This window comes from Musca autumnalis, unplaced genomic scaffold, assembly GCF_047663935.1.
Source record: "Musca autumnalis isolate F117 unplaced genomic scaffold, ASM4766393v1 scaffold_4, whole genome shotgun sequence".
Taxonomy (NCBI): domain Eukaryota; kingdom Metazoa; phylum Arthropoda; class Insecta; order Diptera; family Muscidae; genus Musca; species Musca autumnalis.
The window spans coordinates 70,359,697-70,503,875 of record NW_027411977.1 but is presented as its reverse complement, the minus strand read 5'-3'; the positions used below and the strand labels follow the sequence as shown (position 1 = coordinate 70,503,875).

At 37.4% G+C, this 144,179-nt stretch overlaps 1 long non-coding RNA gene across 1 annotated transcript; it reads right to left on the bottom strand.

Annotated features, from left to right (window-relative positions):
• Positions 1-54,694: 54,694 nt before the first annotated feature.
• LOC141404325 (uncharacterized) lies at positions 54,695-55,517 on the bottom strand. Its single transcript, XR_012412990.1, has 3 exons — positions 55,470-55,517; positions 55,358-55,406; positions 54,695-55,296 (listed from the first exon to the last, which is right to left on the bottom strand). It is a non-coding gene; the product is annotated as an uncharacterized lncRNA (long non-coding RNA).
• Between the last annotated feature and the right edge of the window lie 88,662 nt (positions 55,518-144,179).

Below are 144,179 nucleotides of genomic sequence, written 5' to 3'. Positions count from 1 at the left end.
GGGACGCTGATATTAAATGGTGGGATATACGCATTTAGCAGTTCTATCTCGGCGGTTCCACACTTTACCGCTATCCCCATACACACCATGGGCGAGATAGTTCTGTACAGGACAGACTGGCGCAATGGGATTACAAGTGTACCACCCCCCACTTCCCGTACGATCCAAGCGAATAACGTTGTAGCCATCATAACTCCGAAGACTGCAGGTGTTCTTCAGCTTCATTTCCTGAATCGTTGCGACTATTATTCTTCTTCGACTCATAAAATTCACGATGCCATTGATCTTGCCATCGCAGTTAAACTGCAGGGATGGAACAGCAATACGAGGTGTTAAGAGACTGCGGCTGGTACTGCTGCTGGGGAGATTGGGAGTGATTTTCATAATCCGTTGACGATGACGAAGACTCACTGGGAATCACGTTGACGCAGCATGAATCAACATAATCCCTATCGCTATACTCCTTCGGGGAGTTCAGGCCATCTTTTGCAGTTCACCGACATCGAACTATGGTGGATGGGACACTGACGAGCTGAGCAAAGCCATGGTCCGGAGTCCTCTTCCATTCCTGCTTGGTATGGCAGTCCTTGGTCGAAGTGATGAGCCATCATTGGTACTCGGAAGTGGAAGATGCTACAGAACCAATTGCTCAAAATGTATTGAATATCTAACGTATACCAGGAAAGAAGTCAAGATAACAACCCAGCAAACAAATCGTACCGACATCTTAACGAAATTGGAACAAAATTCGGACGATACGTCTGATGTCTGATCCGAAATCGTAACGATATCTTAACGAACGTTGTATAAAGTGGTTGACATAACTTCGGAACGAAATGTCGGCACGACATCGTATCGATTTCGTAACGAAATCTGAAGAAATCTTTGGGAAATTCGAAATTCGGTACAAAATCTGAACTATTTCCGCTCCGAAAAATAGTTTAGAAATCGGAACGAAATCCGACATTCGGTTTGCTGGGAATACACCGATGAACAGCAGAAGCTGATTGGTCTCTAACTGAGTTTTTAAGACGTTGCTGTCAAAAGCACCGCTAATCGACGATTGGGGCCTGAGTGTTATGTGTGCCGTTTTCCATAACGGATGTTAAAGCAGTCAGAGTAAAGTTAACGTGGTAACAATATAGGTAAGTCTTGGACTTTGTCATTTTGTATGGGTACAACATAGTGAATTAAATATATTTCTTAGTGTTGTAGTTAACCATATTTGAATTTGTTTATTTTTCATTTCCCAACAAATACTCCTCTTTCCCACCCCTCCCTTATAACTACTCTCATTTAAATGAGTTAATTACTGCATTTTTTTCGGCTGGCAAAATTTTGTGACAGTTAAAAATGTACTTTACGGCCGCCTTCTCAAAATTTTGCTCACTGTAAGCTATGTACGATGTATGTTGTATATCATCGATACTTTTCCCAAAGAAGAAAAATTTCAAAACAACAACAAAAACTGCACACACACCCAAATATTTACTACATTCTTTGAGCCCGTACAGCCTGCAAATAAAGCCAACCATATCTCTAAATTGAAGATGAAATTTCAACATGAAGAAGTCGGCGACGTCTGTGGGCAAGAGAGCTGCTGCTGCCAAGACAAGAATAAAAGCAATAACAGCAACAACAACAATGCCAACAGCAACGTCGTCGACAGAAAGTAAAAGAAAGAAATCCAAAAATGAAAATAACAAAAACAAAGTTTCTCACGTTCCTCTTCCAAAATTCTTGGAATTGCGATACATTAAAAAGATGTCTGTCTGCCCTACGTCTGTCCGTCCATCCATCAGCCTACCCTTCCGCCAGGGTCTATCAGCCAGCCAGCCAGCCAGCTAGTGTCTCGTTTTAAATGAGCAGCTCTTCTTAGCTTCACTGCGCGCGTACATACTTTATTCCATTCAATTTAGCCAGTCAGCCAGCCCAGCCAACCAACCAACCAAACATAATATTGGTCCGACGATCGTTTGTTGCGTTCGACGATTGTCGTTTACAAACAACAACATTTCTTCATCATCGTATTTTGATTTTCCTCGTTTATTTTTCGTTCGTTTACTTGGTTGTAGTTGCAGTTGTTGTTGGAGCCTTTTGCGATTATTATTGTTTTTAACCGGTATTTCGCCTTGTGAGTTTGCCGCCTTTTCAAACTAAGAAGTTACGAACTTGCTTATTTACCGACTTATTGCAACAAAAATCCATGCGCCCGTTCTTCTAGCTCATTGGCATTGGCATAGCCACTTGGCGTGTCTGCCAGTTTGACTAACAAAAATGTTGTTGCTCGCAAAATAAGCAATTCTCCACCACTCTGCTCCTCCATGCCATGCCAACAACTCATATGCGAGGATATAAACCGTATATCATTCTGATGGCATGTGCGAGGGCGGCCAAAGGAGTGCACACTTTCCAGAATACATATCATGTTAATGTCACCGATAAAATGGGTTATGAACAGGTTTATGTTTTATTTGCACTGTTGCCGGTAAAATTTGCTAGGACAATTATTTTGTGATGTTCGACCAAAGGCTATTTATATAAATCTCTATGCGAAAGGGGCTTAAATTTCCTGACGTTCATATTCTCCATCCCAAACTTCCAACCTTCGTAGGCTTTATTATACCCTCAGCATTTATGCTAACGAGGGCAAAATGTGTCTCATCGAAATAATGGTTTTACACCCCAAGTATGTTTGGACGAAATGTGTTTCAGACAATTTGGAGTTGATTTAGTCATGTCCGTCTGTCCAATCCTTCGGGTACCTCCCACACAAAATTTGGAGCGCAAGATAACTCTCGAACGGATCTGGCGATTCGGTCCAAAATTTAGCCTTCGTAATATTTTGTGCAAACTTACCTCCCCCACAAAACTTCAAAAATGTTCGGAAAAATTGTGCGCACGATAATTCTTGATGGGAGTGACCGATTTGGTCCATAATTTATATATCCTAATATATCCACCAAATATAGATCAGGTTCGAATATATACTATATTTGTCCACACCTTCGGGTACATCCCACACAAAATTTTTGATATATTCACTTAAAGACCTGCTCTCGAATCACTTTGATTTTTGTTGAAGCTACTTGCATTCGCTGCCCCAATTACGACAGTAAAAGTTTTTTTACATCCCGAAGGGTGTAAAAACCCCCTATGGCACCATATGTAGTGGCTGGAGATCCTCTTAATGGTCAATGTAAATCCATTCCTTTTAGTATCTCCTCCGCAAAACTTTTGATCTCTAATCCTAATGAACATTTTTGTCGGTTCAAATTCCCAAAAAAATTTAAAAACCCCTAAATACATACGTTTTTTGGGAAAAATTTTTTCAATATATAGGCTGAGGGTATATCTCTGTCGGCAAAGCCGACTGATACTTTTTTATTTGTTTTGTTTTTTCATACTAGAATCCGGACGCCAACCCAAGTTTTTATACCCTACACCACTATATGGGGAGGGTATTATAAGTTGGTTTTGGCCAAAAAGTTTGTAACGCATCGAAATAATGGTCGTAGACCCATACTTATATATACCAAAATGAATGTCTCGACGAGCTGAGTCGATCTGGCTATGTGTGTCCGTCCGTCAGTCCGTCCGTCCGTCCGTCTGTTCGTCTGTCCGTCTGTCCATCTAAACCTTGTAATCACGCTACAGGTCGCAATTTTGATCGGATCTTCACGAAATTTTGCATGTTGATGGGGGTCCCGGAGGGGAAGAAGCCTATTGATTTTGGTGATGGTCGGATAATATTTAGGGGTCGGAAAGGGCAAAAAACTTAGGTGGATAAAAAGACAACGTTTTTTTCCAAAGCGAATATCTCAGCTTCTATATGGGGTATACCAAAAGCAAAACCTGACAATTAAAGTAGAAAATATCACCTTTCTAATGATGTAAAGTAGGTGCTCGTAGGTGATCAAACATCGAAGATATCACAATAGTAGCAAATAAAACCCCAATTTTCATTTTTGCGATTTTAATTATATTGACGAATATCACAGCTTTAGTTCTAAAATTTCCAAAAGCATAGCCTGATTATGAAAGTAGAAGATCCCGTCTTTACAATGATGCAAACTAGGTCGGCGTAGGTAACCAAATGACGGAGATATCGTAATAGTCGATAATGCATCCCATTTTCCGATTTTTTTGTAATCACGCTACAGGTCGCAATTTTGATCGGATCGTCACGAAATTTTGGGGGTTAATGGGAGTCCCACAGAGGAAGAAGCCTACTGAATTTAATGATGGTCGGATAATATTCAGGGGTCGGAATGGGCAAAAACTTATTTAGAGAAAAGGTCTACGTTTTATTTCAAATCCAATATCTCTGTTTTTTAAGAGGTATATCAAAAGCAAAACCTGGCAAGGAAAGTAGAAAATATCACCTTTACAACGATGTAAAGTAGGTTGTCATAGCTGCTCAAACAACAGAGATATCGCAATAGTCGGTAATGCATCCCATTTTCTGATTTGCTTGTAGTCACGCTACAGGGCGCAATTTTGATCGGATCGTCACGAGTTTTTTGGGAGTGGATGCGGGTCCCACAGAGGAAGAAGCCAATTTAGTTTGGTGATGGTCGGATAATATTCAGGAGTCGGAATAAGCGAAAAGTTTATGTGGAGGAAAGTCAACGTTTTTTTCTTATGCGAATATCTCCGCTTCTGGTTGGAGTATTCCAACAGGAATACCCGTCAATGGAAGAAGAAAAGATCTCGTTTATATTGATGCAAAGTATGTTGGCGTAAGTGAGCAAACCGAGATATTGCAAAATTCAGTAATAAACCCAATTTTTCCATTTTTTGTAATCACGCTACAAGTTGGAATTTTGATCGGATGGTGACGAAATTTTGGGGGTAGATGGGGGCCCCACAGAGGAAGAAGCCTATTGATTTTGGCGATAGTCGGATAATATTTAGGGGTCGGAATGGGAAAAACTCATTTGGAGACAAATTCAAAGTTTTATTCTTTATGAATATATCGGGTTCTAGTAGTGGTATTCCAACGACAAAGCCTGTAAATGGAAGAAGAAAATATTACGTTTACATTGGTGTAAAGTAGGTTGGCGAAGGTGGTCAAACAAGGGAGATACAACAATAGTCGATAATGCATCGAATTCTTCAATTTTTTGCAATCAAGCTACAGGTCGTAATTTTGATCGGATGGTCACGAAATTTTGGTTGCTTATAGGGGTCCCAGAGAGAAAGAGGCATATTATTTTTGGTGGTAGTCGGATTATATTCCCTAAAAGAAATGTTTAGCAGTGAAAAGCTTATGCAAAGGGGTAGTGGTGTAGGGTATTACATGGTCGGCCCCATCCCGACTATAGCCTTTGCTCACTTGTTTTTTTATAATTCTTATAGGTGATCATGAGGCACATGTTGGCTCACTACCTCCCCAGATGGCAACACAGGGATATGATGGCACATGTTTAAGTCATTAGGATGAATCTATTAACAACTCAAAGTTTAGTTTTAATCTCTCAGTACATCCAATCATCTGGACGTTTTGTGTCTTGTCAATTAACGACATCTTGCAAAGTCGTATAAAAATTGCGGAAATACCAAATTTGGTCATGGCTTGGAAAGTAGAGGTCTGTCTGTCTAAGCTCCAGTCTTTTCCAGAATTTTCGATGGTAATTGTAGCATACACATTAGGGTTACGACTTTTTGACCTTTTTTAAAGGATTTTCTGTAGTAAGAATGAATGCACTTTTGTCTATCAATGACTAAAATAACGTTTATTCCATTTTATTTTCACGTACAAAACGCATTGTTTTTTTTTTTTGAAAAATTGCTATGTAATAAAAAATTCTCGAAAAATTATTTCACGTTGCACGAATAAATGACCTTTGGCCTATTATTGACTTTAATATTTTTATTCCATGTAAATGTTTAAAAATGTCACGCACAAACCACTTTTAATAGATATGATATATGAAATAATATTATATATCATATAAACCAAGTGAGCAAAGGCTATAGTCGGGACAGGGCCAACTATGTGATACCCTACATCATTGCCCCCGTGCATAGGTTTTTCACTCGTAAACATTTCTTTTAGAGAGATACTAAAGTTGTCACCTATCTAGCTTTTATACCGTATGACTTAAGACGAACTGAATCTAGATGGTTTAGTGTCAAGCTCTTTCCTTGGAATATCTCCAGAAATATCTGACATGGAAATAAAATTCACTAAATTTGAAATTGGTATATCCCAGCGCCTTTTTCAACATCACAAGCACAAGGGGGAAATAGCAAAAATTCCCACAAAGCTGAATTTTGGTGGAAAGCTAGGGTTTGCTATTAGAAGCAACGTCCAAAAAGTCCCCATCGATCACATCTGTGCAAAAAAAGTTATTCGGGGTCAAAGGTCATTTTAGGAGGCATTATTCAGTTTTTATACGCTCAGCACTTATGCTAACGAGGGTATATACACTTACATACGGGCCAAATGTGTCTCATCGAAAAAATGGTTTTAGACCCCATGTATGTTTGGACGAAATGTGTTTCAGACAATTTGGAGTCGATTTAGCAATGTCCGTCCGTCTGTCTGGCTGGCTGGTGCGCACGATAACTCTCGAACGGATGAACCGATTTGGTCCAAAATATGGCTTTCGCAATATTTTGTCCAAACTTAGTTTAAGTTCGAAGATGGGTTATATCGGTCCACAAAAGTTCGAAAGGTTCAAAAACCCGTATGACACCGTGTGTAGTGGTTGGAGCGCAAGAAAACTCTCGAACGGATCTGCCGATTCGATCCAAAATTTGTCCCTGATAATATTATGTCCAAACTTAGTTTAAGTTCGAAGATAATCCATATCGGTTCACTCCTTCAGGTACCTCCCCACAAAAGTTAAAAAATGTTTGGAAAAATTGTGCGTACGATAACTCTTGAAGGCAAGGACCCAGTTGGTCCATACTTTATGCATCCTAATATATCTACCAGATATAGAACAGGTTTGAATATGGACTATATTTACCCACACAAAATGTCGGATAAGTTCACTTTAAGACCTGCTTTCGAATTATTTTGATTTTTGCTTTTTCAGGGGCAAGTCCATGCTTCTTGAGAAAATAGCCCGAAAGTTGTAAAAAACTCCTATGGCACAATACGTAGTGGCTGGAGAGCTCGAACCGAATACTGCGTTTGTCCACTCTTTGGATATTGTAATATTTCTTCGAATATTAGATGAAATTCGAAGGTGGTGCTTATAGTTCCACTCCTTGCGGTACCTCCTCCCCAAAAGTTCGAAAATATTCTATAAAATGATACGAGCGATTTCTCACAGACGTGGAAACCGATTTGGTCCAAACTTTGGATCTCTAAATATTGTCGAAACTTAGTTTATGTCTAAATTTGGGCCCTATTTGTCCAATCCTTGTGGTACCACCCACACAAATGTTCAACATTTTTGTGTGGTTCGAGGAACCTTTGGGCATTTCTACCGAAGATTTTCCTAGTGGCCCTGTTTATGTTTTTCGTAGGCTAGTGTGATAAAAAAGCCCTATCTATCGATATCCCCGCAAATTTTTGAGCTTTAATCCTATGCATACTTTTTCCATACGCCCAAAATTTTGAAAACCTCCCTAAATACATACATAAGCTTTTTCTTTGAAAAAAAGTATTTCAATCCACGCAGGCTGAATGAATGCACTGTTGTCTTTAAATGACTAAAAGATTTATTATTATTATATTTATGACTAAATATTTATTTATTGCATTTCATTTTCACGTACAAAAAATTTTGAATTTTTTTATTATTATTATTATTATTATTATTATTATTATTATTATTATTATTATTATTATTATTACAGTGTTTATTATTATTATTATTATTATTATTATTATTATTATTATTATTATTATTATTATTATTATTATTATTACAGTGTTTTTACATTACAGTGTTTTATTTAACTTGCCTTGGTGTGTGTTTAGTTCAAATCTGGTAACTCATTTTTAACACGGTTGCAGTTGACCAATCGAACTAAAACTTTGCACACTTCTCAGATTTGGATGACAATACACGAATATGAAATCAAAACCAATATTGGTCAATTTTTACACTGTTTTACAGTGTTTTATCTAATTTGCTTTTCAAATCTGGTAACTCATTTTTCACATAGTTGCAGTTTACCAATCGAACTTAAAATTTGCACACTTTTTAGATTTGGATGACAATACATGAATATGAAATCAAAACTAATATTGGTCCAATCTTACAGTTTTTTTACGGTGTCTAACTTGACCCCCTTTTCAAATTTGGTAACTGATTTTTAACACGGTTGCAGTTGACCAATCGAACTAAAACTTTGCACACTTTTCAGATTTAGATGACAATACATGAATATGAAACCAAAACAAATATGGGTCCATTGTTTCCTATAGCCCCCATATAACGGTACCACCCGATTTCCGGTATTTTGCTTTTCAAATCTGGTAACTCGTTTTTCACGCAGTTGCAGGTGACCAATCGTACTTAAACTTTGCACACTTTTCAGATTTGGGTGACAATACATGAATATGAAATAAAAACTAATAGTGGTCCATTCTTACAGTGTTTTTACGGTATCTAACTTGACCCCCTTTTAAAATCTGGTAAGTGATTTTTAGCACGGTTGCAGTTGACCAATCGAACTAACACTTTGCACATTTTTCAGATTTAGATGACAATACATGAATATGAAACCAAAACCAATATGGGTCCATTTTTTCCTATAGCCTCCATATAACGGTACCACCCGACTTCTGGTATTTTGAGGATTTTGTCTTCATTTTTAGCCTGAATTTGCTGTAACTTGGCATTTGGAGTTCTCAATAGTCCAGGAACTTCCCCACTAAAAATTGTGGACGTAGGTCAAGGTTTAATATAGCATCCATATAACTGTACCACCCAATTTCAAGCATTTTAATCTACATTTTCTGCTCAAATGGACTGTAATTCGGCATTTGGGGAACTCAGTGGTCAAAAAATGTATTTACTAAAAAGTTAAAAATAAAAAATAATTTAAAAAAATTAAGTTTCAGTGTTTTATTTAGAAATGCACTTAAAACTAAAAAATAATTTGTCGCTTAGCCTCAATATATATATTCTTTCTCATGATAGAATCTCTCAAATAAAACGCTTGCCGTTTGATTTTGCCACCATTCATAATTTAAATGCAAGCGTTTTATTTGAGAGATTCTATCATGAGAAAGAATATATTTATTGAGGCTAAGCGACAAATTATTTTTTTAGTTTTAAGTGAATTTCTAAATAAAACACTGAAACTTAATTTTTTAAAATTATTTTTTATTTTTGAAAAATTACTTTGAAATAAATAAAGTTCTCAAAAAATTAATTCATGTTGCACGAATAATATTGAAAAAGGTCACGCCCAAACCACTTTTAATTGATATGATATATGAAATAATATTATATGTATATCATATATATAGTCGGGACGGGGCCAACTATGTGATACCCTACATCATTACCCCTGTGCATAAGTTTTTCACTCGTAAACATTTCTTTTAGAGAGATACTAAAGTTGTCACCTATCTAGCTTTTATACCGTATGACTTAAGGCGAACTGAACCTAGATGGTTTAGTTTCAATATCAAGCTCTTTCCTTGGACCAAGCAGGACTACATTTATCTAATGAATTGCGTATATATACTAGTTATCAAGCTTTGCCTTCGTCTGCCACAAAAACAGCATCCTAATATGCCTGAAGATCGGTCTAACCACCCGTGAAACGTAGCATAATGGTTGGATACGTGGGACTTCGGTAGACTCCGCATTTTTCAATGTATCTCTTAGGTCTAAACAGCTCAACTCGAAAGAGAATTAATAAAATTCAATAAATTTGAAATTGGGATATCCCAGCGCCCTTTTTCACCATTACAAGCATTTTAGGGCAGTCAAATAGACATGCTTATAAGGGGGAAATATCAAAAATTCCCACAAAGCTGAATTTTGGTGGAAAGCTAGGGTTTGCTATTAGAAGCAACGTCCAAAAAATCCTCATCGATCACATGTGTGCAAAAAAGTTGTTCGGGGTCAAAGGTCATTTTTGGAGGCATTATACAGTTTTTTTTATTTTTTTCAGAAACGGTAAGACTTAGCAAAAGCCGGTAAAAGTAAAAGTTGTAGATTTAACAATTGTCTACAAGAATTGTCTTAACGATTTTTTAGAAAGACTTACCAGTTTTGAGATATGGCGATCTAAAAGTCAAATTAAAAATTACCCACGTAAGTACATATGAGGCGAACCTGTTAAAATAACCATACTATGTGTTGGTATTTCCATAAGCTTTCAAACGATATCCACATTGCAGTAATCGTGTCTAACGCGGGTTTTGAATTTGGCCTTTTGGGTCGAATAACCGGCGAACCGGATCCGCAGCCCATGAAAATTATATTTTTCCGGATGAAAATTCAAAACAAATCGGAGGGTTTTCGTTGAGGTCGTTTCCGTTGGACTTTCGATTACACACCGGGGACGGACCCGGTTACTTCGGTTATTTTAGCCGGTTCGCCAAAATATGTGCATATTTCCCTTATAAGTGCATAACAATTATGTGTTTTTTAGAACACCTGTATCTCAAGAATGGTTCCTTCTTGTAGATAATTTTTCTTTACTTTAGTCACTTTAGTCGGACTACAATAGGCTTCTTCTCCTCCGGGACCGCCATCAACACCCAACATTTGGTGACGATCCGATCGACCGAAATTGCGACGTGTAGCGTGATTACAAGGTTTACATGGTCAGACGGACAGTCGCACGGAGGGACGGATACACATAGCCAGATCGACTCAGCTCGTCGAGACATTCATTTTTGTATATATAAATATGGGCCTGCGACCATTATTTCAAAGCGTTACAATCTTTTTGGCATCCCTCACCCCATTTTCAACACCAAAAATTCTGTGGATACAAAAAAGATTTGAGCCAAGATTTCGTATATGTCCGGCTGTCTACATCTAATATTAATTCATAACAAATATAACAAGTAAAAAATTGTTTAGTTCGGCTGGGCCGATCGTGTTATACCCTCCACCATACAATACGAAGGCTGAACGATAACTACCTGGCCTAACAATGATACCGCGAATATTTAACATCAAAAACAGTTTTATTGTTTTCTTAAGTAGTCTCCACCATGATTTATATGGTTTTAAATGAGTTCAAACCAATAGAATTTTTTCAGATACATTTGTGCGAAACCTTTTTTATTTTTTATAATAGGCAAAAGTTCATTCATTCTCACTATAGGCAATAATTTTTGAGAAAAAAATGTCAAAAAGTCATAACCCAATTGACCGCGCCTTGTTTTGTTTTTTTGATATGCTGGAATCAAATGAAGTTGTTGTATCCCCAGTCAGGGTTGTACGGTGCATGACCCATAAATTCCACATTTTGTCCGGTCAAACAGGCGCTGGTTTGAATCGATGTGTGAGAGCTTGCATTGTCATGATGCAGAATGATTCGTCTTCTCTTGTTCGTTTTTCGAATTTCTCATCAGACTTCTGACAAACAAATTGTAGTGTACCACTCAGAATTAACCGTCCTACATTCCTTAAGCCGTATAGTCGCCACACGGTCAGTTTTGCAGATGAAACAGGCGACCATTTGCTAAGAAGTGCTTCTTTAATGAACAACTTTCGTTGGATTTGGCTCGCTTTCGAAGACCTAAACTGTCGATTCCTGTTTTGTTTCGGGCTCCTAAGCATAGATCCAAAATTCCTCTGTGACGATCTTACAAACGTGGCGATCTTGCAATATCCGTTCACGCACGTCTTAATTTTTTTTTCTGGCACAACGGCCGTTTGGACGACCCTCACGACCATCGTTTTTTTGCGAGTGTCGGCCACGATTGAATTCATTAAACCAGTCGTTCATAGTGCTATAGGATGGACCTTTATCAACATACACAGATTTAATTTGATCGATGCACTCTTGTGCATCCGTGATTATCCACGGCGAAAGTTGTGAAAAATGATCGGACAAAATTTTCACCGATATACGTGGGCTATACCAAAACATTGGCCTATATTGAACATTTTTGGTTGAGAACTCGAAATATCACATTACGGGTATATATTTCACTCCAAAAATTTAGCTAGAGACCTAAAAATACCGGCAATTTGCAGTGTATTGTCATATGAAAGCAATACCAAAACATAGATCTAGGTTGATAATTTTTGGTGGAGAAGTTTCGTGACAGCAGGCAAGTTCAAATGTCAAATTACCGCAATTTCGGTAAAAAAAAAATATATAAACTAAATTATCAAAATACCGAAAATCAGGAGTTACCGTTATATGGGGGCTATACCGAAACAATGACCTATGTTGTCAATTTTGGGTGAACAAACTTCGTAACCGCAGGCAGTCTCAAATGTCAAATTACCGCAAATTCGGTAAAATATATGGCTAAAATTCAATAAATTCCGAAAATTTGAGGTACTGCTATGTAAGGACTTTATATTAAAATTGACCCATGTGGACAATTTTTGAGACAGAAGTTCCGTTAATTAAAAAAAATAACCTTGGTAAACATCGTCAATTTTTTCCCACTAATAAATTAAAGTTGTTTTAATGAAATATTAAAACAAAGACAATGCGATTAAGCCTGACTATTTTGAAAAACAAAATAGAAGTCATCATCCCAAATAAAAAACGCCAACCCTCCTAATGTAGCTAAAACCCTAAAAATTTCGAAAATCGGGAGGTCCCTTTGTATGGGGGCTATACTAAAGCATGGACCAATGTTGATGGGAAAGTTTTGTGACCACTGAAAAACTCAAGATGTTCGGTGAAAAATGTTACTATAATCCGGAAGAAACGGTATGTGGGAGCTATACCAAAACATACACATTCGTTGAAAATGTTTGATTGAGAATTTTTGTGAACAAGAACTTCAAATGCCACATTACAGTTAATTCGGTTAAAAATTGTACTTAAAATCCTGAAACTACCGTAAGTCGGGAGGTAACGTTATATGGGTTCCATCTATATACCCTTAGTTCGGCTTATAGGACAAACGTTCTGTAGAGGACCAAAATTTGGCTATCGTAATGGGCCTTATCGGTCTACTCATTTGGGTACCTCCCCCACAAAAATTCAAAAATTTTTCGGAAAAATTGTGCGCACGATAACTCTAGAAGGTATATACCGATTTGGTCTATAATTTGCACATCGTAATATTTATACCAGACATAGATCGGTCCACTGCTTCGGGTACCCGCCGCACAAAATTTCGGAAAAGTGTAGGTTAGGACCTACTCTCGAATCGTTTTAATTTTTCTTGCAATATGTTGCACTCAAGGCCCCTATTACGGTGGTACAAGTTTTTTGGTGGCAACCCCAACTTCTTGAGAAAATGAGCTGAAAACTGTAAAAACCCTACGGCCAGAATGTGTGTAATATTTATTCGAATATTATATGAAATTCAAAGATGGTGCTTATTGATCCACTATTTCCGGTACCTCCCCCAAGTTCGAAAATATTCGCTAAAATTGTAATCGCAATATCTCATAAACGGAGTAATCCAATCTTTGGATTCGAAATATTTTGTCCAAACTTAGTTTATGTTCAAAAGTGGGTTCTATCGGACCATTCCCTAGGGTATCGCCAGCACAAATGGTAAGCATTTTTGTTTAAGTGCGATTAAGGGTCTGTGAGAAAATCCGTTGGAAATTTAAGGAAGATACTCCTAGTAGCCCTGTTTACAGCGATATGATGTTTTTCGTGGGCAGCCCATGTTTCCTGATATAATTGTCCGGAGCAAGTTGAGTTGAGCCGCTCAGCTAGGACACGGTAATAACATTTTCTTAATTTAAATTTTTTTCGTAGTAGCTGATCCTTAACCAAGGTAATTTTTGAACTTCAAATGACCATATCTCGGGAAGTATGGATTTCCCAAAAAGTAATTATATATTGTCGTGATCAGGAAGGTGAGATCACGATCGGAGCGGAGCGGCTAAACTCATCTTATGCCTAATGGTACTATCGAGAGGAAGGACTCCCAAAATAAAACACACTTCCTAAATAGACTATGTTGGTCCATTCCTTTAGGTACCTCCCCGCAAAACTTTTGAGATCTTATCCTAATCCTTATTTTAGTCGGCAAGTTCATTCATAACAAGTAAAAAAGTATCAGTCGGCTTGGCCGACAGAGATATACCCTCAGCCTGTGTATATTGAAACAATTTTTTCCCAAAAAAACGCATGTATTTAGGGAATTTTGGGCGTTTGAACTGACAAAAATGTTGATTAGGATTAAAGATCAAAAGTTTTGCGGAGGAGATACTAAAAAGAATGGATTTCCAGCCACTACATATGGTACCATAGGGGTTTTTTACAACTTCAGGGATGTTTGCTCAAGAAATATGGACTTGCCCCTGAAACAACTTTTACCATCGCAATTGAGGCAGCGAATGCAAGTTGCTTCAACAAAAATCAAAGTGATTCGAAAGCAGGTCTTAAAGTGAACATGTATCCGAAATTTTGTGTGGGAGGTACCGGATGGAGTGGACAAATATAGTCCATATTTGGACCTGATCTATATCTGGTAGATATATTAAGATGTGTAAAGTATGGTACAATTCGGCAACTCTCTTCAAGAGTTATCGTACGCACAATTTTACCGAACATTTTTGAACTTTTGTGGGGGAGGTACCTGAAGGAGTGGACCGATATGGCTTATCTTCGAACTTAAACTATGTTTGGACAAAATATTACTAAGACCAAACTTTGGACCGAATCGGCAGACCTGTTCGAGAGTTATTTTGCAACTTTCAGGCTATTTTCTCAGGAAGTATGGACTTGCCCCTGATGAAACTTATACCGTCGTATGGAGGGCAGTGAATACAAGTTGCTAAAGCAAAAATCAAAGCGATTCGAGAGATGGTCCTAAACTGAACTTTTCCAGATTTTTGTGTGGGAGGTACCCGACGGAGTGGACCAATTGAGTTCATATTAAAACCTGATCTAAGTCTGGTACACGCTCCACGATGGGCAAAGTATGGACCATATCGGTTACTCCCTTCAATAGTTATCGTGCGCACAAATTTTCCGAACATTTTCGAACTTTTGTGGGGGAGGTACCGGAAGGAGTGGACCGATATAGCTCATCTTCGAACTTAAACTAAGTTTGGGCCAAATATTACGAAAGCCTAAATTTGAACCGAATCGGTTCATCCGTTCGAGAGTTATCGTGCGCTCCAGCCAGCCAGACAGACAGACAGACAGACAGACGGACGGACATTGCTCAATCGACTCCAAATTGTCTGAAACACATTTCGTCCAAACATACTTGGGGTCTAAAACCATTATTTCGATGAGGCACATTTTGCCCGTATGAAAGTGTATATACCCTTCATAGCCTAAAGGCTGAGGGTATAAAAAGGTGATTCAATTCATACAGGCTGAGGATATACCTCTGTCGGCAGAGGTAAAAACCCAGAAAATTCAAATTGAATTGGAAAAGTTTATTATCATTTGAAAGAACATTCTTTGGCATTTATTTTTTTAAGTTAATGCCTATCAAATGTTGGCCGCGCCTACGTCTTAGGCATTCTGTCGGTAGAGTCCAATTTTCGCCAAATCATTCGAACATTTCGACTGCCCCAAGGCCTGAATCGAAGCGGCGTTGTCCGCATACACTTTAGACTTTACATATTCCCACAGGATAAAGTCTAAAGGTGTGATATCACAAGATCTTGGTGGCCAATCGACCGTCCCAAAACCTGAAATTGTCTGCTCATCGAAGTGTTCTCTTAATAAATCCATTGATTGATGCCATGTGGGGAAGAAGCGTAGCATCAAATAGCAGGCTATCGTGGTCGGCATTGAAGGTTACGTCCTCACCGACATAATTTTTGAAGAAATATGGGCTGATGATTCCTCAAAGTACGTAAAGTTTCGTAATAAATTTGAACGATTTGCAAATATGTATTGTTCAGTCGTAAGTCTTTCCAGGATAAAATGCCAAACAATACTCAACAAAAATAACATGACAGCATGACACGATGCACACGTGATCAATCAAAAAAAAGGCTATTGAATAAAAGTGCCTCTACTTGGATCTCCCGTTATATTGTGGTAATTAACCAATTATATGTTAATTTGGCGGAAAGGTTATAGATTGGTTATGGTTCTTTATACACTATTTATTGCAGTAACCCACAAGAAAGGTTATACGATCCACGCAGCTTATCCACCTACTCCTTAGCAATATGGTTTATTTAGTTCCTCAGGGCCCGACTACATATACTTATCGGGAAACGATTTTGGTACTACGTAACTGCATTGCCTAGAAATTTACGCGTAATTTAAGCAAGCGTTGAGGATTCCAGCCTGATTGAACGAAACGTAATCTACTTCCCTTTGGAGCAAGGCCAGAAAGAATATTGTCCGGTCTTGTTCAAGACATGGATTTTTAGTGCTTCTCCTGATGCGTCAGATCTTTCTGTTACTGTTGTCGTAGCATATAAACCTACGTCGAATCATAGGTTTGATACTGGGTTGGCAGCCGTTAGCGAATCCGGTACGAAAGAACACGCTACCCACCTAACAATTTTTTCCGAGGTCTCTGATTTCCACTTTATTCTGATATTTTCTGAATATTTTTTTAGACATTTGCCGATTTTCCTAGAAATTGTACCGATTTTCTATAATATCTGCACATTTTCTTAAGAATCTTAAAAATCGTCATTCCGAATTCTTTCCGATTTCTAATCGATTTTCTAAGGTTTCGGTTGTTGTCGAAAAACAAAATGACTGGTTATAAAATTCGCATATACAATTTTTAATTTTTTTAACATCCAGCAGGATGTTGAAGAGATCAAACGAAATGCTGTCTCCTTGTCTTAAACCTCTTTAGGTACAAAACTCTTCGGAGAGGTTCTTTCCTATTTTTACTGAGGACCTCGTGTCAGTTAAAGTCATTTTACAAAGCCGGATGTGCTTTGTCGGGATACCAAATTTAGACATGGATTGGAATACCTTCGAACGCATCGGGCTGTCGAAGTCTGCTTTATAGTCGACAAAAAGGTGGTAGGTGTCGATCTGCATCACTTGGGTCTTCTCTAGGATTTGTCGCAGGGTCAATGGTGGACTTGCCAGGTCTAAAGCCGCATTGGCATGGTCCAATTATCTAGTTGACCATAGGCTTTAGTCGTTCGCACAATATTCCTGACACAATCTTGTAGGCAATAGTTAGAGCATACAGTCTTATCTCCCTTCTTGTGGACGGGGCACGGGATACTCAGGTTCCAATCGTCGGGTACTCGTTCTTCCTGCCAGATGGTGCTAACTAGCTGATGAATACATCTTATCATCGTGTCGCCTCCGGTATTAAACAGCTCGGCTGGTAAGCCATCGGCTCCTGCTGCCTTATTATTCTTCAGCCGATTTATTGCTGTCTTTACCTCATCTTGACTGGGCGGTATACATTCAATACCATCTTCTGGAATTGGTTCTGTGGTATCTTCGTCGTCTTCGCTGCTATTGGATACCAACAGTTTTGAAAAATGTTCTTTCCATATCCTGAGCAAACTATCAGTATCAGTTACCAAATTACCTTGCTGGTCTCTACAGGAGGATGTGCCTGTACCAAAGCCGTCAGTTTGATGCTTGACTCTTTGGTAGAATTTTCGGACTTCATCTGGTTCATGTATATCTCGATTTTTTCACACTCCCGCTTTTCCATCTCTCTCTTTTTCATGCGGAAAAGACGTTTCTCCTCTCTCCTTTTTCCCGATATCTCTTTCGTGCGCTACGCGTTACTACGGATTGTAAAGTAGCCCTATATGCCGCATTTTTCTCTTCGGTAGTAGCACGGCACTCCTGATCATACAATGGATACCTTGGTGGAGGTCTCTGGTATCCAAGTATGGATTTTTCGAAGTATGGAGTTTGCATGGAGTGGGCAATACTTTGCCATTGCGCTGATATGTTGTCGGGATGAGGAGTGCTTTGATTAAGCAATTGGCCTAGTTGAGTGGAATATGCTGTGGCTATCTGTTGTGATTGCAGCTTACCGATGTCTTACTTTCGTGTTGTGTCTTTTCGTACTTTGTTTGCTACGTTTAACCGGGTGCGTACCTTTGCTGCAACAAGGTAGTGGTCCGAGTCTATGTTTGCTCCTCGCAACGAACGCACATCCAACACGCTCGATGAATGTCTTCCATCTATCACAACGTGATCAATTTGATTTCTTGTTTTCTGATCTGGAGACAGTCAGGTGCCCTTATGGATGTCGAGATGTTGAAGTCTGGTGCTGCTAACTACCATGTTTTTTGCCGCTGCGACGTCTATCAGCCTCATACCATTGTCAGATGTTTCACTGTGAAGACTGAATTTTCGACTGTTGGGCCAAAGATATTCTCCTTTCCAATTTCGGCATTAAAATCGCCTAGAATAATTTTAATGTCATGAGGAGGACAACGGTCATATATTTCTTCTAAGCGCTCGTAAAATATATCTTTGGTCTGTTCGTCCTTTTCTTCAGTGGCAGCATGAGCGCAAATAAAGCTGATGTTGAAGAATTTAGCTTTTATTTGAATTGTAGCAAGTCTTTCATTCACTGGTGTGAAGCTGGAGACCAGGTGTTTTAACTTCCGACCAACTACAAATCCGCAACCAAACTCATGCTTAGTGTCATGGCAGCTATAATACAGTGCGTCACCTTTAGGTGTTGTTGTGACGCCTTTCCCAATCCTGTATGGCAGTAATATCGGCCTTGTACTTTTCAAGTACGTCTGCCAATGCGAAGACTGCACCTTCTCTATAAAGAGTGCGACCATTCCAGGTGCAGATTCGCAAATCATGGTCCTTAAAACGTTTGCGGGGGTCGTCAACTTTAGAGGGATTTGTTTTTTTTTTTTTTTTTTTTTTTTCATAGTAGGCTGTTTTTTTCTAGGGGAGGGTTACTAACCCTGCGCCCAAACCCAAGTTTTTAACGTTCTTATGGGTGAACGCGCGGCACATTTTATCTCACTTCCTTTAGCGGGTGTTAAAGGCAGCTACGCCAGGTGACACCACGGTGAGGTCAGTGTCCACTTGAAATGAAAGAGGGACCAAGATAAATCCTGGACTTTGCCATCTTAAAACCGGTCAGGACCGTTCCTTGGTATCTTTCATCCCCTACGTCACCCACCTAAAGGTGACGCCTTGTATTATAGCTGCCATGACATAAAGCATGAGTTTGGTTGCGGATTTGTAGTTGGTCGGAGGTTAAAACACCTGGTCTCCAGCTTCCACCAGACTTGCTACAATTCGAGCAAACATAGACTCGGACCACTACCTTGTTACAGCAAAGGTACGCACCCGGTTAAACGTAGCAAACAAAGTACGAATAGACACAACACGAAAGTTAGACACCGGTAAGCTGCAATCACAACAGATAGCCACATCATATTCCACTCAACTAGCCCGCAGGTAAAAGAGAGAGATGGAAAAGCGGGAGTGTGAAAAAATCGAGATGTACAGGAATCAGAATGAAAATTCGAAAATTCTACCAAAGAGTCAAGCATCAAACTGATGGCTTTGGTACAGGCACATTCTCCTGTAGAGACCAGCAAGGTAATTTGGTATCTGATACAGATAGTGTGCTCAGGATATGGAAGGAACATTTTTCCAATCTGCTGGTATCCAATAGCAATAAATCGGCTGAAGAATAATAAGATCAACGAGATAACTGGACCTTATCAATGCTGCTTTAGACCTGGCAAGTCCACCTTTGACCAGATATTTACCCTGCGGCAAATCCTAGAGAAGACCCAAGAGATACAGATCGACACCTACCACCTTTTTGTCGATTATAAGGCAGCCTCCGACAGCCCGCTGCGTTCAAAAGTATTCCAAGCCTTGTCTGAATTTGGTATCCCCGCAAAGCACATTCGGCTTTGTAAAATGACTTTAACTGACACGAGTTAAAATAGGAAAGAACCTCTCCGAAGAGTTTTGTAACAGAAGAGGTTTCATACAAGGAGACAGCCTTTCGTGTGATCTCTTCAACATCCTGCTGGAAAAGGTTATACGAGAGGCAAACGTCTAAAGAAGTGGCACAATCTACACCAATAGCCACATCTTACTTGCTTATGCTGTTGGTATAGACATCATGGGACAATCAGTAAAAGAAGTAACTGATACCTTTATGACGGTCGAAGGCGAATCTGTTAAAGTAGGTCTGGCGGTAAGCGATGAGAAGACCAAGTTGATGGTGTCGACGCCCAATGCGTCCATTGAGCTCGGACCAACTGAGGAAGTTGGTTCCAATAATTTTGAGGTAGTAAAATACCTCGGCACCTCCGTAAACACAACAAACGACATCAGTTGTGAAATAAAAAGAAGAATTGTATTGGCCAATGGATGCTACCCCAGATGAAGCCACATCTCGTCAAACAAAAATAACGCTGTACAAAACACTGATAATACCCGTGCTGATGTATGGCTCCGAAGCCTGGGTACTTGCGCAAGCAGACATGGCAGTGCTTGGTGTGTTTGAAAGAAAAATTCTTTGAAAGATCTACGGACCAATCTGCGTTGACTGTGAATATCGACGTCGCATGAACCACGAGCTGTATCTGTTATACAATGACATCAATATACTTAAACGAATCGAGATGCTGCGATTGCGTTGGCTAGGCCATGTCATAAGAATGAGCGAAGATGAACCCGCTAAAAGGGCGTATAAATACGAACCGCTTGGCGGTGCACGCAGAATTGGCAGGCCAAGGCGCAACAATTGGATGAAGAGATGAAAAGGCGCGGTATTCCAGAGTGCGAAGCAACAAATAGAGAGAATTGGAGATCTTTTCTTAATTCGGCCTATGGAACAAATGTTCTGTAATGGGCCAGCTAAGTAAGACAAGGCTCAAGAATTTTTTAAATTTTTATTCAGAAAATCTGAACTTTTCTTCTGATTTTTCCAGAATTTCTTTCCGAATTCGGACCAAATTCTGTCAGAAAATTTATTTTTTCTCAAATTTTTCGGGAATTTACTTCCGAATTCGTCGCGAAACTCTAATAGTTTTTTTAAGAATTTCCTTAGAAAATTCTTTCAGAATTTGGTGACCACGTCCATACAACTTTCCTAACTTTCCTCGGTACGAATTCGTCATCAGAATCGGAATTTTTTCAGAAATTCTGTCCGAATTCGTTTCGAATGTTAGCTGGGTAGTTTTACCGCCATGCGACCACATGCAGTGTGTAAAGTGCATATTTGCTGTTCAAATTATTAGATCCCCTTGGTACATAAGTTATATACAAAATTTCTCGTCTCACATAGCGATATATATTCATCGAAAATGTAATTAATAATTAGAAGAAAATGCAACACAGTTTGTGAAAGTGATTGCAGTGAAGAAAACTCTTAACTACTTTGTTTGCATTTCCCTAGCCGATGACAGCAATTACCTTTAAATATTTCATTAGGTCATAAATAACTCTAGTTTCCCGATATCGATCAGACATTTTTATTATCATCATTTCGAGCATTGATAACTTCAATACCTACAACGATAAGGATCGATCGATCGATCGATGTGGATGGACAACGATGGATGGCCCTGTGGCAGTTACATTGATGACATTAGTGACATTTCCAGGGAAAGTCATCGTCATAATTTTAAATTTGTTTGCTTTGTAGTGCCGAATCGTTCAATGCATTATTGAAAATAATTAATGCATAAAAATGTTCGCTCCCCCCACTTCTGCTCCCTGGTAGGTCGTCGATGGAAAAATCAAATGGTCACCACCACAACCACCACCAGCATTGTCGCCCAAATATTAGAAGATCTATAGATGGCCATAAATATTTTCTGTTTTTCTATTAGGCATTTAAACTGTTTCCAAGAAAAACGAAAAGAAAAAACCCACATAACCCCCAGACCTAACGAATAACGGCAATAACAACAAATGAAAAGAATGTCACCAGGATTATAAAAACAAAAACGAAGAAAAATAATAAAAAACGAATATTTCAAGCTGAGATTAAAGACGAAGAAATGCGTGTGGTGGCAATGCCAATGACGTTGTTGTTGTTGTTGTTGTTGCTGGCTGGTGCAACAACTAGTGCTGTTCCCATCACTTGAACCAAACCAGCCAGCCAACGATATTTTCATTTAGTTCCCACACATTCACTCACTCGGTCGGGTGGTGTAAAAGGTCAATGGGTTTCTAGGAAATGTCTATCTATTGTAAACGTCATCAACACATTCACACTCTTTCTAAGGGGCGTCAAAATAGTTTTGTTAACTTTATCTATTCATAAGTCGATAGAGTTCAATACCGTTTCCCTTCACCCCGTGCACAGTGTGTTTCATTAGAAATACTGACAGTGAAAAGAGAAAAAAAACGACAACAAAATTGGAGAAGATTTTGGTGAACAGTGCAGACAGGCAACCTGCTGCTGGGATTTAGACAATTTTAGTGGTTTCTCATGCAAAAAATATAACAGGTTATATCAAGAGGTCTAAAAAACGAAATTATACAGGAAGGCAAGGAAGACGCCACCATCTAGTCCGTGCACAGTGATCTAAGGGGCTTGGGAAGTTATTGTTAGCAAACGAGATTCAGAGTGTCTAGACCAGAATTTATCCATGTGTCATCTAATGTTTCATATAGCAACCTCCCCTCTGGCTCTATTTCGAAAAGTAATTGAACTACCTCTATTATACATTCCATGATTATGTTGCAATATAAACTCGAACACGGACTCACCTCGTACATTTGTCTCACTGCTACCCCAATGAAGATGCCGAGCATTGACATCACATACCAGGACAATCGAGCATGTACTCCCAAGTCCCCTTGACTTGGTATGGATGAGAAGATTGTTTCTTTACGAATGCGGTCTTCCATTCTTAAAGCCATGATATTCACTCCGCTATAGTTAGAAAAACAAGTAAGAAAACGTTAAGTTAGATCGGACCGAACTTTTTATACCCTCCACCAAAATTAAACTGAAAGAGAATGGAATAATTAGTTTCCTTTCATCTACGAAAGTACTTAGCTCCGCCTAACTACCAAATTTCAACAATTTTGGTGGGATATTGAAGCTAAAACCTTCAAAATACCGAATATCGGGAGGTACTGTTCTATGGGGGCTATATGAAGGCGTGAACCTATACCAACAAATTTCAGGTGAAACGATTTCTTATATCCTCAACGAAGACGAATTACCAAATTTCAACCATTTTGGTGGGATACAGAAGCTAAAACCTTCAAAATACCGAATATCGGGAGGTACCGTTCTATGGGGGCTATATAAAGGCGTGAACCTATACCCACAAATTTCAGGTGGAAAAATCTATACACCCAACGATAACTAAATACCAAATTTCAATCATTTTGGTGGGATAATGAAGCTAAAACCTTCAAAATACCGAATATCGGGAGGTACGTGGACCGATATATCCCATTTCAATACCAACCATCCAGCAAGTAATAACAACTTTTATACCAAATATCGACCCTCTATCTTTAAAATTGCGAGCTGTATCTTGATTTCAACAGACAGACGGACGGACGAACAGACGGACATGGTTAAATCGACATTGATTTTTATGCTGATCAATAATATATACTTTATAGGGTCTCCGACGAATGTTTCGATGTGTTACAAACGGAATGACACATTAGCTAAAGATTCCTTTTGGCAACTACACAAGTTCTTACCATATCTCCTTTGGAGATGGCAACGATGGTATGGTTGCCAAGCAACCCTATTTGTGCAAAAATATGGCTCCTAGACTAAAACGATATCAACTTCAGATTTTGTGAGGGCTAGAAGAAGTTCAGCAGTAGATATTCTTGTCCCTGAGTATCTATTGACACCCTTATGACAAGTCCCCATTGTTCGAACTGTGGCTGATCATCTTTCATGAGCTGGTTTGGAGGTTGGGCTTTTGACTGGCGAATATTGTCAGTATACGCGCAGGGTCCACAGTGTGTGGTGACTTACATGCTGCCAAAATGATCTGTTTCATGCTCACCCCTTCCAATTTGCACCCTTCTCAAGGATTTCTAGTCCTTACAGCAAATAACCTTGACTCGCCTATATGGGGTGGCACTACCGAACAAAGTGTGGTTGGGAGGACCCCCATAACCCTCGAACACTGTATGACAGAGACAATCTTTGATATGCAGCCATCGATTGTCACTCCAACCGCAACTTGAAGTAGAGCCGACTATCGTTGTGATAGCTGTCGCAATGCTTTCCCCATATCGGACACCAAAGCAAATATTTTTTAAATAATTCACGACAGGTAAACCAAACAACACGTTTTGGTGGCTGAGGTAACCTTTGTTTTACAACAGCAATCAAAACGATAGCCCACCTATCGATAGTTTGCCAGCTCTAACTTAAAGTTCGTCTGGAACCATCGGTCGTTTGTAGCTTTGGTCAGCTTGTGAGGGTAACTTGGTAGTGGCATATTTCTGGCTATCAGTCATTTGGTGGCAGGTATAGGAGGTAGATTGCTTGAAGTCCTGGCTTGGGTTCGGTCTCTTTGCATTCGGATTTGGTTCATCCATTCACTTTGTTTTTTAATTTCCTTAAAACCATACGCCCAGTCCGGTGTATGGAGCCATCTTATCATGGCGTTGATTCATCACCTTTGACTTCTCCTCCTTCAACTTCGAATGTTTTTCTGTTGGCATGGTGATAGAGCCTCTTTTTGAAGAAGGTGCTGAGGTTAAAGAGGATGAATCATATATGGGAAATTGAGTCGAGTTAATATGCTTTTCTATGCGAACTTTAGAGGTTATTGCATGCCCAATGTACGCATCGAGCTCAATATGGTGGTCTGTGCTGATATGGGGATGAGAGAGAGAGAGAGAGAGAGAGAGTTTGATAAAACCAGACGTTATCTTGGTTGAGGACATATTTTTTCGAATTTGCTCTCCACCTTGAGATTGATCCCGATCGACCCGAACTACCTTATTATGATCGACAAGGGTTCCCTGCAGACGATTTCCCTAAGGTAATACATCGACCTACATTATGCCTTTCCCCTTAGCCAACCGATTAACGACACTGATTAAGGTAGTGGGAATATTTTCGACCAATATCTTGGTCGAGGTTCCGTCCTTAATAGTGTCCTGCCTCGGAGAGTTAATTCTATTATTCTTCTAACTATTAGAATGTCACGGCTTCATAGGGCTAGTGTTTTCTACTGAGACCGAGGCCAGATTACAGCCGTTGGAACGACTGTGGTATCAAGTTCGTCCACTGTTATCGACGTCAGGATAATTTGGCACTCAGAGCCACTGTGTGCTCCAGAAGAGCTTACAATTATTAGAATTGCTCAGCCAGAATATCTCTCACTACTTAAAGGCTGGGTACCCCAGGTCTGTCACTTCCGAAACATTGGTAAGACATCGCATAATTCACAAGGCGATGGATGGTAGGGTCCAAAGATACCACCATATATTAATCATCACAATCAATCCCACGGTGGCCTGTACTATGCACGGGATTGACATGGAGGAATCTTTCACCAGGTGTTGTCAACATAAAATTATGTGTTTGTGTTCGTATATTTTTTCACAATGGCTGCGATAATATGTATATCCCGAACTGCCTTCTCCGAACTCTTTTGGTCCTGTCTCCTCATGACACCAGTGGACTATTTTCATCATTTTACCGGTACGTCAACACAAGAATATGTTGTCGATGCACTACTTGCTTGGGTGTTACCGTCGTGATCATCCCTCCATTATATAGTGGACAGTCTTCCCCCATCCAGGCACAACAGGGGATATCTTTGTGATCTGGATGGAGAGGTCCAATGGTATAAGCGACAACCTCAAGATCAACGAGCCTATCAGGCTTGGATAGCATTCGGAACAAGGGTAATTACCTTGTGAGAAACACTTATATCAGAATTGATAAAGGAACTGCTGTAACACAAATGGGTCAATGTCAATAGGGAGAACGGGACTGGGACTTTTTATTGAAGAACCAGTACCAAACATCTCTGTTCGACAGTCGGATCATAACAATGTCCTTCTGGCACCAAACCGAGAGTTTACAGTGTGTATGAACTGTCATAGTGCTACTTAAGGCTTGGGTACGTAAATGGTAAGGGGATATCTTTGTGATCTGGAGGGAGAGGTCCAATGGTATAAGCGACAACCTCAAGATCAACGAGCCTATCAGGCTTGGATAGCATTCGGAACAAGGGTAATTACCTTGTGAGAAACACTTATATCAGAATTGATAAAGGAACTGCTGTAACACAAATGGGTCAATGCCAATAGGGAGAACGGGACTGGGACTTTTTATTGAAGAACCAGTAACAAACATCTCTGTTCGACTGTCGGGTCATAGCAATGTCCTTCAGGCGGAAATCCGAGAGTTTACAGAGTGTCTGAAGTGGCATAGTGCTACTTAAGGCTTGGGTACGGGAATGGTAAGCCTAGATAATGTTTCGAAACACTGTGATAATGTCAGTGTAGCTGGTGTTTTTCATTTCGAAAAAAACATTTTCTCGTTATTTTGTTTCTCCGGATTTAAAACACACAAAAAACTCTAAAAAAAAAACAAAACAACAATCAATAAAAGAATGCTTGGAATGCGACGCTGATGACAACATTAACCAACAAACATAACCCAATGCAAGGCAACAACAACAACAACATCGTCAACAATAACAACCAATCATCCAACGAAGAAAGCAACAACCCAGAAAGATACGCTCATAAAACGAACTAAAGAAATTGAAATTCTTTTGAGGTTATACCGCATGCCATTCATTATCTATTATTGACCTATTGATGCTTCCTAATTCCTGGAATTCATCAGTGCGTCTGCGTCAATGTTCATATTATCTACTGCATAGCTAGCTGGGCTAGCTATGCATGCGTATCATTTTACAAGTAAACACACAACAAGAAAGAAAAACAAAATATGTACGTCGAAGAAAAAAAGGGAACACTTCAATACATTGCCCTTGTCTCCCACCATTGCCCATTTCTTGAACAACAACAACAACGAGAATAGCAGCAGCAGCCACATAAACAAGCCGCCATCAAGAGTCAGTCATAAATGAATGAAATGAATAGAAACCAAAAATATAAAAGATAGGAGATTGTCTTGGTACCTAATATTTTTGGGATGGACAACTATCTAAGCTTGGTATTTTAAGTGAATGGCAGCAGCAGTGTCTGACTGACTGGATGGATGGTGAGATTGGGATTAGGGGAAAGTGGAGATTTGTACATTCATACAAACATGTTCAAAACTTTACAAAAGAAAAAAATATATGAATGAATATTTAATAGATCACCAATGACTGGGATGTTGGTTATTGAAAATGGAGGGTGTCTCGATTTTCGTGTACACAGAATGTTGTTTAGTGTGGTTGGAATTGTAAGTAAGGACGATCATAATTGAGCATGGATCAAATTATAGTACTCAACTTGTTACATAGTTTATCCCTTGTACGAGAATTAATAAAGGGTCTGAACTTCTACACAAAAGATAATTGCAGACGTATCCTTGTTACAGAATTCAGGTTCGGTCACCCAAAGTCGAACAAGAACTCAAGGGGACATAACAAAAAAACCAAAAAGGTGACCTGAACTTCTATATCTCAAAAATGGTAAAACCTAGCAACAAATCATAACGGTCAATTCTCTAAAGAATTTTCACAGCTACAACTTTTTCTTTAGTCCCATTTCGATAGGATTTGCGGTTTCCAAGCAAAATTGCGAAAACCTAAAATAAACTTAAAAATTTGAACATTGGGCGCGATTAATTTAAAAATCTTTCCCTTGATTTTTTCTTGTTTTTGAATTTTTCTCATCTATAAACATTGCTGTTTCAGAATCTGCAAAAACTGTCCAGGGGTAAGCGGTTTTCATTTAAAGTTCGTTAAAGGGCACCGTACATACTTACTTACTTAGCTGGCCCATTACAGAACATTTGTTCCATAGGCCGAACTAAGAAAAGATCTCCATTTCTCTCTATTTGTTGCTTCGCACTCTGGAATACCGCGCCTTTTCCAATTCTGCGTGCACCGCCAAGCGGTCCGTATTTATTCACCTTTTTAGCGGGTTCATCATAGCTCATTCTTATGATATGGCCTAGCCGCATCTCGATACGTTTAATAATATTGATGTCTTTGTATAGCAGATACAGCTCGTGGTTCATGCGACGTCGATATTCACCGTCAACGCAGATTGGTCCGTAGATCTTTCGAAGAATTTTTCTCTCAAACACACTAAGCACTGTCATGTCTGCTTGCGCAAGTACCAGGCTTCGGAGCCATACATCAGCACGGGTAGTATCAGTGTTTTGTAGAGCGTTATTTATGTTTGACGAGATGTGGCTTTGATTTTAAACCGCTTACATAAACCAAAGTAGCATCTGTTGGCCAATACAATTCTTCTCTTTATTTTACATCTGATGTCGTTTGTTGTGTTTACGGCGGTGCCGAAGTATACGTCTTTTACTACCTCATTATTATAGGAACCAACTTCAACAGTTGGTCCGATCTCAATGGACGAATTGCGCGTCGACACCATCAACTTGGACTTCTCGCCGTTTACCGCCAGACCCACTTCTTACTTCTTTTACTGACCGTCCCAAGATGTCTATGTCATCAGCATAAGCAAGTGTAGATTGTGCCACTTCTTTTGACGTTTGCCTCTCGAATAACCTTTTCCAGCAGGATGTTGAAGAGATCACACGAAAGGCTGTCTCCTTGCCTGAAACCTCTTTTGGTACAATACTCTTCGGAGAGGTTCTTCTCTATTTTAACTGAAGATCTTGTATCAGTTAGAGTCAATTTACAAAGCCGAATGAGCTTTGCGGGTATACCAAGTTCAGACATGGCTTGGAATACCTTTGAACGCAGCGGGCTGCCGAAGGCTGCTTTATAATCGACGAAATGGTAGGTGTCGATCTGCATCTCTTGGGTCTTCTCCAGAATTTGCCGCAGGGTAAATATCTGGTCAATGGTGGACTTGCCAGGTCTAAAGCCGCATTGGTATGGTCCAATTATCTAGTTGACCATAGGCTTTAGTCGTTCGCACAATATCCCTGACACGATCTTGTAGGCAATGGGGTGTAGACTTAAGCCCCTATAGTTAGAGCATACAGTCTTATCTCCCTTCTTGTGGACGGGGCACAGGATACTTAGTTTCCAATCGTCGGGTACTCGTTCTTCCTGCCAGATGGTGCTAACTAGCTGATGAATACACCTTATCAGCGTGTCGCCTCCGGTTTTGAACTGCTCGGCTGGTAAGCCATAGGCTCCCGCTGCCTTATTATTCTTCAGCCGATTTATTGCTGTCTTTACCTTATCTTGGCTGGGCGGTATACATTCAATACCATCTTCTGGGATTGGGACTGTGGTATCTTCGTCGTCTTCGCTGCTATTGGATACCAACTGTTTTGAAAAATGTTCTTTCCATATCCTGAGTACACTATCTGTATCAGTTACCAAATTACCTTGCTGGTCTCTACAGGAGGATGTGCCTATACCAAAGCCATCAGTTTGATGTGTGACTCTTTGGTAGAATTTTCGGACTTCATTCTGGCTCCTGTACATCTCGATTTTTTCAAACTCCCGCTTTTCCATCTCTCTCTTTTTCCTGCGGAAAAGACGTTTCTCCTCTCTCCTTTTCTCCCGATACCTCTCTCGTGCGCTAAGCGTTGCTACTGATTGTAAAGTAGTCCTATCATACCATGGATTCCTTGGTGGAGGTCTCTGGTATCCAAGTATGGATTTTGCGTCTGTGTTATCGGGATGAGGAGTGCTTTGATTAATCAGTTGGGCCAGTTGAGTGGAATATGCTGTGGCTATCTGTTGTGATTGCAGCTTACCGATGTCCAACTTCCGTGTTGTGTCTGTTCGCACTTTGTTTGCTACGTTTAAGCGGGTGCGTACCTTTGCTGCAACAAGGTAGTGGTCCGAATCTATGTTTGCTCCTCGGAACGAACGCACATCCAACACGCTCGATGAATGGCTTCCATCTATCACAACGTGATCAATTTTATTTCTTGTTTTCTGATCTGGAGACAGCCAGGTGCCCTTATGAATATCGAGATGATTAAATCTGGTACTGCTAACTACCATGTTTTTTGCAGCTGCAAAGTCTATCAGCTTCATACCATTGTCAGATGTTTCACTGTGGAGACTGAATTTCCTGACTGTTGGGCCGAAGATATTCTCCTTTCCAATTTTGGTATTAAAATCGCCTAGAATGATTTTAATGTCATGGGCAGCGCAACGGTCATATTATTCTTCTAAGCGCTCGTAAAATATATCTTTGGTCAGTTCGTCCTTTTCTTCAGTGGGAGCATGAGCGCAAATAAAGCTGATGTTGAAGAATTTAGCTTTTATTCGAAATGCAGCAAGTCTTTCATTCACTGGGGTGAAGCTTGATACCAGATGTTTTAGCCTCCGACTAACTACGAATCCGCAACCAAACTCTTGCTTTGCGTCATGGCAGCTATAATACAGTGCGTCGCCTTTAGGTGCTGTTGTGACGCCTTCGTATTTTCGTATTTCCTGTATGGCAGAAATATCGGCCTTGTACTTTTCAATTACGTCTGCCAATGCGAAGACTGCACCTTCTCTAACATTCCAGGTGCAGATTCGCAGATCATGGTCCTTAAAACGTTTGCGGGGTTCGTCAACTTTAGAGGGGTTTGTTTTTCTTTTCTTTTGTTTTTCATAGTAGGCTGTTTTTTCTAGGGGAGGGTTACTAACCCGACGCCCAAACCCAAGTTTTTAACTTTCTTATGGGTGAACACGCGGCACATGTTACCTCACTACCTTTAACAGGTGTTAAAGACAGTTCCCCAGGTGACACCACGGGGAGGTCAGTGTCTACATGAGATGAAATAGGGACCAAGATAAATCCTGGGCTTTGCCATGTTAAAACCGGTCAGGACCGTTCCTTGTTATCTTCCATCCCCTACGTCACCCCCGTACATAACATTGTTTTATAAGGAGAAGATACAGTGAATACAGTGAATTGCACCAATTTGAACTTCTATATCTCAAATTTGGTAAAACCTACGAAGATATCATAAAGGTCAATCTTGTAGAGAATTTTTTCTGCTACATGATTTTTATTAGGTCAATTTTTATAGGGCTGGCAGTTTCCCAGAAAAATCATGAAAACCTAAAAAAACCCTAAAAATGTGAATTTTGACCGCGATTTATTTAAAAGGCTCTCCGGCGATTTTTTTTTTGTTTTTTTTTTTTGATTTTTCTCATCTATGAACATTTTAGTTTTAGAATCCGCAAAAACTTCTCAGGTGTAAGCTTTTTTCATTTAAAGTTGGTTCAAGAGCACCGTGAATAGTCTTGAATTGTTTAAATCCGATCAACAACTATTTTCAACGTTGTTCAGTGCGTATACATTCTATCGTTACCATTCCATGTTGGGAGTAGGAGTAATAAGATAGCAAATTCTCTAGCAAAAAATGGAAAGCAACAATCAACAGCAAACTTTAATAATGGAAAACCGCTCAATCCGCCACGTCTATAGTTAAAAATCAGTAAGGAAAGGATCAAAGTCTGGCGGGGCGGACTATATTACACCCTAGACCACTGTGAATATGTAAAATATATGTATATGGGATATACATATAAATCTGAACTAATTTCGATATAATATGGTACTATTTATTACTATACCAAATTCCGTCACACATTCCAAATTTCATAAAAATTGGACAGATATAGTGTTGTTACAACAAAAATCAAAGCGATTCGAAACGGATTTTGTCCAGACATACTTGGGGTATAAAACCATTATTCGGTGAGGCACATTTTGCCCGTATGAAAGTGTATACACCCTCGTTAGCATAAATGCGGCCTTTATAGAATTTTCTGGAAAATGCACTATTGGCCCCATACAAATTACTGTGGAAACAAACATAGCTTGAGTCGCACGGGTTAACGTTAACCGATCGCTACACAATTTCATATACGAGGGCTGCACTAAAACCTTCTGGCCTAGGCCTATGCCCATAATTTTTATCAGAAAAGGTTTTTCTCCACTGGCAACCCTCAATGCAAAAATTTAGCCAATTTGGTCGAGAAACTTAGGTAAAATCCTAAAACTACCGGAAATCGGGTGGTACCGTTATATTAGGTCAATATCAAAACGTCCATAATTTTTATCGGGAAAGAATTTTTTGTCAACTAGGAACCCTACACTTCAAAATTCAGCCGAATTGGTAGATAAATTTAGCTAAAATATTAAAAATATGGAAAAGTGGAACGACCTTCCGAACTGTTTGCCCTCGACGTTGTCAGCCAACAATAAGTACTTGTACCAAAATTCATCCGACTACGCCAGCTACTTCTATTATTTGGCCACCGTTAATATCAACTCGGGACATAGTGCGCCATTTGCTTTTTTGGAAAGTTTTGCAGCACTTGTCATACGTCCATATGTTGTGTTGTTTACAGTGACTTGAAACCAATCAATTTGCAAAAAAATGGAATCTAGCTGTGAACATTTTCATCCAAGAATTTTTCACAATATTCGACGAGGATAATCACGGCAAGAGTGAAACGATCAAATTAATTCATTGTATGTAGATAAAGGATTCTCCTATAACTTTAAGAAAAACTGGTTTAATGAATTCAAGAAAGCGAGACAAACCCAACAAAAGTTGTTCATGGAAGAATTCCTTCGAAGCAAATGGTTGCCTGTTTCTTAGGCCAAACTGACCTTGTGGCGGCTACACGGCTTGAGAAATATAGGACGGTTAATTCTGAGCGTTACACTACAGTTTGCTTTCCTGAAGTCTCCTATAAAAAATTCGAAAAACGAACACGAAAAGACGAATCATTCTGCATCATGACAATGTGAGCTCTCACACATAGATTCAAACCAGAACATGTTTGACCTGACAAAACATGGAATTGGAGGGTCATCCGCCGTACAGCCCTGGCTGGGGATCCAATGACTTCATTTGATTGCAGCATATCAAGAAAAAACGCGTGGTCAACAATTTTCGTCGCCAGAGGAAGCGTTCAAAAACCATGTTTTGGAGGTGTCTAAATTTGACTGGAAAAAGGTGATTTCACAATTGTTTGTTCGCATGAAAATGTGTATAAATCATGTTGGAGTCTTTTTGATGGTAAATATTCGCGTTTTCATTGTTAGACCAGATAGTCCTCGTACAAGATTTTTGAATAAAATGGAAATGGTAGAGGTTCCAAAAAAGAAATTTTGTTTTTTGGGTCGCCCTAATATACATGCATGCACAGAAGGCGACGTGACATTTTTTGGATAAAATATATAAAAAAGTTAAAAGGGCATTTAGTTTGGCCGGCCGAACTTCTGGCTAAAACTTTAGCCATACCGAAAATCGGCGGAAAGCGTTCTATAGGTGCTATTTCAAATCGTAGATCTATATCTACAATTTCCTTCAGAAATATTATTTACCCACAGCGAAGATCTTAGAAATACCGAACATCGGGAGCTATACCAAATTTCAGCTTTTTCGGTAGGATACTGTGGTTGAAAACTTTAAATCTACTAATATTGGGATGTACCGTTCTCTGGGGCTATAACAAAACGTGGGCCGATATAACCTATTTACAATACCAATCATCCTAGGAGTGCCAAATTATAATTTCAAGGACGGACGGGCAGACGGACATGGTTATATTGACTTAGAATTTTATGCTGATCAAGAATATGTGGGCAATATTTTTGAAAATTTAACATATGTGAAGCTAGTCTCAAAATTTACATTGCTGGGACTTCGGTCTAAATTGTAGCTAAATCCTTAAAATACCAAAATATGAACCTACATATGTTGACAATTTTTAGCGGAGAAGTTTGGTGACTGCTGGAGACCTCAAATGTCAAATTACAACGAGTTCGTTTAAAAATGTTAGCTACAATCCTTAAAAAATCCTGTCAATAGGAGGTACCGTTATATGGGGGCTATACTAAAACATGGACCTAGTTGAAAATTGTTGTTGGTTCAGGACTCTCCCCGTTTCTGCACTGGCCAAAAGAATCCCGAGCAGTAATTCTGGATATGCCGCTAACAAAACGTATTTACAGGAACTGGCGAAATTCCGAAATTGAGAGGGACCATTCTATGGGGGTTATATGAAGCCGTGGATCAATACCGACAAATTTCTGGTGGAAACTTGTATACCTCCAACGAAGACAAAATGCCAAATTTCAGTAATTTCCGTTTCGGCACGGGCCAAAAAAATCCCGAACAGTACTTCTGGATATGCCGCTCCCAAAACGTCTTTACAGGCGATGGCGAAATACGTACAACCTTGTTCAGCTCTTTCTAGCTTTCGGTCTGATAGACCGACCGGAAAGACCCACTCCAACAATGCAGGTATTATGGGCATTCGGACTTTACTACCAGATTCAGCCATCCGTCTCCTTTAAAACTCCGAAAGTGGACTTAATATTTTATATTCTCAGGCTAACATTCATACGACCAAAATGTGTCTCATCAAAATAATGATTTTAGACCCCAAGTATCCCAAGTATGTTTGGACGAAATCCGTTTCAGACAATTTGGTGTCGATTTGGCAATATCCGTCCATTTGTCGATTCTGTCCAAAATTTGGTCTTCGCAATATTTTGTCCATACAAAGTTTATGTTCGAAGATGGGCCACATGGGTCCACTGCTTCGAGTAAATCATCCACAAAAGTTAAAAACTTTTCTCTAAAATGGTGCGCAAGATAACTCTCGAAGACAATAACCGATTTGGTCCATACTTTGCATATCATAATATTTCTAGATCAGGTTCGAATATGGTCTATATCGTTCCACTTCTTCGGGTAATTGGCACACAAAATTTCGCAAAAGTGAAGTTTAAGGCCTCCTGTCGAATCGTTTTGATTTTTTTGCAACAACTTCTTTTTCGCTGCCTCTTAAGACGGTACAAGTTTTTAGGGGCAAGTCCATATTTCCCTAGAAAAGACTGTAAAAACTCTACGGCCACCATGTGTAGTGGCTGGTACGCACGACAACAAATGTAAATCTTACATCGGTCCACTCCTTGCGGTACCTCCTCCGCAAAAGTGCGATATCTATCAAAATTAATAACTTCCAAAAGAAGATACCTCCTCTACAACACTATTGACCTTTAATACAAATCCATATTTTTATCGGCAAGTTCAAACGTCACATACATATTTTTGGGAGAAAAGGATTTTGGTTGTGTATCCGGTATTTGATATTTCCATAGATCAAAGTTTCAATTCACAGAGATTCACGTATATATCTGGTGACAAAACCCTCAGCATTTATCCTAACGAGGGTATACACACTTTCATACGGGCAAAATGTGCCTCATCGAAATAATGGTTTTAGACCCCAAGTATGTTTGGACGAAATCAGTTTCAGACAATTTGGAGTTGATTTACCCATGTCCGTCCGTCTGTCTGGCTGGCTGAAGAGCACGATAACTCTCGAATGGATCAACCGATTCGTTCCAAAATTTGGCTTTCGTAATATTTTGCCGGAACTTAGTTTAAGTTCGAAGATGGGTTATATCGATCCACTCCTTCCGGTACCTCCCCCACAAAAGTTCGAAAATGTTCGGAAAATTTGTGCGCACGATAACTCTTGAAGGCAGTAACCGATTTGGTCCATACTTTGCACATCGTGACATTTCTACCAGATTTATATTAGGTTCAAATATGGACTGAATCGGTCCACTCCTTCGGGTACCTCCCACACAAAAATGTCGTAAAAGTTCAGTTTAGGACCTGCTCTCGAGTCGCATTGATTTTTGTTTTAACAACTTGTATTAACTGCCCCCCATATAACGGTATAAGTTTCATCAGGGGCAAGTCCATACTTCCTGAGAAGATAACCTGAAAGGTACAACAAAGCCCTAAGACACCGTGAGTAGTGGTTGGAGAGCAAGATAACTCTTGAACGGATCTGCCGATTCGATCCAAAATTTGGTCTTCGTAATATTTTGTGGAAACTTAGTTTAAGTTCGAAAATAAGACATATCGGTCCACTCCTTCAGGTACCTCCCCCACAAAAGTTCAAAAATATTCGGAAAAATTGTGCGCACGATAACTTTTGATGGGAGTGACCGATTTGGTCCATACTTTCACTTCCTAAAAAATCTACCAGATATAGATCAGGTTCGAATATGGACTATATTTGTCCACTCCTTCGGGTACCTCCCACACAAAATTTTGGATAAATTCACTTTAAGACCTGCACTCGAATCACTTTGATTTTTGTTGAAGCAACCTGCATTCGCTACCTCAATTACGACTTTAAAAGTTTTTTTCAGAGGCATATCCATACTTCTTGAGAAAACATCCCGAAAGGTGTAAAAAACCCCCTATGGTACCATATGTAGTGGCTGAAAAGTTTGATAGCTCTCGAACTGATAAACCGATTTGATCCAAAATTTGGCCTTCGTCATATTTTGTCCAATCTTAGTTTCATTTCGAATAGGTGCAATACCGGTGCACAACTTTTGGTACTTCCCCCAATATTTAAAAAATATCATTAAAATATTATGCACGATATCTCTTTAACGGGACAACCAATTTGGTCCAAACTTGGGAACTCCTAATATTTTGTCTAAATTTAGTTTAACTTGGTCCATATCGGCCCTTTTCTTAGGGTACTTCCCCTACAAAAGTTCAACATTTGCGTCTAAGTGCATTTTATGATATGTTCGAAGATCCTTTGGAAATGTACACCGATGATGTTCATTGTCGTCCTGTTTACAGCGATATTATGTTTTCCGTAGACAAGTACATGCTTCCTGGCATACTTGTCCAAAAGTTATACGATGACCCACTGAAATGACTAATGGGCGCTATATCTAACTAAAAGATATAACCCAAAACTAAGGTCCACTTCCATAATGGACTATGTCGGTCCATTCCTTCAAGTACTTCCTCCCAAAACGTTTGAACTTTAATCCTAATCTACATTTTAGTCTGACAGTTCAAATGTTCAAAAAGGGCCACAAAATTCTGAAAAGACCCTAAATACATACGATCTGTCCGTAGATGAAAGTTTCACTTAACATTGTCCGAGGGTATATATCTGTCGACAAAGCCGACTGACTCTTTTTTACTTGTTTTAATTGTTTTTACTACGTAAGATATTTTTTTATTTGTTCTGCATCTGCCTGCATCACACTTTAAGCTCGTATAAAGAAAAAAGAAATAATTACTTATTCTGAAGTAGGTATTAGGTGATGGTGAGGTAATAAGGTTGTGAATGATGAAAATTATGACACTCATTACTGTATGTACTGTATGTAATACCTAGCCATTGTGATGGTGTTGACGAGAATGTGACGTTGCCGGTAAACTAGGCTCTTTGTGTCTATGACCGACCTTGCGCGTAACGTTCGTTTTTTGTTTTGTTTTGCTTTTTGTTGACAAATCACAAATTCAAAGTCGCTGAACTAATAAAAGAATACATCATTTCGCAATGGAGACATTCTCTATTATCAGTTACTGTCGTTCTGAATAAAAGTTTTGTCGCACAGAAACACGGAAAACCGCACAAAAAATGAAAAAGTAACAATGAAAATGTCACCCGGAAAACCTATGCGATAAGAGATCTGAAATAAAAATAAAAAATAAGTAAATAAGGAATGACAAATATATACGTACAAGCAAAATAGAAATGATTTGCAATTTTGAATATGTTTCGGGTATATCGAAGGGGGTGTGTCAAAATTGAAAAAAAAAAAGAAAAATTATGAAAAACGTTTTTAAACTGAAAGAGAAAAATCTTAAGTGTGTGATTTCAAATCTGGGGCTCAAATCTGTTTCTATGAAAATGTGAAATGAAAACTTTTATAAAGGAAAACACTGTCAAATGAAAACAATGATAAAGGAAATATTTGTCATTATCTGCTATTTTGGGCTATTTGGTCGACTTTTGTAAATGAATAAAAAGTTAATTTAAATTCATTATTTTTCCCAACGTTTTCATTATTTTTCATTTTAAATTTTCATAGTACAAGAATCCAGCCCGTGATTAAACAAAAATAAAAACAAAATTGTGTATGAAATAAAGAAATATTTTTTTTATCAGCATGCGGGCATTTTGAAGTATACATCAAACAGAATTATAATTGGAAAAACCACTCGGTTACTTTACGTTCAAAAATCCGTGTTGAATTCTATGAGAAATTTATGTTAAAACAGTTCATTACTTTTATCTTTGACAAAGTAAAGATGCAGAGTAAAACTATGGAATTATTAATTACCAAAAAAATCTTCATGGCAGCCAATTCTTAGGTAAGAACATTTATTTATTCATTATTCCAAAGTCCGCGGACCACATTTAAGAAATTAAGAGACACCATGCGAGAAGTAGAATATCATAAACAATTTAAAGACAGTAAAATAACAACAATGTTTATTCCAATTTATAAAAAGCAAGAACGGCGTTAAGTTCGGTCCGGTCGAACTTTTTATACCCTCCACCAAGAACTGTACTGGCGCGAATAAGAAAAATCGTTCGTTTATGAAAGTACTAAGCTTGCAGGAGCGGAATATCTTAACTGATAATACTTCCTTTAAAAGAGCTCATATGCGGTGTCATCGCTGTTCTCTCAAAAACATGGACCAATATTTACATTTTTCCCTATCCTCTGACAATACACAATATTAAATTACAGCAATCTCGGTTGGAAATTTTATGTCGATCGATTAACGTTAACCCGTGCCAACCTAGCGATTTTTGTTTCCATAGTAATTTGTATGGAGCCAAAGGATATAGCTATATAAGGCCAAAATACCCAAAATTGGCTAAATATGCATATTAGATCTACATCAAAATCCATACAAACTACTATGGAAAGAAAGATCGCTAGGTTGGCACGTGTTAAAGTTAACCGATCGCTATAAAATTGCATATATACCGTTTTTGGATCAAATGGAAAAAATTTAGGGGGAAAGAAATAAAAATAAAAAAACAAGTAAAAAAGCGTTAAGTTCGGCTGGGCGGAACTTTTCATACCCTCCACCATAAAATATTCTGAACTAAAATGAAATAATTAGTTTTCATTCCTCTCCCCAACTATAAGTGGGTACGTTAAAATGTCTGATAATGTACATAAAATGCTTCATTCGGGAGACACTCTTATATGGTGCCTATATCTAACTATGTATGTTGACAATTTTTGGTGGGCTAGAAATTTGGAGGTACCGTTATATAGGTTATAATAAAACATGGACCTCAAAATACCGAAAATCGGTACATAACGTGGGAACTTCAAATATCATTAACAGCTAGTTCGGAGGTACCCCTATATGTGGGCTATACGAAAATATGAACTTAAACTAGTAAAAAAGTATCGGTCGGCTTTGCCCGCAGAGATATACCCTCAGCCTGTGTGGATTGAAATACTTTTTTTCAAAAAAAAAAAAAGAAAAAAAAATGGATTGGATTAAAGCTCAAAAATTTGCGGGGATATCGATAGATAGGGCTTTTGTACCATACTACGAAAAGCATAATATCGGGCTACTAGGGAAACCTTCAGTAGAAATGTCCAAAGGATCCTCGAACAGACCTTCAAATACAAAAATGTGTTGAACATTTGTATGAGTGGTACCCCAAGTATTGGACCGGTAGGGCCCAAATTTGAACATAAACTAAGCTTGGACTGAAAATTCCGAGATCGAAAATTTGGACCAAATGGGTTGCTACGTTTGTGAGATATTGCGCTTATCATTTTAGCAAATATTTTCAAACATTTGTGGCAGAGGTACCGGAAGCAGTGGACCTATAAGCACGAATTTCATCTAATATTCGAAGAAATATTACGATACCCAAAGTGTGGACGAACGCAGTATTCGGTTCGAGCTCTACAGCCACTACATATGGTGCCATAGGGGTTTTTTTACAACTTTCGGGCTTTTTTTCTCAAGATGTATGGACTTGCCCCTGAAAAAAAACGTTTACTGTCGTAATTGAGACAGAGAATGCAAGATGCGTCAACAAAAATCAAAGTGATTCGAGAACATGTATTAAAGTGAATTTATCCAAAATTTTGTGTGGGAGGTACCCGAAGGACTGAACAAAACAAATATAGTCCATATTCGAACCTGATCTATATCTGGTAAATATATTAGGATGTGTAAAGCATGGACCAAATCGCTCACTCCCATCCAGAGTTATCGTGCGCACAAATTTTCCGAACATTTTCGAACTTTTGTGGGGGAGGTACCAGAAGGAGTAGACCGATATGGCCCATCTTCGATCTTAAACTAAGCTTGGACAAAATATTACGATAGCCAAACCGGCTCATCCATTTGAGAGTTATAGTGCGCACCAGCCAGACAGACGGACGGACGGACATTGCTAAATCGACTCCAAATTGTCTGAAACACATTTCGTCCAAACATACTTGTGGTCTAGAACCATTATTTCGATGAGGCACATTTTGCCCGTATGATAGTGTATATACCCTTTCTAGCCTAAAAGCTGAGGGTATAAAAACGTGGCACACCCTCCCCATGTTACCATATACACTTTCATTCGGGCAAAATGTGCCTGATTGAAATAATGGTTTTAGAGTCTAAAATTTAGACCCCAAGTATGTTTGGACGAAATCCGTTTCAGATAATCTGCAGTTGATTTGGCCATGTCCGTCCGTCTGTCTGTCTGGCTGGCTGGAGCGCACGATAACTCTCGAACCGATTCCGTCCAAAATTTGGTTATCGTAATATTTTGTCCACACTTAGTTTAAGTTCGAAGGTGGGTTATATGAGTCCACTCCTTCTGGTACCTCCCCCACAAACGTTGGAAAATGTTCGGAAAATTTGTGGGAACGATAATTCTTGAAGGGAGTAATCGATTTAGTCCATACTTTCCACATCGTGGAATTTCTACCAGACTTAGATGAGGTTCCAATATGGACTCAATCGGTCCACCCTTTGGGGTACCTCCCACACAACATTTCGGAGAAGTTCAGTTTTTTGTTGTAGCAACTTGTATTTACAGTCCCCCATACGACGCACAGTGGTTCAGAATCGTTTTTTCCTGGTCAAAATTCTGTAACTTTTGAACGGATAGAGATATATTTATAAATTTTTTTTTGTTAGACAGATAACACAATCAGCTTTCAGACGAATTATAAGCAGTCAAGTTCGGGCTGGTAGTTGCTGAGAAATTCAAGGTCAAAGTTAAACTTTTGAGTTTTTTAACTATTTTTCATTAAAATATGAGTGTTTTTGTGGTTTTTATATCTTCCTATGTATTAAAGATGGTCAAACACCAACAAATAAACAAAATAATTACCAAAAAAAAACTAAAAAAAAATTTCGAAAAAATGTCGATTTTTTTTCAAAAATTTGTAAAAAAAATTATAAAAAAAATTTAAATTTTTTCAAAAATAAAAAAATTCTCCTTGGGTTTTAATAAAACTTATATAACTCGTATAAAAACTCTTATACTCAAAAAAGTTGTAATTTGTGTCAAAAAACTGTAATTCATATGGAAACAGTAAATTAAAAAAGTGTTAAACGGACGGAACGGGACGGGTACAAAAGTATATATGGACTGGAAGAGGAGACTATTGGGCATCTTTCTGTGAAAACAGAACTTTGTTCCATCTTGTTCCACAAAAGTTCTAGTCCACTAAATTTGGAATTTCATAGAATTTAGTACCCGAGGAAAAATAAAATAGATCATGTTGTGTAAACGCTACGGTAATTAACTAAAACGATTTTCAAAGGCCACAATCCTACCTACCTTACAAAAAAACAATGAACACAATAACTCTTATAGTTTCAGAGAAATAGCTTCGTCTTTCTCCAGAAATTTGCAAAAATGACGTATTTCCCAAAAATGGGGAAAATGCTCGTCTTTAGGGGCACGCCACGCCCACACCTTCCAATATTTGGGCCTAATTTTTTGATTTCCTTAGTTTCAATATGTTTACTATCGAATCCCATATAGAAATTAAATATCTATGACAAAACAAAATTTTAATTTTTGGCCAGGAAAATCGATTCCTGAACCATTGTGCGACGGTACAAGTTTCATCATGGGCAAGCCCATACTTCGTTAGAAAATAGCCTGAAAGTTGTGGTTGGAGCGCAAGATAATTCACGAACGGATCTGCCGATTCGGTCCAAACTTTGGCCTTCGTAATAATTTGTCCAAATTTAGTCTCAGTTCGAAGATGGACAATACCGGTCCACATCTTCCAGAAGTTTCAATTCGAAGATGGACAAGCTTCCGGTACTTCCCCCCAGTATTTAAAAAATGTCACTAAAATGGTATGCATGATAGCTCTTGAAAGGGGCGACCAATTTGGTCTTGATATCTCCTAATATTTTGTCCAAATTTAGTTTAACTTCTCAGTTAAAAGGCAAGTTCAAGTGTCCAAAAAGGGCCACAAAATTCTGAAAAGACCCTGAATTCATTCGATCTCTCCTTAGATGGAAGTTTCTATTCACATAGGCTGAGGGTATATCTCTGTCTTTACTTGTCTTCTTTCAAATGCATTTTTTTGTATTTTACAACAACAATGACTATTTGCCCATTTAGTTGTCCTTCATGACAAACGCTTTTTGTTTTTGGAACTCCTACCCCGTAAAATTTTTTCCATTTGATCCAAAAACCTAATATATGGAATTTTATGGCGATCGGTTAACATTAAGCCGTGTCACCCAAACACCGCTCGAACGGTGCCATAGCGTCCATTTTCGAATTTGTTCTAAGCTTGGAAGATATATTACGATGTACAAAATATTGAGCAATGAAGCCGGTGAAGTCGGCGCGCAAGAACCAATCAGGCAAATAGACGTATCGTCTTTGAACTTGATGTAAGTTTAGGAGAAATATGAGAAATGGTTCGACCAATTCGAATGTATAAAAAGAATTATGCATTTTGTGGTGTAGACCCGAGTTGAGCACCATTGTTCTAAAGATCATATAACAAATAAAATAAGTATTATATAAAATAGAAGAACATTTTGTTATAATTTAGATTTGTATTGAAAGTTTTTTTTGGAAATAATTTATAAAAAAATTGGCCGTTGCGAAGACTTTTTTATCCAAGAATGTGCATCATTTTACTTTTCTCGAGTGTAACTGTCTGTGAGCTCGTTGATGTCGACGAACGACAACAGCAGCAATGAAAGCGACATCATTAGTGTTTGTTGGATGTCTGCTGCCTCGTTCGGTATTTGTTGTTGTGGGGCGACTGACAGTACATTGAACTGAAACCCAGTGGCAGACAATTGAACTGATTTAGCTTGTATTCAGTCTGTCGGTCTGTCTGCCGTCTTTATTTCTTTTCCGTTTTTCTTTTTTTGTATGTTTCTCTTCCTCTTGTGTGATCTATGTTTGTTGTAAATATTCTGCTATAATAGGAAGGTATTGGGAAGAGAGTACCCTCCTGCTTCCGCATAAATAAGTCATATAAAATTTTGTTTGTTTTGTGTATTTGTTCGATATTGTGCAATTAAACATGCAATAAATTATTTACTTGTAAGTTATTTTATATTTTAATTTTTTGTTGGTATATTGTATCAAATAGGGCTATCATAATCGGGTGATATGATAGACAACAGGAAACGTTCCTTCTCGTTCCTTTTTTCGTCTTGTGGTGTCATCTGGGGAGCTACCTGTAGGAAGTAAATATTTAGCCCGATTTCGCCCGTCGTTGACAATTCCCTTCTCGTCGAGTCTGTTCGGACATGATATAACTCCTATTTATGGGGTTTTACACTTTGGTACAATGTTCTGACTACATTTTCTTCCGAAAATAAGCTTCAATTCTTATCCCGATATATATTTCCTGGCGCTTCGTCTTGCTGCTGGCAGTACGCCGCGTTCTTCTCTTCAATAGCCTTACGGCACTCCTTATCGAACCATAGATTTGTAGGTGTTGCTTTTTGGTATCCAAGTATGGATTTTATAGCAGTTTGAGAGAGAGTGGGCTATTCTTTGTCACTGCGCTTTCATATTATCAGGGCATGGAGTACCGTCTTCAAGCATGTGTGTATGTCGGTTGTTATGAGTCTCCCAGAACAATTTTAATGTTATGGCCAGGGCATGGTTGAAATACTCCCACTAGTGAGCGCAAACTCCATTTACATTGTAAAGAATCCGGACATTCAGGTGCAGATTCGAAAAAAAAACATGATCTTTAATACGTTAATTTAGTTTGTTTTTCTTTTTCTACTTTTTTATTAGTACATGGTCGGGTTCATCAATCATTATACCCCACACCACTATGTGGGGAGGGTATTATAAGTTGGTTTTGGCCAAAAAGTTTGTAACGCATCGAAATAATGGTCGTAGACCCATACTTATATATACCAAAATGAATGTCTCGACGAGCTGAGTCGATCTGGCTATGTGTGTCCGTCCGTCCGTCCGTCTGTCCGTCTGTCCATCTAAACCTTGTAATCACGCTACAGGTCGCAATTTTGATCGGATCGTCACCAAATTTTTGGTGTTGATGAGGGTCCCGGAGGGGAAGAAGCCTATTGATTTTGGTGATGGTCGGATAATATTTAGGGGTCGGAAAGGGCAAAAAACTTAGGTGGATAAAAAGACAACGTTTTTTTTTCCAAAGCGAATATCTCAGCTTCTATATGGGGTATACCAAAAGCAAAACCTGACAATGAAAGTAGAAAATATCACCTTTCTAATGATGTAAAGTTGGTGCTCGTAGATGATCAAACAACGAAGATATCACAATAGTAGCAAATAAAACCCCAATTTTAATTTTTGCGATTTTAATTATATTGACGAATATCACAGCTTTGGTTGCAAATTTTCCAAAAGCAAAGCCTGACTATGAAAGTAGAAGATTCCGTCTTTACAATGATGCAAACTAGGTCGGCGTAGGTAACCAAATAACGGAGATATCGCAATAGTCGGTAATACATCCCATTTTTCTATTTTTTTGAAAATCACGCTACAGGTCGCAATTTTGATCGGATCGTCACGAGGGTTAATGGGGGTCTCACACAGAAGCCTATTGATTTTGGCGATGGTCCGATAATATTTAGGGGTCGGAATGGGCAAACACTTATTTGGAGAAAAGTCAACATTTTATTTCAAAGCCAATATCTCTGTTTCTTTAAGAGGTATATCAAAAGCAAAACCTGGCAAGGAAAGTAGAAAATATCACCTCTACAACGATGTAAAGTAGGTTGTCGTAGGTGGTCAAATAGCAGAGATATGGCAATAGTCGATAATGCATCCCACTTTCCGATTTTTTTGTAATCACGCTACAGGTCGCAATTTTGATCGGATCGTCACAAAATTTTAGGGGTTAATGAGGGTCCCACAGATTATGAAGCCTATTGATTTTGGTGATGGTCGGATAATATTTAGGGGTCGGAATGGGCAAACACTTATTTGGAGAAAAGTCAACATTTTATTTCAAAGCCAATATCTCTGTTTCTTTAAGAGGTATATCAAAAGCAAAACCTGGCAAGGAAAGTAGAAAGTAGAAAATATCACCTCTACAACGATGTAAAGTAGGTTGTCGTAGGTGGTCAAATAGCAGAGATATGGCAATAGTCGATAATGCATCCCATTTTCCGATTTTTTTGTAATCACGCTACAGGTCGCAATTTTGATCGGATCGTCACGAAATTTTGGGGGTTAATGGGGGTCTCACAGAGGAAGAAGCCTACTGATTTTAATGATGGTCGGATAATATTTAGGGGTCGGAATGGGCAAAAACTCATTTGGAGACAAATTCAAAGTTTTATTCTTTGTGAATATATTGGCTTTTAGTAGGGGTATTCCAACGGTAAAACCTGTCAATTGAAGAAGAAAATGTTACCTTTACATTGGCGTAAAGCAGGTCGGCGAAGGTGGTCAAACAAGGGAGATACCACAATAGTCGGTAATTTATCCAATTCTTCCATTTTTTGCAATCAAGCTACAGGTCGTAATTTTGATCGGATGGTCACGAAAGTTTGATTGCTTATGGGGGTCCCAGAGAGGAAGAGGCATATTATTTTTGGTGGTAGTCGGATTATATTCCCTAAAAGAAATGTCTACCAGTGAAAACCTTATGCACAGGGGTAGTGGTGTAGGGTATCACATGGTCGGCCCCGTCCCGACTATAGCCTTTGCTCACTTGTTTTAGTTGGTGTTGACAGGGTATTTTTAGAACTTTTAGGTCATTATCTCACAAAAGCGAACTTACCCCGTCGTAAAAGGGACCACAAGGACAATTTGATGCAAAAAAATCAAAACTATGTTCTTAAATTGTATTTTTGTGAACCATTTTGAAATGTGTGATGGTGGTTCCCGATGTCGATGTGCAAAGTTTAGATGAAATCTGTTGAGAGTTATCGGGTGCACCATAATTGTGAAAAATATTTAATTTTTATTGGGGAGGCACCCAAAAAAGTGGAGTGGGCGTGGCCCATCTTCAAACCTGTTCTTTGTACGTATAAATTATTTCGAGGTTGAAGGCTTTTACTAACTTCGAATGATCCTTTCTACAGTTATTGTTAGCACCAGCCAGACAAACAGATGGACGGGTGCTAAATTGACTCGAAATGGTCTGAAACTGATATCGTCTAAAAATATTTAGAGTACATAACCATAACTTTGATGGGGAACATTAAGTATCGACGTGTATATACGCTCGTTAGCCTAAAGCCTGATGGTATGAGCACTGTGCTGCTCAAAATGTTGAGGGTAGAGTTGACCTTTTTATACCCTCAGCATTTATTCTAACGAGGGTATATACACTTTCATACGGACAAAATGTGCCTCATCGAAATAATGGTTTTAGACCCCAAGTATGTTTGGACGAAATGTGTTTCAAACAATTTGGAGTCGATTGAGCAATGTTCGTCTGTCTGGCTGGAGCGCACGATAACTCTCGAACGGATGCACCGATTCGGTTCAAATTTTGGCTTTCGTAATATTTTGCCCAATCTTAGTTTAAGTTCGAAGATGGGCTATATCGGTCCACTCCTTCCGGTACCTCCCCTTCAAAAGTTCGGAAAATTTGTGCGCACGATAACTCTTGAAAAGAGTAACCGATTTGGTCCATACTTTGCCCATCGTAAAGTGTGTACCAGGCTTAGATAAGGTTTCAATATGGGCTCAATCGGTCAACTCCTTCGGGTACCTCCAACACAAAATTTCGGAAAAGTTCAGTTTAGGGCCATCTCTCGAATCGCTTTGATTTTTGTTTTAGCAACTTGTATTCACTTCCCCCCATACGACGGTACAAGTTTCCTTAGGGGCAAGTCCATACTTCCCGAGAAAATAGCCTGAATGTTTCAAAAACCCCCTATGACACTGTGTGAGGTGGTTGGAGCGCAAGATAACACTCGAACGGATCTGCCGATTCGGCCTTAGTAATATTTTGTCCAAACATAGTTTAAGTTCGAAGATAAGTCATATCGGTCCACTCCTTCAGTTACCTCTTCTACAAAAGTTCAAAAATGTACACATCTTAATATATCTACTAGATATAGATCAGGTTCAAATATGGACAATATTTGCCTACTCCTTCTGGTACCTCTCACACAAAATTTCGGATAAGTTCACTTTAAGACCTGCTCTCGAATCGCTTTGATTTTTGTTGAAGCAAAATGCATTCACTACCTCCATTACGACCGTAAAAGTTTTTTCAGGGGCAAGCCCATATTTCTTGGGAAAACAGTCCGAAAGGTGTAAAAACGCCCTGTGGCCGTCGGAGAGCACGATAACTCTCGAACTGTTCAACCGATTTGGTGCAACATTTGGTCTTCCTCATATTATATCCAAACTAAGTTTCATGGTTCAATACCGGTCCACAACTTCCGGTACTTTTCCCTAATATTAAAAAAATGTCACTAAAATGCTAGGACCATATTACTTGAATGGGGCAACCAAGTTGGTCCAAACTTTGGATCTCCTAATATTTTGTTAAAATATAGTTTAACTTCTAAAATGACCCATATTGGTCCTCCCTAAGGGTACCTCCCCCACAAAAGTTCAACATTTGTGTTTAGTGCAGTTAATTCCTAATCCACATTTTTGTCGGCAAGTTCAAATACCCAAAAGGGCCACAAAATTCTGAAGAGACTTTAAATACATTCGATCTGTCGGTAGTGAAAGTTTCACTTCACATTGCACTATAGGTCAAACGGGCCATTTTATTGGCCAAAAGTCTTAAAGCTAAAAAAAGTATTTGGTTTAAGTTAATATAGCGTTTTTAGATTCAGGGAGAAAAATCGAACAACGTGGGCCAAAAAATTAACCCTTTATGTACCAAATACACAACTGGTACCTTAACCCTTTGGGTGCAAAAACTGGAAGGTCTGTTATTCGTCTACAGAATTGAAGGCATCGACGTCCGATAAATTCAGAAGCTTTTTTGTTGTGTTTCGTTTTAGTTTTAATGCGAATATGCCTTAAAATTATTACCTTGAAAATCCCACAATATGAAGTGACATATTTTGACTATAACTGTATATATTTATAAAAGATTTGTAAATAATTTGACTTTAGAACACATCAGAATGCTGTAGACTCAAATTTGGCTAACATTATTTGGTAAGAGGTTTAACCCTGACTTTATAAAAATCAATATTATGGAAAATATGGTAACCTAAAAAAAGTTGTATAATTCTTGTCGAGCAAATTTACGCAAAATCACAAAAAATTTTCTGCATTCGGCACGAGATAATGAACCAATTTCAATTTTCACTTTCATTGCCGAACGTTGCCGAGGCTTTAAAAGCGTAAATACCCTCAAAATGTTCTACTTTCTTCGAAAATTCAAAGTGAACACCCATTTAATAACTATTTATTCACAGAAATGATGATAGGAGGGCATTTTTGATAAATATATAACGAATACTTTCTAATCAAATCGATACTTATGCTAATATTGTGATTTTGTTTCACCCTGAACGTAAACAAGTAAACATATTTCGTTAACAAGTTTTTAAAGATATTTGGATAATACATATTTGGTAGCCTGCCATGTAACGGTATAATTCCTCATACAAAAACAAAATTTATTTTCATTATATTTGAAGTATTTCTTACAAGAAAGTAACACAAATTAAGTGAAAATACAAAGTGTGAAATCTGACTTTTGGCCAGTAAAATGGGCTGTTTGACCTATAGTGCATTGGCTGAGGGTATATATCTGTCGGCAAAGCCGACTGACACTTTTTTACTTGTTTATGTTCGAACTTACCTTGTCATTTTCTGTCAATGGAAGAAGAGAGTTATTTGTGAGAGGTATTTGAAGCGATGTCTTTGAAACATTAGAAGACTGGGAGCTATTTTTCTCTTTCGAGTGTTTTTTGGTGTTCTGATATCTGGTGATAGTGTTCCGAAATTTCTTAGGATAAAACTACCGTTTTGCCTTATTGCTTCAGATCACACATTGTGAACACGCTCATTTTGTCACTAGATTTTGGAACTCCTCATTATTTTGGATTTCTAATACGGTGGTACTGACCCATGACAAATCGTTTAGACCGGATCAACACCCTACGAAACATAATAGATCAATATATATGTATATAGAATGCTGGACCTCCCTATATCAGCCGTTAACCGATTTCAAAACCATCAGGCCAGCTGCTATATAGCCAATAGAAGTATTGAGAAGCAAGTAAAAAAGTCGTTAGGTTCGGACGGGCCGAAGTTTTTATACCCTCCACCATAAAATATTCTTAACTTAAATACAAGGGCTGCATGATAATAAAATGCCAATATTTACCATCAAAAATAGTTTTATTGTTCTCTTAAGTAGTCCCCCGCATGATTTATACACTTTTTCACGAGTTCAAACCAATTGTTGAATCACTTTTTCCACACAGATTGAGATTCCTCCAAAACACTGTTTTTGAACATCGATGCACCCTTGCCGTGATTATCTACGTCGAAAGTTGTGACAGATTATGGAACGAAAATGTTCACAAGTAAATTAATTTTTTTTTGCAAAATGAATTTTTTCAAATCACTGTAAACAACACAACATATGATCATCACATTTCAAACTGTCTTGAGTACGTTTAGGCTAAAAACTGTCGAACTTTCCAAACAAACATTTTAAATCGCGCCTGACAATACACGGTATTGCCTAGGCCAGAAAGTTTTCGTGCTGACCTCGTAGGTACCGTTATATGGGGCTTTACCAAATCATGGACCTACATTTACAAATGTTAATGGAGAAGTGAAGTGTTGGGTGTCACCGTGGTGCAATGGTATGTACACTCGTCTTGCACGTAGAAGGTCGTGGGTTTGATTCCCCTGCCAGGCAACATCAAAATATTCAACGGTGGCAAAATACCCCTCAGTAATGTTGGCGACATTTCCTGAGTATTTCAGCCATGTAAAACTTCTCTACAAGTGGTGTCTTAAGACACACCGTTCGGACTCGGCGATAAACAGTAGGTCCGTTAGCTAATATGAATCGGGATGCACTCATTGATATGAGAGAAGTCTGCCTTGTCCCGCTGGGATGTCTGTGGAACAATTATTATAATGGAGAAGTGTTGTGACCAATAGGAGTTTCAAATGTCAAATTACAGCAAGTTCGGTCAAGAATACAGCTACAATTCTCAAAATACCGAAAATGGGAAAGTACGCTTAGATGGGCCAATCCAAAAAATGAAACTATATTCTATTCCTATTCCAAAACATGCACCTATGTTGGGTTTTCGTGACTACTGGGAAACTCAAATGTTAAATTAAAAATTGTAGCTAATATCCTCAAAAGTTTTGTGGCCACAGAGAACCTCAAATGTTAAATTAATTGTAGCTAAAATCCTCAAAAACCGAAAATCGGAAGGTATCCTTATATGGACGCTTTACAACAACATGGACCTATATCCATAATTTTTGAAACGTATACTCTGTGGTCACTAGGAACCCTAAATGTCAAATTATAGCTAATTCTGTCTGAAAATGTGAATAAACAAGTAAGAACGGCGTTAAGTTCGGCCCGCCCGAACTCGTTATACCCTCCACAACGAGTTGTATTGAAGTAAAACTGAACAGTTAGTTTCCTTTCGTTTATGAAGAAGACTAAATACCAAATTCCAGCCATTTCGGTAAAACAATGTGGTTAACTTTCAAAATACCGAAAACTGGCAGGTACCGTTCTATGGGGCTACTACGTCGACCTATATGGACAAATTTCGGGGGAAAGCTCTATACTACCAACGAAGACTAAATACCAAATTTCAGCCATTTCGGTGGAATATAGAGTCCAGACCCTTCAAAATACCTTTCTATGGGGGCTATATGAAGGCGTGAGCCTATACACAGAAAAAAACTTGTAGCCATTTGATAAAGAAATTCAAAGATTCAACCAAAAATTTATCGATTTTCCGGCAATAAAAAAAATTGTCATATTGACAAAATTCGATAAAATTATTTGATCTCAAAGTAAAAATACAGTTTGATAAAATAAAATTGTTATATTGACTAAAATATTTATCAAATTTGTTTATCATGAACTGATGAAATATTTCACATATTGACAAAAATATTTATCAAAATATTCCACATTTTGCTTGATAAAAACAAAATATTTTCTTGATTAAAAAAATTGTTGAATGCATTTTTTTCAATCCATAAAAAATGATCATATTTACAATTATTTCTTTTTTTTTTAAATACAAACCCAAAGCCACAAAAAACATACATACACACATTTAAAAATGGTGGTGGTGGTTATTTATTTAATTAAAACGCATAAAAATGCCAAACAAAAAGCAACAGCACACACATCTATATATATAAAGTAGAAAAATGTTTGTATGTTTGTTTGTTTGTTTGTTTGTTTGAAATTTATAGACTCAAAAACCGCTGAACCGATCTTGCTGAAATTTTCAGGGTATATTACTACATCGCCTGAAAGTAACATAGGCTATAAAAAGTTTCGAAATTCCGCTCTGATCCGGAGATATAGCATCAGAATCGGAGGTACCTCCAAAAAATTTAAACTTTGTATGCAAATATCTATATAGCGGTTACAGATACAGACTCCAAATTTGAAATGTGTAATGGATTTTAGCCTAAAAATAAATGTGCCAAAATATATCGAAATCGGTCCAGATTTGGATATAGCTCCCATATATATTTTCGTCCGATTTCAAGTATTTGATGTACCAAACACGCTATATATGTACGATTTCCATGAAATTTGGAATGTGTGACTAAATTTGTTGCAGAAATGAGTATGCCAAATTATGTTGAAATCGGTTTAGATTTGGATATAGCTCCTATATATATTTTCGGCCGATTTCATGTATTTGATGCACCCAACCCACTATGTATGTCCAATTTCAATGAAATTTGGAATGTGTGACTAAATTTGTTGTAGAAATGAGTATGCCGAATTATGTTGAAATCGGCCCGGATTTGGATATAGCTCCCATATATATTTTCGTCCGATTTCAAGTATTTGATGTACCAAACACGCTATATATGTCCGATTTCCATGAAATTTGGAATGTGTGACTAAATTTGTTGCAGAAATGAGTATGCCAAATTATGTTGAAATCGGTTTAGATTTGTATGTAGCTCCTATATATATTTTCGGCCGATTTCATGTATTTGATGCACCCAACCCACTATGTATGTCCAATTTCAATGAAATTTGGAAGTTGTGACTAAATTTGTTGTAGAAATGAGTATGCCGAATTATGTTGAAATCGGTTTAGATTTGGATATAGCTCCTATATATATTTTCGGCCGATTTCATGTATTTGATGCACCCAACCCACTATGTATGTCCAATTTCAATGAAATTTGGAATGTATGACTAAATTTGTTGTAGAAATGAGTATGCCGAATTATGTTGAAATCGGTCCAGATTTGGATATAGCTCCCATATATATTTTCGTCCGATTTCAAGTATTTGATGTACCAAACACGCTATATATGTCCGATTTCCATGAAATTTGGAATGTGTGACTAAATTTGTTGCAGAAATGAGTATGCCAAATTATGTTGAAATCGGTTTAGATTTGGATATAGCTCCTATATATATTTTCGGCCGATTTCATGTATTTGATGCACCCAACCCACTATGTATGTCCAATTTCAATGAAATTTGGAAATTGTGACTAAATTTGTTGTAGAAATGAGTATGCCGAATTATGTTGAAATCGGTTCAGATTTGGATATAGCTCCTATATATATTTTCGGCCGATTTCATGTATTTGATGCACCCAACCCACTATGTATGTCCAATTTCAATGATGGATATAGCTCCTATATATATTTTCGGCCGATTTCATGTATTTGATGCACCCAACCCACTTTGTATGTCCAATTTCAATGAAATTTGGAATGTGTGGCTAAATTTTTTTGCAGAAATGAGCATGCCAAATTATGTTGAAATTGGTTCAGATTTGGATATAGCTCCTATATATATTTTCGGCCGATTTCATGTATTTGATGCCCCAAACACGCTATGTATGTCCAATGTGTAACTAAATTTGGAGTAGAAATAAGTATTGAAATCGGTGTTGATTTGGCTATAGCTCCCATATTTATTACAATGAAATTTGTGCGGTATCTACGAGTATATCTATAACGGAGGAAAATGTTTGTACGTTTGTTTGAAGATTATGGACTCAAAAACCGCCAAACCGATCTTCCTGAAACTTTCAGAGTATATTACCACATGGCCTGAAAGTGTCACAGGCTATATAAATCTTAAAAATTCCGCCCCGATCTGGAGGATCGGAAGTACATCCAAAAACTGTACACTTTGTATGCTGATATCTAACGAACGATTATCGATACAGTCTTCAAATTTGGTACGTGTGACGGAATTTGGTCTAAAAATAAATTTGCCAAAGTAGTTTGAAATCGGCTCAGATTTGGATATATATTTTCGGCCGATTTAATGCATTTGATGCATAAAACACGTTTTGTATGCCCAATTCCAATGAAATTTGGAATGTGTGACGGAATTTATTGCAGAAATAAATGTTCCAAACTATTTTGAAATCGGTTCAGATTGGGATATAGCTCCCATATATATTTTCGGCCGATTTCATGTATTTTCTACACCAAACACGTCATGTATGTTCAATTTTGACGAAATTTGGAATCTTTGATGGAATTGATCCTAGAAATTAGTTTGCCAAATTATATTGAAATCGGATCAGATTTGGATATACCTCCAATATATATTTTTGGCCGATTTCATGTATTTTATGCAATAAACACCTTATGTTTGTCCAATTTCAATGAAATTTGAAATATGTGGCGGAAATTGATCTACAAAAAAATTTGTGAAATTATATTGAAATCGGTTCAGATTTACATATAGCTCCCATATATATTTTCGGCCGATTTAATGTATTTGATGCACCAAACACGCTATGTAAGCCCATTTCAATGAAATTTGGAATATGTGGCGGGAATTGGTCTACAAAGCAAATTGGTAAATTATATTGAAAGAATTTCACTCAATAGAATTTCAGGAAATTCACGAACGTACAAATCCATTGATACTGTGGCAACTGAAGACGACGCGGTTAACTATCCAGTTGAATTCCTAAGTTAGTTGGATCTTAAGGCTTTCCACCACATAATTTAGTGCTAAAAGTTGGTGTTCCTATTATTTTATTAAGAAACATAGACCCACCTCGCATTTGCAATGGTACAAGGTTAACAGTAAAAAAACTACATAACTATTTAATTGAGGCAACGATTATTACTGGGAAATATATAGGTTCAGATGTACTTCTACCTCGAATCCCTCTAATAGCAACAGAAACGCCCTTCAATTTTAAAAGATTGCAGTTTCCTGTACGTTTGGTATTTGCAATGACTATAAATAAATCCCAAGGACAGACTCTTCGTATATGCGGCCTAAATTTAGCATGTTCTTGCTTTTCTCATGGTCAGCTCTACGTTGCATGTTCACGTGTTGGTAGACCGGCCGATTTGTTTGTTTACGCTCCTGAAGGAAAAACAAAAAACATTGTATATCCTAAAGCATTACAATAAATACTTTACTTTAAATTTTTGAATTTGATTTCTTTCCGATTTCAAAAAATCCGTAAAATTTCAAATGCATATCAATCTAAAGGGGTAGCGAAGCGCACCGGGTTCAGCTAGTACATACATAAAAATAACATATACATACAAGAAATAACAGATGAAAGAAAGAAAAACGGTATGGAATAATAAATAACAGAAGTAAATAATTATTTGGTGCCACACTTCAATTTTAATAAAAGAAAACAAAAAAAAATCCCTTTTAAATATAAAATACAGGGAACATCGTTGAACGCTTCTCGTTAGTTGTGAAATAAAACACATTCTTCTGCCACATTGAAATTCATCAGCGGAAAATGGATATCTGTAATTACAAATATATTACATACATATTTCAAATATATAAAATGTATTGACGTTATTACCAATATCACATGCGGTTGCTTCTTTGTCCAATAAAATATTCTTATTCTCCTTTTTAAGATACGTGAATTCAATTATAAAATGTATTGGGAATTTAATTTACTTGAAAGTCACCTTTACTTTAAGAAAACACAGAACCACTGATTTATTTCTGCGCTACCGATCCACACACAACTACTGCTTTAAAGAGACTGCCAAAGTTAACCAAACTGGCGGTAAAAAAATATTATCTTCCCTTCCCTCTTCGTTTGTTAGGTTCATAAAAAACAGTAAAAAACTTATTGTATACATACAAGCCTTCACCCGAGCACAAATAGATAAACAAACCAAATGCCAAACAAACGCATCATTCCTCCATTCCGCAAAAATGCCCATAAACATAGCAACGACACTCACACCTCATGAAAACACACAGCACATTGTTGTAGCTCGCTCTCTCTCTCTCTATGCCGTAAAAAAGTTTTTTTCTCTCGCTCTTGAGAGCGAGAACATGCGACAAACGTTGAAACCCATTTTAACAACAGAAATTCATTAATAACCATGAACAAATTTCAATAAATTTTTTGTTTGAAATCGTTTATCGATCGCTTTCTAGTAACATTTTCATGTTTGATAAACATTTTCCCTGTATATTCGTAATATTTTATCACCATTCGACAAAAATATGGTGATAAAGCTTTTAATTAAAATTTTCAGGGTGGCTTTTTTTTCTGTGTACCGACAAAATTATGCGGAAAATTTTTAAACCCCCAACGCAGACTAAGTACCTACTTTCAGCCATTTCGGTGTGATAATGAAGCTAAAACCAACAAAATACCGAAAATCGGGTGGTACCCTTCTATGGGCCTATATAAAAATGTGGACCGATATAGTCCGTTTGCAATACCAAACATCCTAGGAGTAACAGAAACTTCTATACCAAATTACAAAACTCTATCTTAAAAATTGCGAGCTGTATCTTGATTTCAACAGAGGGACGGACGGACAGACGGACATGGTTATATCGACTTAGAATTTTACTCTGTAGTGCGATTCTCTAACTCATTTCTATCACAAATATTGCTAATTATTTCATACTAGCTGAACCCGGTGCGCTTCGCTACCCCTTTAGATTGATATGCATTTGAAATTTTACGGATTTTTTGAAATCGGAAAGAAATCAAATTCAAAAATTTAAAGTAAAGTATTTATTGTAATGCTTTAGGATATACAATGTTTTTTGTTTTTCCTTCAGGAGCGTAAACAAACAAATCGGCCGGTCTACCAACACGTGAACATGCAACGTAGAGCTGACCATGAGAAAAGCAAGAACATGCTAAATTTAGGCCGCATATACGAAGAGTCTGTCCTTGGGATTTATTTATAGTCATTGCAAATACCAAACGTACAGGAAACTGCAATCTTTTAAAATTGAAGGGCGTTTCTGTTGCTATTAGAGGGATTCGAGGTAGAAGTACATCTGAACCTATATATTTCCCAGTAATAATCGTTGCCTCAATTAAATAGTTATGTAGTTTTTTTACTGTTAACCTTGTACCATTGCAAATGCGAGGTGGGTCTATGTTTCTTAATAAAATAATAGGAACACCAACTTTTAGCACTAAATTATGTGGTGGAAAGCCTTAAGATCCAACTAACTTAGGAATTCAACTGGATAGTTAACCGCGTCGTCTTCAGTTGCCACAGTATCAATGGATTTGTACGTTCGTGAATTTCCTGAAATTCTATTGAGTGAAATTCTTTCAATATAATTTACCAATTTGCTTTGTAGACCAATTCCCGCCACATATTCCAAATTTCATTGAAATGGGCTTACATAGCGTGTTTGGTGCATCAAATACATTAAATCGGCCGAAAATATATATGGGAGCTATATGTAAATCTGAACCGATTTCAATATAATTTCACAAATTTTTTTGTAGATCAATTTCCGCCACATATTTCAAATTTCATTGAAATTGGACAAACATAAGGTGTTTATTGCATAAAATACATGAAATCGGCCAAAAATATATATTGGAGGTATATCCAAATCTGATCCGATTTCAATATAATTTGGCAAACTAATTTCTAGGATCAATTCCATCAAAGATTCCAAATTTCGTCAAAATTGAACATACATGACGTGTTTGGTGTAGAAAATACATGAAATCGGCCGAAAATATATATGGGAGCTATATCCCAATCTGAACCGATTTCAAAATAGTTTGGAACATTTATTTCTGCAATAAATTCCGTCACACATTCCAAATTTCATTGGAATTGGGCATACAAAACGTGTTTTATGCATCAAATGCATTAAATCGGCCGAAAATATATATCCAAATCTGAGCCGATTTCAAACTACTTTGGCAAATTTATTTTTAGACCAAATTCCGTCACACGTACCAAATTTGAAGACTGTATCGATAATCGTTCGTTAGATATCAGCATACAAAGTGTACAGTTTTTGGATGTACTTCCGATCCTCCAGATCGGGGCGGAATTTTTAAGATTTATATAGCCTGTGACACTTTCAGGCCATGTGGTAATATACTCTGAAAGTTTCAGGAAGATCGGTTTGGCGGTTTTTGAGTCCATAATCTTCAAACAAACGTACAAACATTTTCCTCCGTTATAGATATACTCGTAGATACCGCACAAATTTCATTGTAATAAATATGGGAGCTATAGCCAAATCAACACCGATTTCAATACTTATTTCTACTCCAAATTTAGTTACACATTGGACATACATAGCGTGTTTGGGGCATCAAATACATGAAATCGGCCGAAAATATATATAGGAGCTATATCCAAATCTGAACCAATTTCAACATAATTTGGCATGCTCATTTCTGCAAAAAAATTTAGCCACACATTCCAAATTTCATTGAAATTGGACATACAAAGTGGGTTGGGTGCATCAAATACATGAAATCGGCCGAAAATATATATAGGAGCTATATCCATCATTGAAATTGGACATACATAGTGGGTTGGGTGCATCAAATACATGAAATCGGCCGAAAATATATATAGGAGCTATATCCAAATCTGAACCGATTTCAACATAATTCGGCATACTCATTTCTACAACAAATTTAGTCACAATTTCCAAATTTCATTGAAATTGGACATACATAGTGGGTTGGGTGCATCAAATACATGAAATCGGCCGAAAATATATATAGGAGCTATATCCAAATCTAAACCGATTTCAACATAATTTGGCATACTCATTTCTGCAACAAATTTAGTCACACATTCCAAATTTCATGGAAATCGGACATATATAGCGTGTTTGGTACATCAAATACTTGAAATCGGACGAAAATATATATGGGAGCTATATCCAAATCTGGACCGATTTCAACATAATTCGGCATACTCATTTCTACAACAAATTTAGTCATACATTCCAAATTTCATTGAAATTGGACATACATAGTGGGTTGGGTGCATCAAATACATGAAATCGGCCGAAAATATATATAGGAGCTATATCCAAATCTAAACCGATTTCAACATAATTCGGCATACTCATTTCTACAACAAATTTAGTCACAACTTCCAAATTTCATTGAAATTGGACATACATAGTGGGTTGGGTGCATCAAATACATGAAATCGGCCGAAAATATATATAGGAGCTACATACAAATCTAAACCGATTTCAACATAATTTGGCATACTCATTTCTGCAACAAATTTAGTCACACATTCCAAATTTCATGGAAATCGGACATATATAGCGTGTTTGGTACATCAAATACTTGAAATCGGACGAAAATATATATGGGAGCTATATCCAAATCCGGGCCGATTTCAACATAATTCGGCATACTCATTTCTACAACAAATTTAGTCACACATTCCAAATTTCATTGAAATTGGACATACATAGTGGGTTGGGTGCATCAAATACATGAAATCGGCCGAAAATATATATAGGAGCTATATCCAAATCTAAACCGATTTCAACATAATTTGGCATACTCATTTCTGCAACAAATTTAGTCACACATTCCAAATTTCATGGAAATCGGACATATATAGCGTGTTTGGTACATCAAATACTTGAAATCGGACGAAAATATATATGGGAGCTATATCCAAATCCGGGCCGATTTCAACATAATTCGGCATACTCATTTCTACAACAAATTTAGTCACACATTCCAAATTTCATTGAAATTGGACATACATAGTGGGTTGGGTGCATCAAATACATGAAATCGGCCGAAAATATATATAGGAGCTATATCCAAATCTAAACCGATTTCAACATAATTTGGCATACTCATTTCTGCAACAAATTTAGTCACACATTCCAAATTTCATGGAAATCGTACATATATAGCGTGTTTGGTACATCAAATACTTGAAATCGGACGAAAATATATATGGGAGCTATATCCAAATCTGGACCGATTTCGATATATTTTGGCACATTTATTTTTAGGCTAAAATCCATTACACATTTCAAATTTGGAGTCTGTATCTGTAACCGCTATATAGATATTTGCATACAAAGTTTAAATTTTTTGGAGGTACCTCCGATTCTGATGCTATATCTCCGGATCAGAGCGGAATTTCGAAACTTTTTATAGCCTATGTTACTTTCAGGCGATGTAGTAATATACCCTGAAAATTTCAGCAAGATCGGTTCAGCGGTTTTTGAGTCTATAAATTTCAAACAAACAAACAAACAAACAAACATACAAACATTTTTCTACTTTATATATATAGATTCCATTTCAAAAAAGGTTAATTTTTTTCGCGCTACATCAAAGATTTTCGGTACATATGTTCAGAAAAAATTCCCAATTCTGCTCGCTAGCCAATTTTTGGTTGTTGCGGACAAAAGTAACGCCGATTTTATTTCCTCTTTTAAGAAAAAAATATTATAAAAACACTAATTATTTTAATGAGCACAAGTGTTACTAAAAAGTTCTCTCGAAGTGAATTCAGCTAGTAGATTGCATAATACATGTAAAGTGTTACTCAGAATTCGTCGAATGTACATAAAATTGATAAATTATTGAATTTAAGTCAACATTTTTCAAAATTAAAGTCCAATTAGCGGTCATAAGATTACATGAAAATTTGTTGTGGATCAAAACTTCAATGCAAATCAAATGAGACTAAAATCATACAGGTTGGTATTATATTTTCGATTTTACAGCCAAAATAAGCACATATTTCGGTCAAAAAAATAATTTTTTGTTTGAAAAAATATTTTTTCACAATCATTATGTAGTAAAAAATATTTGAACAAGTAAAAAAGTATCAGTCGGCTTTGCCGACAGAGATATACCCTCAGCCTATGTCTGGGATCTTTTCAGATTTTTGTGGCCCTTTTTGGACATTTGAACTTGCCGACAAAAATATTGATTAGGATAAAAGTTAAAAAGTGTTGCGGAGAAGGTACTAGGAGGAATGGACCGGCATAGTCCATTATGGAAGTGGATCTTATTTAGAGAGTCATATCTTTTCCACAGATATCGCGACCGCTAGTCATTTCAGTGGGCCATCGTATAAATTTTAGACCAGTATGCTAGGAAGCATGGACTTGTCCATGGAAAAAATAATATCGTTCCAAACAGGACCATAACGAACGTCATCGGTATATATTTACAAACGATCATGGGACAGGGCTTTAACTGCACTTAGGCACAAACTTTGAACTTTTATGGGAGAGGTACCCTAAGAAGAGGACCTATATGGACCATTTTAGAAGTTAAACTAAATTTGACAAAATATTAAGAGATCCAAAGTTTGGACCAAATTGGTTCATCGGTTCGGGAAATATCGTGCTTTCCAGCTACTACATATGGTGCCATAGGGATTTTTACCCCTTTCGGGCTGTTTTCTAAAGAAATATGGACTTGCCTCTGAAAAAACTTTTACCGTCGTAATTGAGGCAGAAAATTCAACTTGATTCGAGAGCAGGTCTTAAAGTGAACTTATCAGAAATTTTGTGTGGGAGGTACCCGAAGGAGTGGACAAATATAGTCCACCTTGAAACCTTTTCTTAGGAAGTATGGACTTGCCCTTAACTTATACCGTCGTATAGGGGGCAGTGAATACAATTTGCTACAACAAAAATCAAAGAGATTCGAGAGGTGGTCCTAAACCCTCAGCATTTATGCTAACGAGGGTATATACATTTTCATACGGGTAAAATGTGCCTCATCGAAATAATGGTTTTAGACCCCAAGTATGTTTGGACGAAATGTGTTTCAGACAATTTGGAGTCGATTTAGCAATGTCCGTCCGTCTGTCTGTCTGGCTGGTGCGCACGATAACTCTCGAACGGATGAACCGATTTGGTCAAACATATTTTGTCCAAACTTAGTTTAAGTTCGAAGGTGGGTTATATCGGTTCACTCCTTCCGGTACCTCCCCCACAAAAGTTCGAAAATGTCCGCAAAATTTGTGCGCACGATAACTCTTGAAGGGTTTAACCTATTTGGTCCATACTTTGCTCATCGTGAAATTTCTACCAGACTTAGATAATGTTTCAATATAAACCAGACTTAGATAATGTTTCAATCGGTTCACTCCTTCGGGTACCTCCCACACAAAATTTCGGAAAAGTTCAGTTTAGAGCCATCTCTCGAATCGCTCTGATTTTTGTTTTAGCAACTTGTATTGACTGCCCTCCATACGAGGGTAGAAGTTTCATTAGGGACAAGTCCATACTTCCTGAGAAAATAGCCTGAAAGTTTCAAAAAATTGTATGACACCGAGTGAGGTGGTTGGAGCGCAAGATAACTCTCGGTCGGATCTGCCGATTCGGCCCAAAATTTGGCCTTTGTAATATTTTGTCCAAACATAGTTTAAGTTCCTCCCCCACAAAAGTTCAAAAATGTTCGGAAAATTTGTTCATACGGTAACTCTTGAAGGGAGTGGCCGAATTGGTCCATACTGTACACATCCTAATAATATATCTGCTAGATATAGATCAGGTTAAAATATCGACTAAATTTGTCCACTCCATCCGGTACCTCCCACAAAAAATTTCGGATAAGTTCACTTTAAGACCTGCTATCGAATCACTTTGATTTTTGTTGAAGCAACATGCATTCGCTGCCTCAATTACGATGGTAAACGTTTTTTTCAGGGGCAAGTTCATACTTCTTGGGCAAACATCCCTAAGGGTGTAAAACCCCCGTATGGCACCATATGTAGTGGTCAATGTAGATCCATTCCTTTAGTATTTCCTCCGCAAAACTTTTGATCTCTAATCCTAATGAACATTTTTGTCTGCTCAAATGCCCAAAATTTTTAAAAACCCCTAAATACATATGTTTTTTTTGGAAAGAAATTGTTTCAAAATACACAGGCTGAGGGTATATCTCTGTTGGCAAAGCCGACTGATACTTTTTTACTTGTTAACATAAACATTAGAGTTGGGCAATCTCGTTAATTTGAACGATCCGGATCACTACCTCGTTCAATGGACACTGGTCATTTCTTTGACAAAACTGCGTATACTTAATTTCACACGTTGGTTTTTATCATGTTACTCATTCGTCTTTGAACGAGGACAGTGATCCGGATCGTTCAATTGAACGAGATTGGCACAATAAACATAGCCACAGATTCCACGCAAATTATCTTTTAAGGTCAATATTGCTTGCCATGTCCAAAAACATTTAATTTTATCCAAAAATATTTAATTTGTATAATATATATTCACAAGTCGCGTGTTTTTAAAGGGTAGACCTTGGCTTCAGCCTTGTTAAATTTTCAAAAATATTTGTGATATATACCTTATAGGGTTTCAGATGAATATTTCGATGTGTTACAAACGGAATGGCAAATTTAACTATACCCTCCATATTATATGGGAGGCCATACAACCTGCCTTTAAAAAATGCATCTCCCCAATATTTCAGCATCCTGTATCCATATTTGTGGATGTTAGAGTGATTACAACAGACGGACGGATTTGCATAGATCGACGCTGAATTTTACCCTGATCAAAAATATATCGCAAATAATTATGTCAATACATTACAAACGGAAAAAACCAAATATACTCTCCAAACTATGGAGGAGGGTGTAAAAAGGCAGTAACCCAGAAAATATTTCGAGTAATAAGAGCGATTTACTAGGATACGAAATGCTCGTTCTTCACTACGTGAACGTGAGCCAGCCTTTCCACATTGTCGATAGCTTTTGTTATCTGGGAATCATTGGGATAATCAAATCAAGGACATAATTCCGACAACTGAAAGTTGTATCGAGGAGCTTACATACATGTTTCCAGGAATATCAGGCTATAGTTTTGTATCTAACACAGCCACGCATAAGTTACAAGTATCCATAACATATCCATATCCATAACATAACTGGGATGGCCCCTGAGCGGGATCATCCCCAAGTATCATGGAATCGAAGTCGACCTCGAACCGAAGAAATAAGACAAAACAACCAAAAGATGCAAAAGCTACGGCGATCGGTTAAAAAGGCAATGCTTCTCACCCAAGTGGTGTAAGAGAAGACTTTCTTTCTTTTACATCTCTTGGGTGCGAAGCATTGCCTTTTTACACGATCACCGTGGCTTTTGCATCTTGTGGTAGTTTTGCCTTAGTTCTTCGGTTCTTTTTCAATAGCAGCCATGGTGACCAATAAGATAACAGTTTATCATATGATTCCAATAACATCCTGCTGGCAAAATACCATATAATATGTGGATGGTAAATGGCACATTGCACACAAAACAACACATATTACATATTGCGCAAATTATAAATTAATCATATAGGATTTTTTCTATTTCAAAGAAATTTTACTCTATTGGAAAAACCTTATCATTCAATATTTCGGTTAAGGGCACTAATATTTACTCCTCACATGCACACTTAGTTTGTAATAGGTATTTCCTGTGATTCAGACCCTTTTTCACTAGAATTCACGGTGAGTGTTCCCATGGCGCCCTTATTTCACAATCATCATCGTGTAATCTTACATAGTGACCTAGTCAGTACTGCCTTTGAGTATTTGCGGTTTCTGGCGTCAACTGTGTAAATGGCAAGTCATATTTTCTGTGCAATATGTAATTGTAAAACAATTTATCAGCCTTTAAACTTACATAGGCATACAGGCGAATAGGTGCGCAAAGCAAATACAAAAATCGAGATTGCAAATAAAACAAAACAAAGCCACACACACGCCGTTTACCTACTCGATGACGCAAAATAGTTCTGACACCCCTAAGATGGATGGTATTGCTATTAAAAATCCCTATATACACTATATTCATTCACCCTCTCTTCATTCCGATGCGAGAACACGATAGTAAATGTTTATAAGTTGATGATTGTGTATTTGTTTTGTTTATTATTGCGGTACTCGGACGAGAATATCATGACGTCACAAATAACATCATTTTATTTACAGCAATATTCTTCATACGTATTGTTTGCGTCACTGCTGAGGATAGATAATTGGCCATTTGTTGTTTAGAGATAGTAGAGGTTATGATATAGCGTGGCAGTGCACGACTATCATTCGTCATCGATGTTTGTAAGATTACATTCTGTTTTTATAACCTCAGCCCAGGCTAACGAAAGTACATTTTGAAATATGTGATAGAGATACCCTATGTCGATGTGCGAAGTTTAGACAAAATCTATTACAAGAATTATTGTGAAAAATATTTAATTTTTGTGGGGGAGGTACCCGAAAGAGTGGAGTGGGTATGGCCCACCTTCAAACGTCTTCTAAGTAATAATCGAAATAATTTCGAGGTGGAAGTTTGTAGCAAATCGAATGTTCCGTTCGAGAGTTATCATACAAAAAGACGAACGGGCGGATGGTGCTAAATTGACTAAAAATGGTCTGAAACTGATATCGTCTAAGAATACTCAGAACCATAATTTCGGTGGGGAACATTTAGTATCGACGTGTATACATTTATGCTCGTTAGCCTAAAGCCTGACGGTATGATCACCGTGCTGTGCAAAATTTTGAGGGTCGATTTCACATTTTTCATGTTCAAACTTACCTTGTCATTTTCTGTCAATGCAAGAAGAGTGTCATTTGAGCGAGGTACTTGAAGCGATGTCTGATACTATCAAAATAATTCTATGTTCGTACGTCCATCCGTTTGTCTGGCTGGTCCTCACAATAACTCTTAAATGGATCAACCGATTTGGTCCAAACTCTGTACCTTGTAATATTTTGTTTAAATTTAGATCACGTTCGTTGATGGTCCATATAGATTCCAGGAATATATTAGGTTCGTATAAGGCTTATATCGATCCACTCCTTTGGGTACATCATACACAAAATTTCAACATTATTCGCAAAATTGCTGTTCACGAATATGACCTCTGATCGTTTTGCTTTTTTTTGCAGCAGTTGGTCCCCATGGCCATAACTTACGCATCATCGTAAAATTTTTCCGAAACGTACACCAGGTTCCATAACTTTAAATGAAAACCGCTTACACCTGGGTAGTTTCTGCGGATTCTGAAACAGCAATGTTCATAGATCCAAAAACAAGAAAAAATCGCTGGAGAAATTTTTAAATAAATCGCTGTCAAAGGTCACATTTTTAGGTTTATTTTAGGTTTTCAGGATTCTGCTTGGAAGCGGCAAGTCTTATCGAAATGGGACTAAGGAAAATGTTGTAGTCTCATTTCCATAGGACCGCTATTTTTCGATTTTTTCTCATCTATGAACATTGCTGTTTCAGAATCCACAAGAACTTTCCAGGTGTAAGCACCTTTCATATAAAGTTAGTTAAGGCACACCGTGATGAATGTCTCTATCATGCAATACATTCGGCTACCTCCCCAAAAAATTTCAAAATACATATTTCCTTAGAAGGAGTGAAATGGCTGTTCGATGATATATTTGAATTTTTTATTGAAGGTCATGCTTCCTCACCTACTGGAAGTATATGGTTGGCAAGATAACTATAAAGATCAAACCCTTATTAACAATTTTGCTTAAATGCAGTTTAAGATCTGTTCGAGGATTTTTTTGAAGTTTTCATCGAAGCTAGTTTTTTTGACAAGTCCACACTTCCTGAAACAATGACCCGACAGTCCCACAAAAAACTCATACCGTGGCCAATTAAAATGGCTTGTTGGTCTAGGGGTTCACTCTTGTAACGTTGAACCTCTCTCTCATTCAAATCATGAAGATGCCTCCTGACATGCCTGAGTTAGGGGTTCCTTTCGCCCATATGGTGATTAGGATGGCTCTTGCCATAACACGCGAGAAAGTACTACAACAAGAGCATGTCATTGTGTTGCTATATGGTCTCCTGTTATAGTTCCCCGAGAGGCATTGTGCTAGGTTGGATATTTATACCCTCCACCATATGGAGGGTATAATTCTATGTATTCTATGTCGATTTGACCATGTCCGTCTGTCTGTCTGTTGAAATCAAGATACAGCTCGCAATTTTAAAGATAGAGAGTCAAAATTTGGTACAGAAGTTTTTATTACTCGCAGGATGGTTGGTATTGAAAATGGGATATATCGGTCCACGTTTTGATATAGTCCCCATAGAACGGTACCTCCCGATTTTCGGTATTTTGAAGGTTTTAGCTTCATTATCCTACCAAAATGACTGAAATTTGGTACGTAGTCTTCTTTAGGGGTACAAAACTTTCCCCCAGAATTTTGTGGGTATCGGTCCACACCTTCATATAGACCCAATAGAACGGTACCTCCCGATTTTCGGTATTTTGAAGGTTTTAGCTTCATTATCCTACCAAAATGGCTGAAATTTGGTACGTAGTCTTCTTTAGGGGTATAAAACTTTCCCCCAGAATTTTGTCGGTATCGGTCCACACCTTCATATAGCGCCCATAGAACGGTACTTCCGATTTTCGTTATTTTGAAGGTTTTAGCTTCATTATCTCACCGAAATGGCTGAAATTTGGTACTTAGTCTACGTTGGTGGTATAAAACTTTCCCCCAGAACTTTGTCGGTGTCGGTCCACGCCTTCATATAGCCCCCATGGAAAGGTACCTCCCGATTTTTCGTATTTTGATGGTTGTGTCTTAAATATTCCACCAAACTGGCTGACATTTGGTATTTAGTCTTCAATGTGATATAAAACTGTTCGCCAGAAATATGTCTGTACAGGTCCACGCTTTCATATTGCCCCATTTCTGACTAAAATTCGTCGGTATAGGTCCACGTTTCGATATAGCCCCCATAGAACGGTACCTCCCGATTTTCGTAATACTGAAGATTGTGACGTCAATATCCAACCGAAATGGCTGAAATTCGTTATTTCGTCTTCGAAGAGTTATAAAATATTCCAGAAGTGTATTATCAGTATTGGTCCACGTCTTCCTATATCCCCATAGAAGCGTACTTCTTGATTTTTGGTATTTTTTAAGTTTTAGCCACATTCTCTTACCGAAATATAGGAAATTTGGAGCCTAAAAACTTTCCGTCAGAAATTTGTAGGTATAGATCGACGTTTATAAATAGCCCCCATAGAATGTTGCCTCACATTGTCCTACCGAACTTACTGAAATTTGGTATTTAGTCTTCTTCATACACGAAAGGAAACTAATTATTCCATTTTACTTCAATACAACTTGTGGTGGAGGGTATAACAAGTTCGAAGTTCTGCAGTTCCGGAGATATCACACCATGTTTCACTTTACGGGGCTTGGGGTTATTATTCTTGAACTCCACGTACGACTGACGTCCACACATATAATTGCTTATTCATTATTCGGAGGGTTGTCTGCTCAATGTCCTCAAACAGTATCAAAGAGTTTTGTTTAATCGAGCGCCACCAACACTGTCATATCGCACGGCGCCCCGCGGCGTACTCTGATTGAGTCCTCGTCCAATATGTGTGGAGATGGCGTGTAGACCTGCTGTCGTGCTGTGCTGCTTACGGAAGTCATGCTGATATATAGCGAGCGGCAGCAGCAGTGATGATGTCTGGGAACGTCTTTTCTGCCAACCGAACATAAGAAGATTTTTGATGCCGTAATAAGTGAACTCTCTGAAACTAGGCTAATTGGCCATAATTGATGAAAGTGCGGCATTCAGAGATGTTTAAATCGGGCGGTGTGCTGATGGAGACAATTATGGGGATATGGTCTGACCTGGCAAACGGTGACATTATCCGCTAATTCTGGTATGAGAGTCCTCATTAACCGTGCAAAACGTAGATCTATCAAATTGCTCAGCCAGCACACATTTCCGAAAACCGAGTGCCACAACTCATGACAGACATTAAAGTCCCCCAAGACCAGTCGATTATGACTTTCCTAAAGAGAGCTAATGCTGGACCTATAACCTGTGGTGCAGCTACTTATAAGCGGGAAGTATAGGTTAAACAACTCGCCAGTTCCACGCCTAACTGCTATCCCCATAAATTCCATGTACGTGTCATTGGTGTCAAGCTCAAACGAGATAGGTCTGTATTGAACAGACTGTTGCAATAGAATAGGTAATCTGCACCCCCACTTCTGGTGCGGTGTAAGCATCACAACGCTCTAAGCTGCAATTTTTGTTGAGTTTGGCTTTCTGCACCGCTGCGACCATTATATTCTTCCGGCTTATAAAATCCATTATTTCCTCGGAGTCCATTGCAATTAAATTACAAAAAGAATGCGTTTTCTAGGATTGGTACATGAACAGCTGGTTTTAGTTGCTGCGTTTGCGGTTCCTGTTTGAGGAACTGCGGGGCAGTCTCATATTCGTATGACGACGAAGAATCACTGGGGGCTGTGATCACTAAGCATGCAGCAACATAGTCCCTGTCAGGCGAATCCAGGGCAACTCCTGACATACAACCACTTCCGGCATATATTGCATGTCACTGAAGTTTGAGTGTGGAGGATGAGGAAAAAGTCGACATATAGGAAAAATTGGAAACTAACACACATTTTTTATACCCTCAGCATTTATGCTTACGAGTGTATATATCAGGAAAAATGTCTAAAATTGTCTTTTCCATTTTAAAAAAATCAACAAAAAAATGTTGATACCTACTACATCAATGATTTTTGGTACATAGATTAAGAAAAAAATCAGCATTCTAAATCTGTTTTCGTTACTAACTTTGATCGTTGCGCGCAAAAGATATGACCGTTTTAATTATGATAATTAGAAAAAATTCTAAAAAATCGCGGCTTAATATAGTTAGCTGTTATATCCTATTATCGTTAACTGAATTCGTACCCTTTGCGATGATGCAAAAAATAATCGCAAGTCTCAATGGTTTCGCGAAAAATCAAATTTGTTAAATAATTTCTCGTATTTACAAACATATTTTTGAAACAATAGCGCTCATAGTTACGAAAAATATATAAAAAAATTATAACAGCATCCACACATTTTGAGGAATAAAATTAAATCCAAGTTGTGAAGGTTGGAGCTATAGTATTCATGTTATTTGCAAAAATACGAAGAAAATATTACGAAAAAATTAAAATCATATTATTCTAATTTTATTTTTTATGGTTTTATAGGAAAAGTTGGAGAAAAAATGTTTAAGTTCTTCGGCATTTTCGTGAAAATTTCACGCAATAATGATGATATTCCGTTGTAACAAATTTTTCGCTTATAGTTTTCCTATTGGATAATATTATTAGAACCTTATATTAAATCACAAGGAATTCCAATTGTGGCATAACGTTAAAATAATGTTATATTGAATATTATAACATTTGAGACGCATATAAACCGCGTAATTATGAAAATGACATGATGCGCATCCGATTTTCCAACACAGCGAATCAATCCCTTTTATTTGATGTACAGTTTGTCAAATTATATTTGGCGGCCACGATGTAGCATCTGCTGCATATTAGGGTGCAAAATACTGTAAAATGGTCATAATTTCCGCGAAGTTCATTTACATTTTATGCGCATCCGATTTCAATAATCACCATTAAAAAATACATCCTTCTATGCCGTATCAATCCGATCCATCAAGAACCGTGGATGTAGCATCGCACTTATTTTTTAGAAAAAATCTATTATATCTCTGGATTAGCGATAGTTTTGAAATATCTGTTTTCGCGGAGTATAAACACGCGTATCGATCTATTTATTTAAGTAGAACTGACACATCCAAAACGCGTTTTAATATGCGATATTTTCAAAAAAAATTTTTGCAAATTTTCGAAATTTGAGGGGTATCATATCCGCCGATCTAGTGGGTGGATTTTTACGCGTCGTGGCTTGATAGATTCAGAACGTAAAAAAACTAAATTTACGCGGGTTTCCACGGAAATCGAATGACGTTTGTAAATTTTAAACCAAAAAAATAGGTTTTTGAGAAAAATTTACGCACAAAAATTTCGTGTTTAGGGACAGATTACTGTGATCCTGTGAGGGCTACACCCTCATGTTATACATTAAAAATGCGAAATCGCGAGTACTACAATGCAATAATAAGCATTTAGGGAAATCCAGATGCGCGTCCCGGTTAGAGCAAAAATTCAAAAAACCCCATTTTTCATGTTTCAAAATGTCAGCATCCGTTTGAGGTAGATACAGTGGATATATTAAAAAATCATACATTAGAAACTTCAACTCTGAAGTGTGCTCTTTAACTTCTCCTTTGAGCATTAAGCTCTACATTGTGTTGTAAAACCACTAATTGGAAAATAACATAATGAAACTCGTTTATTTCAACGATTTTTTCCGATTTTTTTACATTAGTACGACCACAGCTTCCGATCAAATTATTATTTTAAGAAACCCCTCGGTGAATCGGGCTAAAACAATTTATTTTGCCGAAATGCGGTCAAAAGTTATGGTATAGTAAAACTGATCGCGAGTTACAATACCCCATACCTCAGTTTCAACATAAGTTAATTTTCTACAAAAAGCTTGATATACTTTCATAGGGCAAAATGTGCCTCATCGAAATAATGGTTTTAGACCCCAAGTATGTTTGGACGAAATGTGTTTCAGACAATTTGGAGTTGATTTAGCCATGTCCGTCCGTCTGTCTGTCTGGCTGGAGCGCACGATAACTCTCGAACGGATGAACCGATTCGGTTCAAATTTTGGCTTTTGTAATATGTTGCCAAAACTTAGTTTAAGTTCGAAGATGGGTTATATCGGTCCTTTCCTTCCGGTACCTCCGCCACAAAAGTTCGAAAATGTCCGGAAAATTTGTGCGCACTATAACTCTTGAAGGGAGTAACCGATTTGGCCATTACTGTGCACATTGTGAAATTCCTACCAGTCTTATATGAGGTTTCAATAGGGATTCAATCGGTCCACTCCTTCTGGAACTCTTGATGGGAGTGACCAATTTGGTACATACTATACACATCCTAACATATCTACCAGATATAGATCGAATATGGACTATATTTGTCCATTCCTTCGGGTACCTCCCACACAAAATTTTTTTATAAATTCACTTTAAGACCGGCTCTCGAATCAATTTGATTTTTGTTGAAGCAACTTGCATTCGCAGCCTCAATTACGACAGTAAAAGTTTTTTCAGGGGAAGTTCATACTTCTTGAGAAAACAGCCCGAATGTTGTAAAAAATCCCTATGGCGCCATTGTATCGGCTGTGTTCATCCCCACTTTGGGCATCGTAATATATCTTCGAATATTAGATGAAATTCGAAGGTAATGCTTATAGGTCCACCCACAAAAGTTCGAAAATATTCGCTAAAATAGTACCCGCGATATCTCATTGACGTATCAACCGATTTGGTCCAAACTTTGGATCTATAAATATTGTCGAAACTAAGGTTTTGTTCAAATTTGAGGGCCTATCTGCCAATCCTTGGCGTACCACCCACGCAAATGTTCAACATTTTTGTGTGGTTAAGGGTCTGTTTGAGGATCCTTTGGACTTTTTTACCGAAGGTTTTCCTAGCGGCCCAGTTTACAGCGATTTTATGTTTTTCGTAGGCTAGTATGGTAAAAAGCCCTATCTATCGATATCCCCGCAAATTTTTGAGCTGTCCATATTTTTGTCGGTTCATACGCCCAAAATTTTGAAAACCCCCCTAAATACATAAGTTTTTTTTTTTTGATTTTCGACACAGGCTAAGGGTTTTACTCGTTTACTTGTTTTTTTTTTTTTAATTTTGCCCGTTAAGGCGAAGATCATTTTTAATGTTGTAATTGTTCCACAATCATCCCTGAAGGGACAAGGAAGACTTCTCTCATATCACCACCCATTTTTATACCCTACACCACACTGTGGTCAGGGGTATTATTTCTTTGTGCATTTGTATGTAACATACAAAAGGAAACGAAATAGACTCATAGTTCCTTTTGGGGATATACATATAATCACTTTCTGAGTCGATTTATGCGTGTCCGTCCGTCTGTCCATGTATTTTTGTTCGCAACGTACAGGTCGCATTTTTTGTCCGATTCAGCTGAAAATTGGGGACTACAATTGTTTAGCCATAGGAAGAGCGCTATTGCTTTTGGTGAAAATCGGTTCAGATTTGGATATAGCTCCCATATATATTTTCACCCGATTTCACGTATTTGCTGCACAAAACACGCTATATACATACATCCAATTTTGATGAAATGATGAATTCGGTCTACAAATAAGTGTGCCAAATTATATCGAAATCGGTTCAGATTTGGATATAGCTCCCATATATATTTTCGGCCGATATACATATGTCCGATTTCGATGCAATTTGGAATGTGTGACTGAATTCGGTCTAGAAATAAATGTGCCAAATTATATCGAAATCGGTTCAGATTTGGATATAGATCCGATTTATATTTTACATATTCACAGTGGTGTAGGGTAGTCTATAGTCGGCACCGCCCGACTTTGATAATTTTCTTACTGGATAATGTTAATTTAATTAATTTTCTCGTTCAGAGTTAAGCATTATGATCGAAATTTTTTGCAAGTGAAAAAGGAAAGCCGGAGACTCGAACCCACACAACCACCAAATTATGTGACTAGTTTCGCAGTTGGTTTGGCAGCTCTTCAGACATATCAGCTGTGGAGTGGCTTTCTGTCATCGAAATTTTGGTTTTTACAAATACAAATGTGTTTTATACAATAACGGATATTCGGCCGTTCAATTGTATTTCTTTAAGACAAACGTTTTTTTGCGCTTCCTTTGAAGTTATAAGTTTGGCTTTGAACGCTATTTCATTCATTTTAAGTGGTATTGAAAATTACCCTCGGAGTCGACTTCGGAGTCTGAAGTCGTGAAAAAAGTCGAGACCAAAGTCGGAGTCGAACTAAAAATGGCTCTAATCCAAAAACCTGGTTGGAACCTATATCCTTCATATACCTACATATAAGGATTGATAAAATGGAACTGTATGAGATTTTCGTTTCTAACGAGTCTTTTTAAAATAATTTCCTACAAATTCCGACTTAACTTTTACAAGAAGAGACTCGAAATAATCTCAAAATTCTAACAATTTGAATTCAATTCAAAAAAACCTAAAATGTATTTTGAATAATTTCATAATGTTTTTCTTGTTCAAAAAACAGATGTGACATTTCTAGTTCAGTTTGTTTTCCAAACCATTGTAATTGCTTTTGCCTAGGGTGGTTGCTACTTCTCCCTCTTCTCCTGCTGCTGTTGAAGCTGTCGCAGTTATTGTTATTTTTGTTCAATTCAATTACACGAAAAAAAGCTTTATTGCGCATTTAATAACGTAGGGAATATGTGAACATTCTGAGTACCCAACCACTGGCGGCAATTCGTACCACCAGTACCAGTGTACACCACTTTACTGGGAGTAGACACACTGACAGACAGACAGACAATAGAATTTCTTGAAATTTAAGATTCTCACATGTACGAAATGTTGTACAAACAAACAAATAAACGGATAAATGGCCAAAGAGGCGTAAGTACGGGGAGTATTCAGAACAACGAAAAAAAAGAGATCTTCACGACACCAAACAAAGAAATGAACAGAAAACCAGAACTTTAGTTCTGCCAAATATCCATTCATTCATTCAATCGGGTATTCTGTGTCTCAGTCACATACATATACACACATACTTACATACGTGCATAAATATGTATGACAGTTTGCCGAAAAAAAAACAAGTCCGTTTTCAATTTCCCCATTATTTACACATTCGACACACGCTTATTACTTGCCTATTGGGTCTGGGATTTTTATACCCTAAATTCCAAATGGTTTCATATAAAATTCCTAAACAATATGTGGAATATTATCATAACCATTGTTTTTGGGCTGATTATAAATAGGGTTGCATATAAACAGGGGGACATTCAACTCTGCGAGGGTAATTGTTGACATACGCATGGAATTTGCAGAGATAAGAATTAGATTTTTTAACACGGTGATATGCTTAGGTATAATCTGTTTTAGGTATAATCTTTTCTGCAATTTAATTGCTATGGACTTCAAGGTAAGATCGAGGAAATATTGGACATTATGAGTTGGAAAATATGATGGTGGCTTCGGCGCAGGTCACCAAGCTCGACACCAACTGCAGCTACAGCGGAAATAGTGGACATTATCAGGCATATCACAGAAACGAATTCCGATCGAAAGTGGAATTGATTCCGCATTTAGCTTCTTCAGAAAACTAAAAAAAAATGTTTTTCGGAATGAAACCACTTCTGTTTTCCAAGTGGAATTGTATTCTTTGGAAACATATCACTAAAACACTCCAAAACACATAAAATTAATCAATATATTGTTTTATTAACAAAATCGCATTTAATTTCATTTTTTTATCACTTTATTTAAGAAATTCGCCAATTTCCATTATTTCTCCAAACCAATTATTGACAAAGTATTGCCACATAATTTTTTCGTAAAAACTAAACAATCTGGCATTACGAATGATAAATTAAAGCAATGATAAAAGAAAAAAGTAATGCCAAGTTTACACTGCGCTCCAAAATCCACTGGATTTCACGAAATCCTGAAATACACCCCGGTGTTTACACTTATTTTTTGTTGATTTCAAACATATCACAATGATCAAGGTAGACGCATATGCGCAGCTGATCGAACATGAATTTTCAAATCAAGTTTTTGCAAATTGAATTAATCATCAAAAATATACGACAATATAGAATTTTACAACTTTCTTTGGAAAATTATAGTAAACTTATATGAAAAAATAAGAAAATGATATAAAAATGATATCGTTGAGACATCTTTATAATAAATTTTGATAGATAAAAGTTGTGCTCAGATCCTGCACAATATTAGTACTTGCAGTAGTTCTCCCGTTTAGTGCTAAAAATGCGTTCCCGTAATCCGAAATCTAGTAATATTTGCACTTCTCTTCAAACAAAAATCGCGCCGAATAACACCCTCTTCTCCTGTTTTCTGCCATACACTTTTGGCCTAGTAGAAACTAGCAGCAAGCATGTTCATTGGTATCTAATACTCGTATGATAGCTGATACGTTGATTTTGACATTTATGCTGGAGTTTTTGCAATTTCCGTCATTTTTCCGTTTCCGTATTTTTTAAGAAATTTGTATGGGGAAGCAATTTTTGACAATTCGCTCTTTTTTTTAACATTGCCATTAAAAAATACGGGAGCACAATGAAAAATAGCATTGTAACAAAGTAATTTAATATTTTTTTCACATTGTTTACAAATTTTGATACTAAAATTTTTTGTTGCAGCAATTGACCATCTACCTGATTTATTGTGATACGTAAAAAGTGTTGCAACTTTTGGTACTTTTTTATGCAAATACAGGGTTGTATATCATGTGTACTGTGATTTCGATGTTGATTTCGCTGAAATCACGAAATGAGATGATTTCATTTTTGTATGCGAAATCATGATAAATTTTGTTTGATTCCACGCGTAATCACGAAACGCCATCGAAATCACGAAACGACGCCAAATGTAAACTAAGCATAAGAAAAGTGTTATGTTCGGCCGAACCGAACTTTTTATACCCTCCACCATGAACTGTATTGAAGTGAATAGGAACAATAAGTTTAATATCGCTTATGAAAGAACTAAACTCTACCTTTTACTGCAGGAGTAGTACAACACATGGACCAGTATTTACAATTTTCCGATTTGAGCGAAATACATAAATTTGGGCAATACCGACCGGAATAGCCCCACATGCCGGGTTCCCTCATATTGGGTATTTTAAAGGTTAAAGACAAAAATTGCAGCCGATTTTGATGCAAATGTAAATTTTAAGATGTTAGCGAATAAAAAACCTCCTCACACAAAAGCTTTCAACATAGGTCCACTTCTGGGTGAAACCCGACAACACTACACATCTATTAAGGAGTAGAATGTCAATATTTTTTGTTTTCATTTTTATACCCTCCACCATAGGATGCACTGTGGGCGAAATTCAAATCTAGCGGAGCAAAAGTCCGAAAACTGGTCTTATGTTATATGGAAATAATTAATGGCGTCCTGTTCTAAACATCTTGCGGCACCCGAAAACAATAAACAAATTTGTATTTTATTGTAGTTGGCTGTTATAGCGGTACATACATTGGGAGTTTTTATTCGTGGTTGCTAAATCGACTTTTTTGGTATTTGTTTTGATCGTCAAAAATTGTGGGAAAAATTAAAGTAAAGAGTGCATAATTGAATTTTTTCCAACAATTTGGATGTGCTGCTTTAAAAAGAAAGTGATTGCTTAATTATTTACTGTTGTAAATATTCAAAAGAATAATCTTTAATTATTAAGACAAAACTTTTCGACTTTAAGTATCTTATATAAAGTACAACTAACCGGGGATAAGCGGGGATCACTTCCGAATATTGTTTTTCTTAAAATACATACTTCGAGGTAATTACTCCGAAAATTCCGACTGCTACTATTTGCAACTCTTCATTTTATCGCCACTTTATTTTGAAGTAAAAAAGTAGTTTAGTTTGGATATCATTACATGGAACCTATACCAAAACGTGAAGCTATGCCTCTACTTTTTTTGGGAGAAGTTTTTTTTGGCCACTGGTTAGCCTAAATGCCAAAATACAGCTAAGTCGGTCAGAAAAATTTGTTAAAAACTTTAAAATAAGTAAAATCGGACAATACCTATATATGGAGGCTAAACCAAAACGTGGATCTATGTCTCCAATTTTTGTAGAGAAGTTTTTTGACCTCAGGGAATCCGAAATGTCAAAATACAGTTGATTCGGCCAGAAAATTCAGCAAAGTTATTCAAAACGCCGAAAATCGAGCGGTACCGCTATATGGGATCTACACCAAAATGTGGGCCAATATAGACCATATTCCATAAAATGGGGCCTACGGTCCTAAAAAACATATGATCAAAATTTCAATAGTCTATCTTAACTAGTTTAAAAGTTATTAATTTTTCCCCGCTAGATTTGGATTTCACCCACAGTGGGATGGGGGTATATTAAGTTTGTCACTACGTTTGTAACTACTCGAAATAATCATTGTAGACCCCACAAAGTATATATATTCTTGATCAGCGTGCAATTCTACATCGATATAGCCATGTCCGTCCGTCTGTCCGTCTGTCTGTCTGTCCGTCTGTCCGTCTGTGGAAATCACTCTAGCGTCCAAACGGATTGACGTAGGTTGATGAAATTTTGGGAAAATATGTTATATTTACGTAGGACTTTTGGTATTGAAAGCGGGCTATGTAGGTCCACGCTTTCGTATAGCCCCCATACAAAATGACGCGTGACGCGTCGTCGTTTTAAGGAATTTTTAAGATATTTGGCCCATTTTACCTATGAATTGGTTGTAATTTGGTACTTTGTGTCTCCAGAGGCCAAAAAATATTCCTACCAAAGTTGGGTTATATAGGTCCACGTTTTGGTATAGCCCCCATATAAGGCCCCATATAAAGTACGCGTCATTTTAATATATTTTGAATGTATTAGACCCATTTGACCACAGAATTGGTTGTAATTTGGTATTTTGTGTCTTCAGAGATCAGAAAACATTCCTACCAAAGTTGGGTTATATAGGTCCACGTTTTGGTATAGCCCCCATATAAGGCCCCTTATAAAGTACGCGTCATTTTAGTATATTTTGAATGTATTAGACCCATTTGATCAAAGAACCGGTTGTAACTTTGTATTTTGTGTTTCCATAGGCTAAGAAACATTTCTACCATAAAATGTTTATATAGGTCCACGTGTTGATATAGCCCCCATAATACAATATCTCCCGATTTTCGATATTTTGAATGTTTTAGCCTCATTATCACACCGATATGGCTGAAATTTGGTATTTAGTCTTCTTTAGGCGTATAAAACTTTCCCCCAGATATTTGAAGGTATAGGCCCACGCCATCATATAGCCCCCATAGAACGGTACCTTCCGAATTTCGGTATTTTGAAGGTTGTGGCCACATTAATCCACCGAAATGGCTGAAATTTGTGGTGGAGGGTATAAAAAGTTCGGCCCGACCGAACTTAACGCTTTTCTTACTTGTTATCTATAATGTTTATTGGTCCATTCAGCAGGTCTGCACCACTAATTTTGTTAATAATGTCTTTCAGATCAAGTTCAGGTTTGCACTGCATTACAATTATTAACGTATATTGGTATTTATACCGCAGCATCTAAAAATGTTGCACTATATGTAAATCACCAACATTTAGAGGTCAAAACTATCAAAAATTGCGAGAGGTTTCTTAATTTTACAGAAATTATCACTGTTGGAATTAGTGAGTCCATTTCTTCAAAACACAGTCAACAATGGCGTTCATTGTCGCGTTTACCTTCCACTTTTTGGAAAATGCAACTGAATGAAATTCCCGAAGACTTTTTAGAAAATCTTGAATATCTCCAAGGACCGCGCGTTACCGCACCAGTTTTATAGCTTTGCGAACAGAGGAGAATCCAATCTTTCAGATTATATATATATATATATATATATATATATATATATATTAGAGTGGGGCGATTTGAACACCATCACGGGCGCCTGGAGTTTCTGATTCGTGGGATTGTACTGAGCAAAAAAGTCAACTAGACCATATGTCTACGGTGAAAATCGAGCCCCCGGATTTTGACTTGAATTTTTTTTTCAAGGATTTTTGGATTGTTTGGCATATAACAACCAAACCACTGATATTTTCGATCCAACACAAAGATATTTTACATCAAAATCGGTTTAAGAAAGCGGTTTTTTTGTTCTAGCATCGGAACCAAGAAAGTTGTAATCAACTACTTGCTGTCATTTGATTGACCATTTTATTAGCTTTCCTATTATATACATATACGATTAATCGGTTACTTATCAGTTTTGATATCAGAATATCCGGTTCAAAAATTTAGATACCCGGATCTATCCTTCAATAAAATTTGTTATTAACGTGTTCGTCATTACAAGAGCTATTTATGGTAAGTATTTCAGATGCACCACAGACCAATAACGAATATACATAAAAACAAAACACAGTTTTTTCAACAAAATACGGGCAAATGTCAAAAAGGACCATGAAAACGGGAAAATATCGATTGGTCATCAATGAGAACCGTTCCTAAAATCTTCTGAACAACATTTTTGTAGAATATTTGGATGCTGTAAAATCTCGTCTTGTGGTACTTTTACTACGGTTCAAAAAATAAAGGACGAAAAGGACATGGAAGGAATTGAGTTAGAGGGATGAAATATTCTACAAAAAGATTCACCATTCGATTTGACTGAAGACATGTAATCTCAAAATGAAGCTACAATAACGCTTAACAGAGATATAAAGCTATTTTCTCGCAAATTAAGGGGCCACAATTAAACCATTAATCACGCGATATCTCGGAAACTTGACCTATGGTGAAAATTTCCTTTTGGGTTCTTAGTACACTCACCAAGGGCTTTCATCTCCAAAAGGGATTTTCCACCCACTGAATTTGAGTCCCATTTTGTAGCACAGTGTCATTTATCGATATTTTCCGAAAAATGTGCACCTTCTCGAGGCCATAACTGCCTGAAGGAGCGTTCCAATGCTTTTGCGATGTATTAGAGAGTTCTTTATTATTGTCTTGGCTACAATTGTTGTCTTTGTGTTGGATCGAAAATATCAGTGGTTTGGTTCTTTTATGCCAAAATATCCGAAAATCCCTGAAAAAAAACTTCAAGTAAAAATCCGGGGGCTCGATTTTCACCGTAGACATATGGTCTAGTTGACTTTTTTGCTCAGTACAATCCCAAGAATCAGAAACTCCAGGCGCCCGATAACACTTTTTTCCTTCCATACAAATCGCCCCGGCCTAATATATATATATATTAACACGTGAATGTACGGAACTCACTTTTGAAATGTCCACGGAAAATAAAAAATTATAATTTTGAAAACTTTAAAAAATCACTTCTGTCCGACTAAAATTGCACGAAAACAATAAGGGTTTTTTGCATTTTTTTAAAGTGTAAAATATCATAATTATTTTGTAAAATATTAAGAAAAATAAATCATGACATACTGACTTACCATTTGTCCGCGCCACTCCATTTTTTTAATGAATCAAAAATACATTTCTTACAAAAAAATATTAAACAAAAGTGCATTTTTAGTCGTTTCGTGGAGTAAATCGGCAAACTGAGTATGGACCATTTGCAGTGGAGTACTTAGCTAACGAATTCAATAAAAGTTTAATTAATTTCATTTCTTTGAAAATCCCTTAAAGTTCCACTAAACTTCCCAAATTTCGCACTGTGCGACGGTACAATTTTTTTCTTGTGCAAGTCCATACTTCCTTAGATAATGTCTTGTAAGCTCCACGAAACCTTGACGGCAACAACTAAAATGGAAAATTGGCAAGATAACTCTCGCAAGAAATGTCTGATTGGTCTAAACTCTGCACATCGTATTATTTCATCTATTCATGTATCAGGTTGGAATATGGACTATATCGGTCCAGCCCTTCGGGTACCTCCAACACTACAATTGGGAAAAGGGCAGTTTAACAGCTCATCTCGAATAGTTTTGAAATTCTTTCAAACAGTTCTACTTGAAGGGGCAAATCCATACTTCCTAAGAAATTGGTTCAAAAATTCAAAAATCCCCTAGAAACGTCGGAAGTATTGTGTTTGCTTCTTTTCTTTCGAGGTCCATAAAATTGTAATTTCAGATCAATAACTTCATTGTTTGAGCCAAATCACTTTCCATCGAGCAGTTTCCTTAGCTTTGAATAATGGAAATGGCCACATTTTTCGTTTTTAGCGGAAACGTGTAATCCATTTTTGAGCCCGCAACTCTCTGAAAATATTGTATTTCACAAAAGTTACTATGGGAAGATAAAAAATCACGGTAGTATTGATCCACTCTCCTATTTTAAAATTTCCCGGGAAATCCCTGTTTTCCGGGAATGGCGATTTTATGATGCCCGTTTCCCGGGAATGATAAAAACCGGGAAAACCCAAAACCCTATTCATGACACAACCTTCCAAATACCGAAAATCAAGTACGCTTCTATGGGGGTTATTTGAAGAAAAGGGCTTATACTGATAAATCAATTCTGCATTATTTTATATACCCATGGCAGTTTAAATACTAAATGTCAGTCATATCGGTGGTAAATTGAGGCCACAACTTTCAAAATATGTACCGTAAATCGGGAAGTACGGTCCTAAGGGGCTATTTGAGGACCTATACCGTCACATTTTGGGTGGAATGTTTCATACTCCTATCAAGAACATTATAGCAAATATCAGCTATTTCCGTGGGGAACAACGACTAGCTTCCAAGTGTCAGTCATTTCGATGCGATATTGATTAGCAACATTCAACATACCGAAAATCGGGAGGTACCGTTCTTTGGGGGCTATATGTAGACATGGACCTATACCGACAATTTCAGGTGGAAAATTTTGCACCCCCAGCTAACACTGAATACCAAATTTCACAAATTTCTGTGGGATATTGAGGACACAACCTTCAAAATACCGAAAATCAGGAAGTACACCCCCAACGAAGACTAACTACCAAATGTCAGTCATATCGGTGGGACATTGAGGTCACAACCTTCAAAATACCGAAAATCGGGAGGTCCCGTTCAATGGGGGTTATATGAAGACGTGGACGTATACCGACACATTTCATATGGAACGTTTAATACCACAAATGAAGACCAAATATCAAATTTCACCCATTTCGGTGGATTAATGTGGTCACAACCTTCAAAATGCCGAAAATCGGGAGGAACCGTTCTATGGGGGCTATATGAAGGCGTGGACCTATACCTACAAATTTCTGGGGGAAAGTTGTATACTCCCACCGAAGACTAAATACCAAATTTCAGCCATTCCGGTGTGATAATGAGGCTAAAATTTCACCGATACCGAAAATCGGGAGATATCGTCCTATGGGCCACGGTGCTCTTGAATCAAATTTAAATGGAAGGTGCTTATACCTGGTAAGTTTTTGCGGATTCTAAAACTACAATGTTCATAGATGAGAAAAATCAAAAAACAAAAAAAAATCGCCGGTGCGCTTTTTAATAAATCACGATTCAAGTTGTCATTTTTAGGAGCTGTTTAGGTTTTTGCGATTTTGCTTGAAAACCGCAAGTCCTATTAACCCAGATACGCCCAATGTCCTATATATAGTACACTCAAAATGCTTGCTAATTTGATATGTCACGTCTATCAAAGTACCGTTTATTTTGTTGATATACTTAGTACACCTCTTTAACTCGTGGGATACTATGTGATCCCATTATTTTGTGCTACTATTTTTGAGTTTTGAGCTCCAGTTCTTCAAAGTTGCCATCCATCGCTAAGGTTTAGCAATGATTTGCGTTATGGCCGATTGACTATTGGGTAATTTCATAAGAAAAACAAGTGAGAAAAGGCTATAGTCGGTACGGGGCCGACTATGTGATACCCTACACCACTACCTCTGTGAATAATCTTTTCACTCGAAAACATTTCTTTTATGGAGATACGAAAGTTTTCACCTATCTGGCTTTTATACCAAATGACTTAAGGCGAACTGAACCAAAATAATTAATATTTAATTTTATATTTGACTACTGTCGACATCACCAACATCAATAGGCTTCTATCTCTGTGAGAAAATTTCGTGACGATCCGATCAAAATTGCGCCCAGTAGCGTGATTTCCAAAAAAAATGAAAAAATGGGATGTATTATCGAATATTGCGATATCTCCGTTATTTTATTACCTATGCCGACCTAGTTTGCATCATTGTAAAGATGGGATCTTCTACTTTCATAGTAAGGCTTTGCTTTTAGAAAGTATCCAACCAAGCTGTGATATTCGTCATTATAACTTAAATCGCAAAAATGAAAATTTGGGTTTAATTTGCGACTATTGTGATATCTTCGTTGTTTGATCACCCACGAGAACCTACTTTACATCCTTAGAAAGGTGATATTTTCTACTTTCATTGTCAGGTTTTGCTTTTGGTTTACCCCTTATAGAAGTTGAGATATTAGCTTTGGAAAAAAACGTTGTCATTTTATCCAAATAAGTTTTTTGCCCATTCCGACCCCTAAATATTATTCGACCTTCACCAAAATCAATAGGCTTCTTCCTCTTTGAGATCCCATTAACTCTCAAAATTTCGTGACGATCCGATCAAAATTGCGGCCTGTAGCGTGATATCCAAAAAAATGAAAAAATGGGATGAATTACCGACTATTGTGATATCTCCGCTATTTGGTCACCTACGTTGACCTAGTTTGCATCATTGTAAAGGTGGAATCTTCTACTTTCATAGTCAGGCTTTGCTTTTGGAAAGTCCCCAGCCAAAACTGTGATATTCGTCATTATAACTAAAATCAGAAACATGAAAATTTGGGGTTTATTTGCGACTATTGTGATATTTTCGTTGTTTGATCACCTACAAGAACCTACTTTACATCATTAGAAATGTGATATTTTCTACTTTCATTCCATATAGAAGCTGAGATATTCGCTTTGGAAAAAAACGTTGTCTTTTTATCCACATAAGTTTTTTGCCCATTCCGACCCCTAAATATTATCCGACCATCACCAAAATCAATAGGCTTCTTCCCCTCCGGGACCCCCTATCAACACCCAAAATTTTGTGACGATCCGATCAAAATTGCGACCTGTAGCGTGATTACAAGGTTTAGATGGAGAGTCGGACGGACGGACTGACGGACGGACACACATAGCCAGATCGACTCAGCTCGTCGAGACATTCATTTTGATATATATAAGTATGGGTCTACGACCATTATTTCGATGCGTTACAAACTTTTTGGCCAAAACCAACTTATAATACCCTCCCCACATAGTGGTGTAGGGTATAACAAACTCGATGTGGATCCTGCTATCAAAAGACCTTAACTAGATCCCGAAAATGTGACTTTGGAGTACATCTCAAATGTATTGGGCCGTATAACACCCAGTTATAAAATAAAATCATGTTCCCAAAAGTGGTCTCAAAAACCACTTTTTTCTAAAAAAAAATAAGGAAACAAATAAAAATATCTATTTTATTTCTCATTTGCTTCCAAAATAATATCAAAATACTTTTAAAATGATCATGATCAAGCAATGGGCATATCTGGGTTAAATGGGAATTAAGAAAATGTTGTAGCTATCAAAATTCTCTACAAGATTGACCTTAATGATATTTTCGTAGGTTTTACCAATTTTGAGATATAGAAGTTGAAATTGGGACAATTCAAATTCAATTCAATTCTGTATCGTCTATTTTTTAAACCAATGTCATGGCTGCATTTCCCAACTTAAACTTATATATTTAAAAAATGGTACAACCTAGGAAAAATTACATAATCCAGTCTTGTAGAGAATTTTCACAGCTATAAGATTTTCTCTGGTCCCATGCCGATAAGACTTGCCGTATTCAAGCAAAATCGCGAAACCCTAACAAAAAAAAACCTAAACATCTAAACTGAGCTTCCTTATCTCAAAAATGGTACAGCCTGAGAACAAATCATAAATGTCAATCCTGTAGAGAATTTTCACAGCTACAACATTTTCTTTAGCACTATTTCGATTGGACTTGCGGTTTCCAAGCAAAATCGTGAAAACCTAAAAAACACCTAAAAATGTGAAGATTCCTACAGCGATTTTTTCTTGTTTTTTTATTTTTCTCATCTATGAACATTGCTGTTTCAGAATTCACAAAAACTTCGCCTGCAGCTTTCATTAAAAGTTAGTTAAGGCGCACCCTTCATGACATTGTTTTATAAGGGTGCGATACAGTTAGTGCGCTGTCCCAATGTGAACTTCCATATCTCAAAAATGGTAAGACCTACGAAAATACAGTAAAGGTCAATCTTGTAAAGAATTTTCATAGCTACAACATTTTCTTCAGTCTCATTTTGATAGAACCTGCAGTTTCTAAGCAAAATCATGAAAACCTAAACAACCCCTAAAAATGTGAACTTGAATCGCGATTTATTTAAAAAGCACTCCGGCGATTTTTTGTTTTTTTTTTTGTTTTTGATTTTTCTCATCTATGAACATTATAGTTTCAGGATCCGCAAAAACTTCCCAGGTGTAAGCACCTTCCATTTCCTCGTCCTATATAAACCTCTTATGGTAGAAATGTTTCTTAGCCTCTGGAAACACAAAATACAAAGTTACATTCGATTCTGAGGTCAAATGGGACTAATACATTCAAAGTATCTTAAAGTGATGCGTATTATATATGGGGCGTTATATGAGGGCTATACCAAAACGTGGGCCTATATAAACAAACTTTGGTAGAAATGTTTTTTTGCCTCTGGAGACACAAAATGCGCTAATCAAGAATATATAGTTTGTGGGGTCTACAATGATTATTTCGAGTAGTTACAAACGGAATGACAAACTTAATATACCCCCCCATCTTATGGTGGAGAGTATAAAAAAGAAGAAAGAACTGAAACAAGATATTTTTATACCCTACTCCACAATGTGGGAAGGGTATCATAAGTTGGTTGTGCTTCCTGTGACGACGCGAACTAAACTGACTAGTGCCTAAGATAACCGGTTTGGTCTTAATTTTGTAAAATATGGACTACATCGGAACACTCCTTCGGGTGCCTCCCACACAAATTTTAAAAAAAGTGTGCCGTTTAAGGACTCGTCGCGGATTGTTTAATTTTTTGCCATTTTTTTGTCTTTGTGGCCATTGTTACGAACGTAAAATTTTTTTGGGGTCAAAGTCCATTATTTTTGAGAAATTTGCCCAAAATTGAAAAAAAAACATAGAGATGTTATAAGTATTGAGTTTACTTATTTTCTTTGTGTCCGAGGTTGACTGATACTTTCTAACATGTTTTAATGATATGTATCGAAAAAGCCACGATTGGTCATTATAAAATACGGAAAATAATACCTTACGTTTCCAGTAATGACGGCGTATATACCCAGCAAAAATTCGGATCCATTAGTCATTACGTAACCCATTACAAAGTAATGTAAACAAGCTTCTTTTCCCATTACAAGTAATCTGAAAAGTAATGGGATACTTCTTAAAAAAATTACAAGGCAAACCTACTTACTTTGCTCCTCACTAAGTAATGAGGACGGTGGCACAGTGAGTGTGTGTCCGACTATAAATCCTAGGGTTGTGTGTTCAACGCTCACTGTCGGCACGCGAGTTTTTTTAATTAAAAAATAACAGTTCGTGTTGCACATGTGCACTGCACATTTAAGTTCTTAAGCAACCCTTAATGTTCGTGTGCGTGGCATAGTATGTAGTGTCTTTGGCTAGAAATCAGAGGGTTCGTGTGTTCAACTCGCACAACGAGCGAAATAAAGTAAAATAAAAGTAAGAAGTGTGATGAAATTAAAAAAAGATCTCTACATCAACTGTTATAAAAATAGAATTTTTTTCAACTTCTAGTGGCCACAGAATAACTAGTTATTCTAGTGGTCATAAAATAACTACAAACTGAGTGCGACATGCCCTTGTAAAAATAATGGGGAGGAAAGGGGGTTTGCGAGTAGTTACGGCTCCCAAAAATCCCTTACAAAACCCATGATTTTGGGAGGACTTTTTTTGCTGGGTATGTATGTAAGTTCTATATCAGTGGTATGTTACCATGTGTATCATCTTATGTATGTATGACAGGACGGATAAAATATGTCGCAATCATATAAAATAAATTCCTTGGAAACTAGTGTCCAGGTGTAGTTGAGTAGGGTATAACATAAGAACTGCAACAGTTCAACACTTTCGAGCTTAAATCCCGATTCTTGGATCGTGTTGAAATATTTATAGAGGGACCTCCTCGTGATCATCACTACACCAGTGTTGCTTTTTTACTAAGGGAAGCCAATATTTCCGAGATATGGACTCTGAAATGCCCCAATAATTAGGGTCCAATGCCTCCCGCACAAAAGGGAAACTAAGTCACCACACTACCTTCGACAATGGCACCAAAGTTGAAAAACACTCGCCCAATTTGTGCTCCAATACTATATGAATTATTATGGATTTTATTCGCCTAGGCAGTGTTGATTAGATCCATCAGTGGAGTAATTAGGTCCACTGTTTATGATGACTGCCTACTTCTACCATGTTACGCTAGAATCTTCCAAAACGTTTTGTCATGTACGACAATGATAATTGTTTTAAAAGTAGGGATCTGTTTATATGACATTAAAGTCCACCAATTCAATTTTATCCGGTGTCCCATTTTAAATGGAGTAATATTCAGGAGTGTTCGCTATTGTACCCCTCAAATTTTTTGGTTTCTGGTTTTTCTGTGTGAAACCAACAAATTTACGTTCTCTTATACATCTTTTTGGGCATTCCATAGGAAATAACACATTTGTTCTTTCTTCTTCCTATTAAACGGGAAAAATGGAAACATTGTAACTTTACAATGAAATAAAATTCTTATCAAATTATGAGTTGAATTGGATGCTCCTCATCATAAATAGTAGACAAGCCCCTCAGTACATTTTGGTAAGATTTATAGCGGTTGTTAAATAAAAGTTTCAAAAATTTTTATTAATAAAGAACTCCGCCAAAGAATTTTTGAAGTATTTTATTGTTTCGTTATAAATGTCCGAAATAAAATTCATAAATTTCAATTTAAATACCCACATCGTAAATTCATTGGATATGATGTGAGGGCATTAATGTGTTGGAATTAATAAATGATGATGATCGAGTCGAATTAGATGTTGTATGGATGTATGTATGTTAACATACACACAAGAAAGTATTGCCCTCACTTGCAACATTAAAAAATAAATAGAAAATAGCAAAGAATATGTCAATGTTTCAAATCGATAGAATCAAAAGAGACTGAGGAGATATGAGCATTGAAAAAGAAGAATCCGTTGTATTTTGTATGTAAAATAAAAGTAACAAGTAAAAAAACAGCGTTACATTCGAACGGGCCGAAATATTCGGAACTAAAATACGATAATTAGTTTCTTTCCTTTTACGAAAGTAGCTACATATGTCCATAATGTCTGATAACTGGGAACTCTAAATGCCAAGTTACAGCCAATTTGAGCAGAAAATGAAGATAATAACTTTCAAATATGTATGAGGGCTATACCGTAGACCTATGTCTAGAAGTTTTTTTAGGAGAAGTTAGGAGAAGGTTTTTTGACATCTTGAACCCTAAATTCCAAATTACAATAACTGCAGGTAGATAAGTATTTGTAGAAAAAATCTTCAAAATAACTTAAATGGGTCCTATATAGTCCAGTCAAAATAGACATGCGTATAAGGGGGAAAGAAAGGGGGCAACAATTCCCACAGAGCTGAATTTTGGTGGAAAGTTAGGTTTTGCCATTAGAAGTAACGTCTTTGAAGTCCCCATCGATCCCATGTGTGCAAACGAAGTTATTCAGGACCAAAGGTCATTTTTGGTGGCCTTATTCAGTTTTTTTTGATTTTTCTCAAAAACGGTAAGACCTATCAGGAATTGTAGGCTTATAAATTATCTACAAGAATGATTTTTATGACACTTCAATAGGAGCCACCATTCTTGAGATATCGTGATATAAGTGTCAAATTACATATGTGAAGAAGTAAGCCGTGTAAGAACATAACCGGTTAAAATAACAACGCCTTGTGTTAGGCAATTCCATAAGCTTTCAAACAATACCCAATTTGTAATCGATTCAGTATAACCGGGTCTAACGCGGCTTTAAATCTGGACTTTCGGGTCAAATAATCGGTGAACCGGATCCGTCGCCCATGGAAATTATACTTTTCCGTAGTCAGCACAACAAACCTTACCTTTTGACAATATTTCAAAAAAAATCGGAGAGTTCCGTTGGGCTTTCGATTACACATTTGGGTTAAATGGGCTATTTTTGCATAACATGGAATAACTCTACTAAACACGATCCGATTTTGTTGGATTTTTTTAAAAATAGGTATAATTTCGATCTTCAACAAAACATATATTTTTGGGTGGGACAAACCCGGTTACTCCGGTTATTTTAGCTGCTTCACCTGAATATGTGCGTTTTTCTCTTATATGTGTATATAAATGGTGTGTATTTTAGAAGCGTTATATCTCAAGAATGGTTCCCTCTAGGAAACAATTATAGAGACCAAACTTGTAGAGAAATTTTCTGTTTACAATTGCTTTGTTCCAGAACCTGCAAGAAGCTACTGTTTTTTACTACGATAGCATTTTCCCTTTATGTTATCGGAAAAAATAGTAAAAATTAGTAGATTCTTGCAGTTCTGGAACAGACCAAATATTTGTTTTAGCCACTTTTTTTAGACACACCGTTTTCAGGAAAAATCCGAAACCCTAAAAAATAGATAAATTTTGACCTTTGACCCCGAATAACTGCTTTTTCACACATGGGATTGATGGGGAGATTGCTACTAATGACAAACCTTAGCTCTCCACCAAAATCTAGCTTTGTGGGAATTTTTGCTATTTGACTGGACTAATACGAAAACAAGGACATATCGTCGGTGTCATGCTCAAGTGTTCCTTTCGCCATTTTTGACTTTTTGAGATATATGTGGATTCTAGGGTTTTCGCGTATGCTCTTTCTGAATTTTCCTATCTGCTCTAGTTTCCGAGATATCCATGTTTCGGCCCCAAAGCTTACGTTATTTTCAGGTATAAAATTAATATTTTAATAAGTTACAAATTTTAAAACACATTCGAAATATCAAAACCTTAATTTTCGATTTAGAAGGTTTGAATTTATTGAGGAAAATATGGGAATTTTTTTTGTCATTTGTGTCATAAGTGTGGATATGGAATAAATCAACAAAAGTTTTATTTTAAAAAATCTCTGTAACTTTTATATTCCAACAGATATTCCTCTAACTTTTGGCAAAGATTTTCTATATATTATTACTAGTAAATCTAGCTAAACATATACATATTTTCTTCAGTCCTCCCCAAGCAATTGTGACGCAAACATTAAAATGGGATCATCTCAAAACTCGCAAATGGCGTATGGAACACTTAAGCATGACACCGACGATATGCCCAACATTTTTAGACGATAAGTTTTCTGACCACTAAGAACCCCAAATGCCAGATTACAGCTAATTCGGTCTGAAAATATTGTTAAAAACTTCAAAATATTTAAAATGGGGCAGTTATTCCAAAACATGGACTTATGACCACCATTTTAGTATATACGTTTTCTGACCACTAGGAAGGAACCCTAAAAACGCAAAATACCTGAAATCTGATGGCACCATTATATTGGACCTCTGTCCACAATTTTTGTTGGCCAAATAATACCTTATTCGATCGTAAAATTTTGCTACAAACATCGAAATATCTGAAACCGGATGTTACCGTTATATGGGCGCTATTCCAAAAAAGTGAACCTATGTCCTCAATTTTTGTGGATAAGTTTTGTGACCACTTCAAACCATAAATGTCAATGGAAGAAATTTAGGTAAAAACGTCGAAATATCTGAAATCGGCCGGTGCCTTTATATGGGAGCTATACCAAAACCTATACCGATATAACCAATCTTCGATTTTGACCTGTCTGCAAAAAAGACGCATTTTTTTGCGAAATGACAACGTCATATCTCAATTTTATGGATGTACTACGGACGGACGCACAGTGGGAAAAATACCGATCTAATGGACTTGAAGGGAACTATGAAACGAATTTCAGCTATTTCAGTTGGATAATGCGGCTAAAATTATAAAAACAAGTAAAAAAGTATCAGTCGACATTGCCGACAGAGATATACCCTCAGCCTGTGTTGATTGAAATACTTTTTTTTTTCCAAAAAAACTTACATATTTAGGGGGGTTTTCAAAACAATATGTATAGGATTAAAGCGCAAAAATTTGCGGCATATCGATAGATAGGGCTTTTTTTAACTGAGTTTCGACAATATTTAGATTACTATTTTAGCGAATATTTTCGAACTTTTGTGGGGGAGGTATCGGAAGGTCCACTCCTTCCACCTTCAAATTTCATCTTATATTCGAAGAAATATTACGATATCTAAAGTGTGGACGAACGCAGTATTCGGTTCGAGTTCTCCAGTCACTACATATGGTGCCATAGGGGGTTTTTACAACTTTCGGGCTTTTTTCTCAAGAAGTATGGACTTGCCCCTGAAAAAGCTTTTACCATCGCAATTGAGGCAGCGAATGCAAGTTGCTTCAACAAAAATCAAAGTGATCCGAGAGCAGGTCTTGAAGTGAATTTATCCAAAAATGTGTGTGGGAGGTAGCCGACGGAGTGGACAAATATAGTCCATATTCGAACCTGATCTATACCTGGTAGATATATTAGGATGTGTAAAGTATGGACCGAATCTGCCACTTCCATCAAGAGTTATCGTACGCACAATTTTTCCGAACATTTTTGAGCTTTTGTGGGGGAGGTACCTGAAGGAGTGGACTGATATGGCTTATCTTCGAACTTGGGTTTGGATTTCAAATGTCAATTGCATAGCTCAAACGTCAAATAAATCCTCTCGAAGTGGGTTAACCCGCCAAAAAACTCTAGTGTAACCGTACTATTAGTTTGCACAAAATATTACGAAGGCCACATTTTGGACCGAATCGAATCCTCCGAAATGCATAAAATATAAATAACAACGGCAAACCAAGTATTGGAGATATAACATATTTAAAAAAACAGGCGTGTAGCCTGTTTCCAGGGGCCATCCTCGTACATTCCCTGACAATTGCAGAAAAATAGGTTCTGTTGTTTTTGTAGAAAAAAATTGAAGAAAGTGGGCGTGGTAAAATGTTCTTTCCATTTGATTTTTATTCCCTACACCACACTGTGTGGGGTATTATGTCTTTGTGCATTTGTATGTAACATACAAAAGGAAACAAGATAGACCCATAGTTCCTTCAATCGGTTCAGAGGTGGATATAGCTCCCATATATATTGTCGGCCGATTTCGCGTATTTGCTGCACCAAACACGCTATATAAGTCCGATTTCAATGGTATTTGGAATGTGTGACTGAATTCGGTGCCAAATTATATGTCTTCCTATTGGAACCCCTTCTCAATTAATTGTGAGTTGATAATTCTGCCCTCCAGCATCTTATCAATCCATTCAATCAGACCAGAGGAGTGCATTATGAATTGACTCAAGATTGACTTTGTAAAACTACGCTGCTAATTTCTTGAATTTTCGAACAATCCTTTAAGATATCAGCCCTTATAATAAATTTAAAATAGCCACTCCTAATAAGGTAATGATGTAGTTGTGGTTGTGGTAAGGCATTGATTTTCTTCTAAACGGAAATATTCTTTTTATTAATTATGTTTTGTTTAGTTTCTACTTTTTGAACTTCCTCCTGCCATATGTTGAATACACGATCTAAATTCCGAACAATGCGGCTGGTATTGCTGATGAACTTAGTTCACTTACAACTACATACATGAATGTACATATGTATGAGTATGTATGTATATGTATATAGAAAAAAATGCGACCAAAATTATAGTGTGTATGACCCGCATTTCTCATTTAAGAATGTGAGTCATAAGACAATATACCGCAAACATATTGGAATTTGTTGTTTTTGTTCTATTTATATTCCATTGTGGTTGTTTTTAATTTAATTGCTGTTGTTGTTACTGTTGCTGCTGCTGTGGTATTTTGTTGTTTTGTTTGTGTTTGCGGGAAAAAGGAAATTTCCTACTATGCCACTTTCCGCATCCGCTTTAAACGGAACAATATGTTGTTGTAGTTGGATGGAACTGTGCAATATCATTATGTCGTCATCGCCGTCATCATCATCGTTCGTTTGTTTAGTCGACTTGAAATGTGACACACACTAAATTGACATTGTTCTCACACTACTGATATACAAAATTTAGAGTGTATTTGTCTGTTCATACATACATACATTTGTATTCTACAATTGCTCTATTTGTACTTGCTCCACTAACGTTTATCACTTTTGACATCTCAATTCACTGGCACTCTCATTTGTGCCAGCAGGCAAATAACTAAATAATTTATGTACTCGAATGCATGTGCAATGTCTAACCCAGTTGTTGACATACAAACAGAGATATTTATTGACAGATTAGAGTGACAGTGACGTTGCATTTTTGTTTTCTTCACAAATCAGAAAATACAATGTATGTGAACTCTTTCCCATGCATGAACTCCCAGGAATTCTGGGAAAATTGTTGCATTATTTCGAAAGACGTTGTTTATACTACATAGATACTTCCGTTCTTCTCTTATGTATTTCCTCACACATACATATGTACATACACATTATTTACTCATTTATTTACAATGTAACAAACAATCTATATTACATCCTATCCCACAATTTGCAGTCGGTATTATTGATTAGACCAAAAAGTGATTCATAGTTCAAAATAATGGTCCTCTCTTTACATGATAATTTGGTCTAACTGAAGGTGATCGATATAAATGGCAAGAACGTGTCCTGGATCAGCTTTATGTTGGCAAAGTCCAGGATATACCCTGATTTCTTTTTAAACCTAAGTGTACATATGCCACTCTGTAGAATCACAACAAGTAGTTTAATAACACTCAGAAACAAACATATATTTTTTTGAAATAGGTTTGGATTCTGCGTATCTTGACTAAAAGTTTTGATATATAAATGGTTCTAATTTTGTTTTTAAAATATTATTTTTTGAGAATTTACAAAATGTCTAAAATGTCGATATTGAACATTCTTCAACGGACTCTAAAACTGTAATTTACCATACTTCTTCCTTAAATATCAACATTATGCAAAAAAGGAAAATGTTTTCTATTGAATAATCAAAAATAATTTTAAAATTCACAAAAAGTAACCGATGCTAGCGGGCAATTGAAGTAGGTTCCTTGAATTTAGGTACAAAAATCATAATGTAACTAAAACAAGATACGTTTAGGATAATAATTGATGTTTACTTTAGGTTATAGTGTGGTATATCTATGGTATAAAGAATTTAAGTTAAACATGACAAATTTCTAACATTAACCCACCACGGCCCTATCATGGCGTAGGCGCCCCACCCGTTACATATTTCATAATATTAATATATTGACATTTGCTATTGCCCTTATCATGCGAATTATTGGAATTTATATTCTTTAGTAGCAGTCTTCTAACGGTATAAAATGTGTTTCTGATATCACAAAAGGTAAAGAAGATAACACAAAAAATACCTACCATAATTATTTTGCCCAATACCCTGAAAACACAAACCCGCGTGCGTCCGCAACTGCCAACTTTTGGGAGATGATAGATCTTCATTAAACTTATAATTTTGCCTTTAACGGCTTTTTTCTATTACTTGTATTTTGCGAGAAAATCGCTGCAGGCGTATCCACCCAAGTGGCGAAGGCGCCCCATATTACCATATATACCCTCCGGTTCATCTGAATAAAACCAACCAATATTTGCCTACAATTACCGTTATTTCTGACAATAGGAGAGGAATTGTAAATTATATTTTTGTGGACATGTAGAGTATATATTAGCCGATATTTTCAATAACTAACATGTTTCACATACATATGTGTTACAACGGTACTTTTTCCTCGCGTTATGAAAAAAATTTCAAAATATTAGCATGCTTTAATGGTTCACCAGGATAGAACCACCCTAAGAATTTAGACAAATCCTTTGTCAGATATGGTAAACTTTTACAAAAAACTATTCATAATTTTAAATAAATACCGTGAGTGTTGATTGCAAACACATATTGTGCAAAAAATTTGTATTAGGGTGTTGGAATTTGATGAAAATCGATGCTTATAGCTCCAAATATTCATATAAAGATATCGGTAGAAACAATTTATAAAGTCAAAATTTTATACTGAATTATGTTAGAAATTTTCTAGGCTACAATAAAATTACAAAAAGATCACATTTGATAGGTTTATGAGTCCGAAACAGAGGAACTATGGTAAAGATAACTCAAATTTCTACCTTTCCAATCCAAAAATTGATAATTTATCGCAGGAAAGTGAATGCAAATCGATGTGTTCCACCCAGTTTCGTTGCCTGTGGACATCTATAGGTCGAAAAACAAAGAAAATCCCACTGCCGAACGCTTCATGTCAACATCAAGAGCTTTGATTTAGAAGATATCGCATGACATGAAAATCACAGAAACATAGGCGCCCTTTTGTACACTGCCCCTGCAAAATTGTATTCAACCTCTATTTTTCCGAATTATACAAGACATTAAGTTTTTAAGTTTTATTATATTTTGCTTCATGCGTTTGGAGTAAACTTAGTCATTCATTTGCATTCAAATCCAATTTGTATAAGAATTATAAAAGGATAGCAAAATAAAGTCTAAAATTGAAGTAAAAAATTTGGCTCATTTGAATAGAACCCCCCTTTAAAACTTGGGAATACAGAAATATTGTATTAGAATATGGACGCATATTCACTCTATATTGAAAACGAAGTACTTTCAGTAATATTCAGTAAAAGTATATCCCTCCTGATTAAGGGTTCACCGTATATCCTGCTTTGGCAAGGATTCCTTAAATAATCAGGTGTAATGTCTAACAAAGCTTGCTTTTTTCTTTCAAAACGTTTATTTTTGGAAGATATAAATCATTAAACAATAAATCATTAAATAAATCGTATATAAATCATTAAACAAAATCGGTTATCATGTCATAACTTTCAATCAAACTGAGACAGGTTTCAACACCAGGAATAGCTCGAATCTGCATGTTAGAAGGTGTAGGCTTGAAACTACCAAGCAAAGAATTGAATATTTTGGATGTTTAGAATATAACCATCTTCCTGCGAGCATTAAAAATATTCCCAGAATCTCGATGTTTAAATCCAGGTTAAAGCAATATTTAATGAATAATATCGATATGCTTCTAGTGTGATTAAAGTCTTTTTTTCATTTATTTTTTAAAAATCACTTTTAATACATTTTGAAATAGTATATTATGCACATATTAGAACGCCCCAATAATGTCCAAGTGGCGCTGGGGCAATATTATATCAATTGTTACCCTATAGGAAATGTCAATAGTGAATCTATACTGACTTACTACTGACATTGTCAACAGTACTACTGACAACCTGTTGACAACTCATGTAATTTCCTATAGACATTTTGTATGAACGTGACATTCGAAAGTCAGTACTGACATTGGAACTAGTATGTCAGTAGTAAGTCAGTAGTTGCTGAGGAACCATGTGTTGACATTGGAGGTAGTGAGTCAGTATAGACATTGGAGGTAGTAAGTCAGTAGAGACATTGGAAGTAGTGAGTCAATAGAGACATTGGAGGTAGTGAGTCAATAGTACATAAAGGGTCGTATGGAGACATTGGTACCAATTTTTTCACTATTAAGTTTTCTGGCATATTTGGAAGTTTTTATCGATTAAAAAGTGTATAGTGTTCTTAATAAGACAATGAGCTTATACTTTTGTTTATATAGTATATTTTATTAAAGAAAAATATATAATTATTGCTCTGTTCCAGAACCCTTTTAATACGATAACATTTTTTTCCTTTATGTTATCGAAAAAAATAGTAAAAATTAGTAGATTCTTGCAGTACAGGAACAAACTATATGAAAATACTAAAAAGGTACAAATTGAGTATTAAAGGGGTGTTTACACTATCTATCAATGTCATATGAGATGCCAAATTTGCTAATGTTGTACTCATAGTGTAACCACTATGAACATTTTCATCTATCAAAATTATGTGGCAACTCATATGTACATTTTTCATTTAGGGAGCGCTCTATTCGGCTATGTATTTTCGTATGCAGTTGAGAAATAAATTGTTGGAAGAAAACAATTTTATCAAAAAACAAGTAAGAAAAGTCTATAGTCGGACGGAGCCGACCATGGGATACCCTATACCACTATCCCTGGACAATCGCTCTCCACGGAACTTCTTTTCAATGATTGTGAAAATTTAATTATCAAATATCGGAGATGTAATGTATAATACTTATGACCAAAAACCAAAAAGTTTTCTAGCATGACAAAGACATTTTTGTAGCAGGAAAGGAAAATTTAGTTCACACCAACTAAAATGTTCATTATATTTTAGTTTGTGTGAACTAAATGTGAACCCACTTATGTAGTACTACTACTTCCGTTGTTTAACCGCTACGTTATTGAAATTTTTAACAATTTCACACATAAGTTTCAGCCCATTTAACCCGCTAAGTATTATCTGATCTTCACGTTGGTTTGTACACTTCTTCTTCATCATAAACTCAAATTTTGTTTAAAATTTTGCGGGTTATTATTTTGACCTACAAAGCCGCTACAAAATTGGTTAAAATTTTGTTTTTGGTCAATGTCATCCCCTGAACATTTCACGATCATCACCAAAAACTAATCATTTCTATTCTGGCCCGAACCCAATCTCCTTAAAAAATTCGTTACAATCGGTCCATAATTGCGGCCTTAAGCTTGTTTAAAATTTTTAATGGATGGACACACATCGCTTTATTGCAATTTACATCAGAGGAAAGGTCAGTAGTTTTTTTTCCATATGTAGGCTACTTTGCGAAACATATATGTCCTCAAGGAATTAAAATATCGACCAAAAATAAAATGTTTATATTTTTCATATAAAAGTAATGGTCCATTTCACCCGCTAAAGAATATCAGATCATCATTCAAAATTGTAGGCACCTTTTTCTACCTATACTCTTACCCGGTGCAAAATTTCGTGACTATTGATGTATAATTGCGACTTCTAGCGAGTTTATTATTGCACTACAAACAAATAACGGAATATATTAGGCTGTAACTCTGTTATCTTATCATGTACACCAACATAATTGGCATCAATTGAAAGGTCAAGCGTCCCACTTTCAAGTATATCTCACTTGTCCGGAATGTCGCTTCCAGGAATTAAGATATAAGCTGTATATTAAAAATTTTCACAATTTTCACACAAAAGTTTTGGTCCATTTAACCCTCTAAATATTATCCGATCGCCATCTCAAATTGCAAACTTCTACTTTGTGATATACTCTTACCTTATTTAAAATTACGCGTTGACCGGACTATTATTGAGACCTACAGAGCCGCTAGAAAATTGGATAAATATTATGTTTTTGGTCCATTTCACCCGCTAAATATTTCACGATCATCACCAATAAGAATAGGGATCTATTCTGATCTGAACCCGACCTCCATATAAAATTTCGTGACGATCGGTCCATAATTGCGGCCTGGAGCGTGTTTACAATTTATAATGGACAGACGGACGGACGAACGGACAGACACACATCTCAAAATCGCTTTATCTCGTCGAGATATGAAGATTGGTATACCACATTGAATTTTTACCAAAACAAACTTATAATACCCTTTTCCACATTGTGGTATAGGGTATAATGAATAAAATAGGTAAAGAAAACAAAAATGTGAGAGTGATTGAAGTTTTTAACAAAATAAATTGTGTTTGTTGCTTAATTTTATTTTGTAGTCATACGAAATTGTATTGACTTTGAAAAACATAAAGGATGTCGAATGGATAAAAAAGTGTCAGTTCATATGACATTGATAGATAGTGTAAACACCCCTTAAGTCTTTTTTATCTTTATAAAGGGCTAAGTCTATGATTCCACATTGACAAAGTGTTGACTTTGTCACCATAATAGTAGACAAAGTGGTGACATGTCGACACATGTCCCCATGCTTCCTACAGGGTACATACTTATGAATACTAAAATAAATAAAAAAGAGTATTGTCTTCTTTAGTCGTATATTTTACGCATAAGTCATTCCCATAGATTTAGAGAATATGTACCACTGTAGAATATGACGGCACCTCCAGAATATCCGCATTTATTTTCAAAAATTTAAGTTTTGGTGACTCGAAATGTACAAAAGTTTATAAAATCGTGATGAAATTGCCACTCGGGATATCAGAAAATGCTTCTCAATACTGGAAATGCCTGTTTTAGAACTCCTTTGTAAATTGTCGTGCACATTTAGGGTGAAAGAAATTACTAAATATGAAGGACTTGGGCGTCAATGAATGACTAAGTTTACCCCAAACACATGAAGCAAAATATAATAAAACTTAAAAACTTCATATCTTGTATAATTCGAAAAAAATGGAGGTTGAATACAATTTTGCTGGGGGGCTCTATTCAAGTGAGCGGCAGATTATTTTTTACATTGTTCTGCTTTACAATATAAAAATCATTAGAAGAAACTTTTAAATAACAATAATTACAAAATTAAAGGAAAATAAAAAGTAATTTTAAAAAATTAAGATACAATGTTTTATCTATAAATGCACTAGAAACTAGAAAATAATTTTTTGCTTCGCCTCAAAAATTATATTCTTCTTCTTGATGGAATCTTTTGGTAACACTTTATGGACACTATTCCTAATATGTATGAATTATTTTTTCTGTGTAGAGGGTCTATACCAAGAACACTCTCATCTCTGCATCGAATAATTAGTTTAATATCCAATGAAAGATTTGAGGTCTTTTTCATTTTTTTGAATATCACAATATTTAAAAGGTAACAACACGTACTTGGCGATAAACAGAAGGGGTGCACTCATTGTCCCTTCTGGGATGTTTATGGAACATTATTATTATTATACGATGTATACGTTTTATACAGGTATATGACGTTTTCGACGTTTACAACTTTTTGTCGATTGAACATCTTAATATTGTAAGACTCCATCCGTATCCGTTTTTGATGAGATCCGTTTTAGACTTGGAGTCGATTAAGCTGGTGTCTGTCTGGATGACTGGTGCACGCGACATCTCTCGATCGCATCAACCGATTTGTTAAAAATTTTGCAAATCTTGATGGGTCATATCGGACCCAAAAAAAAATTATAATTTTTTAATTTTTCCCTAAAATAATCTGGACGATACGTCTACTATGGTCTAGTTCTATTGACACTTCCCGCACATAATTTTAAAACTGTTCCAAAAACATGTCACGTATTGTTTTAAAGTTGTATACCCTCCTCCATAGTATGGAGGGTACAGTCTGTCGCCAAACTTTGTATGCAGCATTGAAATCAGAATGTATTAGGTATAAAATACATATGAAAAGGGACACCATTTGTGAGAAAGTTAACTAAAAAGGAAAGTCCTAAAGTGTAAGGATTAAATATTATTACATGTTTCATAGACCAATGGTCCCAAAAGTATGAATTTTTTTCAAGAAATTCCCGTTTTATCAAACCGGACAAGTTGAAACTCGATCAACTCGACCATATTGAAACTTTAGAGCTTCTCTGAGTAGTTCATGGCTTTAGAATTCATAAACAGGAAATAACACCCGGAATTTTATCGCTACAGAAGTTGTATTTATAGATGACCAATTTTTTATGGGTTTTACGATCCAGTATGCTGTAGTTTGAAAATCTTAAATTTAGTTTTATTTTGTTCAAAAATATCAAGAATTTTTAACACAGTTCCACAAGAGTTCTGCGGTGCATATTAACTTTTGCAATATAAATTTTGAGCTTTTTGGAATTCGAATCGTACATTTGCTAATGAATGCAAATATTGCGCACTATTCGTTGTTATCACCGAAGACTACCTTCCTGTCTACCAAATAAAACCAATTGTTTGTTATTAATTTTCTCGTTTAGAGTTAAGCTTGATGATCGAACATTTTTTGCAAGTGAAAAAGGAAAGCCAAGGACTCGAACCCACACAGTCTCTAAATTACGTGACCTGGTTTCGCTATTAGTTGAGTAGCTCTTCAGACGTATCGAATGTGGGATGACTTCTCTTTCCTAGAACTTTTGGTTTTTCAAATGCAAATGTGTTTTTATACATTCACGGATATTTGTCCGTTGACTTGTATTTCTTCATGACAAACGCTTGTTTTTTTTTCGCTGCCTTTGAAGTTATGAGTTTTGGCTTTGAACGCTAACACGCCTTGACAACATGTTTTTTTCCATATGTCTTTTTTCAATGGGTAGGTCAGGGTCGAAGATGGGCTATATAACTAACTTACTACCCGGTTTAAAATATTCGAAGATTTTAACTAAAATTTTTAACCGAAATAGCGGAAATTTGAAGTTCTCAGAAGTCCCGAAACTCCACCAAAAATCGTCCATATATGTAGGTCCATGTTTTGGTATATCCCCAACATTTTGTGACATAATTTAGGCATTTGGGGTATCGTGGTCGAAACATTTTTGCACCTAATAGGAAACTAATTACTCCATTTTAGTTCAGAATATTTTATGGAGGAGGGTATAAAAAGTTCGGCCCGGCACAACTTAATGTTTCTACTTGTTTTTTTTTTTCACGTCCTGCCGACTCCAACTTAAACTACTCATGAGGGCGATAAATTAGATATTGAGTATTCCATTTTGTCGAAAGTATGCATATTGTCAAATTCCAAAGCTACATTAAGTTCCAAGATGCCTGCATCGGATAACACATTCGAGTAAAATTTCAAAATTGTAGGTTAAGTGCAGTGTAACTCTTATGCTACACGTTGAAACTTTCAGGTGGAGAACTCCCATTCTGTCTTCTTAACTATAAATACAAAATACAAGAAAGTTTCGTATGAAAGATTCAACGTGTAGCATAAGAGCAAGGACTGTTCAAGGATTGTTTTGAAATTTTCATCGAAGCACTCCATTGTCTTTCGTGGACAAGTCCATGCATCCTGACTAAAATGACTAGGGGATACGATAACATCGAAAGAAAAGTGACTGACATCGTAAAATTTTGACTGACATCGTAAAATTTTTCTCAAAATTAAATCACGTTCGAAGGTGGACTATATCGGACAACTGGTTCCAGTATATCTCTCACAAAAGTTCAACATTTGCATTGAAGTCCAGTTTTAGGGTTGATTGAAGACTGCGATTCTGATTGTAACAACATAATTTGGACAGCAAGTTCATGTATCCTGACATGATGATTCAAAGGCTCTAAAACATTATTTGGTGACCAAGCAAAAATTTTATCAATTTTTAAGATAAATAACATCGGTCCATTCCTCTACAAAAGTTCACCACTTAGCGTGTTGAAATTGTTTCAAAAACTTAGCCCATGTCAAATTGTTGGTGTAGACTAAGTTGATTGGGTCTATCGGTGGAATAATTAGGCCCAATGCTGGAAAATTCTTAAACAACATTTGTTTACCTACGAAAATTCTACTTACTTTTGAAATTAGGGATCTGTTCATAATACATTTAGGTCCTCCTGTTATTGTTTTTACATAGCCATAGGCCAAGGCTATTCAGGTTAAAATAATATAAAATTTCTCTCATATTATCCAAGGGTCGAAGGGTCTTATTCATTTCACCTAAGGCATGTTTGATCTCTTAGTTCATAACATTGCAAACTGGAGGGGAAAAAAGCTAGGCAATCTCAAAGAAATTAATCTGACCTCAATATTTTTAGATTTTTTCACGATGGAGTTAATCTTCTGTGTATTTACACAATGAGAAGTACAAGTGTTTACTTACATACGCCATACATGTAAAAGTATGTGTACATACATACATATGTATGTAATTATATTTGTATCTCTGACACTTAGACTGCAATTCAAAAACAACAGCTCACCAGCAGCTGAGCATTATGCAATAATAGTACCCAGTAAATGACGAGTTGAGTCGTAAGAAAACATGAATGAATGAATTAACCAATGAAGAGCTGGATTAATGGGCAAAGATGCATTTTTATGTCTGACAATGCGCGTCCGTCCGTCTCATATCCGCTTTTCCGTCTCTTTATCTCTTTGTATATTTATTTGTTGTGTGCTGTTTTAATAGCAGATGCAGCCAGCAGCATTAAATGCAGCAACAGCAGCTACTTGTGATTCGACATAGAATTAGTGTCATAAAAAATAAACAGAATGAAAAAAGAGCATCATTGCACTATGGTTCAGGAACTTAATTGAGATGAAAGGGGGATCAGCATAAACTCTGATATATACCATGTTAAAGCTAATCAGGACCCTTCCGTGGTATCTTTCAATCCCTACCTTTATTTTGATGTACCCTCAGACCACGTGGATTTTTAAAGAATATATGTTTTGTAACCTCAAACCTCGTGGACTATTGAGGAATATTTGTTGATGTAACCCTGAACTTCGTGGATTTTTAAAGAATATTTGTTGATGTTACCTCTAACCTCGTGGATTTTTAAAGAATATTTTTTGATATAACCTCGAAACTCGTGGATTTTTAAAGAATATTTTTGATATAACCTTGAACCTCGTGGATTTTTAAAGAATATTTTTTGATATAACCTCGAAACTCGTGGATTTTTAAAGAATATTTTTTGATATAACCTCGAAACTCCTGGATTTTTAAAGAATATTTTTGATATAACCTCGAACTTCTTGAATTTTTAAAGAATATTTTTGATATAACCTCGAACTTCGTGGATTTTTAAAGAATATTTTTGATATAACCTCGAACTTCGTGGATTTTTAAAGAATATTTTTGATATAACCTCGAACTTCGTGGATTTTTAAAGAATATATGTTAATGTACTCTTTGATCACTAAACCAAAAAAAAAAATAATAATACAAAATCTCGTTAAAAATTAAAAAAAAATTAAAAGATTCACTTTTGGCAGTTTTACAACAATAAAAATTAAAAGATTTACGTCTAACAATAAAAAAATCAAGTCTAAAATCTAAAATAAAAACACTTTAAACAATTTGAAATCCTCATCTTAAAAACTAAAAAAAGAGGTCTACATCTGAAATTTAAAAATAAATCCACTTATAAAGAACTAAAGAAAATGATTACAAAAAATAAAAAATTCACGTCAAAAATCTACAAAAATTAAAAAAACCACGATTTTGGTTGAGCCCACGTGGATACTTAAAGAATTTTTAAAAATATTAAAAAAATCCATTTCGACTTTATAACTAAGTAGTGATAAAATACAAATATGTAATATAATGGAATTAATTTTAATTGGCCTGATGACTTAGAATTATTGTAAAGTTGATTAATAAATAAATATAAAAATAGTCCATGAAAAAAAAATATTAGTAAAAATTGCACGTTTTCGGTTTTCCACGGTTCTGACTTTCAAAATATCATACATCCATGGCCCTCTACAGAACATTTGTCCTATAAACCGAACTAAGATAGATTTCCATTCCTCTCTTTTTGTTACTTTTTTATCCAATTTGGTATACCTTGATTTTCGATCTCGTTTTCCACTTGTTTACTCCATCGAAGCCTTGGGCTTCCAGTTCTGCGTGGCCCGTATTTATATGAGTTTTTAGCGTGTTCATCATCGGTCAATCTTATATAATGGCCTAGCCAACGTAAACGTTGTATCTCGATACGTTTAACTTAGCAACGGTAGTATCCGTGTTTTGTAGTGTGTTATTTTTGATTGATCGGAGGTGATCTTTCCTATTTTCACTGAGGACCGGGTATTAGCTAAATTCATCTTACAAAGCCAAATGAGCATTGCGGGGATACCATATTCAGACATGACTTGGAATACCTTTGAACGCAGCGGGCTGTCGAAAGCTGCTTTATAATCGACAAAAAGGTGGTAGGTGTCGATCTGCATCTCTTGGCTCTTCTCCAGGATTTGCCGCAGGGTAAATATCTGGTCAATGGTGGACTGTTTTGCCACCGTTGGAAAGTATGATGTTTTGTCCAGCATGCATCAAACCACAGACCTTCGAACTGCAAGACTGACGTGCTTTTTATCTACGGTAGCAGTAGGACACTCGTGGTCATACCTTGTGTTCCTTGTTGTAGGTCTCTGGTATCCAAGGATATTACGGTTGTTTGCATGGAGTAGACAATACTTTGCCACTGTGTGTTGTGCTATCGGGACGAGGAGTGCTTTGATTAAGCAATTGGACCCGTTGAGTAGTATATGCTGTAGCTAACCTGGATCGGGTACTTTATTTTGCTGCAACAAGGTGGTGGCCTGAGCCTATCTTTGCTCCTCGAAACTATCGTAAATCCAACACACTCGATAAATGTCTTCCATCTATCACAACGTGAACAATTTGATTTCTATTTTTTTTTTTTTTGCCTGGAGCAAGTCACGTGCCTTTAAGAGTGTTGAGATGCTTAAATCTGGTACTAACTGTCATGCTTTTTGCCTCTTCGAAGTCTATCAGCCGCATCCTATGCTAAACGTAGTGTTGCCAGTCGCCATATAACATTTTTTTGGAATGTTTGACAGTGTTTAGCCTAAACACAGTCAGGACAGTTTGACATACGTTGTGTTGTTTACAGTGACTTTAAAAATCACTTTGCAAAAAATATGTAATTTATTTGTGAACATATTCGTCCAATAATTGTTCACAATTTTCGATGTGGATAATCACGACCAGAGTGCATCGATCAAATTAAATCTTTGTATGTCAAAAAAAGTACCATCCTATATCACGAAGGTGGTCCAAAAACGGCCGTTGTGCCAGAAAAAATTAAGCTGTGCGTGAACGCATAATGCATGTTATATACCGTGAGATATGGAGGCATTCTTGGGTATTTCTTCCACCAACTAACATATGACATTGCATGAATACCTGGCCGCAAAAATGGGGGTTTCTCGTTAGATCCAGCACAATTTTAAAATTGCTGAAAAAAGGCTCTTGTCGATAGAGATTGTGAATAAATATGATCGCGGTGCTTCAAACTAGGTTTATAAGATCGTTACCGACGACAAACCTTGGATCTATGCGTATGAGCCCGAAACAAAGCAGCAATCGACTGTGTGGGTCTTCGAGCCCAAACCTACGAAATTTGTTCATGGAAAAAGCACTTCGAAGCAAATGGTCGCCTGTTTCTTCGGCAAAACTGACCATGTGCAGTATAGTCGGCTTGAGCAAAGTATGACGGTTAATTTTGACTGGTACACTACAATTTGTTTGTCTGAAGTCTCCGGAGAAATTCGAAAAAGGATATGAGAAAACGAATCATTGTGCGCCATGACAATGCGAGCTCTCAAACATCGATTCAAAGCAGCACCTTTTTGACCGGACAAAACGTGGAATTGATAGATCACTGCCGTACAGCCCAGCATAGGCAAAGAATGACCTCATCTGATTTCCGAAAATCAAGAAAAAAACGTGGTCAAAGGTTTTCGTCGCCAGAAGATGCTGTAAAAGAGTTCAAAATCATGTTAAATCAAAAGTCCTGGGCTTTGCCATGTTAAATCAGGTCAGAGCCTTTGCTTGGTATTGTTCATCCCCTACGTCCGAAAATTACGCTGAAAAAATTAGAGCGTCTTTATGGGTACATTTTGCAATATTATGGATCTTTAGACCAAAAAACATTTCCCGAATATCGCAAACCTTAGAAAAAAGCAGAGTTTAGTCCACATTATGTTATTTACTGTGACGGCCCTATGTTCCAGTCGGAATTAAAAGGACTATATATATATATGTTATTTACACCCAATAGAAGTACTTTAAGGACAGAGACTTTGCATTTCTTTACTGTTTTTTGAAGTTTTCTGACCCACAGTGCCTTGTCGTGCTCGTCAGCTGCAACCTATGTACTCGCACCATATTTCTACAACGTACGACAAGCAATATCAGTGCGCTCAGTTTTATGTCTTTCAAGTGGCAGAGTTCACTTCCGTTCTGCTGGATTTGGATGTGTGTTTTAAAATAGCGTTGTTCGTTATTTGTTGCTGTTGTTAGAGTGGCATTTGTATTTGCTCAACGCTCATCGTTGCTGCTGCTGACAATGTGTCATTAAATTACTAACAACCTCAGTGGCAACTGCAGCCGCAGCACAGATACAAAAAGAAATAATTACATTCAATTGCAAAGAGTCGAACAGCAAAAACAAAAGCGAAAAAAAAACTAAAAGCCGGCATGCCGTAATATTCGCATTGCATTGCTCGGTAGTTGAAGAATTGCAGAGAGTTCCGTTTCTGCTACTGCTGTGCCTAGCCATCCATAGGGTCAACAACATAATGCACACAGTTCGCTTGTTGCTGTTGCTTTTTTTGTGGGTTGCTGTTGTTTCATTCATTCATGAATTCATAATAATTGCCTGCTATGGCAAAGGCAGCAGTAGTAGCAGCCCACAATAATAACATAACATGCTGTCTGTGATTTCATTCATACTTTTGAGTTTTGAATGAGACTGTTGAGTACCAGAGGGTTATCAGATATGAACATCTACATAGGTACGAGTATATGTATGTATATGAATGTGTATATTAGGGGAATATATTTCGATGCAAAACACAAAATAAGGAAATCTGGGTTTTGAATTAATCCACTGGCCATAAGTTGGATTTTTTTATATTTGCAAAAATATACATCCCTAATGTACCTTCTTTGTATATTATTAAATGAAAGACATTATTCCAAAGTCCAGTTAATATAAACAAACATCACTGGGGGGACAAGGGATATTTGATAATTTTCTTTAAACGAATTTTCGCTTAATCCACATCTTTTGGCTTACTGCTACCCACACAATTATATTACCGCAAGCACATATTCATTGAGCAATAGGTCTGTCTGGTTAATCAAAAGTTTATAACAATTTTAACAAAGTCGTCTTTTAACATATTATGTTTAATAAGCTTCTGAATTTTTGAAATTTTTTCTCTAAAATGATTTCCTGTAGTGAGAATGAATGAATTTTTGCCTATTAATGCCTAAAATAATATTCATTCCATTTTATTATAAAAAAAGGTTCCGCACAAATCACTTTGAAAAAAATTTAAAAAATTCTATGAAATTAAATTTTTTTTTGAAAAAAATATTTCCTGTTACACGAAAGAGTGACCTTATGCCTATTGATGACTAAAATAACTTTTATTCCATTTAAATACTGAAAAAGGTCCCGCACCGACTACTTTTAAACTTAATGATATATGAAATAAAGTTATATATAACTAGCGGACCCGGCGCACTTCGTCTCGCTATTAAGGAATAAAATTTCATACAAAAACTCAATTATCGATTTTTCCAGAGAGATTTTCCAAAATTTTTTTACAGAAATCGGCCGCCGTTCTCATTTTATGAATTACTATACATTTTTTACACCATTTTTATATATATAGATATAAATTGATATATATGTATGTATTATTATACGATGATAAAATTTGTGAGAAACAATCGGTTATGTCATTTTTGTTATGCTGTGTACCCCAACATATTGTTTTCAGTCAAATATCTGCTTACTGTCAATTAAAAAAATTGCCAAAAGTTCTGAAAAAAAGCTTTTTTATCGAATCACTTTATAATTAAGATTTTACGTAATCTTAGGTAAAAACGCATCAACGCATCACACAGGGATACGAGGTTGCAAAAAAGTTGGAAGATACCAAGGAACGGGGTGACGTAGAGGATGGAAGATACCAAGGAACGGTCCTGACCGGCTTTAACATGGCAAAGCCGAGGATTTATCTTGGTCCCTCTTTCATCTCAAGTGGACACTGACCTCCCCGTGGTGTCACCTGGGGAACTACCTTTAACACCCGTTAAAGGTAGTGAGCTAACACGTGCCGCGCGTTCACCCATAAGAACGCTAAAAATATGGGTTTGGGTGTCGGGTTAGTAACCCTCCCCTAAAAAACAGCCTACTATGAAGTTGACGAACCCCGCAAACGTTTTAAGGACCATGATCTGCGAAACTGCACCTGGAATGTTCGCACTCTTTAAAGAGAAGGTGCAGTACGCGCTGGCAGATGTACTTGAAAAGTACAAGACCGACATTACTGCCATACAGGAAATACGATGGAACGGGAAAGGCGTCACAACAACACCTAAAGGTGACGCACTGTATTATAGCTGCCAAAGCATAAGTTTGGTTGCCGATTTGTAGTTGGTCGAGGCTTAAAACATCTGGTCTCCAGCTTCACCCCAGTGAATGAAAGACTCGCTGCAATTCGATTAAAAGCAAAATTCTTCAACATTAGCTTTATTTGCGCTCATGCTCCCACTGAAGACAGGGACGAACTGACCAAAGATATATTTTACGAACGCTTAGAAGAAACTTATGACCGTTGCCCTGCTCATGAATTAAAATTATACTAGGCGATTTTAATGCCAAAATTGGAAAGTAGAATATCTTTTGCCCAACAGTCGGGAAATTCAGTCTCCACAGTGAAATATCTGACAATGGTATGAGGCTGATGGACTTTGCAGCTGCAAAAAACATGGTAGTTAGCAGTACCAGATTTAAGCATCTCGATATTCATAAGGGCACCTGGCTGTCGCCAGATCAAAGAACAAGAAATCAAATTGATCACGTTGTGATAGATGGAAGACATGCATCAAGCGTGTTGGATGTACGATCGTTCCGAGGTGCAAACATAGACTCGGACCACTACCTTGTGGCAGGTACTTACCAGATTAAACGTAGCAAACAAAGTGCGAACAGACACAACACGGAAGTTGGGCATCGGTAAGCTGCAATCACAACAGATAGCCACAGCATATTCCACTCAACTGGCCCAACTGCATAATCAAAGCACTCGTCGTCCCGATAACATATCAGGACAATGCCAAAACATTGTCCACTTCATGCAAACATCCGCAAAATCAGTACTTGGATACCAGAGACCTCCACCAAGGAATCCATGGTATGACCAGAAGTGTAGTGCTGCTACCGAAGAGAAAAATGCGGTATATAGGGTACTTTACAATCAGTAGCAACACGTAGCGCACGAGAGAGGTATCGGGAGAAAAGGAGAGAGGAGAAACGTCTTTTCTGCAGGAAAAAGAGAGAGATGGAAAAGCGGGAGTGTGAACAAATCGAGATGCACAGGAGACAGAATGAAGTCGGAAAATTCTACCAAAGAGTGAAACATCAAACTGATAGCTTTGGAACTGGCACATCCTCCTGTAGAGACCAGCAAGATAATTTGGTACCTGATACAGATAGTGTGCCAAGGATATGGAAAGAGCATTTTTCCAAACTGTTGGTTTCCACTAGTAGCGAAGTCGACGAAGATACCACAGATCCAATCCCAGAGGATGGTATTGAATGTATACCACCCGCCCAAGATGAGGTAAAGACAGCAATAAACCGGCTGAAGAATAATAACGTAGCAGGAGCTGATGGCGTACCAACCGAGCTGTTTAAAACCGGAGGCGACACGCTGATAAGGTGTATGTATCAGCTAGTTAGCTCCATCTAGCAGGAAGAACGAGTACCCGACGATTGGAACCTGAGCATCCTGTGTCTCGTCCATAAGAAAGGAGATAAGCCTTTATGCTCCAACTATAGGGGCATAAGTCTTCTCCCTATCGCCTACAAGATAGTGTCAGGGATATTCTGCGAACGACTAAAGCCCATTGTCAACGTAATAATTGCACCATACCAATGCGGCTTTAGACCTGGCAAGTCCACCACTGACCAGATATTTACCCTGCTGCAAATACTGGAGAAGACCCAAGAGATGCAGATCGACAACTACCACCTTTTTGTCGATTATAAAGCAGCCTTCGACAGCCCGTTACGTTCAAAGGTATTTCAAGCAATGTCTGAATTTGATATCCCCGCAAAGCTCATTCGGCTTTGTAAAATGACTCTAACTGACACAAGATCTTCAGTTAAAATAGGAAAGAACCTCTCCGAAGAGTTTTGTACCAAAAGAGGTTTCAGGCAAGGAGACAGCCTTTCGTGTGATCTTTTCAACATCCTGCTAGAAAAGGTTATACGAGAGGCAAACGTCAAAAGAAGTGGCACAATCTACACCAATAGCCACATGTTGCTTGCTTATGCTGATGATATAGACATCATGGGACGATCAGTAAAAGAAGTAACCGATACCTTTATGAAGGTCGAAGGAGAATCTGCTAAAGTGGGTCTGGCGGTAAACGGCGAGAAGACCAAGTTGATGGTGTCGACGTGCAATGCGTCCATTGAGATCGGACCAACTGTTGAAGTTGGTTCCTATAATTTTGAGGTAGTAAAAGACTTTGTATACCTCAACACCGCCGTAAACACAACAAACGACATAAGTTGTGAAATAAAAAGAAGAATTGTATTGGCTAACAGATGCTACTTTGGCTTAAGTACTCGTAAGCACTTCAAAAACAAAGCCACAACTGGTCAAACAAATATAACGCTTTACAAAACACTGATACTACCCGTGCTGATGTATGGTTCCGATGCCTGGGTACTTGCGCAAGCAGATAAGGCAGTGCTTGGGGTGTTTGAGAGAAAAATTCTTCGAAAGATCTACGGACCGATCTGCGTTAACTGTGAATATCGACGTCGTATGAACCACGAGCTCTGTATCTGCTATACAACGACATCAATATAGTTACAGGTATCGAGATGCAGCGATTGCGTTGGCTAGGCCATATAATAAGGCGTATAAATTCGAGCCACATGGCGGTGCACGCAGAATTGGCAGGCAAAAGAATAGATGGCACAAACAAGTGGATGAAGAGATGACAAGGTGCGGTATTCCAAAAAGCGAAGCACGAAACAGAGATAATTGGAGATCTTTTCTTAGTTCGGTCAATGCAACAAATGTTCTGTAATGGGCCAGCTAAGTAAGTAACTATATTCTATGACCCAGCAAAATTTTAAGGAAGGGGTTCTTTGCGATGACGAGATTTCATGGCATCTTTTGTATTGGTTCAAAGGAAATCGTGAAAGATCCGATCTTTTCATTAGCATTTGAACCCATGCTAAGGATGTCGTGAAAGATTCGACCTTTTCATCAGCATTTGAACCCATGCAAAGGAAGTCGTGAAAGATCCGATTTTTTCATCAGCATTTGAACCCATTCCATCGATCCAATAGAGATAAATTTTGTGTTTTTATTTTTACACATTTTCTAAATATATAAGATTATTATTTACAATAGGCTTGATGTTATCGGATACTCGAAATCACAGCCAACGTTGTGAAAACTCTCGTTGTAATCATAATGTCCTTGCAAAGGGTTGGTGAAAATGACATGCCAAAGCATTGGTTAAAATGACATGGCAAAGTATTGGTGTAAATGACATGCTTTGGATCCAAACATGAATAGCATCTTTTGGGGTCCACGCTCATATAAAATTCATCGATAAAGATGCTAAAAAAATGACATGCCAGATCACTTTCACCCATGATTAAATGACATCTTTGGCATCGAACATTTTGCTGGGGAGTAATCGAAGGCAACGATCGACTTTTAGAGTGTTATGAATGAAAATTTTACATAAAAGTTGACAACACTTGCCGTATCGGTAGGGGTTAGCTATAACTATTTTTTATTATTTTTTATCACACTAAAAGCTCTGAAATGCTCGCTAGAATTCGAGTAGAGCGTGAAACTAGCTTGAATTCGAGCGTGTGTACACCTGCGAGTAGAAAAAAGAAATCGAGCATAGTGCAGTTTTCTATACCACTCAAATAAGAGCGCACATGCTTTGCTCGTTTTCGAAAGGGAGTAAAGTAGGCTCGAAATCGAGCAGATTATACTCTTACCGAGTACTCTTCTGGTTTTTGTAAAAAAAAACATTTTGACTACCACTCTTATTTTTCAACAATAAAACTCTTCGAGTACTCCCAATCTATATCCAGGTCTAGGAATGTGCCTGAGCTTCTTCGGCCCGTCGTGGTAGCTGCCTTTCTTCAGCTAAGATAGATGGAGGATAGACTCCGAGGATCGCATTCACACGATATTTGTGTATGTCATATGCGACTGTATTTATATGAATGCTATTCAAACATTTTTGCATATTTGGCATATCGTGCATATTTTGACATATTTGCATAAAATGAGCATATGCAAAACCATATGCAAAAATATATACAAGGATTTATGGCCTTAAAATCCCACCGAAATGACTGAAATGTGGTATTATGTCTTCGTTAGGGGTATGAAACTTTACACCTGAAATGTGTCCGCATGGGTCCACGTCTTCATAGAACGGTATCTCCCGATTTCCGATATTTTGAAGGTTGTGGCCTCAACATCACACTTAAATGGCTGAAATTTTGTATAAAGTCTTCGTTGGGAGTATAAAACTTTCCACCTAAAATTTGTCAGTATAGGTCCACGTCTTCATATAGCCCCCATAGAAAGGTACCTCCCGATTTTCGGTATTTTGAAAGTTGTATCCCACCGAAATAACTGAAATTTGGTATTTAGTCTTGGTTGGGGATATAAAACTTTCCACCTGAAATTTCTCGGTATACGTTCACGCCTTCATACAGCCCCCATTAAACGGTACCTCCGCATTTCTGGTATTTTGAAGGTTGTGGCCTCAATATTCCTCCGAAATGGGTGAAATTTTGTATAAAGTCTTCGTTGAGAGTATAAAACTTTCCACCTGAAATTTGTCAGTATAGGTCCACGTCTTCATATAGCCCCATAGATCGGTACCTCCCGAGTTTCGGTAGTTTGAAGGTTGTGGCCTCAATATCCCTCCAAAATGGCTGAAATTTGGTATTAAGACCTTGATGCCACATCTCAGCTTTTTTCCAGATAGCTGTGGCATTGCCGGGCGGAGATAATGTGACCCCTAGAGTCTAGGGGTACTTAGAGGACGGAATTTAGTTACCAGCAACTAGAACACTCAGTTCTATACTCATCTTCGCAGTCCATATGGTAGACAGATTGACCGTAATTTAGTGGTGGATATTTGCATATGCCTCGCGTGGAAAAAAGTGGTCAGACTTTCACGAATGTCATTAGGGAAGGTCTCAATGCCGTATGGAAAGAGTGGCAAAAATGTAGTGCTAACAGAGTTACGGAAATATCGTCGCACCTTTGGGAAGTCCTTGTTTCGTTCTACGGGGCTTGAACTTATTGTTATTGAGTTCCGAGTAGGGCTGGTATCCATTCATAAATTGATTATCCAAAGTTTCACAGTTGAACGGTCTGTTCGATGTTCTCAAACAGTGTGAAGGACTTGACTGTATCAAGAGCTTTTGATATATAGAGCGCCATCAAAACTGTCCTATCGCACCACCGACTTAGACAAATTGTAATTTTTATACCCTCCACCATAGGATGGGGGTATATTAAGTTTGTCACTACGTTTGTAACTACTCGAAATAATCATTGTGGACCCCACAAACTATATATATTCTTGATCAGCGTGCAATTCTACATCGATATAGCCATGTCCGTCAGTCTGTCCGTCTGTGGAAATCACTCTAGCGTCCGAACGGATTGACGTAGGTGGATGAAATTTTGGGAAAATCTATTATTTGTACGTAAGACTTTTGGTATTGAAAGTGGGCTATGTAGGTCCACGCTTTCGTATGTAACTTTGTATTTTGTGTTTCCAGAGGCTAAGAAACATTTCTACCACAAAATTTTTATATAGGTCCACGTTTTGATATAGCCACCATAGGACGAGATCTCCCGATTTTCGGTATTTTGAAGGTTTTGGCCTCATTATCACACTGAGATGGCTGAAATTTGGTATTTAGTTTTCGTTTCGTTTTCGTTGCGGTATAAAACTTTCCCCCAGAAATTTTGTAGGTACAGGTCCACGTCATCATATAGCCCCTATAGAACGGTACCTTCCGATTTTTCGGTATTATAAAAAGTTCGGCCCAACCGAACTTAACGCTTTTCTTACTTGTTTAGACATGTTTTGTTTATTTTACTCACAAAATATCAAATTTTATCCGTTGGTGCCCCCCGAAATGTTGCGATATGCATTTCTGACTACGCCCCGTTATCACACGGATTGTTCTGGTGGTCCTAGACTGATATCTGCGAAGATGACTGCAGTGCTGTTTTAGTGTTGTGGTGAGTACGGAATCCATGCTGATCAGCGGCAACTTGATAGCTCTTTCTGACGGTGACCTGACGTAAAGCCTCAAGAGTCTTTGCTACGGGCGACAAAACCGAATTCGGTCTGTTCGATTCATCTTTGCAGGCTTCAATAGCGGGATCTTATTTTTCAGACTTCGGACACCAAGATGAGATCATCAGTGAGATACTCAACGTGCCACGTAATCCATTATAAATTGTGGAGGCTCCTCCACGACAGGAGATTTAAAGCGAAATAGTACTTTTTTCTTCGCACAATCGCTCCCGGAGTGCACGACAAGTTATCGATCAAAGTAACTTGTGCACGTTTTCGGATCAGTCAGCGTAAGTTCGTCAAATGTGTCTTCCTTCTTCTAGGGTTCGTCAGTTAATTAAACGTTGCCACAATTCACGATTCCAATGTTGAAACTCTTCACATGATCTGGCCACTTGTTCCGATTGCGCTCGTCGGCCAACCGTTTAACTTTCAATGTCAGCCCTTGACTCTGGGGTCACTGGGGTTGGCTCGACAAAACTCCTTGCGCCCATTTGCTAGTTCCGTGGCCTCAACTGGGGAATTTGGTCTCACACTGGGAATTCTAGCAGCAGGTATATAACGAACGGCTGGAGCCGATGATGTTACTGACAGTCTTTTCAGCTTTCCGAACATCATAAGGATTCATCCGTTTTCTGAAAGGGTGATTTTTAAACTGTCTGAAACTCTGTCAATTAGTTTTCGCATGGTTGATGAAATTGCGGCATTCAGGAGAGAGTAAGTCACACGATTTACTGATGGAAACATTTATAGGGAGATGGTCTGACCCAAAAGAAACGACGGTTTGACACGATGGTTATTTCTGATAAACTGTGGCATTCCCCGCTAATTCTGGTAGCGGCTTCGTCCGTGAAAAACTGGTGATTACCTAGGATGGAATGTCACAACCCATGATATGAATTAAAGTCCCTAAAATCAGTTGGTTATGATCTTGAAATACCGACTAATGTTGGACAAATAAATATTTATCAGCGGAATGCATACCCTAAGCAACTTTGCCTTGGTAGTTCCACACCTCATTGTTACTCCCATTCTGTGAACGTGTCAGACAGATACATCTGTAATGAACAGACTGTATGCGGTGCGATTCTTCGTCATTTGTAAGCATCACAACGCTGTAAGATATAGTTGCTGTTGAGCTTGTATTCTTCCGACTCATGAAGTCCACTATTTCCCTGATTTTACCTCGAAAGCCATTTCTATTAAATTGCAAAAAATTGATTTTCAGGAAATAGAACAGCAACAACTGGTGGGTCTCGTATTCTGATGACGATGACGGCTAACTGCTGGTCACAACTAGATAGTTTCGTATGAGCCCAGAGCATCCCCTGAGATGTATCCACTTCCGTTATCTATTGCATCTCACCGAAGCTTAAATTTGGTGAATATTACAATTCCATATGAGTCCGTAACGGCTCGGACAAAAAGAATCTGGAACCGGTATCACGGGATACTGCTCTCAGCACAGAAAAACGATAAAAAAAACAAGGTTAGCTTCGGTAAAAAATTTGGAAGGGATCCTCGAAAAGACCTTAAACTGCACTTTAACAAAAATTCTTGAATTTTTGTGAGGTAGTTGCCCTAATGATTGGATCGATATAACCCCTTTTTGGAACTTAGTTTCGACCAAATCGGTTGCATCGTAATATGGGAAAGAAACCTGAAGGATCGATAATCACCATCTACTTACTTATTTAGCTGGCCCATTACAGAACATTTGTTCTATAGGCCGAACTAAGAAAAGATCTCCAATTCTCCCTATTTGTTGCTTCGCTTTCTGGAATACCGCGCCTTTTCATCTCATCATCCACTTGTTTGCGCCATCTAAACCAAACACAACCAAACACACCAAGCACTGCCATGTCCGATTGCGCAAGTACCCAGGCTTCGGAGCCATACTTCAGCATGGGTAGTATCAGTGTTTTGTAGAGCGTTATTTTTGTTTGACGAGATGTAGCTTTGTTTTTGAACTGCTTACTTAAACCAAAGTAGCATCTGTTGGCTAATATAATTCTTCTTTTTATTTCACAACTGATGTCGTTTGTTGTGTTTACGAAGGTGCCGAGGTAGACGAAGTCTTTAACTACCTCAATATTATAGGAACCAACTTCCACAGTCGGTCCGAGCTCAATGGACGCATTGCGCGTCGACACCATTAACTTGGTCTTCTCACCGTTTACCGCCAGACCCACTTTAGCAGATTCTCCTTCGACCTTCATAAAGGTATCAGTTACTTCTTTTACAGATCGGCCTATGATGTCTATCTCATCAGCGTAAGCAAGTAACATGTGACTATTGGTGTAGATTGTGCCACTTCTTTTGACCTTTGCCTCTTGTATAACCTTTTCCAGCAGGATGTTAAAGAGATCACACGAAAGGCTGTCTCCTTATCTGAAACCTCTTTTGGTACCAAACTCTTCGGAGAGGTTCTTTTCTATTTTAACTGGGGACCTCATGTCAGTTAAAGTCATTTTGCAAAGACGGATGAGCTTTGCGGGGATACCAAATTCAGACATGGCTTGGAATACCTTTAAACGTAGTGGGCTGTCGAAGGCTGCTTTATAATCGACAAAAAGGTGGTAGGTGTCGATCTGCATCTCTTGGGTCTTTTCCAGGATTTGCCGCAGGGTAAATATCTGGTCAATGGTGGACTTGCCAGGTCTAAAGCCGCATTAGTATGGTCCAATTATCTCGTTGACCATAGGCTTTAGTCGTTCGCACAATATCCCTTACACGATCTTGTAGGCAATAGGGAGTAGACTTATGCCCCTATTGTTAGAGCATACAGTCTTATCTCCCTTCTTGTGGACGGGGCACAGGATACTCAGGTTCCAATCGTCGGGTACTCGTTCTTCCTGCCAGATGGTGCTAACTAGCTGATGAATACACCTTATCAGCGTGTCGCCTCCGGTTTTGAACAGCTCGGCTGGTAAGCCATCGGCTCCTGCTGCCTTATTATTCTTCAGCCGATTTATTGCTGTCTTTACCTCATCTTGGCTTGGCGGTGGTATCTTCGTCGTCTTCGCTGATATTGGATACCAACAGTTTTGAAAAATGTTCTTTCCCTATCCTGAGTACACTATCTGTATCAGTTACCAAATTTCCTTGCTGGTCTCTACAGGAGGATGTGCCTGTACCAAAGCCATCAGTTTGATGCTTGACTCTTTGGTATAATTTTCGGACTTCATTCTGGCTCCTGTACATTTCGATTTTTTCACACTCCCGCTTTTCCATCTCTCTCCTTTTCCTGCGGAAAAGACGTTTCTCCTTTTCTCCCTGTATCTCTCTCGTGCGCTACGCGTTGCTGCGGATTGTAAAGTAGCCCTATATGCCGCATTTTTCTCTTCGGTGGCAGCACGACACTCCTGATCATACCATGGATTCCTTGGTGGAGGCCTCTGGTATCCAAGTATGGATTTTGCGGCTGTTTGCATGGAGTGGGCAATGCTTTGCCATTGCGCTGATATGTTATCGGGATGAGGAGTGCTTTGATTAAGCAATTGGGCTAGTTGAGTGGAATATGCTGTGGCTATCTGTTCTGATTGCAGCTTACCGATGTCTAACTTTCGTGTTGTGTCTGTTCGTACTTTGTTTGCCACGTTTAAGTGGGTGCGTACCTTTGCTGCAACAAGGTAGTGGTCCGAATCAATGTTTGCGCCTCGGAACGATCGTACATCCAACACGCTCGATGAATGTCTTCCATCTATCACAACGTGATCAATTTGATTTCTTGTTTTCTGATCTGGAGACAGCCAGGTACCCTTATGAATATCGAGATGAATAATCTGGTACTGCTAACTACCATGTTTTTTGCAGCTGCAAAGTCTACCATCCTCATACCATTGTCAGATGTTTCACTGTGGGGGCTTAATTTCCCGACTGTTGGGCCAAAAATATTCTCCTTTCCAATTTTGGCATTAAAATCGCCTAGAATGATTTTAATGTCATGGGCAGGGCAACGGTCATATGTTTCTTCTAAGCGCTCGTAAAATATATCTTTGGTCTGTTCGTCCTTTTCTTCAGTGGTAGCATGAGCGCAAATAAAGCTGATGTTGAAGAATTTAGCTTTTATTCGAATTGCAGCAAGTCTTTCATTCACTGGAGTGAAGCTGTATACCAGATGATTTAGCCTCCGACTAACTACAAATCCGCAACCAAACTTATGCTTTACCACATGACAGCTATAATAATGACGCACTGTCACCTTTACGTGTTGTTGTGACGCCTTTCCCAATCCATCGTATTTCCTGTATGGCAGTAATATCGGCCTTGTACTTTTCAAGTATGTCTGCCAATGCGAAGATTGCACCTTCTCTATAAAGAGTGCGAACATTCCAGGTGCAGATTCGCAGATCATGGTCCTTAAAACGTTTGCGGGGTTCGTCAACTTTAGAGGGGTTTGTTTTTCTTTTCTTTCGTTTTTTCATAGTAGGCTGTTTTTTCTAGGGGAGGGTTACTAACCCGACGCCCAAACCCAATTTTTAACGTTCTTATGGGAGAACGCGCGGCACATGTTAGCGCACTACCTTTAACGGTTGTTAAAGGCAGTTCCCCAGGTGACACCACGGGGAGGTCAGTGCCCACTTGAGATGAAAGAGGGACCAAGATAAATCCTGGGCTTTGCCATGTTAAAACCGGTCAGGACCGTTGCTTGGTATCTTCCATCCCCTACGTCACCCCGATAATCACCATCTTCGAACTTTATTTATTGCAGAATTTGACGATATGCAAAGTTGAACCAATGCAGTATCCGATTTGAAAGTTTTGTTTTTAGCTGATAGATCACACCTTGAACCACTTTTGAATCCTTTTTTTTTTTTTTTTTTTTTTTTTTGAGAAATGTTGCACAGTATTCTGACAAATGATCGCCTATAAAACACTGTTTTTACTAAAGCAGTTTGAGGCGCCCACTGTAGCTCGAAAACGAATAAACCAGTCAGCATATGCTTTTGTGGGATCATTAAGAACCTAATAATCTTGTACTTAAGCGAAACGGAATTTAAAAATATTCATTAAAAAAATTTTGAAGTGTCAAAGTCAAAATTTAGTAAGAAATATTTGAAAGTTTTTTCGCCATAAATCCGTAAAAAAAATTAAAAAAAGTCTCTCGATTAAGTACATGCTTTTCATATGTGGGCACCGCATTCCAAAATGTCATTTTGAGAAAACCGCGTTTCAAACTTCGCTGTTACATACAAATCACACAGAATTTTCTCTTTCAAACTGTCACCTCTCAGCTAATTTTTGTTGATAGACTTGAATTTTTTTAAATATTCTATTCAACCTGAAATAAAAATTTCTCGATTTTGAAAAATTTGTAAGTGGCCCTAACCCCTTAAAGAGTTATTTTCCGAAATTTTGTGTGGTACCCCTAGTGGACCGATATAGTCCATATTCAAACATGATAGAAATATTGAGCCAAATCGTTTACAACCTTCGCAAGTTATCGTGAGCTCCAGGCAGCCAGACTGACGACGGACTTGACTAAATCGACTCCAAATTGTCTGAAACGGATTTCGTCCAAACATACTTGGTGTCTAAACCATTATTCAGTGAATCACATTTTTTGGTATCAAAGTCTATTACCCTTGTTAGCCTAAAGGCTGAGAGTATAAAACAATTCAAAACATAACCAGCTAACAATGATTCGGAATCACTGTGCACCGGATGGTGACTGACTGACCCAGATTCCGAGGGGAATGCGAACTCTAGATCCGTAGTTTCGTCTTCCACGATTGATTCTGAATTACTCTAAAGCCAAGTCACAACACCTAGAAACGGATTTCTTAGCGCTCCACGTTTTGGTACTGGTTGGTCATCATATAATTTCCAAGAATTCCACTTGTACTTACACACACACACACAGTTTATTTAAAGTTTTTATTCACAACACAATCTAAGCAAATGCAATGCATTCGGATTGTTGCGGTGGTTTTGTCAGCGATTACGGCGGCTATGATGATCATGACGATGAAGATAATTATAACAACAATGATAATGGAACTATACGGTATCTGTGGAGGTGTTAGCGGTGTAAGCTCAAGCTTGATTGATGCCGACATATAACAACTGTGGCGCCACCACTACCTTTGCAACTTCTACAAAAAAAAGTTCAGTGATATGAATGCATGTACAAATGTCTGCGGCAATGCTGGTGTTTTCAGTGCATGAGTTCTATTAAGATAAGGTCATTGTGTGCTTTTGTAGAGCTGATTGCTCTTTAGCGCTCTCCATTTTTTTCCACTCTTAAGATACCCCATAAAGAATGCATTGCAAACAAAGTCGTATATGTAAGTGTGAGTACTGGCGGTTGACAGTACCCCCCAAATCTGCCCTGCCCCCAAAACCCCAACCAATAGCCCAAAAATTGTGTGAATAAATGAATGAATATTTTTTTTTTTCGTTTGTATACATGTGCTCACGATTTGTATGCCTGAGTGTGTGAGTTGTGATGTGAATCGGTGTTGGTGTTGTGTATATAAACGAAATGTATGAATGAAATGCAACTTGATTAGTCGGGTACTGTTAATGGATGGATGCTGAACAGGGACAGACTATATGAAAACGAAAAACGTGTGAATGGAATGAAGCTATTCTTCGTTGATTGTCTCATGCCATCCATCCAACCAGCCAGCATTTAGCTAGCTGCCTAACACGTTTACTGTCTGTCGTTGGCCATGTGCAATGGCAACTGAGTAATTCCATAGATCACATTTATTGTCATTCGAAATTCAAGAAATGGAATTTAAGAAAAAAAACTCAATTTTTTTCATAACAATTAGATGCATATTTTGTAAGAAATTCCAATTACACATATTTGATTTTATTATATTGGGAGATAAAGTATTTTTGTCGAAAAAATGTAAATTTTCGAAACCTTCTGCATGACTCTTTGACAATCTTAAAAAACATCGATTCTTGAACGCAGAGAAAAAATATTTTTCGCTTTTGTTGGAACAAGAATGTCTATTTTTGCTCCAACAACTTATTTGTTTTGTTCAAGCATTGTAATTGCAAATCCAAAAAATACCATATTTGACTCCAAACATACAAAACAAAAACAACTTGCGAAATTCCGCAATATTGTAAAAATAATTAACAATACCGATGGTAGGAACTGTCATAATCTAGAATTTTTACAAACACTATTGTCAGCCAGAAAACCTGTTACTGAATTTTTTGATTTGATTATATATAATTCTCATTTAAATTTTCCACATAACTTTGGTATAAATGTCATGTACGAGTACTGATGAACACAATTCATGGTCAAGTTTTGCTGCTTTAACTGACAACAAAGACAAACAGAACTACTCAATTGCGCTCATCAAAGCACCCACCATAATATTTTTTTCCAAAATTGTTTTTTCACCACGGCTTCGAATACCGTGAGAAGAGAATAAAATTGTCGAAGAAAAGCGAACAATATTGTCCTTGTAAATGACAAAAAACGATTGTTGGACTCACAATAAAACACATGGTATCTAACAATACCTTTACAATACATATTTTACTAATATTGTTGGATCAATCATATGTTTTTTTCTTATTGTCACATGTTCCTCCTGATTGCACACTTTCCACTTTCATACTTAGGACAAACCAGTCAAGTAAGAAAGTATCAGTCAGCTGTGCCGACTGAGATATACCTCCAGCCTCGGACCTAAACAAAAGAAAGATACACAACACTTCTGACGTCTATAGGAGTTTTTTTTTTTTGAGTTTTTGGCCAATTTTTTAAAAAATAAAAAAGTATCAGTCGGCTTTTTCAGCCTGTGAGAATTGCAAATTTCGTCTATTGACAATATTGAATCTAATACCGGCTACGCAGTTTTTGTGGCCCTTTTTGGAAGTATGAACTTGTCGACAAAAAAATATGTTTGGTTTGAAGCTCAGAACTGTTGCGGAGGGAAGCCGATCTTATTTTGGGAGTCAATTCTTTCGATATATATTGTGCCAACCAGTCATTTCAGTTTGGGCCACGAATACAGGAAGCATGGACTTGCCCACAAAAAACATAATATCGCTAAAATAGGAGTAGCACTGGTATGGTTTTCCAAAGGATCTTCGAACTGATCCCAAACTGCACTTAAACAAACATGTGTGTACACCAAGGAGAAGATCGATATCGACCATTTCTGAAGTAAAACTATATTTGGACAAAAAATTAGGAGGTCCGAACCTTGGACGGTTGCTACGTTCAACAAATATAGCGCGTACTATTTTAGTGACATTTTTTAACTTTTAAGGGGGCACCGATATTGCCCATCTTTCAAACTTAAACTTAGTTTGGACATAATAATACGATGAACAAATTTTGGACCGAATCGGCTGATCCGTTCGAGAGTTATACTACGCAGCGAATACAAGTCGTTACAACAATGAAAAAAGGGGTTCGATAGCAGACCTAAAACCGCATTTCCCGAAATTTTGTGTGGGATGTACCTGAAGAAGTTGACATATATAGTCCATATAAAGACCAGATCTATGCCTCGTAGAAATATTACGATGTGCAAAGTATGAACCGAATCCGTTACTGCCTTCCAAAGTTAGCTTGGGCACAAATTTTCCGAATATTTTCGAACTTTTTTGGGAGAGATACCTAAAGGAATGAACCGATGTCTCACCTTCGAAAATAAACTGAGTTTGTACAAAATATTACGAAAGCCAAATGTTGGACCAAATCGGCTCATCCGTTCGGGAGTTATCGTGCGCACCAGCCTGACAGACAGACAGACGGATGGACATTGCTAAATCGATTCCAAATTGTGTGAAACGGATTTCGTCCAAACATACTTGGGGTCTAATACCATTATTTCGATGAGGCACATTTTGGCCGTATGAAAGTGTATATATACACCCGTTAGCATAAATTCTGAAGGTATAAAAATAATAATACCGGAAGAGTTCTTAACTCCTTCCAATTTTTGTGTGGGTGGTACCCGAAAGATTGGTCCGATTTGGTCAATAATATTCGGATATAATCCGAGTCTGTAAGAAATAATATGATGTACAACGTTTACAACAAATCGGGTTCTCTATTCGAAGTTTATCATATGCACTACCCAACCCAGTTTTGTTGGTACCACCAGGCTTTTTTGGAGCTAGAAGTACGGAGTTGCACCCGAAAAAATTGCGCCGCCGAAACAAGGCGTCCATAAAGAACTTGTTGCAAGAAATTTTAAATTCCCACATTTTGCATGGAAGGTACTTACTTACTTACTTAGCTGGCCCATTACAGAACATTTGTTCTATAGACCGAACTAAGAAAAGATCTCCATTCATCTTTGTTTTTTGCTTCGCTTTTTGGAATACCGCGCCTTTTCATTTCTTCATCCACTTGTATGCTCCATCGAAGCTTAGGCCTGTCGATTCTGCGTGCACCGCCATGTGGCATGTATTCATCAGGGCTTCGGAGTCGGAGTCTGGAGTCTAGCAAATTTTGCTGGAGTCGGAGTCGGAGTCTGGAGTCGTGAAAAAAAGCTCGACTGCGACTCCGGGCAAAATGTTTTTTTCTACATTTATCAAAAGAGTTTTTATTTTTTTATGATAGAGAGATTAACTTTATTAAAATTTTGATAAATCGTTTATTCATTTTATAGGAAATCTATGAGTAAACTTGTAAGCAAAGGATTTATTATATTTAGTAATGTTCCATGACAATAGAATTATAATTGCATCTTTCAATATGAATCGATTTCTTAATATACCATCACATTTATGACAAAACGCATATACACACTGGAATACTAGTTTTAGATCTCACATATTTATACTTGACAATATAATGTGGAAAAAGTATTACAGTTGACTCCGCTTTACTGAAACGGACTAAAATCAGCATATTTGTTTAAGTTATCCGAAGTTTGCGCTTAAGCGGAGTTCGGATAACTGCAATTTTTTCCAGTTATCCGAACTTCTTATAAGCGAAAATGTTTTCAGTTATCCGAACTTTGAATAAAAGTAAAAAAACGGAAATCATACAATCATATACAGTTTTTAACAGTTAAAAAATAAAAAATACATTTGACACGTACATCACCATAATTTACATATATATAGAAACTGGAAATCCCTATATTTTAACTGCTATATTTTGTATCAAATAAGTTGACCATATGTAGTATATAAGTACGGTAATCAGAACATTACCCTTCAAGAAAAAAATTAAATTAAATTTAACTACTTTATGATGAATAGGTACTTCAACAATTTCTTCCGGAAGCCGCCCACTGTGAGTTATGACAGATACAATATGTTCTTCATCTTTTGACAATACCCGATTTGCATCTATATCACCGAATTTATTGTACATAAAGATATGCAGTTTTTACAAATAGACTTCAACAAGTAGGCTGCATTTTACAAATAGACTACATCCTTGCTGCACAATGTAAAAATCATGGCTTCTTTAACGTAAAATAAGTGGTCATGAATCACATGCAGTCATAATGCAAGTATTTTTGGCCACAAATAATTTTCTGCGATTTTACTTCTCCGTAACATCACTCATGTACTTAATTTCTAAAGTTCAAATAACGTCGCCACTGAACTATAATTGTTACCTCTAGAGTCGTTATTTTAATACAATTAAAATAATGCAAAAATCTAAATCACGGACTTCCTTGTTGCCTGTTTAGGTTGCATTTCTGAACAAATTAGTAAAGCATTTGCAGTGTTTTAGGTGAAACTGATCTATGTCCTTCCATCATTTCTTTTTGGATCCACTTCAATTGTGATCGTTTCTTTATTTTTAAAGTTCGAGTTATTGTCGTCGTACTTCATTTCTAAAGTTCATAAGTTTCTTTTCCTGATTTGATTTCACATTTACTTTATTCTTTAAACTTTTTTGTCCCACATATATACATAACTAAAAAGAAATTAGAAGAAGCAAGTTATAGAAATGTTTAAATTATGTTAATAATCTATATCAATACTAAACGTTACGTCATTCCCCTGTCTTCTAATGAGTTTATTTAGTTCAAGATCTATTTACCAGATCATGTAAGTAGCACAACAACAACTGTATTTTGACCAAAAATTCTTCAAGATGTCAAAATATTTGTTTACGTTTTCATACAATTTATTCACAACAACAACAAAAATGACAGATTGAAACCAAGACGCTGGAGTTTTACGAAACCTTATAATTTCATCATGATCTAGTTATTGACAAAAATATGGCGACAATTTTTTTTCAGTAAAGCGGAGTGAAAGTCCAAAATTTTGCCAAAACTAAATTGCAGTTATCCGATATTTTCAGTTATGCGGTGTTTCACTAATGCGGAGTAAATAGTGAGAAATTTACCTAAAAATGTAATGGTGCAGGAACTCGATTTCAGTTGTCCGATATTTTTCAGTAAACCGACTTACAGTAAAGCGGAGTCGACTGTATAAGTTTATTTTGTCCACAATTAAGGGGTTATGGTCACTTATTGTGCACGAAAAATTTCTCATGAATTTTTACAAGTAATCTACCAATTTTTTCCAAAAGTTATTGTTTTCATCTGATTTATAATACCTTGAGCTACTTTCAGATTTTTTTTTTGTTGAAAAATATTGCACAGTTTTCTGACAAATGGCCACCTACGAAACACTGTTTTTACTAAAGCAGTTTGCGGTGACCACTGTAGCTCGAAAACGAATAAACCGATCAGCATATGTTTTTGTGGGATCCTTAAGAACATAATAATCGTGTACTTAAGCGAAACGAATTAAAAAATATGCATTTAAAAAAATGTGAACTGTAGAAGTCAAAATTTCAATTTTACCTAAAAAAGTTGAGAGTTTTTTCGACATAAATCCGTCCAAATTTTTTTTTTAAAAAGTCTCTTGCTTAAGTACAATCTTTTTATACGTATAATAATCCCAAAATGCTATTTTGAGAAAACCGTGTTTCAAACTTCGATGTTACATACAAATCACAATGAATTTTCTCTTTCTAACGCTCATATCTCAGCTAATTTTTATCCGTTCGACATATTAAAATGAGTCAGCAAAAAATTATCGCTTTCGTAAAATCTGTAAGTAACAAATTACTGTTGGCATACCCATCTTCATATTTCGACAAAATAAAACGAAAAAGATATGTGACCCGTCCGTACAAAAAAATTTTAATCAAACTCGTCAGTTCTACTTGTTTCTGTTTTAAATTGATAATCTGAGGGTATACTCGTACATATATTTCGGCAAAATCTACTGAAACTTTCTAAATTCTTTCTGTTGTTTTTGTTCTTTTTGATATAACATACAGCACATTCAATAAGGAACATCAATTTAACATCGCATTGCATTACAAATTGTCTTAGAGAAAAGAACAGATAAGCATATAGGGTCCTAGTATAGGAAAAGTTGAAAAATGTAGCAAATTTTATTAATTTTTAGTGGTATAGGAAATTACCCTCAGAGTCGACTCCGGAGTCGTGAAAAAAACTGGCCTGGAGTCGGAGTCGAAGGAAAAATGGCTCGACTCCGAAACCCTGGTATTCATACGCCTTTTTAGCGGGTTCATCATCGCTCATTCTAATGATATGGCCTAGCCAACGCAATCGTTGCATCTCGATACGTTTAACTATATTCATGTCTTTGTATAGCTGATATAGCTCGTGGTTCATACGACTTCGATATTTACCGTCAACGCAAATCGGCCCGTACATCCTTCGAAGAATTTTCCTCTTAAACCCACCAAGCACTGCCTTATCTGCTTGCGCAAGTACCAATGCTTCGGAGCCATAAATTAGCACGGGTAGTATCAGCGTTTTATATAGTGTTATTTTTCTTTGACGAGATGTGGCTTTGTTTTTAAATTGCTTACTTAAACCATAGTAGCATCTGTTGGTCAATACAATACTTCTTATTTCACAACTGATGTTGTTTATTGTGTTTATGGCAGTTCCGAGGTAGACGAAGTCTTTAACTACCTCAAAATTATAGGTACCAACTTCCACAGTTGGTCCGTGCTCTATGGACGCTTTGCGCGTCGACACCATCAATTTGATCTTTTCGCCGTTTACCGCCAGACCCACTTTCGCAGATTGTGCTTCGACCTTCTTAAAGGTATCAGTTACTTCCTTTACTGATCGTCCCATGATGTCATCAGCATAAGCAAGTAACATGTGGCTATTGGTGTAAATTGTGCCATTTCTTTTGACATTTGCATCTCGTATTACCTTTTCCAGCAATATGTTGAATAGGTCACAAGAAAGGCTGCATCCTTGTCTGAAACCTCTTTTGGTACAGAACTGTTCGGAAAGGTTCTTTCCAATTTTAACTGAGGACCTCGTGTCATTTAAAGTCATTTTACAAAGCCGGATGAGCTTTGCGGGGATATCAAATTCAGACATGCCTTGGAATACCTTTGAACGCAGCGGGCTGTCAAAGGCTGCTTTATAATCGACAAAAAGGTGGTAGGTTTCGATCTGCATCTCTTGGGTCTTCTCCAGGATTTGCTGCAGGGTAAATATCTGGTCAATGGTGGACTTGCCAGGTCTAAAGCCACATTGGCACGGCCAATTATTTCCTTGACCATTGGCTTTAGTCGTTCGCACAATATCCCTGACACTATTTTATAGGCAATAGGGAGAAGACTTATGCCCCTATAGTTGGAGTATACAGTCTTATCTCCATTCTTGTGGACGGGACACAGGATGCTCAGGTTCCAATCGTCGGGTAAGCGTTCTTCCTGCCAGATGGTGCTAACTAGCTGATGCATACACCTTATCAGCGCGTCGCCTCCGGTTTTAAACAGCTCGGCTGGTAAGCCATCGGCTCCTGCTGCCTTATTATTCTTCAGTCGGTTGATTGCTGTTTTTACCTCATCTTTGCCGGGTATCATCGTCATCGCTACTATAGGATACCAGCAGATTGGAGAAATGTTCTTTCCATATCCTGAGCACACTGTCTGTATCAGTCACCAAATTACCTTGCTGGTCTCTACAGGAGGATGTGCCAGTTCCAAAGCCATCAGTTTGATGTTTCATTCTTTGGTAGAATTTTCGGACTTCATTCTGGCTCCTGTACATCTCGATTTTTTCACACTCTCGCTTTTCCATTTCTCTCTTTTTCTTGCGGAAAAGACGTTTCTCTTCTCTCCTCTTCTCCCGATATGTCTCTCGTGCGCTACGCGTTGCTACTGATTGTAAAGTAGCTCTATATGCCGCATTTTTCTCTTCGGTAGCAGCACGACACTCCTGGTCATACCATGAATTTCTTTGTGGAGGTCTCTGATATTAAAGTATGGATTTTGCGGCTGTTTGCATGGAGTGGGCAATATTTTGCCATTATGTTGATATGTTATCGGGACAAGGAGTGCTCTCATTAAGCAATTGGGCTAGTTGAGTGGAATATGCTGTGGCTCTCTGTTGTGTTTGCAGCCTATTGATGTCCAACTTCCGCGTTGTGTCTGTTCGTGCTTTATTTGCAACGTTTAGACGGGTACGTACCTTTGCTGCAACAAGGTAGTGGTCCGAGTCTATGTTGGCTCCTCGCAACGATCGCTCATCCAGCACGCTCGATGAATGTCTTCCATCTATCACAACGTGATCAATTTGATTTCTTGTTCTTTGATCTGGATACAGCCAGGTGTCCATATGGATTTCGAGATGTTTAAATCTGGTGCTGCTAACTACCATGTTTTTTTGCCGCTGCGAAGTCTATCAGCCAAATACCATTGTCAGATGTTTCATTGTGGAGACTGAATTTTCCGACTTTAGGGCTATTTTCCTTTCCAATTCTGGCATTAAAATCGCCTAGAATAATTTTAACGTCGTGGGCAAGAAAACGGTCATATGTATGTTTCTTCTAAGCGCTCGTAAAATATATCTTTGGTCTGTTCGTCCTTTTCTTCAGTGGGAGCATAAGCGCAAATAAACCTGATGTTGAAGAATTTAGCTTTTATTTGAATTGTAGCAAGTCTTTCATTCACTGGGGTGAAGCTGGAGACCAGATGTTTTAACCTCCGACCAACTACAAATCCGCAACCAAACTCATGCTTTGTGTCATGGCAGCTATAATACAGTGCGTCACCTTTAGGTGTTGTGACGCCTTTGCCGTTCCATCGTATTTCCTGTATGGCAGTAATATCGGCCTTGTATGTCTGCCAATGCGAAGACTGCACCTTCTCTATAAAGAGTGCGAACATTCCAGGTGCAGATTCGCAGATCATGGTCCTTAAAAACGTTTGCGGGGTTCGTCAACTTTAGAGGGGTTCGTTTTTCTTTTCTTTCGTTTTTTCATAGTAGGCTTTTTTTCTAAGGGAGGGCTACTAGCCCGAGGCCCAAACCCAAGTTTTTGACGTTTCAGTTAAATGTCTGCTTACAGTCACTTCAAACATTTGTCAAAATTTCTCAAAAATAAAAACTTTAAAAGTTTTTTGTGCGGAAGATTTTTTTACCGAATCACTATATAATTAAGATTTTATGTAGTCTTATGTAAAAGCTCATCAACATATTATACAGGGATATGAGGTTGCATGTATGTGTGAACACCTGTCGAACGTCGAATTCCGAAACTAGAAGTTCTAACCCCGTACATTGAAAAAGAGAGTTCCCCAAGATGGGGCGAAATCTTTCAGCTTCTCCAGGAACATTGAGATCTCAGTGGCAGGTACCTTCCCTTATATGATTTGTGAAAAGCCGAACCCCTTTTTGATTGATCTTACCACTTTTTCCCCGCGAGAAATATGAAAATATACGCCACTAAGTCTACGGCTCCTCTGTTCAACACATGGACTGCTGAAATGAGCATATAGTTGAATGTACTGGTCGATTGCAACAGAATTCCGATCACTCACTTCCCCGAAATGCTGGGGTAACATTTCACAGTATGTTCACATCGTCAATTGTCCGTATTAGGAGAACAAGGTCCTCTAGTCTCTATCCCGCAGCATTTGGGGTGCAAACAAAGAAACCTTGTTGAGCACATACAACGCGATAGGTTGATCTGTGATAAACTATGGGGTGCCATTGTGGTCCGCTAGCATAAGAACGCCGTCCTGAGAGCTGCAACAGTGTGCCTCCTCATTTCCTCAGTGGACCATCTACATAAGGAGTCAAAGATTCTTCCAGTACGCAAACCAATGGCATGCTGTTGTTGTAGTATTAGGTCGGAGGAAGAAGAAAGTCAGCTGCCACGACGAACCAGAGTAGTGGTACTGCTAGTGTTGTTGTCTATATTCTTAACATCAGACCAAAATGCGGTACTTGTACGCACGGTACACAACACAAATTAGGTATTTGGACCAAACATTTATTTTAGGTGCAAGTTTAAAGTGTTCTTAAATCATGTTATACTATATGGTTCACTTTTGCGCTATCCCTAAAACAAAACAAATCCATCTTCTTTTAAAAATATTACACAAATACATACATACATATTTTATTTATTTTATTGGCTGGCCAGTAGGTCAAATTTACATTTAGTTCTTTGATTTTTTTTGCTTTTGTCCCTAAACCAAATTCTTTACTCTCTTTCGCTGATTCTCGACAAACGCCACAGACAGCAACAGAAGAATGATGACAAGAAAAAGAAGCGCACATTTAAATACTTGACAACATGCAACAATGTGCATTTAAGTACGTCCAAGAAAGCAACAACTTCAACTTTTCTCTGGCAATGCAGTGCAGAATTGATAGAAGACGCGGCGGCCGTCGACCAAAAACTATGCAGACAGTCCGACTTTTTTTAGTTTGTTTCGTTTCATTTCACTGGTTGGTGATTACATTGCCGTTAGGTTGATTCTCACATAAAACAAATAAAACTAAATCACAAAAAAACAAGACCGACAGACAATGCAGAAGCAACAAGAAAAAGAGGCAAAAGAAACATTGGGCCAATAGACAGACCACCATACCGACATTCCGACCAACAGATATAAACATTAATTGCATTTAAATCCCAGTCCCAGAGCACAATGCAACACACACATAAGCTAGAATATGCAAACAGGATGGTAGAAAAGTTAATGGCAATTTTAAGTGAATTTGATGAGACTTTAGGTACCGCAACATGGATCCGCAGTGACAAAATCTAGAATGGAGATATTCACTATAGTTGTGCCAAATGAACTATATGGAACTATCTATCATATCATTTGTATGAACAAACTGCGTATACGGAATATCATACGTTAGATTTTATGACGTTATTCATACGATTTGGAACTAGTAAAGTGAACTAGGAACTAGATTACCCAACACTAAGATTTAGCAATCAATCCCATGATTTGTCTTGATCCATTTTCCATGTCCAGTGGATACTGACTTCCCATTCGTGTCACCTGAGGTTCTGGTTTTAACACCCATTAAAGGTAGTGAGCTAAAATGTGCCGTGCGTTCACCTATAATAACGATGCAATCTTGGGTTGGATGTCGGGTACGTAACAAACAAACACCCTATTGTAAAAAAACGTCTAGATTTGACGACACCCTCAAATTTGTTAAGGACAATTATAATAACCAGCAGCTAGAAGACCGAAATTGATTACGTTGTAATAGATGGAAGGCATTCATCAAGTGTGTTGGATATACGACTCGACTCTTGTTGCAACAAAAGTACGTAACCGATCAAAAAATAGCGAATAAAGTACAAACAGACACAACACGGAAGTGGGAAATCGGAAAACGATCACAAAATGTAGCTACAGTATATTCCTCCCAACTTGTCCAGTTGCTGAATGAAAACACTCCTCCCTCCTATAACATATCAGATCAGGGGTAAAGTAGCAGTATGGTGCTTCGACATACGAGGGGAGCTAGAAAACCTTCTAGCCTAGGCAAAATGCAGTGTCGTCAGGCGTCATTTACAATTTTCTAGGAAAGTTAAACAGTTTTTAGCCTAAGCGTATTCATGTGTTGGGTTGTTTACAGTGGCTTGATTGAGACACCTCCAAAACTCGGTTTTTGAATGTTCAGAGGACGTGTAACTCTGGCGACGAAAATCGTTGACCACGCCCTTTCTTTGATGTGCTGTAATCAAATGAAGTCAGTGGGTCCCCAGTCAGGGCTCTAAGGCGCATGATCCATCACTTCCACGTTTTGTCGGGTCAACCAGGCGCTGGTTTTAATCGATGTGAGTGAGCTCACATTGTAATGATGCAGAACGATTCGTCTTCTCTAGTTCGTTTTTCGAATTCCTCAAGAGACATCAGGCAAACAAATTGTAGTGTAGCACTCAGAATTAACCGTCCTACATTTCTCAAGCCGTATAGTCGTCACCCGGACAGTTTTACCCAAGAAACAGGCGACCAGTTGCTTTGAAGGTATTCTTCCATGAACAACTTTAGTTGGATTTGGCTCGTTTCGAAGGTCGATCCTGTTTTTTCGCGCTCCTAAGCATAGATCCAAGATTTGTCGGCTGTGACGTTGAATGTCGTTGAAGTACCGCGATTGTTCCTCTTCACAATTTCTTTGCACTAATCCACAAGAGCCTTTTTTTGAGCGATTGACCAATTTTGCCGGATCTAGTGAAAAAATCCATTTTTGCGGCCAGGTGTTAATGCAATACACAATGTTAGTTGGTGGAATCAATGCATAAGGATGCCTCTATCCCACGGTATATAACATGGCGATTTGCATTATCCGTTCACGCACGGCCTAATTTTTTTCTGGCACAACGGCCAATTTTGGGGCGACCCTCACGACCTGGAGTCCTCAGAGTTCACCAAACACTGCTTCAACTAACTGCCCAACACTTCGAAAGATCGTCTGTGATATCATCACTTCTGCAGCGAATTAGCAAATTTGCGTGATTAGTTTAGTAGAGCAAACCCCAATGACCCCAGAGTCAGGGAGCTGACAAAGGAAGTAAACAGGTGAGGGCAAGCGGAACAAGTAGCTTGATCATCTTAAGAGCTGCAACCTTGGAGTTGGAATTGCGGGCAACGATTAAATCACTCTAGAACCATGGCAAGGAAAACAACGTCACCTTTGACAATGTTAGGCTGAATGATAGGAAAAAGTGCTTGAGATATTCAAATCAGCAATATGTCGAACACTCTGAAGGTGGGGTATGAGAAGAGTACTACGTCACATTAGATCTATTCCTGTCGCGGAGGGACCAACTCAATTAACAATGGATAATGTTGCAAATGCCATTAGGAAAGCCAAATCAAAGTGGACAGGGGCCACTGAAGCCAAAAAAATGATGCCAGCAAAAGTGAATCGTATAGAATCGTATCTTTCCTATCGCCAGAAATAGTTATCCAGTCTGCAAGCACTATCAATAGTTCCGTAAGCAGAGCTGCCAGATTATTTTTATGAAATATCGTCAAAATGACGATTTTTAAAATAAAAATCGTCAAATCTATTTTATAAAATCGTCAACAATTAAAATACGCACATTTAGATATATTTTTAATTGAAAGCTTTAGTTTTCGAAGTAATTTTAGCTTTGCTTTTGTTTCAAAACAAAAAACAAATTTGAAAAACACACAAGAGTTTGGACGTGTTTCATTCGCACACACTCTTCTTTCGATATACAGAAACGGGCTGTAAATAAATATGTTAATAATCTTCAAATTCAAAATTAAATTTAGCTAGAATGTTATTAATTTTGTAAATAAATATTTGAGTTTATCATCGTTAACAAGTTGGGGTTAATCCATTTTTTTATACCCTCCACCATAGGATGGGGGTATATTAAGTTTGTCACTACGTTTGTAACTACTCGAAATAATCATTGTAGACCCCACAAAGTATATATATTCTTGATCAGCGTTCAATTCTACATCGATATAGCCATGTCCGTCCGTCTGTCTGTCCGTCTGTGGAAATCACTCTAGCGTCCGAACGGATTGACGTAGGTTGATGAAATTTTGGGAAAATATGTTATATTTACGTAGGACTTTTGGTATTGAAAGCGGGCTATGTAGGTCCACGCTTTCGTATAGCCCCCATACAAAATGACGCGTGACGCGTCGTCGTTTTAAGGAATTTTTAAGATATTTGGCCCATTTTACCACCGAATTGGTTGTAATTTGGTACTTTGTGTCTCCAGAGGCCAAAAAATATTCCTACCAAAGTTGGGTTATATAGGTCCACGTTTTGGTATAGCCCCATATAAGGCCCCATATAAAGTACGCGTCATTTTAATATATTTTGAATGTATTAGACCCATTTGACCACAGAATTGGTTGTAATTTGGTATTTTGTGTCTTCAGAGGAAAGAAAACATTCCTACCAAAGTTTGGTTATATAGGTCCACGTTTTCTACCATAAAATGTTTATATAGGTCCATGTGTTGATATAGCCCCCATAATACAATACCCAGCAAAATTTGACGGAAGGGGTTCTTTGCGATGACGTGATTTCATGTCATCTTTTGCATTGGTTCAAAGGAAGTCGTGAAAGATCCGATCTTTTCATTAAGATTTGAACCAATGCAAAGGAAGTCGTGAAAGATCCGATCTTTGCATCAGCATTTGTACCCATTCCATCGATCCAATAGAGATGATGTTTGTGTTTTTATTTACACACCTGTTTATTTTCATTTTGGTATGTTCCAGTACTGCAAAAATCTACAAATTTTTACTATTTATACCCTATACCACAATGTGGAAAAGGGTATAATAAGTTTGTTTTCCCAAAAATTCATGTAACGCCGCGAAATATTCGTCGTAGACCCCTCATGTGGTATACCAAACTTCATATCTCGACGAGATAAAGCGATTTAGCGATGTGTGTCCGTCCGTCCGTCCGTCTGTCCGTCCATTAAAAATTGTAATCAAGCTAGAGGCCGCAATTATGGACCGATTGTCACGAAATTTAGTATGGAGGTCGGGTTTGGACCAGAATAGAACTGATTAGTTTTTGGCGATGATCGTGAAATGTTAAAGGGATGAAATGGACCAAAAACAAAATTTTTGCTCGATTTTGTAGCCGCTCTGTAGGTCGCAATAATAGTCCGATCGGCGCGAAATTTTAAACGTAGTTTTGGTTTGAGATGAAGAAGTAGCGTGCAAGTCAACGGTATGATCGGATAATATTTAGCGGGTTAAATTGATCAAAACTTTTGTGTGAAAATTGGTAAAATTTCTAATGCACATCTTATAACTTTATCCCAAGAAGACGCGTTTAGTGGTATAGGGTATCACATGGTCGGCCCCGTCCGACTATAGTCTGTTCTTACTTGTTTTTCCGATAACATAAAGGAAAAATTGTTATCGTAGTAAAAATAAGTAAATTCTTACAGTTTCTGGAACAGACCAAAGTTGTTAGAACTGTCGTCGTGATGTTGTCTTACATTTCCTGCATATCAAACAACTAAAATTTCTAAACAATGGGTATTATATGAAGCTCGAAATGTCTGCAATAAAAATGAAGTCCTAACCATCGAGATAAAAATAGAATCGGACTGCACACATTGCCATTTTAAAAGTTCCCTTGTCTGTTCTAAATCTGACATAGAATGAAATCAATCAAATCTCGCTTCTTGGAATTTGAAAAAAAAGTCCGAAACGAAAAGTAACAAGAATCTGAAAATAAAGAAGAAACGACTTTCGGAAAGAAACAATTAAAAATAAATTAATTAAGCATAAATGGTATTTTCCATAAAAAGTCTCTCCTCCCCGTTCGTTACATTTTGTTCTTAGATATCCCTAAAGCAAGCCGCGTTGTAGATCCCTACATATTTTCGTCACTAAACAAAAGAGTATAAATTACCAAAATGTTGTTATAAAATAACAAAATTATAAAATAAAAGTAATTTACGAAATAAAAATACTTAAAGGAGTGCATTTGGAGTCCATGTCGAAATCTGAACTGGTGATGGGAAGATAATTGAAAAAACCTTTTGTAAGATGAAAGAATATCAGTTGCGGAGAACGGAGGAAGTAATCTTTTGCGTTGCAGCGGTGGTGATTACATTGCAATTTTGGATGTAAACTTTTTGCTGATAAATTAATTGTAGTTATTTCATGAATTCGTTTGAATTAATAAAGAGTTTTGTTTTTCATGAAAACCATATTTCAATACAGCATTTCCATTTTCCAAACAAGACATGAAAATTTCATGCCAAGGGGTTGGTGAAAATGACATGCCAAAGCATTGGTTAAAATGACATGTCAAAGCATGGATGAAAATGACGTGTCAATGCATTGGTTAAAATTACATATCAAAGCATTGGTGAAAATGACATGCTTAGGATCCAAAAAAGAACGTCATATTTTGGGGGTCACGCTCATATAAAATTCATGAGTGAAAATGACAAAAAGATGACATGCCAGATAACTTGCACCCATGATTCAACTCATGATTTGTCATCGAAGATTTTACTGGGATATCTCCCGATTTTCGATATTTTGAACGTTTTAGCCTCATTATCACACCGATATAGCTGAAATTTGGTATTTAGTCTTCTTTAGGCGTATAAAACTTCCCCCCAGAAATTTGTAGGTATAGGTGCACGCCATCATATAGCCCCCATAGAACGGTACCTTCCGAATTTCGGTATTTTGAAGGTTGTGGCCACATTAATCCACCGAAATGGCTGAAATTTGTGGTGGAGGGTATAAAAAGTTCGGCCCGACCGAACTTAACACTTTTCTTACTTGTTGTTTTTTGTTTCAGTTTTAATTGTTTTCAAAAATTTCCTCAAACTCCAAAAACCTTAGTTCACGAAATTCTGATTCCAATTTTTGCTTTTGCTCCTTCTTCACAAAATGTAAAATTGTTAAGGTTGTCGAAATGAATACAATCGCTTCAAAAATCAAATCTATTTAAATTTTAAAATTTGTATACACAGCTTAATATAAAAGTTCACGCAGTTCGTTGCTCTTTACCAGAAATTGAAAAAGTCTACTGTTTTTAAAAGTGTTCAATCAGGCTTTATGTATTCTTACATGAAAATCCCTTGGTTTTTGATTGAGAAAAAAATTATCTTACTACATTTCTAACAAAACCCTGAATTTATACGAATGTAACATTTATGATAAAACTAGCAGACCCCGGTCCGCGTTGCTGGCCCGTCGTAATGAGTTTTAATGACAACTTTTTATCGACTTTATGCTTGACAATTCAAAAATAGGTATTTTCTACCTCACTTCTTCGGTCCATTGTCAAACCGAGAAGGATTTTAAATTTATCAACAGATTTTGTCTGTAACCTTTCTTTTCTGTTACGGACATTGTCGGATTTTTCGCCAATTTGTGCCTTTTAGGATTTAATATCGTCCATTTCCCTGTCTTTATCCTAAAGCGATCCAATTATAAAAGTAAAAAAAAAATGGTTAAATCGAATTCTCCCGCTTATTTAGACTTATATGTTTTAGCTTTTCATGGCTGATGGACCGTTGAACCTCACCATTTAAGTACATATATAGTTTTTCTTGATCGGGGGCGCAACCACCGTTGTCTCGAAAACTAATTTGCAACCAGATGCACTCATAACTTTGGCAAATATAGCGATTATAAAATATATATAGCATTTTGAACCACGGGACATTCCAGAACATTTTCTGAAAATTAGGTTCAGTAGTTTTGGAAAAATAATGTTTTGAAAAGAGTCGGCGTGGTCATCATCGGCGTGGTCATCAGATATAACATATTAAAAAAGTGGGCCTGGTCCGGTATTTTGGCTCCAAATATGTACCTAGGGTGCACACAACTTCATTGCCTACCAAAATGTATGCTGAAACCGATATAATCATGAGTGTGGATTATACATATAGCGTTTAACAGAAAGGCATGGGGAAGGTACCCCACCTCTTCCGAAATTCATAAAATATACATAACAACGACAAACATTGAGCTTTTGCTACAAATTTTATGGAAATCCCTTCAGTAGTATTGGAGTTATGACATATTAAAAAACAGGCGTGGTTGGGCCTATAGGCTCCAAAGAAGTACCTAGATTGTAGATTAATCCGTAAATTTTTATTCCGATACATACATAATTTTTGCAAATATAACGTTGTTTTAAATATCACATAAGGGAGGTACCCCGCCACCTAGGGAATTCAATAAAATATGTAACATGTTTTCGGGGGCGTGGTAAACTTTTCTTTCCAAAAAACCTAAGTTGGGTTATGATAGCATTTGATTTTTATTCATAAAGGTAAGGCGTTTTTTTAAATATGCCTCTTCAAAATTCAAGAAAATATGCCTGTAGATTCCCTGACATTTTCAGGAAAATCGGTTCAGTAGATGTAACATATTTTAAAAAGTGGGTATGGTCAAGTCTTTGGTTCCTAAAAAAGTAGGTAAGGTCGGAGACACAACCACAATTGTCTCGCAAATTAACTTCCAAATAGAAACATTCGTAATTATTGTAAATATAACATTTTTAAAAAAGTAGGGTATAGGGGAAGTACCCCGCCCTTTCAGAAATTCAACTGAATTTGTAGCCTATTTTAAGCGGGGGTCATCTCTGTACATTCCCTGGCAATTTCAGTTCTTGTAGAAATGATAAAAATTTAAAATTGAAAAAAGTGGGCGTAAAAGTGGGCATGGTCAAATTTTCTTTGCATAAAAAGACAAGTCGAAAATAGGTCCAACCATTCTCAACTGATGCCATTACCAACGAACGATAGTTGATTTTTATTTATAAAGATTTAAAATTTTAGACAAATCGCGATTTTCGTGAAAATCCCTTCAGTAGTTTTGTAGATATAACCTAATTAGAAAGTGAGCGTGGTCGGATCTTAATCCCAAAATAAGTACGTAAGGTTTGAGACACAATCGCCATTGACTCGCAAATAAATTCCCAAACCGATACATTCGTATTTGTTGCAAATATTGCATTTTTACAAAAATAGAGCATAGGGGAGGTACCCGCCCGATCCGAAAGTCAAAAAATATGTAGCCTATTTTTATCGGGGACCAACCCTGTACATTCGCTGAAAGTTTCAGGAAAATCGATTCAGTAGTTTCGTAGATATAACATATTTAAAAAAGTGGGCGTTGTCCAGTCTTAATGACCCAAATAAGCACGTAAGGTCGGAAACACAATCGCCATTGACTCGGAAATTAATTTTCAAAGCGATACATTTGTAATTGTTGCAAATATTGCATTTTTACAAAAATAGGGCATAGGGGAGGTACCCCGCCCGATCCGAAATTCAACCAAAAATGTAGCCTATTTCAACCGGGGGCCATCACTCTACGTTCCCTGAAAATTTCAGGAAAATCTATTGAGTAGTTTCGTAGATATAACATATTTATAAAAGTGGGCGGAAAAGAGGGCGTGGCCAATTTTTCTTTGCATAAAAACCTAAACTGGACTATGACTAACATTTCCACAAAAAATTATCTAAATCGCTCCAGCCGTTTTCAACTGATTCAATTACCAACAAACGACAATTGAGTTGAGATTAAAATGTTTCATCAAATGACGAAAATTACAAAAATTGCGCTTTTTTGAATTGCTTGCATTTATAAGCGTGGAATGACAGATTACAGACAATGCTATAACAAAATGCAAAAAATTCTATAAAAATGCGAATATTGTATTGTACATGGTGCAAGAAAGAAGGTGATGCAATAATACCAACTGATGTCTTCATTTGCTCTCAAAACAAAATTTTAATTAAAAATAAATAATAAATATTTCGCTTCCATAGAGAATATCTGTGTACTACATCCTTATTTAAGCTTCGCGAAGAATATTTTACCGTTTTCTTCTAACTTTTGTGGATATATCGCGCAAAAAATTTTGACAGCAAATGAAGACTACGGTCTGAAATCGCCTTTTGGATCACCTTGTTAAATTCGCCATTTATGGGTAAAAATCGTCAAATCGTCATTTATCAATTTTTGACCAAAAAATCGTCAAAATGACGATAAATCGTCAAATCTGGCAGCCGTGTCCGTAAGTAGCAAAGCACTAAAACAGAGTTGCCCACCATTTCAACATATATTAGTCGAGGACTGAATCAGAGCAAGACGTGCGATAGCATACTGTTGGTGGCGTTCGACTTATCAACCGTTGTTGATACTGTCAAGCCGTCCACGCTACCGTACGTGGATTTAAGGAACAAGAAGTCGAAGCCCCAATAGATTGATACAGAGAGTTCCCCGAGGTGAGGTGATATCTCCGGAAATGTTTAACCTCTACCTTTGCTATACAATATCCCCAGACGGATGATTGTGCGATCTGGGAGTCGGGTACCTTTCCCATTTTCATTTGTGAAAGGCGGAACTCCTATTTGATCAAACATACAACTTTACAACTTACAACCCTATAAAGTATATACATATTTTCTTGATTGGGGTAAAATTCTATGTCGATATATGCATCTCCGTCCGTCTGTGCTACTCACTCTAGCATCCACAAAAATGGAGATAGGCGCTGAAATTTTGGGAAGATGCGTCTTTTGTTTTTAGGTCAACTTCAATGATGGACTATATCGGTCCATGTTTTGGTATAGCCCCCATATAACGGTTCCTCCCGATTTTCGGGTTTTTGAGGATTTTAGCTACAATTTTTGACCGAACAAACTGTTATGTATGATCACGAAACTTCTCCACAAAAAACGTCAACATACTACTTACTTAGCTGGTCCATTACAGAGCATTTGTTCCATAGACCGAACTAAGAAAAGATCTCCAATTCTTTTTGTTTTTCGCTTCGCTTTCTGGAATACCGCGCCTTTTTATTTCTTCATCCACTTGTATGCTCCATCGAAGCTTAGGCCTGCCGATTCTGCGTGCACCGCCATGTGGCATGTATTCATACGCATTTTTAGCGGATTCATCATCGCTCATTCTCATGATATGGCCAACGCAATCGTTGCATCTCGATACGTTTAACTAAATTCATTGTATAGCTGATATAGCTCGTGGTTCATACGACGTCGATATTCACCGTCAACGCAAATCGGACCGTAGATCTTTCGAAGAATTTTCCTCTCAAAAACACCAAGCACTGTGCGCAAGTGCCCATGCTTGGGAGGAATACATTAGCACGGTTAGTATCAGCGTTTTGCTTAATGTTATTTTTGTTTGACGAAATGTGGCTTTGTTTTTAAATTGCTTATTTAAACCATAGTAGCATCTGTTGGCCAATACAATTCTTCTTCTTATTTCACAACTGATGTTGTTTGTGTTTATGGCAGTGCCGAGGTAGACGAAGTCTTTAACTGCCTCAAAATTATAGGAACAACAGTCAACAGTTGGCCCGATCTCTATGGACGCATTGCGCGTCGACACCATCAACTTGGTCTTTTCCGCCAGACCCACTTTAGCAGATTCTCCTTCGACCTTCATAAAGGTATCGGTTACTTCCTTTACTGATCTCCCAGGATGTCTATGTCATCAGCATAAGCATAAGCTGCTTTATAACGACAAAAAGGTGATATGTGTCGATCTGCATCTCTTGGGTCTTCTCCAGGATTTGCCGCAGGGTAAATATCTGGTCAATGGTGGACTTGCCATATCTAAAGCCACATTGGTATGGTCCAATTATTTCATTGACCATTGGCTTTAGTCGTTCGCACAATATCCCTGACACTATCTTATAGGCAATAGGGAGAAGACTTATGCCCCTATAGTTGGAGCATACAGTCTTATCTCCTTTCTTGTGGACGGGACACAGGATGCTCAGGTTTCAATCATCGGGTACGCGTTTTCCTGCCAGATAGTGCTAACTAGCTGATGCATACACCTTATCAGCGCGTCGCCTCCGGTTTTAAACAGGTCGGCTGGCCTTCGCTACTATAGGATACCAGCAGATTGGAGAAATGTTCTTTCCATATCCTGAGCACACTGTCTGTAACAGTTACCAAATTACCTTGCTGGTCTCTACAGGAGGATGTGCCAGTTCCAAAGCCATCAGTTTGATGTTTCACTCTTTGGTAAAATTTTCGGACTTCATTACATCTCGATTTTTTCACACTCCCTCTTTTCCATTTCTCTCTTTTTCTTGCGGAAAAGACGTTTCTCTTCTCTCCTTTTCTCACGATATCTCTTTCGTGCGCTACGCGTTGTTACTGATTGTAAAGTAGCTCTATATCTGCCGTGTGCACGGGCATCCACTGATGGCTGCTGTAAAATACTCTTACCTTTATTAATTCAACAAAACTCAGACGTTTAAGTATTTTTTGTAATTATTATTTAATTAATAATTTCATCCACGGTTTTAGATTAAAATTGTGTTTTCACAATTAAAAAACAATTTAGAAAAACCATGAAAAACGACATATGTTTAATTCTCTTAAATTCTGTTTTGCTCACCATTGCTCTATATGCCGCATGTAGCAGCACGACACTCCTGGTCATACCATGAATTCCTTTGTGGCCTTTGTGGGGGTCTCTGGTACCCATGTATGGATTTTGCGGCTGTTTGCATGGAGTGGGCAATATTTTGCTATTGTGTTGTTATGTTATCGGGACAAGGAGTGCTCTCATTAAGCAATTGGGCTAGTTGAGTGGAATATGCTGTGGATAGCTGTTGTGTTTGCAGCCTATCGATGTCCAACTTGCGCGTTGTGTCCTTTCCAATTTTGGCATTAAAATCGCCTAGAATAATTTTAATGTCATGGGCAACGGTCATATGTTTCTTCTAAGCGCTCGTAAAATATATCTTTGGTCTAGGGCTGATCAAAATGGAGAGAGAGGGACATTTAAGAGAGATTTAATATTTAATTTTTCTTGATGTTTCATTACTTATTTCAAAAAATTTTTAACATTAATGCTGTGCAAATGCAAATTATTAAAAAATATAATTAAAAAACTGCATAAATGTTTAATTATTCATGGTTCGCAAAATATAAGAGTACGTTTTCACAATTTGCCTGTGAGCTAGCACACATGCGACCTCAGCCCTTCTTTGGTCTGCTCGTCCTTTTCTTAAGTGGGAGCATGAGCGCAATAAAGCTGATGCTGAAGAATTTATCTTTTGTTCGA